Source organism: Cervus canadensis, chromosome 16, assembly GCF_019320065.1.
Source record: "Cervus canadensis isolate Bull #8, Minnesota chromosome 16, ASM1932006v1, whole genome shotgun sequence".
Taxonomy (NCBI): domain Eukaryota; kingdom Metazoa; phylum Chordata; class Mammalia; order Artiodactyla; family Cervidae; genus Cervus; species Cervus canadensis.
Genome location: NC_057401.1, coordinates 8,214,759 through 8,358,937, shown reverse-complemented (window position 1 = coordinate 8,358,937; position 144,179 = coordinate 8,214,759). Strand labels below are relative to the sequence as shown.

The window sequence follows — 144,179 nt, the reverse complement described above, 5'->3', positions numbered from 1 at the left end:
TGCAAATCTTAAGTACATGAATTTGAAATATAAGTAGAGGTACATTTTGTGCATAAAATTTGAAACAGTTCAAATTCACTAATTTTTAAGAAATTGTCAATAATTATATAATTTTGAAGCTGGTGAACTAGGCTTATACTATGGTCACTAACTGGGTCTAGTTTAGATGGTAACAAGCATACCCATTATCATTTTTCAGAGTAAGTCATGAATTATATGATATCTTTTAGATATCCTATCATATTATATGGTACCTTGAAGAACAGATGCTCATAAAATGCATCTGCCTCCTATTCTTGCTAGTGTTATAATTTTGCAGATGAGGAAACTGAATCATCACATGACTGAATTTCGGGACTCAAGGCCAAGTCTTCAGTCATCAATACCTGTGTCCTTATATTATGTTCATGGTTCATCTATCTCAACTTTGTGTTATCATCAAACTTTACCTTCATGCATAGCATCAATAAAAATATTGACTGAGGCTGCAGTATTCTACCTAATATGTACCTTTAGGCTGACATAAAGCTATTCATAGATACTCTATTTATAGTATGATTCAACAACCCATCTACTTACCTACTTTAAGAGGCAATAAGACATAGTTCACCATTAATCGCCAAGAAAATAAAAAAGAGAGTTAACAACTAAAAGAATACTATTATCTACCATTTGGGGAAGTGGGGCACCAGGTACTGTCTTATAATCTTCACACACATTATTGCATTTAACACTCACAACAGCCCTGTAAGGCAATATTATTATTTTTCTCACTTTGCAGACAAGAAGGGGCTCAAAAACATTAACTAATTTGGCCAAAATTACCTTGCTAGCAAGTATATGCTAAGTGCTGGACCTGGATATTTTCCACTGACCCAAACTGCCATATATTTGCAAAGTTAATTTTAAATAAGGTTAGCAAAAGCATGTTTATTTTCACATGTGCATTAGCTTTTTTTAATATTTATCACAATTTATTTTATATTCAAAGAAATTGAGGCTCATGAAGTTTAGGTGTTTTTTCCAAATTCTTATAGCTATTAAGTATCAGAACTGGGATGCAAAGCTTGGAATTCTATTCACTGCTTCTCACTGAATACTATCAGTTGAAATCAAGATTGCCTACAAGTCAGTATTTGCTAATCTATCATCACAGAAACAGTATCTAAAAATCAGTTTCTACAAAAAATCACTTAGAACGATTGTTTCCACAGTTTGTACCTTCTGAATTAATGAGAAACCTCTAAGTCCACTGATGTAACTGTAATTTTACGCTGGAAACACCCAGGGATTTTGGCAAAGAGAGAGATGAGAACTTAGGAAATTATAACAGCCTTATACAGATATTGAAGATAGAGGAATAGCAATAAAGACTTCCCTGGTGGCTCAGATGGTAAAGAATCCACTTGCAATGCGAGAGATTCAGGTTCAATCCCTGGATCGGGAAGATTTCCCTGGAGAAGAGAATAGCTACCCACTCCAGTGTTCTTGCCTGGAGAATTCCATGGACAGAGGGCAGGCGACAGTCCATGGGGTCTCAAAGAGTCAGACATGACTGAGTGACTAACACACATAATAAGAGTCCTCAAAACAGCTGACATCTTAATGGTCAGCCTAAAAGATTATTGAAGGAAGGAAGGTAGGACTAACAAACTAGAGGTGAACAGAAACAAAACATCCTACAGTGGAAGTACTTTAATACACTGATACAGAAAAACTTCTCTTAAAGTTTCTCTCATTTCCTCAGAATATGTATTAGGAATAGGTTTGGCTGCATATAACAGAGCAATCCAAAGTGATGGTGGAAATAAGAAAGTTTGTACCTCTTTCATATGTGTGTGGGTGCACTCAGTCATGTCCAACTCTTTGAGTCCCTATTGACTGTAGCCTGTGGGATTCACTCTCCATGGGATTTTCCAGGCCAGAATACTGGAGCTGGTTGCCATTTCTCCAGGGGATCTTCTCTAACCAGGGATCAAATCCAGGTCTCTGCCCACATTACAGGCAGATTCTTTACCATCTGAGCTACCTCTTTTGTATAATGGCCAGAAATTGGCAGTTCTTGGCCAGTACGGAGTCTCCAAGTGTTAGAGAGCCAAGATCTTTCTTCACTGTCGCTTTGCCATTCTTGGCTGCCATTCGACAGGTCACCTCCTGGTTCAAGCTAGTTGCTGGAGCTCCAACCATTATATTCATGTTCCAGAAAATAAAGAGTCTACTCTCTCCCTTTTAAGGAGACTTTTCAGATATAAATCACAGTTTTCCCATTTATATATCACTAATAGAATTTCACACCATAATCACATTCACAGTTTGTTGCAAGGGAGGCTGTCCTGTAGCTGGATGTATTATCCCCACATAAATACAGGATTATGTTACTCGGGAGGAAAGAGTACAGATATTGTGATGTGCAATAAGCAGGCTCTGCCGCAAATGGATAAAGGATAAAAAATAACAATAAAAACAACAACAACAATAATATAATTCATTCAATCTACTTACCTCCTCAAAGATATCCACATCAGGATATTTCAAAGCCATAAGTAAATTGGCACCATAGTACAATATTCCAGTTACAAAATTTTAAATCAATTTAGATACTTTTGTAGTAAGAATAAGGGAAACAGATTGACTACGAAGCCAAAAAATGAAAAAACTTGAGTTTTGTATTATTATACAAAAATCACAATATTCTTCTAACCTGACAGTTGGCTTTTGTCCTCAGGCTGTGGTGGCTGGAAGCATATGATAAGAAACTCTTTCACATTTAATGTCATCTATATTCTCACACTGTAGATTGTTTAAATTGAACTTGCAGCAGCTCTCTTTTCTACTCAACTAGATTCATATTTCAAGAAAACACAGCTCAAATTTCAAGGGAAAAACTCTATCAAAAATGACAATTAACTCCTATATATTCAAAATACTGCATAGAAATTAAGTGTTCACTACTTTCTAAAATTGGATAGAAATATGCAATTAAAGAAAAATTTGAAAAAAATGAGGTATATGATGCACAACTGTTCTTTTAAATGTATTTTTATTTCTAAAAATTATAACAATCACTAACATTTATTAAGTAATTATTATATGCCAAGAGCTTCAGTATGTAATTTTGCTCCTTAGGGTCTGTCATCCATTCAACCTTTCCATAAATATCTGCCAAACATTTCTTATATACCTAGCACTAGATAGGAGTATACAGACAAAAAACAGATACAATTCTAAGAAAAGGGATAGTATTTTTTGAAGTGAATAGAGACATTAAATGAGTACACTCTAATTCCTGCATGCATGAGTTCTGGGACAGACCATTGAGGCTCAAATTCTACTCCATGAATTCCTAGCCGTGGGATGTGAGGCAAATCCACATAACTTCTCCCAATTTTGGTTTCCTCATCTGAAAAATGGGGATAACAAAGTCCTGAATGAGAAAAGTCATGTAAAGCACTTAACTCACTGTTTGGCACAATGTAAGCATTCAATAAATGTTAGTTATTATTATTTGCATAAATAATAGCACCCAGGGTGCTAACGGATCACTAAGAAGGATGCTAAACGCACACACCAGTCTATGAAGACTTAGAGAAGGTATCTGAGTTGATTACTGAAGGCTGTACAACTTAAATATTCCTCTAGGTTCTCCACCTTTCGGGAGTCAGCCTTCTTTTCCACATCCAAATAACCCTGACCCACATCCCTATAAAAGCAGAAAGTCTCATCCCTCATTGGGCTACCCTCTCAAGGGCAGCAGTGAAAACTCTAAGAATGATGACAGCTTCCACAAACCCTGGGACTCCCCGAGCCAGATGCTCTCTCTGGATAACGGCTCTACTTTGTGTATAGCATGTTTGCCCACACCTAACCAGCTGTCCCAGGCTGCTTTTGCTTTCCCAGCTACTGTTCAGCCTCAAGATGGACACAGAGCCCTCTACAATGCCCCAAGACAATCTAAGAAGGAGCCATCCCTTTAAATAAGGCTTCATTGAAAGATCAGAACAGAAATGCACCAGGAAGGTAGCCCACAGCTATGACTAAAGGTGGTTACTCTGAGAGGCACAGCCCAAACACAAGTTCACTATCTTCTCTTAGCTCTCACAGGTCCTTTCCTGATGGCGGTAGGAGCCAGCTGTGTACACTCTACCCACAGGAATCCTTAGATACCTCCACATTTCAGACTCCAAGCTCAAGTCCCTCTTTGCCCCCAAGGAAGAAGGAAAACCTCTCCCCAGCCAAGGCCCTTCCTTTCCCCATCTCTGGATGTCAGGTGCACCCGTTTCCTTCATGGTGATACTTCCCTTGTATCAAAGATACCCAGGGCAAGCATGTGAGTCTTCAAACACTGCCCCAAATCAAGGTTATACCATCTTAACTCCGGGGTAGAACACCAATCACCCAAGCCATCTAATGCTGCTTCAAGCTTGTCTATATCCATATTACAGACCCCACTTCTTTGGTCTTGAGGTAAAAAGAAGTCCAGGCCTACATGACCTTCCTGCTGTGGTTCCTGGGCTTTTACAGACACTTGTTAAGGGAAAAAAGACACCTAACTCCACTGACACATCGGGCAAAGGACAATCTAAATCCAGATACGGGGAATTTTTTTTTTTTCATTAGCTTTTTGAAATACTACATTTACATTATCAAACAGAACATTTAATATGTTATTCTGAAGCTTTTGCATTTGGAGCTATTACCCTACTTTATTTTGAGCAAACTCCAGGAGATAGTAGAGGACAGGGGCGCCTGGAGGGTTCAGTCCATGGGGTCACAAAGAGTCAGACACATCTTAGCGACTGAAGAACAACAACAAACCCTACTTTATGGGCTTCCTTGAGAAAAACGGTTAAATGTTTTCTTTACAAATACATTACTAAAACAATTCATCCAAGTAGTTCACCCTCAAGCAAAGAGAAGTCTCACATTAAAGACAAGTGTTTCACTGTTGAGTATCTCATTTCCTCGGAGTTCTGCTCTCAGCCAGATTATGTGTTAGATGTGCTTTGCTTTTCCCTAAGTGTGTGCCTCAGTTGTTTAGACTAGAAATAGCCAAGAGCATTTTAAAAACATGAAAGAACTGTTTTATTAGAAGGTATTTTAGCATTCTATTACTATTGAATACATAATACCTCTTGGCAGAAACTCCATCAGGGATATCAGACATATATAAGCAGGGCTTCCCTGAGCAGCAAGTAAAGAATCCACCTGCAATGCAGGACATGCAGGTTCAATTCCTGGGTTGGGAAGATCCCCTGGAAGAGGATATGGCAACCCACTCTAATACTCTTGCCTGAAAAGTCCCATGGACAGAAGAGCCTGAGGGGTGACAGTCCATAGGGTCACAAAGAGTTGGACACAACTGAGCACAAGCACACAGGATACACCCCCCCCCAAAAAAAAAGATACACACCCAAGACTTCTAAGCTGAAGATCCTATCTAAACACCAAGGGAACCACTTTTTGGACAGTCAAGAACCATCTGGCATTCAAATGTGTACCCCAAAAGATCTTTATTTATATTACTCAAGCAATAATTTGCAAGTTCAGTGACACATTTTTAGTATAATAGTACTCAGGGTATAATTCAAACTATCCTCAATCATCTATTCACTGACATCTCTCCTCTGCTTCAGACAAGCAAGTTTAGACAAGTTTAGACTTTCCACCGATATATCAAGTTTTTTCTTTACTCTCTGCAAGAGACAAATTTAAAAAATATTTTTGTTACTATTGTTAGTTGCTTAGTTGTGTTCAACTCTTTGCGACCCCATGGACTGTAGCCTGCCAGGCTCCTCTGTCCATGGAATTCTCCAGGCAAGAATACTGGAGTGGGTTGCCATTCTCTTCTCCAGGGGAATCTTCCTGACCCACGGCTCGAACCTGGTCTCCTGCACTGCCGGCAGATTCTTTACCATCTGAGCCACCAGGGAAGCCCAAAGACTACTGTTACTATTAAATGTTACTATTTAACTGAAATTTTCAAAGAAAATATTTTACTAGTCACTTCAATGGATTGTGGGAAAATCAGCTGAGATAATAGGGTAATGATAGAACAACTTTTAGGAAAAATTATTATATATATATATGTATATTATATATATATTATATATGTATATATACATATACATATATTATTATATATACTATGTATAAATTATTATCATTACTATCTTGTTAAGGTGGCAGAACGGTAGATAATGGTACAAATGGCATTTAATATATGACCTGTGAGAATGGAAGGAAGAAGAACTAATGTGTATTGAGACTAACTTGGCAATCAGTGTATCTTAATCCTCACAACCAATGTATGATATTTCTATTTTAAAATACTTAACTGAAGATAACAGAGGTTAAATTATTTGCCCTATAGCCACAAAGTTAATAAAAACCTGAGTGGGGCTTACACACAAAAGAGAGGACATAGGAAACACAAGCAGAAAGGTAGCAAGAAAAGGACCGTCCAGCCTGCATCCCACAGCTGCCTGTCTAACTTCACCTGGTTCTCTCTTAAGTGAAGAAGGTGAGAGCTGTCCTTCTCTAGCCCTTGAAGTTCAGCCTCAGCCCCAGAGACCACCCAACACTCTGGACCCTGGCAATTCGCCTGTGAGAGTGAGAGCTGGCACTTGGAGTTGGTATGCTGTTGCAGGTCGAGTGTCTGGTGAATCTGCTCTCAAGCCCACAGACCCACCGAGCTACAGCTTCCTCTGGCCTCCACCATTCTGCCCAGGTGATAAAACTGAGGTTCTAACTGGGCTTCCCCATCTGAGGTCGGGCAGGATGAGGCTTTGCCTCATATGAAGGTCTTATAAGGGTCTGCCATAAATGAAAAGTGCCCAAGGTGAAAACAGGCCACATGCTGCAAATACCCAAGAGGGCCACAATTTATCAAGGCATAGCTTGACTGGAGTTACAGAGCAAGAACAGAAGTCTGAGAAGAGGAAGGTATGATGAACTTGTTCCAATTGCTAATTCTGTGATCTTTAGCCAATGTTTTTAGCTTCTTTGGGCTTTACTTTCCTCATCTCTAAACTGAACGTAGGGATACCCATGTGACTAGGTTTTTTGTAATAATTAATTTAGATAATCTTTGTCAAGGATCAGGAACAGAACTTGTTCTATAAAAGGCACTCAATAAATGCCATATATCATAGATTCTAAAATGCACATTCATTTTCACATTTTAACATCTCTGAAATTGGAATGAATTTTATGTTGTGTTACAGTTTAGTCGATAGGATTTCTCCCGCTTTTTAATGGTACATAATGGTATAGTCAATGGCATCTTAAGTTTGATCAAATATCAAAATATCAAAAAAATATCTATTACCACAGATTTCAAGAACATATTTTATTCCCTCCCAAGCCTGACAAGTCATATAGCAAAAATAAAGCAAAAGTAAAATAATGGACAGTGCCTTATAACCATTTAGAACAACTGAGAGTAATTTTTCCCTTATTTTATGCCATAATTCCATTTTTAGGGTTGTGAAAAGAGCAACTGAGATTTTTGTGAAAGGGCAAGATCTTTAAAGATCTTTTCCCTTTTTCACAGACAGCCTTAGTTTTAAAAAAAATTGCTAAGTCTAGATAATGCAGTTCTATAAGAGGAAATATGTTCACCTTGTCAAAAAAAATGTTCCTGGTTGATTCTGCCAAATCATCAAACAGGATAAACTGTTTTGGTCCAAGTCCTGGTTTTAAAACTGATTCATGTGAGAATAGCCAAGGGCAAATGAATCCTGCAAACATACCTATACTCTCACTGGTCACTTGTCCCTTTGTTTCTGGGATGCCCTTTCTGCAATCCTCTCAAAACTGTTATCCCCAAACCACCTAATGAAACAAGAGAGACAAATGTAAATAATAACTGTAAGTATATAGTGAAGTCGCTCAGTCATGTTCGACTCGTAGCGACCTCATGGACTGCAGTCTACCAGGGTCCTCCATCCATGGGATTTTCCAGGCAAGAGTACTGGAGTGGGTTGCCGTTTCCTTCTCCAGGGGATCTTCCCGACACAGGGATCAAACCCGGGTCTCCCACATTGTAGACACACTTTACTGTCTGAGCCACCAGGGAAGTCCAACTATAAGTATATTATAATGCTAATAACTATTGTTAAATTTGAGGTGAAATAATGGTGAAAGTAAAAGTGAAAATGTTAGTCGCTCAGTAGTGTCCTACTCTTTGAGACCCGATGGACTGTAGCCCGCCAGGCTCCTCTGTCCATGTAATTTTCCAGGCAAGAATACTGGAATGGGTAGCCATTCCCTTCTCCAGGGGATCTTCCTGACCCAAGGATCGAACACAGGTCTCCTGCATTGCAGGCGAATTCTTTATCATCTGAGCCACCAGGGAAGCCAGAAATAATGGTACCTAACTCTTTAAAGGTACATGTTGAAATTTTTGTAGCTAAAATGATATGTCTGGGAATAATCTAGAATTGAGGAAAATGTGTGAAGGTACAGATAAAAAACTCAGTCATGAAATTATTGAAGCTGGATGTGGGTACATAAGAGGGGTTCATTATATTGAACCCCTTATTATACATTATACTTAAGAGGGGTACATTATATTCTAGTTTTGCATATATTTGAAATTCTACATAATGAAAAGTGTTTTCAATATGCCACTGCGAAAAGTACTGCAACATATTTTACACCTAAGATGAATGAATCTTGTAGAATCTTCAAGAAGTACTAGAATGGCACACATGCATATAAATAAACTCCCATTCTTTCAAAGTGGTCACATATTTCAAGATAAAGAAATATCATAGTCTGGAGGAAGTATATATTTAAGTCAACACAAAATTATTTCTTTCTAGTTTTCATCCAAAAATGCATCTTTGGATAGATTTGGCTCCAAACTCACTAATCTTCCTGCATCATTACTTTGGGAAGATTCTCAGTCACCTATAACATTAATTATATTGTTAGAATATCTTGGAAACAATTGTGTGCATTCTCATGGGTCCCCTGGCACTGTTAAGGGTTCCCATTGGCACTGGGAGCTCTGTGTCTGCCATCCCATGATTTTACACCTACTAGTGATTTTATTTTATAAAGCTATGCATCCCAGGCTCTTCTTCTGCAGTATTTTGGCTCAACTTTTCAAGACCTTAGGTGCAAAAAAGCATTATATTTTCCTAAACAAGTCTGTCAGGCCAGAACCTAGGCCCAAACTGGCAGCAACGATGGCAACTTCAGTGCAAAAGCAGCAGCCACGGCAGCGGTGACCACAGCCATGTGACAGAGGATGGTTTCTGCACACAAGTACCTCTGGACCCAGGGTGGAGGCTCTCACCCATTCGTCCCTAGAGCCTGACTGGGGCATCTGCACAAATATTAACTCTGGCCTGAGGCTGGGACAGGAACTGCCAGCACATGGGCAGTAAATTTTGTCAGTAAATTATTACAAAATAGAACTGTATACATGAACACTGCAAGAAAGCAGGTCAGGGATTCACGGTAATCTTTTGAAGTGTTTAGAATCCCAGCTTTTCCCTGGAGAAGGAAACGGTAACCCACTCCAGTATTCTTGCCTGGAAAATTCCATGGACAGTGGAGTCTGGCGGGCTGCAGCCCCTGGGTTCAGGAAGAGTGGAGGCTACTGAGCATACACACCCACACAAAGAGAATAGAAAGGGCCTTGTTATGCAGAAGAGGCTGGCACTTACTTAAATATTTCTCGAATGTTAACTCTTAAGTTGAAGTTATCTTGAAAGGATGATAAGAGCATTTTAAGTATCATTGGGGGAACACAGATAATAAGATTTTGGTGCCTTCATCAGACTTTTTCCAAGACAAAGATACTTCTATTTTGATAGTACAGGACTCCAGGACTCTAGGAATAAAATTGGCCCTATGCATACAACTCTGTGGAACTAGGTTCCTTTTATTTTGTGACAGCTGCTACTCTACAGAAAGATTTTGATTCAGTAGCTTGTTTTTAATCCCCATTTTTATTTATTTGTGTTTGGTAAGACCTAAATGTGACAAAAGCTATTTTTCTGCAAATATGAGGTGTTCTGTTAGACTCTGAATTCATTCACTGAAAGATTTATTTTCAGGTTTACCAACTGTTTATTTTCACTAACATTTGAGCATGTTATTTTATAAATGATGGGATTCCAGGGTGGAAATGAAGTGCTTTTTCTCCTTTTAATTTCTATTTTAAAAAATTATGTCAGTTAAACTCCACTTCACTGTTGTGGCTTAGCAAACTTGTTTTGCTTTACGGAAGAAGGAGTGTTAAATTTGATATTTTAAAACATGTTTCTTTATGGTTAAACATGATTTCTCAATGTTATTTTTACTTGTATTTTGCTTTTGGTATGGCCAGATAGTCAACTTGTTTTTCATAGCTCCTGATTTTCAGAAAAATCAAAATAAATTAGTTCCCTAAAAAAAAAGAATCTCAGGTTTTGAAAACAGCTTCAATACTGAAAAGTACATACCCACAGACTTAGAAAACAAATTTAAAGATCAAGACATTTGATAGGAAGGTATAGTACTTACTATGAAGCTTCAGATGAACAAATTATTAATGAGGAGGCTAATTAAAAATTATTTTCTTATACTTGAACATGCATGGATAGAATGCATAAGCAATCACTTTAAATTTTATACAAATTATGAAGTCACATTTGGTTTCTTTGTACAACCTCCACAAGTTACAAGAAATGTCAGAGGAAATATTAAAATGCCATTGTATAAATTTACATTTTTAATTAAATTTCAACTTACACAAAAATATTTTGTATGAAGAATGAAATATTTTTAGAAAAAATATTCCATGGAGCTCATTAGCTCTATAGGTGCTAAAATTTTTATTTCAAAATAATTTATCAGAAACTTATCCCAAATATTGTCTATAAAATAGACTATAAAATACTCTTAATAGCTTCAACAATTGCATCAGCAGAAGGATCCTTGTCAAAATTTAAAATTATCAAAAATTGTTTTCAACTTTTCATTTTTCAAGGGCAAGTAATGTTTCTTTGGATTGTATCAATTGAAAATAAAATTGCTAAAGATATATATTTTAAGAACATTTAAAATGAATTTTCCTAAAAGAAAGCCACAAAATTATGATTAAGATACTACATTGATAAAATATTATTATATTTATTGTTTTATATAAAATTATTGCATCAAAAACATCTTTTGTACTTTGTGAGTTATATTGTTACTCATATACCACTATCACCTCTGTTGTATTTTATAAATAACAAAGTGTTTTTAAAGGAAAAGCTTTATTTGTAATACTTTTAATGGCACTTTTTTTCTGCCTTTTTCAACAACAGCCTGCTTTTTCATTTTGCACTGGGCCCCTCAAATTATCTAGCTTGCCCTGTTCACAGAAAATGATATTTTATATATTTTACCTGATTAAGGGAATAGCTATATTTCTAGATGTAATCAAGGCCATTAAATCTATTCATAGTGCTGTTATATGGAAGAAGAGAAAAGCTGTCTCTTACAAATGTTTAACCAATTTCTGTAAGCCAAGCATTATAGAAGATTCTAGTTCAGTGGGATAGTGGGGACAATAAGATGAGCTATTGTCTTACACAGATAGAAAAACTGCAACAACAAACTAATTTTTTTCAAGGTCACAAGTATTTTAGACTTGGCATTAAATCTCAAGTCTTTCAAATCTACTTGGTATATTTTTTACCACCAGTTCTTTCTGATTATATCAATAAAGATTCAGAAAAGCAGAAAGTGCTCTAGGTATTTCAAAAAGAATAATGTGAGTAATGACCACCAAGGAAAACCCATTCAAAGGTGCAGGAGCAATGGAAGGAAACAGCTATTGCTGGAGGAGAGATGCCCCTGCATTCTCCCTTCCTCCCTTCCTCTCTTCCTGCCTTTCATCTTTCACTCCAGATTCCCATTAGCAGAACTGAATTTTAAGTCAGCAGACAGAAGGGCCTGGAAAACTCGGTCTGTAGGAGTCAGCCCTCTATGATATTGAGCAGAACAGGGGAAGGGTGAGCAGGGGATTGAAAGCAAATGACTGGTGCCCTGAATAAGCCAGGGCTGATAACTTCTTTAGGTCTGAGAGCTTCCTGAAAATCTCAGAAGTGTTGGTAGTCAGCTATTACTGGCAGTCCTCAGTTACTGAGATAATGCATGTAAAGCCCTTAGTGCAGTACAAGGGATAGAATAAGTCGAGCTTACATCATCCTCCTCCTCATCATCATTACTTATCACTATCACTACTATTAAATGGGAAGAGGTTCCCTGGTGGCTCAGATGGTAAAGAACCACCTGAAATACAGACCTGGATTTGATCCCTGGATTGGGAAGATCCCCTGGAAAAGGGACTGGCTACCCACTCTAGTATTCTTGCCTGAAGAAATCCATGGACAAAGGGGCCTCGTGGGCCTTACAGTTCATGGGGTGGCAAACAGTTGGACATAACTGAGTGACTAACACTTTTACTTTACAGAATTATCAAGGAAACAGGAGAGTTTGCCAAAGGATGTTAAGACCACCACTCAATATGTGAAATAAAAAGACAAAGCTGAATGTATTGCTGGTCATAGTCTCTCAAGCAGAGCAAACTGGTGACCTTATAAAGGGTCTTTTTTGGAGGGAACATGAAGTGCCAGGAATTGTCAGACTTTCATGGGTCTGAGTTGGTTGACATCAACTGTAGTCCATTGCTACTCAGGTGAAACTGTTGTTGATTAGTTGGCACTCAGAGGTGTGTTTATGGGAATGATTCTGTCTCTGATAGACTGATTTCATGAGGGGCTCACTGAGGCAAGTTATTCTTGACCGAGTAAATGGGTTTAAAACTGGTTTTATGGCTACTTGTTATCTTTGCTAATAGCAAAAATCAGTCTTTTTCTAAGTTTACGGGAACTTCTTAATTTTCAGTACTTCCTTTTGATTGTCATTCAATCAAAACTTCAGGAGAAACCTTCATGGATGGTGCAGATCTTTACCACTATTGTTGATTTTCCTTAAAGGTGAAGTTTCATCTGTGGAAATTTTATTTTCAGTTTACATGTCTATCAGCAAGATTTTATTCTGTTCATTTGTTTGGTCTTTAAACAATTTCTTGAATCATCTGTAAGGACAGTGGCTGTACTAAAGTATCTAAGACTCTGGAAAATACACATTTAACAACAGTGAGACAAGTAAATATAATTGGAAGAGACTAGAAGACATTTCAAAACCATGATCCCAAATTTCCCAGACCTGATCATGAAAAAAGTCTCAAAGATCCTCAAGTCTATTTCAGATAGTTAGGTTACCTTTCCTTTAGCTTAGATAAGGATTATTACAAATCAATTATAGCACTTGGGTATAACATACAGTGTTAGCAATCTTCCTGGTTCACAATCTTTCCTGGTTGGCCAAAAGAAAATCCAAGGCCATTCTATTATTTATAACTACTGGGTTTAAAGAATTTAACCTGGTTTGTTGTGTTGCAGAGTTGGGGATGTACTATTTAATATGTTAGCCAAAGTAATGGAACATATTTTTGATAAATGGCTTTAGTAGTTTAACTCCTCTGGATAGGATCATTATTCTCAGGATTCACACCCCATCAAAGGTTTTATACTTTTGTACTCTTTTAAAGAAGATCTAGTCCATCTAGGATGTTTGGATTATGTTAGTTATCTATTGTTCTGTAACAAATTGTCTCAAACTTGGCAGCTTAAAACAAGAGTATTCAGTTGTTTGAGGGTCAATCTCACATTGTTTGAGGGTCAAGAATTTGGGAGCAGCATATCAGGGTGATTCTGATTCAGTATTCCTCTTGAGGTTGCAGTCAAGACGTTAGTCAAAGCTACAGTTTGCTGAAGGTTTGAATAGGAGTGTAGGATCTGCTCCCAAGAAGACTCCCAAGATGGCCTTGGTTTCTCATTGTCCACTGACAGGATGTCTCAGCCCTTTGCTACATGGGCATCTCTCTCCATAGGGTTGCTCACAACATAGTAGTTAATTTCCCTTAGAGTGAATGATATAAGAGAGAGCAAGGCAGATATCACATATTTTATGACCTAACTTTGGAAGTGACATACTATCACTATTGCCATACTCTATCAGTCACTAGACCAATCCTGATACAATGTAGGAGGGGTACTATGTACAAGGGATGTACAAGGGAATGAATATCAAGAAGTGAGAATTATTAGGGACCATCTTGGACACCGGTTACCAAAAGAATCATACTTGTGGAATTACCTAACTAATAATTCAAAAGAATAATTATCTTGGTCCTGGATTGGTATTGAAAAACTTGATTCTTTTATAAAAAGAGAAAAATGCTATTCATGAAATAATTCAATTTTGATGGAGCTACAAATATAATTGCCTCTAAGTACGGTATGACACAAAGTTATTGTTTTCATTTTGTAATTTCCTTTGTGCAAAGGCATTTTCCTTCATTTATGTATTAAATGCACAGAGTATCATTATTGGTAAAGTTAGAGCAATATACCCTTATATCATTCATTAAAATAGCTGAATTACAAACAGCTCTGAAGAGCTGAATTATAAAGTCATGATGATAATTATTCAGGTCAAAGGTCAGTAAACTTCCTCTGTAAAAGGCTAGATATTAAATATTTTTAGCTTTGTGAAACATACATTCTTTGTCACAATGAATCAACTCTGATGTTGTAGTATTAAGGCAGCCATAGACAATATGTTAAAAAAAAAAATGAGTTTGGCTGTTTTCCATTTCTGTATTTTCCAAAACTTCATTTTATTTACAAAAATAGGTGGCAGGCCAGGTTTGGTTTATGAACCCTGGTCTAGAGTTAGGCAAATCAATATCTCTAGGAAGGAGAATAGGAGAGGCTAAATCAAAAGTAGAATACCTTAAACCAGTAAAGGAGAAAAGTGTTCCAATATGGCAAATCTATCCCTACTGTGACGGATTTGTTCATGGAGAATTTTGGCAGATGTCAATTTGACATTCCTTCTGGTGCTATAAGACCTGTTTTTGCTAGGTCTTATCCTCATGGAGCTCATAACAGATCATTCCTAGTGTTTAAGAATTTGGGGGCCCAGATTTTATATTTTACATTATGGAATTCTTGAACTTCCCCATGAACTTATTATTATCCTGTTGTTTTTTATATGAAGTCCTTGTATGAGGACTTTAGTCAGTTTATCTAGTACTCTATTCTGTTAAAATCATTTTAATAGTACTTCTAAAGTATTTCTGTAGTATCTACAGCATGGTGTACTAGCTTCTATAATACTTTTTTCTGTGAGTTTTGACATTTATTACAGCAATTGTTTTAGGCATCATGAAGATGTCTAGTAAGTAATGCATTTGTTGTTTATTTTTAAAGAGCATTTAAGATTTCAAAGCTTATTTTTTTCTATAGTTTTAAAAAGTGAATTATTTTGAAAGAATACTAGCTATTAATTTATGTATTTATTATTTTATTTTATTTATTTGAAGTGCCCTAAAGAGGGCCAAAGCTCAGTCATTGGAACAATTTGATCAATTTGGTAAGAAATTAGATTTTATAAGAGAAAATGGTCAACTTATTGTAGAATAAGACTGGTCTTTTTTGTACGGTAAAAAACGCAAAACATAATTTAAGTTAGTTCAGTGGTGTTATGTATATTCACCAACCTCCAGAATGTTTTCATCTTGCAAATTTAAAACTCATGCCCATTAAAATAACAAATTCTCTTTTCCCTTTCCTCCAGCCTCTAGTAACTACCATTCTACTTTCTGTTTGTATGAATTTGACTACTTTAGATCTCATATAGGTGCAATCATACAGTATTTGTCATTTTGTGGCTGGCTTATTATTTAGTATAATGTCCTCAAGGTTCATCTGCACGTGATAGGATTTTCTTTCTTTTTAAGGCTGAATAATATTCCTTATTATTAAACTCCGGGAGTTGGTGATGGACAGGGAGGCCTGGAGTGCTGCGATTCATGGGGTCACAAAGAGTCAGACACGATTGAGTGACTGAACTGAACTGAACTGAAGATTCCTTATATGTACATGGAGGGCATCCCTGATAGTTCAGTTAGTAAGGAATCCGCCTTCAATGCAGGAGACCCCAGTTTGATATCCTGGGTCGGGAAGATCTGGTGGAGAAAGGATAGGCTACCCACTCCAGTATTCTTGGGCTTCCCTTGTGGCTCAGCTGGAAAAGAATCTGCCTGCAATGCGGGAGACCTGGGTTCGACCACTGGGTTAAGAAGATCCCCTGGAGAAGGGAAAGGCTACCCACTCCAGTATTCTGACCTGGAGAATTCCATGAACTGTATATTCCATGGGGTCACAAAGAGTCAGACACAGCTGAGAAACTTTCACTTTCACATATGTACATGAAACATTTTGTTTATTCACTTATATGTTGATGGACACTTGGGTTGTTTCCACCTTTTGGCTATTTACGAATAATGCTGTTATGAAATGGATGTGCAAACATCACTTTCAGATTCTGCTTGCAATTCTTTTGGCTATATACCCAGAAATGGAACTATTGTGTCATATGATGGCTCTATTTTTAATTTTTGAGGGTCTTCATACTGCTTTCCTTAGCAATTGTCACATTTTACAATCCTACCAATAATCCACTGGGTTTCAATTTCTTCACATTTTCACCAACATTTGTTATTTTCTGTTTTTTAAATCTGTATTTGCCATCATAATGGATGTGAGGTGATATCTCATCGTGGTTTTGACTTGCATTTCTCTGTGATGATCATAATTAGTAATATTGAACATCTTTTCATATGCTTGTTGGGCATTCATAGATCATCTTTGGATAAATGTCTATTCAAGTCCTTTGTCCATTTTTTAACCAGGTTATTTTATTTTTTGTTGTTTAGTTATAGAAGTTCTTTATATATTCTGGATATTAATTCCTTATCACATATATGATCTGCAAATACTTTCTCCCTTTTCACTCTGCTGATTCTGTTCTTTGGTGCACAAAGTTTTTAAGTTCACTGTAATCCCATTTGTCTATTTTTCCTTTTGTTGCCTGTGATTTCTCTTGTGTCATATCCAATAAACTATTGCCAAGCTCAATGTCATGAAGCTTCTCCCCTATGTTTTCTTCTAGAAGTGTTAGTGTTTGGTCTTTTGAATCCACGTTGTGTTCATTTTTGTAGATGATGTAAGTTTAAGGCCTAACTTCACTCTTTTGCACATGGATATCCAGGTTTCCCAATGCCATTTGTTGAAGAGAATGTCCTTTCCCTGTTGAGTGGTCTTGGCACCCATGTTGAAGATTATTTGACCATAAATGTGAGTGTTTATTCCTGGAATCTCTACTTTAGTTCATTGGTCTGGTTTGCTGATCTACTTTTTTTCAGACAAAAAACCCATTGGCAAATAATATTGTCAGCACTTAGTTTTTGAGCCACAAAGAATATTAAATCAGCAATTGGTACTGAAGTATCCAAAAACTGATTTGGCCATCAAATTTCAAAAACACAATCAGACAGTTACTGTAGAGTTTCTGGAATAAGAGTATTTCTCCAGTGGATAATAATATGAGATGAAGAAAATATTGGTACTTATAACTTACTAACTGATGTATAAATATGAGTGTTTTTCATTAGCAACAAGCAGTTAATGTATACAATAACATCAGGTTTGAAGGTAATCATAGTATAAGATCTGAAGATGTTTTAATATATTTAGTTGAGGTTCATGACTGTTCTGAGGCAACTAACCTAGCATTGGCTACTGTAATAAGGGATTGGCCTTATAATAGGCATTAGGTCTTAACTGTATGTCATGTTGAAGTGTTAAAACCCATATAGGTGAATTATCTCATGTTTGTACAAAAAAAGAAAAGTTTATATAATCCAGGAAGACTTTTAAGGCCTCTGTTGAAATCTGTGTCCATGGAATTTTTCAGGTAGTGCTAGTGGTAAAGAACCCACCTACTAATGCAGGAGAAGAGATGTGCATTCTATCCCTAGGTTGGGAAGATCCCCTGAAGGAGAACATGGTAACCCACTCCAGTATTCTTGCCTGGAGAATCCCATGGACAGAGGAGCATGGTGGGCTACAGTCCATGGAATTGCAAAGAATCGGACACAACTTAGCACACATCCATGGAATTTTTTGCCTGTTGCGATTCTGAGACCATAGTTATTCCTTCAGTGAGTTCTTAAATCATACATGGTATAGGTATATTATTAACAATACCAGCTATAATTTATTGTAAGAAATTTTCTGGGATTTTTAAAAGTAATCCTTTGCAGTACATTTTATCTGGTAGTTTCATTTGCAAAGTAAATCCCCACCTACTATATTCATAGGAATTGTGTCATAGAGAAGGAAGGAATGCCTTTCTGATAATGATTCCAAGGTATCAATAACAGGTTGGGACTTAGGGAAGGACTTAGGATTCTTAGACATTCCCATTCTTTTAGTGCTTCCAATAAATCCATGCCTTCCATACTTTACTATATACACTCAAATTTGTCTTATCTTCTTTCACCACCTGGCACAGTCAGGTATTTTTAATTTAAGTGAAAATTTTTCTTTTCTTTCTTATAAAAAATCTATGTTAGATTTCAAACAACTTAAAAATTTTATTCTCAGGGATCTGATGAGATTAATGGTAGATGTAGTGGCTCCATAGCAACAAAAAAAGCAATATTAGTCCCTTCAAGAGGTTAGAAAAAGGAAAGGGAAATACTGGTGCTTAATGTCACCCTTGGAGTAACATCAATGGACCAATTTGGGATAATTAGCCCTCTAATCCTTGTGTGCTAAGTCTCTTCAGTTGTGTCTGACTGTTTACAATCCCATGGGCCATACCCCGCCAGGCTCCTCTGTCCATGGGATTTCTCAGACAAGAATACTGGAATGGGTAGCCATTCCCTTCTCCAGGGGATATTCCATACCCAGGGACTGAACCCAGGTCTCCCACATTTCAGGCAGATTCTTTGCCATTTCTTAGCTATTATGAAACGTTAATTCTTTCAATTACCATTGTATTTGCAATATCTACAGGTATTCCTAACCACAGGCTCCCAATCTTTCAGGGAATGAAGGCTTTTTTAGTTTTTGTTTTTCTTCCCATTTATTTTTATTAGTTGAAGGCTAATTACAATATTGTAGTGGTTTTTGGTCATACATTGACATGAATCAGCCATGGATTTACATGTATTCCCCATCCCGATCCCCCCTCCCACCTCCCTCTCCACCCAATTCCTCTGGGTCTTCCCAGTGCACCAGGCCCAAGCACTTGTCTCATGCATCCAGCCTGGGCTGGTGATCTGTTTCACCCTAGATAATATACATGTTTCGATGCTGTTCTCTCGAAACATCCCACCCTCGCCTTCTCCCACAGAGTCCCAAATTCTGTTCTGTATTTCTGTGTCTCTTTTTCTGTCTTGCATATAGGGTTATCATTACCATCTTTCTAAATTCCATATATATGCATTAGTATACTGTATTGGTCTTTATCTTTCTGGCTTACTTCACCCTGTATGATGGGCTCCAGTTTCATCCATCTCATTAGAACTGATTCAAATGAATTCTTTTTAATGACTGAGTAATATTCCATTGTGAATATGTACCACAGCTTTCTTATCCATTCGTCTGCTGATGGGCATCTAGGTTGCTTCCATGTCCTGGCTATTATAAACAGTGCTGCGATGAACATTGGGGTGCACATGTCTCTTTCAGATCTGGTTTCCTCGGTGTGTACACCCAGAAGTGGGATTGCTGGGTCATATGGCAGTTCTAATCCAGTTTTTTAAGAAATCTCCACATTGTTCTCCATAGTGGCTGTACTAGTTTGCATTCCCACCAACAGTGTAAGAGGGTTCCCTTTCCTCCACACCCTCTCCAGCATTTATTGCTTGTAGACTTTTAGATAGCAGCCATCCTGACTGGCATGTAATGGTACCTCATTGTGGTTTTGATTTGCATTTCTCTGATAATGAGTGATGTTGAGCATCTTTTCATGTGTTTCTTAGCCATCTGTATGTCTTCTTTGGAGAAATGTCTGTTTAGTTCTTTGGCCCATATAATTTATTTTTATTCATTTATTTATTTGATGGCTCTGAGTCTTAGTTACTACACAAGATTCTAGTTGTATCATGTGGGAGTTAGTTCCCAGACCAAGGACCAACACCCCCCAACACACACACACACACACACACACAGAGACACTGAGAGCATGGAGCCTCAGCCACCAAGGTGTCCCTCCAGTTATTTTTTAACTAGCAAAAGCCAAACACCGCTTCTGCTCCTTTACTTCCTAAGACTCTGGCAGTGTCTAGCCACAACTTGACTATTTTCTAGGTTAGCAATTTTACATTTCACTTTCTTTTTTATCAGTAAATTACATACTTAAAATTTGATCCCATTTACAAGAGAAGACTTGTCTCTCTACTTTAGTTGTGGGTTTACTCCAGCTTCTAGAATATTTCCTGAAGTATATTTTTCATGTTTGTTTTGTTAACAATATGAACATTTTCACAATTTTTCCCTTAAAATATTATTTCTGAAATTCTCTTATTGTAGGCAATTTTTAAATTTGCATAGCTCTCTTGAGACAACTTTTTAAAATTTATATAACTGAGTGATTTAAATTTTTTCTTTCCTACCTTTCAGCTTATTAAGCATTTTACATGAGAGGCTAAACACTAGGCTAACTAGTTGGTACAGATATGTAATAGAGAAAGTTAACTGTGTGACAAAATACTAAATTCTGTAACAAATTTCTGTCTGTATTCCAAAGTTTAGGAAAATCTTCAATTATATCCTTTAACTTGGCTCTAGATAAGAATTTTAACTCAACCTTCTCATCTAGAAATTTTATAATAGAATTATTCTTTCCCTGAGAAAACCCTCAAAAAAGAATAGCTCATCTAGAAGATCAAGTAAAACTGAGTAAAAAACAAGAAAGAAATGCAAGATGACTAGGTTTCAAAAGGTTACAAAGTTTTTGAAAGAGACTGCCTTGAGTTAGAAATTTTTTGAGGTCTTAGCATGACACTTTAAGAATCTGACTATAGGTATTTTGTCTCCTAATATTATTAAAGTTCTTCTTAATGATATTAATTTAATGCTTTGAACATGTCAAACGTGACATTATTAAGTCAAAACAATTTTTTGCTGTTTACTCAGAAAAATACAGAAGTTAGATTATAGAGCTTCTTAAAGAAATAGAAGTTCTTCCAAAGAAAAGGATGAGATTTGGCAGAGACAAACCCATAACACACAGGGAAGACAGGCCACTACAGTCAGTTTACAGTGTGAGCTTTTGAAGCGTATTTGGGTTCCCCAACCAAGCAGAGACTAGGATTGTCAAGTTGACAAAAACCACACAATCCTTGACACTTGAGTATGGATAAAACAAAGTGAACAAATTAACAAGAGAGTACTTTGTGAAGGTTTTATAGGGGACCCCAGATAAAGTTTTACAAACTTTTTTTTTTCTCACAAATTGATTGTTGGTCTAACAGATCTCCAACAATTAGCCCTCAAGTCTGGCTTGCATTTAAAATTTATCAAGCTTATGCTCCCAGCTGTTCCCTATGGAACACTCCCTTGTACTTCAAAAGCAATAAGTACTTTCAAAGCAGAAATCCAGTTGCAGCTGTAGAAAACAAGTTTATGGTTACCAAGGGGGAAGGGTACAGGGAAGGATAAATTGGAAGACTGGGATTGGCATATACACACTACTCTTTGCAACTCCATGGACTGTAGCCTGCCAGGTTTCACTGTCCATGGAATTTTCCAGGCAAGAATACTGGAGTGAATTGCCATTTCCTCCTCCAGAGGATCTTCCTGACCCAGGGATCAAACCTGTGTCTCCTGAGTCTCCTGCATTGGCAGGTGAATTCATTACCACTACACCACCTGGGAACTGTATAGCATAAGGAACTCTATTTAATACTCTGCAATGACCTACATGAGACTAGAATCTAAAAAAGAGAGGATACATGTATAGCTGACTCACTTTGTCGTACACCTGAAACTAACAGAACATTGTATACAACTATACTCCAATTAAAAAAAGAAAAGGGAAAAAACAAAACAAACCAACCTAGGAGAAAGCAAAACACAAGAAATAAACAGCACCAAAAGCAAGGCAAGCAGCAGAATAAGTAAGTTAAGAGCAAAAAAACATTTCTTAAATGGCACATCTCCAAAACAAAAGGTATAATGGTCTTATACAAAGACCTAGGCTTAATTTAGTAAATGGTGCATCTCCAAACCAAAAGATCTAATTGCTCCATACAAAGATCTAGGCCTAAACAAAGACATATTTGGTTACAAATCCTAGAATAACAAATTTAGTGATATAAACTCAGTGAAACTACTCAGAGATGAGATTATTGTTGAAACTGACTCACTTGACAACACATCTGAAGAGTAAATAGAATTTTGGCACAATGTGCCCAGTGAGTGTACCTGTTGGCCTCAGGGTTCCCTGGAATGCTCCTAAGTGAGGATCTTTAAAAGAATCTAGGTGGACCCTCCAAAAGTGTCCAATGAAGCCATCACTCAACATCTGAAATAAAAAGACAAAGCTAACTTATTACTTGTGATAGTAAGAGATGCTGGTCAAACACATTGTCAGAATACATTGTCAATTATATAAGGATTTAGGGAAGCATGAAGTTCAGGAACTGGTGAACTCTCAGAGGTATAATTGGGTTAACATCATCTATAGAAGCATGGTTACTCAGGTTAAACTACTGTTGATTGGGTACCACTCAGAGGCATGCTATTGGAGTGTATCTGTCACCAATAGGCTGACTTTCAGAAGTTAGAGATTGACAAGAGCATCTTGGCTTGTAAAAGTGTGTTTACCAAGATGAGTCATATAACAAAACAGGCTTTAAATTAATTATGGTGGCTGCTTGTTTTATGGCTTTGTTATCAAATGCAAGTCCATGTGCCCAATGCACAGTGAAGTCAAACAATACCAAAACATCTGAGTCTGGAGCACAGAAAGGGTTATGGTAGGGCCACGCAAGCAGATGGGTGGCTCATGCCTTAAGAACCTTGGAACTCCACAAAAGCTTTCAGCAAAGCCCTATTAAAGAAAAGGTAAGGGAGGGGCATGGTTAGTGGTTGCAAACTTCCTGGTGTCAGATCCTTTGTTTTTGAAGTCAGGTCACAGTCAGGTCATGATGTTTCTGGAAACTTCCACCAAAACAAATGTTATTCTCTGTTCTGACAAGAAAGGGCAAGGTCCCAAGGCTTTCTGAGGTCCACGCCCTAGCCAAAAGGAGAGGTTTCCAGCATCAGCCAGTCACCCTGACCTGGACCATTGGACCCACACCTAGTCTGGGTCCTCCCACCGGTGCCCAGACCCTCCTGAAGAGACAGATCTCAGCCCTCAGTGCCAGGCGCCCAGACCCTGCCCAGCCATCATCACTGAGGGAACCAGGCGCCCAAGACTCAGCTCCCCTCAGGCCACCCAAATGAGGACCAGGTCCCAGGGGCTGTGACCCATGGACACTGCCGCCATTAGGTCACTGAGGTAGGGATGGGGCAGAGGTTCACTGCTGCTTCAATGCCTGGGTCCAACCAGTGGGCAACCATGGCAAGGGCTCTGGCCAGTGCACCTCCAGTGCCTACCCCCCACCGTATTTTGCTTTGTTTAGAAAAGAAAGAAAGAAAGTGGGGGAGGCCGAGGGGCAGGGGACAGAACATGGGGGAGAAACAAAAGTGATCAGTCGGGGAGGGGAGGGAGCCCCGGGTGGGGTTCCCTCAGCCTGTCCCCAGGCCCTCCAACTCACCTGCTGGCCCTGAGGATCTGCAAGGCCAGGACAGAAGGCCTTGACTGCTCCTCACTACACTCACGGCCCCCAGAGCACTGCCCCGCTGACTGCCGGGGAGCGGGACCTCTAACGGCGGCTCTAACGGTTGCGCTAACGGCTGCGCTAACGGTTGCGGTCTCCCACTAAAGATCTTACGCTAACAGCTGCACCCCCGCTCCATCTCATTACAGCTTCAGAATAATCAGTCTTTTCCTACATTTGTAACAGATTTTTTTCCCTCAAGTTCAAAAATAAGATAAAGTAGGAGAACTATTGGAAGCTGCCCCAATGGTAAAATTGCCCACTCTGAAACAGGTGCCAGTCTTTGAGTTAGATGACAGTGTTTGGTACAAGTGAGATTTCTGTGTGTACAGCTGAACTTTATATAGTTGAGCCAGCAGATGAAGGGAAAAAAGGATTCTTCTGGAAGAAGGGTTGCAGCTGAAATTAGTACACATTTAATTTCAAGGTTTCATTCCCTATTACCATTAACATTTATTGTACACAATATTCCTTTTTAGTAAACTTATGTGTAAAACGTGTATGAAGATTTGTTGAGAGAGTATTCCACTTTTACATTCCTTGTTTTTTCTTCTTTATTTCATTGTACAACAAGGTTCTCTTCAAAGAATTTCAAAACTCACCTTTTTTCATATTCAATATTGTAAGCCACTTCTAGTTTTAACTTATGATACCCTCTTCATTTCCAAGGCAACTGGTTATAATGTTATTTGTAACCACAGAGTTAGAACTTTATCATGGAATTAAACATTACAGAAAGTAAATCTAAATTTATGTTTGGAAAAGAAGAGGAAGTAAAGATAGTGTCGATATGATTCACTACTTGATTTCTAGATTCACATAAACCTGAGTTTAAGTCCTGGTTCTTCCATGTATGAGTTGTGTGACCTAGGACAAGCTACTCAACTTCTTCAAGCTTCTGGGTTCTCATTTGTGACATGATAATACTAAATAAAACCCACTTTATGGCTATTGAGAGGATTAAAAGCAATAAATTATGTAGAGTGGTTAGCATAGCTCCTGGCATATGGTAGATTTCTAATAAATGGGATGTATTATTTTTGTAGTTAATAGGAAAAATATGAAGAGATGTTAAATACATAATTTGTTTTTCTTTCTCTTGTTTCTTCTTTTGCTTCTGTGTAAATAAAATTAAATATTTTGAAACTCTTTTACTAACATTTGCAACACAAAACCCTACTTAGATCTTCACAGCCCTTTAAGGCAAGAAATGTGTTGTTACTACATCAATATATTTATGGTTTTAAAAAAAAGCTTTATTTGGGTAAGGTAACAGGGGTAGGAACATGAAGTCAAAGAAATGTATGAGTTCATTAAATGTGGCTAAAGTATCCAGGGGAGATGGTAATTTATACTCCTAGAGAATTTCACTCTCACCACACTCAGGTCCATCTAGTGACATGATATATGCATCCATGGACTGTGCAACAGAAAATAATAGTGTCCAATTGGGGTAGAATCTCCTGAAATTTATGAATGGCTCAAAGAAATAGAGACACAGAGAAGACTTGCAAAAGGACAAGTAATACCTTTGTGAAGTTGATGTCCTGTACCAAGAAAAGTCCTGAACACCTCTGGTTGATTAATTATCTATTGAATGAATGTACTACATTTAACCATTCCCCTGGTCGAACATGTTTTCTCCCAATTTTTTTTTTTACGTTACAAATGGCAATGCTACGAGTATCATTGTATACAAAACTTTTCTTTCATGATGTAGTGATTATGAGTCCGGTCCCAGGAGCTTCAAATATCAGCTCTGCCATGTGATCTTAAGCAATTTACTTACTCTTGACGTCCCTCAGTTTCCTCATTTGTAAAATGGAGATAATGAAAGTACCTACTTCATGTGACTGTGACAAAGATAAAATATGTCAAGCACTTAGAAAAGTGCCTGGCATGGAGTAAGCATTCTAGGTGGCAATCACCATTAAAAGTGAAATTTTGCCTTAGGCTGAATCTTCAGTTGTAAAAGAGCATTTATATTTTTATGCTCTCAGTGTTTAATGCTAAGCCTCTTTTTAAGAATTAAATTGAGAATTTAAGATTTAAGAATTAACATATAGCAACAAGGACAATGTCTGGTTGCTTATTTTTCCATAGCCTCTTTTAAAGTTTTATGATTTTTCTTATGCATACTTTTAAATTCATTAACTGTGAGATATTAGCTTATTGTTGTTTTAATGCAAATGTATTTAATTGCTAGTGAAGGTATTTTTAAAAGTTTCCTCTTATTCAAATGCTGTTAGTATCCTTTTGTTCTTTAGGGATTTGGTTTTAGGCTTTAGTTTCCACTGAAAACTGATGTATTTTAAATTCCATTAGCTCACATATATTTAGTACAAGTAATTCCCTAAGTCTGTTTTCTCTTTTAGCTTCCTTCATTAATTTCCATTTTATAGATACTTAAAATGTTTATATAGTAAAGTTAACAAAATACACCGAAGATTCAAGAATGAAATAACAATAATATAGAGTACTACTGCTAGAAGGAGTTACTGTTAGAACACTCAATACAGCAATCGCCAACTCATTCCCACTGAGAGAAAATATCCAGGCATCTCCACACTCTGGAATACTGGCCCTATGAACCCCTGTGATGGAAGTATGAATGGAATTGTGAATATATATGTGCTTGTTTTTGTGTACATACACATCGTGTGTGTGTGTGTGCATATATAGAAGAACGAGAGTTGGAGACTTTCCTCTTCAAATCCATGTCCTGTCTCATATGGCTGTTATGAAGATTGAGTTAAAACACTGACAGTAGGAACACCCACCCAGAGAAAATAATTTGGCTCCACAAGGCTCAAACAAGGCTATGATAAAGGTCAGCAGTGCTTTACTCAGGTCTGAGTTATTTTGTCTTAAATAACACTATGTGAAAGGCAATAAAAAATGGTCCAATCCAAATATTAGTGTGCCAAGTCCAGTTCTGCTGATTTCCCCTTCACACTTTTAATCGCCAGCATAAAGAGATCAGGTCTACACAATCCTCTTGGCATACTTCAGTGACGTTGCGTATGTGTGTGCTGTCACTTCAGTCATGTCCGACTCTGTGACCCTATGAACTGTAGCCTGCTAGGCTCCTCTGTCCATGGAATTCTCCAGGCAAGAATACTGGAGTGGGTTGCCATCTCCTTCTGCAGGAGCTCTTCCCCCCTCAGGGATTGAACCCATGTCTCCCGAGTCTCCTTCATTGGCAGGCAGATTCTTTGCCACTGAACAAACCTGGGAAGTCCCACTTTGCAAGGACAGTTCAGCCTGAATCCAGATTCCAGGGTGCTATAGTTTGAATATTTGAATCCCCCCAAAATTTGTGTGTGGAAATCCTAATACCCAATGTGATGATATGAGGAGGTAGGGGGCTTAGGTAAGTGCTTAAATTATGAATGAGGAGCCCTCCTGAATGGGATTAGGACTTTATAGAAGTTCTAGCAATAGCCTCAGCCCTTTCTACCATATGAAGATACAGTGAAACGTCCGCCACACAGAGGAAGGCCCTCCCCAGATCATGTTGGCCCGCAGTCTCAGACTTCCAGCCTCTAGAACTGTGAGAAACAAGTTTCTATTGTTTACAAGCTACTCAGTCTGGCATTTTGCGACAGCAGCCCAAACAGATGAAGACACAGATATATTTTTCCCCTCTGATTCTGACAGGACATATGCCCACCAATAAACCTAAACATGTCAGCTTATGGGAGACTTCCATTTCCTCCAAAAGTAACAAGTGAATACTTGTTCTACATTTGTGTGATTAAAAAGAGCCGTTCTAGTGACTTTCCCAAAACAAAGGAAGTCTTTTCCAAAGATGAATTGATGACTCCACCCCTATAAGAAGAAAACAGCTGGCAACTTTTAAGTGATTTAATGCCAGCTTTCAAAAACAGTAAAGTCATAACAGGCAGTTTTTTTCTGCAGAAGGGATAAAAGTGTAGTGCAAGGTGAAGGTCCAAGTTGACTTCTCTTCATAATAATATGTAGTTTTCTTGAAGATGAAAGTGTTAGCTGCTCAGTCGAGTCCAACTCTTTGCAACCCCATGGACTGTAGCCTACCAGGCTCCTCTGTCCTTGGAATTCTCCAGACAAGAATACTGGAGTGGGTAGTAGTTTTCTTACTAGTTCTTAAATCATGACTCCTCTCTCCATCATTTGGGTAGACTGAGTTCATATGTTAAAATTATTTTATATGCAAACGAGGGCTCCTGTTCCTTTCCATTACCCTTTCCTCCATTTTTGAACTAATGCCATGTCATTTCCACTCATTTCCTTAAAAATTCTAGTACCTAGCAAAGATAGTTCCTCTTCATTGTTCTTTTTCCCTCCACAGTGTAATATTTGATAATTCTGCTGATTTGTTTTTCCAAAACAGTTTTGGAATCACTTTATTGAGTTCTATAAAGTACACTTTGCTTCCCTGGTGGCTCAGTGATAAACAATTTGCCTGCCAAGCAGGAGACATGAGTTCTATCCCTGGGTCAGGAAGATCCCCTGGAGAAGGAAATGGCAACCCACTGCAGTATTCTTGCCTGGGAAATCCCATGGGGTTTTCAGTCCATGGCTACAGTCCATGGGGCCGCAAAAGAGTCAGATGAGACTTAGTGACTAAACAACAACATAAAGTACCCTTTGGTTTTTAATGGCATTTGTTAAATTGGTGCCTTTATTCAGGAAGTATCATTTCTGCTATCCACAGTCATGCTGTGTGTCTGCCTTCATTTGGTTTTCTGAATTCTTTCATTAAGGTTTTTTATATCTTATTTTATGTTCCTTTAACATTCCACATTAACTTCCACATATTTTATAATTCACTGATATTGTGAACAAGATCTCTTTTTAGTTACCTTTCCTCATTGTTTTTAATAATATTTAGGAAAGATATACATATTTACACATTTATTTTGTGTTTTCCCATTTCACTGAAAGTTTCTAACATCTTAAATAGTTTTGTGGAGGGTGGAAATGGCTTAATTAGGGTCTTCTATTTCTTGGAATAGTGTTTTTGTTTCCTCCCCTCCCCCAAAAATTAGTTTTCATTCCTTCTGGAGACCCTACTGTGATAAAAACTATTTCTAGCATTATACTGGAAAATAATAGTGAAAAAAGCACCTTTGTTTTCTTCATTTTTTTTAAGGAAAATGTTCCTAGTATTTACTATACCATTTACAAAATCAACTTTTAATTTTAGGTTCTTAGTTTTCCCTTTTTTATATCAAGAAAGAGCAACTTTGATCTCACTTTTAAGACTGGATGTTGAATATAGATGGCCAACAAATACATGTAAAGATGCTCAACATTGCTCATTATTAGAGAAATACACATCAAAATTAGGATGAGGTATCATTTCACACCAGTCAGAATGACCATCCTCAACAAATTTACAAATAATAAATGCTGGAGAGGTGGAGAGGGTGTGGAGAAAAAGGAACCTTCTTGCATGGTTGGTGGGAATGTAAATTGATACAGTCATTAAGGAGAACACTTGAAAAACTAGGAAAAACTTAAAACTACCATATGACCCAGCAATCCCCCTGCTGGGCATATTCCCTAAGAAAACCATAATTGAAAAAGACGCATGTACCCCAATGTTCATTGCAGCACTGTATACAATAGCTAGGGCACGGAGACAACCTAGATGTCCATCCACAGATGAATAGAGAAAGAAGTTGTGGCGCACACGTACAATATTGCTCAGCCATGAAAAAAGAACACATCTGAGTCAGTTTTAGTGAGGTAGATGAGACTACAGCCTCTTACATGGAGTGAAATAAGTCAGAAAGAGAAAAGTATTGTATATGAATGCATTTATATGGAATCTAGAAAGATGATACTGATGAACCCATTTGCAGGGCAGTAATAGAGGCTCTTCCAGATTTTCAAGCTGGATTTAGAAAAGGCAGAGGAACCAGAGGTCAAATTGCCAACATCTGTTGGATCACAGAAAAAGCAAGAGAGTTCCAGAAAATATCTACTTCTGCTTTATTGACTACACCAAAGGCTTTGACTGTGTGGGTCACAAAAAACTGTGGAAAATTCTTAAAGAGATGGGAATACCAGACCACCTTACCTGCCTCCTGAGAAATCTGTATGAAGGTCAAGAAGCAACAGTTAGAACCGGACGTGTAACAACGAACTGGTTCCAAATCGGGAAAGGAGCATGTCAAGGCTGTACATTGTCACCCTGCTTATTTAACTAATATGCAGAGTCAGTTTAGTTCACTTCAGTTGCTCAGTCATATCTGACTCTTTGTGACCTCATGGACTGCAGCAGACCAGGCTTCCCTGTCCATCACTTAACTCCCGGAGCTTATTCAGACTCATGTCCATCGAGTCGGGGATGCCATCCAACCATCTCATTCTCTGTTGTCCCCTTCTTCTCCATCCAACCATATCATCATCTGTTGTCCCCTTCTCCTTCTACCTTCAATATTTCCCAGCATCAGGGTCTTTTCAAATGAATCAGTTCCTTGCATCAGGTGGCCAAAGTATTGGACTTTCAGCTTCAGCATCAGTCCTTCCAGTGAATATTCAGGACTGATTTCCTTTAGGATGGACTGGTTGGATCTCCGTGAAGTCCAAGGGACTCTCAAGAGTCTTCTTCAATACCACAGTTCAAAAGCATCAATTCTTTGGCACTCAGCTTACTTTCTAGTCCAAATCTCACATCCATACATGACTACTGAAAAACCATAGCTTTGACTAGACAGAACTTTGTTGGCAAAGTAACGTTTCTGCCTTTTAATATGCTGTCTAGGTTGGTCATAACTTTTCTTCCAAGGACCAAGTGTCTTTTAATTTCATGGCTGCAGTCACCATCTGCAGTGATTTTAGGGCCCAAGAAAATAAAGTCTCTCACTGTTTCCATTTTTTATCCATCTATTTGCCATGGAGTGATGGGACCAGATACCATGATCTTAGTTTTCTGAATGTTGAGCTTTAAGCCAGCTTTTTCACTCTCCTCTTTCACTTTCATCAAGAGGATCTTTAGTTCTCTTTGCTTTCTGCCATAAGGGTGGTATCATTGGTGTATCTAAGGTTATTGTTATTTCTCCTGGCAATCTGATTCCATCTGTGCTTAATCCAGCCTCGCATTTCACTTGATGTACTCTGCATATCCTTTTGTCCTTTTTCATTTTAGGGGACTGGAATACAAAAGTAGGAAGTCAAGAGCTAACCTGGAGTAACAGGCAAATTTGGCCTTGGAGTACAAAATGAAGCAGGGCAAAAACTAACAGAGCTGTGCCAAGAGAACGCAGTGGTCGTAGCAAACACCTTCTTCCAACAACACAAGAGAAGACTCTACACATGGACATCACCAGAGGTCAACACCAAAATCAGATTGATTATATTCTTTGCAGCCAAAGATGGAGAAGCTCTATACAGTCAGCAAAAACAAGACTGGGAGTTGACTGTGGCTCAGATCATGAACTCCTTATTGCCAAATTCAGGCTTAAATTGAAGAAAGTAGAGAAAACCACTAGACCATTCCAGTATGACCTAAATCAAATCCCTTACATTATACAGTGGAAGTGACAAATAGATTCAAGGGATTAGATCTGACAGACAGAGTGCCTGAAGAACTGTGGACAGAGGTTCATGACATTGTACAGGAGACAGGGATCAAGACCATCCCCAAGAAAAGAAATGCAGAAAGGCAAAATGGTTGTCTAAGGAGGCCTTACAAATAGCTGAGAAAAGAAGAGAAGCTAAAGGCAAAGGAGAAAAGGAGAGATATACCCATTTGAATGCAGAGTCCCAAAGAATAACAAGGAAAGATAAGAAAATCTTCCTCTATGATCAATGCAAAGAAATAGAGGAAAACAATAGAATGGGAAAGACCAGAGATTGCTTCAAGAAAATTAGAGATACCAAGGGAAATTTTCATGCAAAGATGGGCACAGTAAAGGACAGAAATGGTATGGACCTAACAGAAGCAGGAGACATTAAGAAGAGGTGGCAAGAATACACAGAAGAACTGTACAAAAAAAAATCTTCACGACCCAGATAATCACAATGGTGTGATCACTCACCTAGAGCCAGACATCCTGGAATGGAAAGTCAAGTGGGCCTTAGGAAACATCACTATGAACAAAGCTAGTGGAGGTGATGGAATTCCAGTTGAGCTATTTCAAATCCTAAAAGATGACGCTGTGAAAGTGCTGCACTCAATATGCCAGGAAATTTTGAAAACTCAGCAGTGGCCAAAGGACTGGAAAAGGTCAGTTTTCATTCCAATCCCTAAGAAAGGCAATGCCAAAGAATGCTCAAACCACCACACAATTACACTCATCTCACACGCTAGTAAAGTAATGCTCAAAATTCTCCCAGCCAGGCTTCGGCAGTACGTGAACCATGAACTTCTACATGTTCAGGCTGGATTTAGAAAAGGCAGAGGAACCAGAGATCAAATTGACAACATCCGTTGGATCATAGAAAAAGCAAGAGAGTTCCAGAAAATATCTATTTCTGCTTTGTTGACTACACCAAAGCCTTTGACCATGTGGGTCACGATAAACTGTGGAAAATTCTTAAAGAGACAGGAATACCAGACCACCTTACCTGCCTCCTGAGAAATCTGTATGCAGGTCAAGAAGCAACAGAACTGGATATGGAACTACAGACTGGTTCCAAATCGGGAAAGGAGTATGTCAAGGCTGTATATTGTCACCCTGTTTGTTTAACTTATATGCAGAGTACATCATGAGAAATGCTGGACTGGATGAAGCACAAGCTGGAATCAAGATTGCTGGGAAAAATGTCAATAAACTCAGATATGCAGATGACACCACTCTTATGGCAGAAAGCCAAAGAAGAACTAAAGAGCCTCTTGATGAAAGCGAAAGAGGAGAGTGAAAAAGTTGGCTTAAAACTAAATATTCACAAAACTAAGATCATGGTATCTGGTCCCACCACTTCTTGGCAAATAGGTGGTAAACAATGGAAACAGTGAGAGACTTTATTTTCTTGGGCCCTAAAATCATTGCAGATGGTGACTGCAACCATGAAATTAAAAGACACTTGGTCCTTGGAAGAAAAGTTATGACCAACCTAGACAGCATATTAAAAGGCAGAAACATTATTTTGCCAACAAAGTTCCGTCTAGTCAAAGCTATGGTTTTTCCAGTAGTCATGTATGGATGTGAGTGTTGGACTATAAAGAAAGCTGCATTGAAACAAGTATACTATCAAGGGTGAAACAGATCGCCAGCCCAGGTTGGATGCATGAGACAAGTGCTCAGGGCTGGTGCACTGGGAAGACCCAGAGGGGTGGGATGGAGAGGGAGGCAGGAGGGGGAATCAGGATGGGAAACACATGTAAATCCATGGCTGATTCATGTCAATGTATGGCAAAACCCACTACAATAAAAAAAAAAAATACAGGTGGCAAAAAAAAAAGAAAGAAAGCTGAGCACCAACAAATTGATGCTTTTGAACTGTGGTTTGGAAAAGACTCTTGAGAGTCCCTTGGACTGCAAGGAGATCCAACCAGTCCATCCTAAAGGAAGTCAGTCCTGAATGTTCATTGGAAGGACTGATGCTGAAGCTGAAACTTCAGTACTTTGGCCACCTGATTCGAAGAATTGATTCATTTGAAAAGACCCCAATGCTGGGAAATATTGAAGGTGGGAGGAGAAGGGGACAACAGAGGATGAGATGGTTGGATGGCATCACAGACTCAATGAACATGAGTTTGAGTAAACTCTGGGAGTTTGTGATGGACAGGGAGGTCTGGTGTGCTGCAGTCCAAGGGGTTGCAAAGAGTTGGACACGACTGAGCAACTGAACTGAATAGAGCCTCAGACACAGAGAGCAGACTTGTAGACACAGTGAGGGAAGGAAAGAGTGGGACAAGTTGAGAGAGTAGCATTGAAACATATACATTACCATATGTAAAACAGCTAATGGGAAATTGCTGTATAATACATGGAGTTCTGTGACAACATGCAGGGGTAGGATGCGGGAGCGGGTTGGAGGGAGGTTCAAGAATGGGGGGACATATGTGTACTTATGGCTGATTCCTGTTGTTGTATGGCAGAAACCAACACAACATTGTTAAAGCAATTATCCTCCAATTAAAAATAAATTTTAAAGAAATACTGGATATTGAATTTTATCAGATATTGCTTGGGGCTCTTATTGATATGACTGTGGCTTAATTTTTTTATTTTTATTTTATTATTAAAGTTATTGATAAATGTTTTTACTTGATAGTTTTCCTTTCATTGAATCACTCATTAATTCAGAATTTCCCTGATTCCCTAATCTTCAGTACCCTCCCATCACTCTTTATCACATCTCCTATTTTATTCTCTTCATGACAGTTATCCTTATCAGGAATTGTCTTGTTTATTTGTTTAGATGTTTACAGCTGTCCTTATACATGGGATCTTTACTAGTATTTCTGCTTTGAAATCCTTATTGATCCGATCATCATTGCCATATTAAATTGTGTTATACCCTGATCTAGCATTACAGAACTGTCTTAGAGCTGATGGATTCCAAATCTGCTCCCCAAATCCTGGTTTTCCCTGTGGATCTATTTGGAAATCACCTCTGGGCAGAAGTTGTCTTTAGTTCAGCAGAAAGCACTGTGTGGAATTGATATTTCTCAATTTCCGAGCTAAAGTTCTGAACTACTGTTAAGTCTTGCTGCCACAGAGCACAGTGAGACCAGGGACTTATATATACTTTTATTCAGAGATTGTTCAAATAAGAATGCATCATCTTTAAAGTTTTTTAACAAAATACAAACTATTTCTAAGCAAATAAGATCAAAATATCAGCCCTAGGTAAGAAGTAACACTTGGATTTCAGCATAAATGCTTTTACTTATTTACCCATGTGACCTTGGTCAAGTAATTTATTTTTTTATATTCCTCTTTATAAAATGAGAGGACTGCATTAGATTTATCAATGCCTTCCAGCTGCAATTCCAAGTGAAAAATTTACTAGAGAAAATTATAAAATCAATATTAATTAACTACTCTTTTTATATCTAAGTAGTTAAAATAAACCTTGGTAAACCTGTAAGTACTGCTATTTTTACCAGAATATGTTGGTAACTTGGTGGGACTTTTGTGCCCGAGCATCAGATCATCTCTTCCAGTTAAATCTCATGAATCAAATGATTTGGAGAGGTACTTTTCCAGTGGAGAACTCAGAAATAATTTCCATTGCCCATCTGCTTTTTCTAGAAACTGCACTTCCTTCTTTTTCCCTCCCACTGTTATGCAGCCAGCGCAGGGAAGCCGTATTGCAAAATGACCCTTCATTCTAGCCACAGTTAATCATTCATGGCCCAAGTTGGGCTCCTCACTCAGTCAAGCCCAATAAGTCCCATCCCCACGAATTTAGGTTTTAAACAGAAAAAAAAGAAAAAAAAAAGATGTAGAGTTGATCCCAAGTGCTTGAAACGATAAAATGTAAACCTTGGTTATACCAGGCAGTCATGTTCCTCACAAAAGAGACGTCCATAAAATAAGAGGCAAGCGGAGTGTCTGACATTTCTGCTCCATACACAAGCTGTATTCCAATCACTAGAATGAGTAGTTTAGTTTTTTGTTTTTTTTTTTTAGAAATACTCCAGTATACTTTCAATAAGTTCTTTTTGCCAAACCAATCAAAATCTGGTTTGCTTGCCTTCCTCCCCAACCCCCAGATCTAAAGTGACACAACTTCTCTACAAATAAATTGAACTCTCTCGTCTTCAGCTAATCTCCCTGCCAGGGATGATCACTTAGCCCTGTCCATCTCCGTGACTTCTGTAATGCTGCCTTGAGTCATCTGCTCACAATCCTCCTTTCTTTTAAATTGAAAGATTTCCATTAGCTCAACTACTTAAAGAAGTACATTCTCCAGCTAAAATTGACCTGTATTACTTAGAGATATTTTCACCTTATTTCTTTAGTTATAGAGCCTTCCTCCTTCAGATTGTTACACAGAGTAATACAGTTTCCTGTAAATAAATTCTATAGACACAATTCAATAATATATATGTATGTAAACAATAGTAATATATATTACAGTATATAATATATACTGTTGTACTTGTATATAGGTACTTCCATCTACTGAGATGTTGAGGAGAGTAGATGGGGGGGAACTGTGTGATACTTTATAAGAAATAATCCTTTGAACCAAACAAGATGCTAGAATCATGGTAAATTATCAAAATAGCAATGTGATGACATCCTCTTTTCTCAGCAACCCAAATTCCATTTGTAAAAATGTAAATATGCCCTTCACATAGTATTGGAAAGTCCGTCTGAGGAAGGAACACAAATTATTTGAGCAAAAATATTGCTAACTGGAGTCTTCCCAGGTGACGCTAGAAGAACCTGCCTGTCAATGGAGGAAATGTGAGAGATATGGGTTAGATTCCTGGGTCAGGAAGATCTCCTAGAGGAGTACCTGGAAACCCACTCCAGTATTCTTGCCTGGAGAATCTCACGGAGAGAGGAGCCTGGAAGGCTAAAGCCATGAGGTCACAAAGAGTCAGACACAACTGAAGCGACTTAGCACACATGCACACACATTGCTAACTGGCATAGGAAAAAAAAGCGTTAATGAGAAAATGGAAAAGGCGATAAGGGACACAAATTAATAGCATATCCACAGCTATTATTGAAATATTCCTTGTTTTGATTTTCTAGATGTCTTATCAGTTTATATGTACTTCATGATAAAATTCCCTAATGGTTTTTCTTTCTGATATATGTGAATACATATCCTCACAGAAAAATCCAATTCCAAGATTAGAAAGCTTTCCTTCTATTCAGTCCTTAGGGACCATGAGATATGTTTACCCCCATAGGCAACACAAGTCTTGGGAAATGCAGGCAGAGCTGTCATGCCTTACAATTCATTTCTCTGACTGTACAATCATTACCAGCATAAGCAAAGCAAATCCAAATTACCACTTCTACTTCAAGCCAGCTAGAGAAGAGACAGCCCTCATTTTTAGAATTCTTTAAATCTGCCCCAACAGAAGTGCTAGGAAAAGCATAACACACAGACTCACACATTGGTCTTTTGACAAACTGCCAATCTAGTGACTCCTAAAGGAAGAACAACAGTGAACACTGAGGAAAGGACAAAACAAAAGTAATAGCTGAGAGATGCAGTTGAAAACTGAACTAAAAATGCAGAAGAAGGTGGGGGAAAGGAGCCAGGCCAGCACACATGTAATTTCAGAGCCCCAAGAGAAGCCTGTATTAGGATACATTTTATTGCTTTAAAATTTATGAATAACTTTGTAGCAGAAAGTCCCCATGGTTTGGTGGAATTCTTTGGATGCTTGGATATTATGACCCCAAAATTTCTGGTGCAGAAAATAAAAGTTAGAAAAAGACTTTCCCGTTTTCTGTCTCAAGGGATGATTCATTTTTAAAGATACGCATATATATTTAATCTATAAATTTTGCTACAGCAATCTGTGTTTAAAAATATAAATCTTTCTGAACAGACTGTCTGTGTTCTATGAAAGCTGCTGATCCATTTGTAAATTAATCTTATGAAGAATTTTCATGACATACAAAACATGGAAAATTATATGGCAGTTTATTGGCACCAATCTCATGTACTACCCCATGGTCTATAGCAAAATCATAACACTAACTCCCAAAATGTCACTGGAATTAAACCTACATTTAATTTTTAAAATATTTAATTCCCAGTTGCCAACCTACTGACTCAAAATTACATACATTAAAATAGTCTCTCACTCAAAATTAAAAATGAAACCGTGTCCAGTGTAACATCTAACAGTTACTTTTAAAAAGTAGAATAAAAAATTCTAGTTTAACTTTTAGACATATTTTTCTCTTTTCTGAAATCTCCTGAAAATGACAGCAAAGGAAAATTTTTCAAAGATCTAATTCACAAGCACAAGGACAGCTGGAAAGATGCAACAGCAGACAAGAAATGTTAAACTTCATTAACAAATTTGTGGAGACAGAAAGTAGATGAAGAAGTGGAAACTGGCTTAAAAGAGAAGAGAAATGTGAAATCAAAATGCCTGACACCAAACTGAAACAAGCTGAGTCTCTCCATGGAACTTAGGAAGGGCTGAGGAACTGAAGGTATTGAAAGAGGCAGAGATGCACTGACAACAGGAGAACTAATTGAAAAAAATCACTGGAACCCTATCCTACCCCATGAAGCAACATGACAACTAATCCTTGTCTCATGTTAAGAAAATGGCAGGTTTATTCTCTATGGCAATTGAACCAGACAGGCCCCAGACTAGAGGAATCCAGGCACAGTAGAGCACAAGGATGTGGCACCAAAATGAAAATAAAGGACTAATCAATTTAGGCACAATGAACAATGGGACCTCTTACTTCCATCCCTATAACCTGTTCCAGGTCCTAGAACACTAGGAGCCATGCTCATCTCTCCCAATCAAGGCACCAGGGAAGCTGTTGTCACAAAAGCTGTCTCAGCGCCTCATCACTGAGGAGAGGTCCATGCTTAGTCATTCAGTCGTGTCCGACTCCTTGTGACTCCAGAGACCGTAGCCCGCCAGGCTCTTCTGTCCATGGGACTCCCTAGGCAAGAATACTGGGGTGGGTTGCCATTTCCCTCTCCAGGTGATCTTCCCGACTCAGGGATCGAACTAGTGTCTCCAGTGTCTCCTGCATCACAGGCAGAGCCTCTACCCTCTGAGCCATCAGGGAAGGCCTCCTGTCCACAAATTCCTCCATCACAACAGAGCTTACAGGGCCTTATTCTTATTAATGAAACTGTCTGAATGAAGAGCCAGTCTCACCAGACCCTTAAGGAAAGCTTCAAAATGAAAGGCAAAGACAAAAATGAACAGAAGAAAAAGAACCTGCTGTGGGGTGGGGGTGGGATGCAGGCAATAGAAGAAAACTTTAGGTTTTTTTTTTTTTTTTAACTCTGATTAACATCCTCCAAGAGGTGAGAGGAGGATATCTCTTCTATCCATGCCTTTCATAAAAGAGCTGGATATAAGATCACTTTGGGTAGCATTCTACTTAAGTTTTGCTACTATTTGCCATTATTTCTGCCTTGTTGGGATTAGACAATCTGCTCAACTCCCCTTTAAGAGAGCTGGATATGAGATCCCTTCAGGTAGCATTCTAGTTAAGTTTTGCCACTATTTGCCATTATTTCTGCCTTGTTGGGGTTAGACAACCTGCCCAACTCCTCTTTAGTAGAGTGTAACACAAACACTCAAAACATTTATCAAAAAAATAAACATTTTTAAAGAAAAAAGTTCACATTCCTCTATTATACTGTTAATAATGTTAGCATGTGTGTGTTAGTGTGTGTTAGTACGTGTCATGTCCAACTCTTTGCAACCCCATGGACTGTGGCCCACCAGGCTCCTCTAGCCATGGGATTCTCCAGGCAAGAATGCTGGAGTGGGAGCCCATGCCCTTTTCCAGGGGATCTTCTTGACCCAGGGATTGCACCCGGGTTTCCCACATTGCAGGCAGATTCTTAACTGTTTGAGCTACCTGGGAGGCTCAATGCTAGTATAATTAGAAGTATTTTCAACTCCCCTGGAAAAATTATTACTCATTCCAAATAGCTGGCATTTACTGAGTGCTTACTTTGTAAGCACAGCGTGGTGCTGTGACAAATTCTTTACAAGCTTAGTCCTCTCAACAACCCTAGTAGATGGGCACAACTTATATTTTCATCACACAGATAAGGAAACCAAGGATCCCAAAGGTCAACTGACATCTCCAAGATGACAAAGCCATCTGAATCTAGATATGCCTGGAACTAAAGCTTCACCTCTAATCTCTGTGATCACTATTCCTCAAAACTACATCAAAGTTGTAATGTGAGGGTATAGGAGAGGAAGTAAATGGTAAGTTGGTAATATGTGTCTCTTGATAGATGGTTCCTCAAAAGTTCTATAAATTGATAAAAAATAAACATAGAAATACTAAAAAGGGAGCAGGGCTGTCCCTCAACAGGGCCTCACACAGCACCCTTAACTAGATGGGGTTTTGATGGGGTTACCATGGCCCAAGTGGGGGTTCCTCAGTGTCGTTCCAACAGAAGGTGCAAAACAAGATAAAGGGTCATCTGTAAAGACTCTAAATACAACGGTTCATCTACCTTTTAGGAGCAAACTCTCATTAACAAAATGTGGGGAGAAACATGCATTAGAACCAGAATATCAGCCAATGTCCAAATATGATTAGAATGTTGTTTCTCCAATAATCAAATTTTTCTGGGAAATTAAGTTATAATCAGAAGGTTGCTCAGTGAGCATGGAAACAAAGCCAAGGAGTTAGGTTCTCAATGTTTCACCAAGTTAGTCATCCATTCATCCATTTATTTATCTACTCTCTATTTATTGAGTGCCTACTTTATATCTGGCATTCTTCTTTATACTGAGAATATGATTGCTGTAAGAAAGACAAAGTTCCCACTCTAATGGAGTCCACATTTTAGTGAAAGAGATCCTCAAATGAACAGAGAATATGATTTTAGATACTGATACATGCAATGAATAAAATGGTGAGAAGATAGAGGTAAGAAGATAGACGTTTAATAAGGTGATCGAGGAATAGTATCTAGCAGGATCTTTGAGATCTGAAGAAGAGGGATCATTGTGCTATGTCCGAGGGAGACAGCAATCCAGCAGAGGAAACGGCAAATGTAGGGATTCTGAGGTGGAGAGCTCACTGTGGTTGAGGAACAGTTTAGCTGGAACCCAGTTAACAGGTAGAAAGTGTTAGTCGCTCAGTCATATCTGACTTTTTGCAACCCCATGGACTGTAGGCCACCAGGCTCCTCTGTCCATGAAATTCTTCAGGCAAGAATACTGGAGTGGGTTGCCATTCCCTTCTCCAGGGGATCTTCCTAATTCAGGGATCGAGCCTGGGTCTCCTGCATTGCAGGCAAATTCTTTACCGTCTGAGCCATCAGGGAAACCTAAAGAAGAGGAGGTCAGAAAGAGGAGGTCATCAAGGGCCAGATCATGTAGGGCTTTACAGCTATGATAAGGGTTTAATTCTAAGAGTTATTGGAAGCCATTGGGGAGGTTTTGAGAATGATAGAACCCAACTTCTTGGAGTCAGGCTTTGGACTGGAGTGAGAAGAAAACTTAGACTTTTCTTTGGGAATGGAGTTAAGCCCAAATGCTAAGCTAGGTATGTGTCATATAACAAGAGACAAAGTTCTAGCTAATGACAAATGAAAGTGGTGTGTTAAACTTTTTGAAAGGGAGGTTCTTATATCTCTCCTTTTTTTCTTCCCCACCCCGCTTTCCCAATGACTGGGTTGTGGTTGTAAATGGCTAAGCTGAAATCTGGTATTCCATTCCAGACCATGAGAAAGGGGCTTCATATAAAGGATGGAAAAGTAGCAAGATGGAGAAGCCTACATCTGATAATTATGAATCTTCCAGACCAGCTGCGAACTGCCTTTGTTGACGTGAAAGATAAATTACTATCTTGTTAGAAGTTTTCTGTCACTTGTGGCCGAGTAATCCTAACATATTTCATTCTTAGCTTGTTTGAGATTGCATAATGACTAGAAATTTCAAGCCAGGACACTGACTAGAGTTGTCTCAGAAACCCTGATGGAACATACTGGTCCCTATTTACAGTTTACAATAGGTTCTTCATAACTTGGCAGAAGGATTGCTCATTGGGCATCCAAACTCCACTTAGTAAGCAGCCCTAGTCTGTTCACTGAAGTCTGCAACTTTTATTCTGATTGATGACTTGATTGGATGGTGTGTTTCTTTGGCCCTTAAGATACACAGATGAATTCTCACTTCAACCACAAGACAACTTTCAAACTTGATGAAATCTTGAATTCTTCCTTTACTAGGAACCCCACAACTTTTAGAAACATTAAAGTCATATCCAGTTAAATTTTGGAAAGGTTTTTGATCCAATGGAGAGGCAGAAGTTGAAGATACTGGTTAGAGAAGGCAAGAGGAAAATCAAACAGAGAGAAGGAACTTTGCTAGCAGAAACCATGGATTGGATTTTTTCACTCATCATTCTCTGGAGATTCATCCAAGTTGCTGTGTATATCAATAATTTGTTTCTCTTTATTGCTGAGTAATATTCCACATACTGAGTAGTATTATGAATATACCACAGTTTCATTAACCATTCATTCATTGAAGAACATTTGAGGTGTTTCCAGTTTGGGGCTATTATAAATAAAGCTGCTATAATTGTACATGGACAGGTTTTGTGTGAAAGGAAGTTTTTATTTCTCTGGGATAAATGTTCAAGAGTGCTCATATAGACAAATGCTCATACAGTAGTCGCATGTTTCGTTTTTTAAGAAAGTGCCAAACTGTTTTCCACAGGGACCATACCATTTTATATTCCCGATAGCAATGTAGGAGTGATTCAGTTTCTCTGAATTCTCATCAGATTTTGGTATTGTCACATTTTTTCAGTTTCAGCCATTCAGATGAGTATGTAGGGATATCTTCTCACCTGTGGTTTAATTTGCATGTCTCTGATGACTAATGTTGATTGGTTTCTGAAAACTGATTTAGCCTTTAATCCCTGAAATAAACCCCACTTGGTCATGGTATATAATTATTTTTATATTATAATTATTTTTATATTAGTAGAATTTCGTTTCTACTATTTTGTTAAGAATATTTGAGTCTATGTTGAGTCTATGTTTGAGTCTCTGAGAGATACTGGTTTGTAGTTTTCATTTTTATACTATTTTTGTCTGGTTTTGGTATCAGTGTAACAGTAACTATACCACATGGGTTGAGAAGTGTTTTCACCTCTTTTTCTAGGACAGATTGTGTATAATTGGTATTAATTCTTTAAATGCTTGGTAGAACTCTCCAGTGAAACCATCTGGGCCTGGAGATTTCTTTTGGAAGAGTTTTTAAATTATGAATTCAATTTCCTTAATAGTTATAAGGTTATTTCAAATAATCTGTTTTATGTTGGTAAGTTATGGTAGCTAGAATTTTTCAAGGAATTGGTATATTTAATCTACATTCTCAAATGTATGTGTGCAAAGTTGTTCATAATATTCCTTTATCATCCATTTGATTTCTGCAGTGTCTGTAGTGATATGCCATTTCATTCCTGAGTTTTCAGTAATTTGTGTCTTCTTTTTCAGTCTTACTAGAGGTTTTTCAATTGTATTGATTGTTTTACCCCAGATGCATTTTGTTTCATTGAGTCTCCTTATTGTTTTTCTATGTTCAGTTTCAGTGATTTCTGCTCTTCATTATTTCTTTTTATTTTAAACCTGCTTATATCATATTTGAAGCGAGTTTCTTGTAAACATACTTGGGTCATGATTTTAATCCACTCCTGCCAATCAAAATACATTTATGTTTAATGTAATTGATATGTTAGGGCTGTCATTTTATTTCTTGTTTTCTGTCTGTTCTTTATTATTATTATTGTTATTTAATTTTCCTGCGGGTTACTCACACATTTTATGAATTCCATATAGATTTGCTTGTAATGTTTCTTCGTGTATCTCTTTATATAGCTTATTTACTGGTTGCTTTAGGTATTACATTATATACACATATATTTATTTAAATTACATACACATATGAAAGAAAGTGTATTAGCCACTCAATCTTGTCTGACTCTTTGCAACCCCAGGAACTGCAGCCCACTAGGCTCCTCTGTCCATCGGATTTCCCAGGCAAGAACACTGAAGTGAGTTGCCATTGCCTTCTCCAGGGGATCTTCCCTATCCAGGAATCAAATACAAGTCTTCTGCACCGCAGGCAGATTCTTTACCATCTGAGCCATCAGGGAAGCCCCATATGTGCACATATATATGAGTATAATTAGAAATATATATATATGTTTCTATATATAATGTTTCTACACTTCACTTGAACTGGTAAAATGACAGCACCTGTATACTCAGAAATGTACGAAGTATAGAAACAGTATTTCCCTTTATGCTTCTTTACCTTTCCTTTAATGATACAATTGTCTTAAATATTTCCTCAAACTACATTCAGAATGACATCAGACAATGTTATAATGTTTGCTTCAGCCACCAAATAAAGTTTAGAAAACTCAAGAAGAAAGGAAATCTATTATATTCACCTGTATTTTTGTTTAACCTGTTCTTTCTTACCAATGATCCTATATTCCTACTTTTATACTTTCCATCCTGTTTAGGGTCTTCCCTTAACCATTCTTTTAGAAAAAAGTCTATTAGTGACAAGATCTCTTAATTTTCCTTCATCTGATAATATTGTGATTTTTTCCTTCATTCCTTAAAAAGGTATTGTTGCTGAATATAGGATTCTCGGTTGATCGTTCTTTCAACACTTGAAAAACAGTATTATTTCCTTTCAGCCTCCATAGTTTGTGGTGTGAAAATCACTGTCATTCATATTATCTTTTAGGTAAGGTGTCATTTCTTGTTCCCTAAGCTTTCAGTTTTTTCCTTTACATTTTTACAAGTTGAACCATGTGTCTTGACATGGATTTTCTTTTTGTTTGATTAATCCTATTTGGATTTCATTTTTATTTTTTTAAATAACAGCTTTACTGAGACATAATTTATACATCATGAAATTTCCCCTCTTAAAGTTTACAATAAAGTGTTTTGCAGTGTATTCATGAGGTTGTGTAACCTCCACTATCTAATTTTAGACTGCTTTTATCCTCTCCAAAGAAACCTGATACCTATCAGCAGTCACTCTCGATTTCCCCTCCAATCTTTGGAAACTCCTAATCTACTGAGTCTCTGTAAATTTGCTTATTCTAGATATTTCATATAAATCTGATTATACAATACACAGTCCCCAGTACTGGTTTCTTTCATTTAGCAAAACGTTTTCAAGGTTCACTCAAATTGTAGCATGTATTAATACTTTATTCATTTTTTAATACCAATTAATATTGCATTGTGTGGATATACTAATTTTGTTTATTCATCAATCAATTGATGGACATTTGAATACAAATAATGCTGCTATGAATATTTGTGCACACGTTTTGTGGAGACATGTTTTCATTTCCATTGGGAATGGAATTTCTGGAAGATATGGTAACTCTGTTTGAAGAAATGCCAAACTGTTTCCCAAAGCAAGATTAGCATTTTACATCCCTTCCCCCTTCCCCACATCCTTGTCAGTACTTATTATTATCTATGCTTCTTACTATGGCTATCTTAGTACATGTGAAGTGGTATCTTGTTGTTTTTATTTGCATTTCCCTAATAGCTAAGACTAGAGATCTCATCAAGAAAATTGGAAATATCAAGGGAACATTTCACCCAAAGATGGGCACAATAAAGGACAGAAATGGTAGAGACCTAGTAGACACAGAAGAAATCAAGAAGAGATAGAAAGAATACACAGAACTGTACAAAAAAGAGCTTAATGAACTGGATAACTACGATGGTATGGTCAGTTACCCAGAACCAGACATTCCGGAGTGTGAAGTCAAGTGGACCCTAGGAAGCACTGCTGTCAATAAAGCTAGTGGATATGATGGAATTTCAACAGAGCTATTCAAAACCCTAAAGGATGATGCTGCCAAAATGTTGCACTCAATATGTCAACAAATCTGGAAGACTCAGCAGGGGCCGCAGGACTGGAAAAGGTCAATCCTCGTCCCAATTCCCAAGAAGTTTGGTACTAAAGAATGTTCTAACCATTGGACAATTACACTCATCTCCCATGCTAGTAAGGTCATGCTTAAAATCTTGCACACTAGGCTTCAGTATTATGCAAACCAAGAACTTTCAGATGTCCAAACTGGTTTTAGACAAGGCAGAGGAACCAGGGACCAAATTGCCAGCATTTGCTGGATCACAGAGAAAGCAACAGAATCCCAGAAAAATATCCACCTGTTTCATCGACTATGCTAAAGCCTTTAACTGTGTGGATCATAACAAAGTGTGGAAAATTCTTAGAGAAAGGAATACCAGACCATCTTACCTGTCTCCTGAGAAACCTGCATGTGGGTCAAGAAGCAACAGTTAGAACCCTGTATGGAACAACTGATTGGTTCAGGATTGAGAAAGGATTATGCCAAGGCTGTCTGCTGTCACTCTGTTTATTTAACCTATACACTGAGCACATCATGAGAAATGCCAGGTGGATAAATTACAAGGTGGAAATAAGATAGGCGGGAGAAACATCAACAATTTCAGATATGCAGATCAGTTCAGTTCAGTTCAGTCGCTCAGTCATTCCTGATTCTTTGCAACCCCATGTACCGCAGCACGCCAGGCCTCCCTGTCCATCATCAACTTCCGGAGTCCACTCAAACCCATGTCCATTGTGTTGGTGATGCCATCCAACCATCTCATCCTCTGTCATCCCATTCTCCTCCTGCCCTCAATCTTTCCCAGCATCAGGGTCTTTTCCAATAAGTTCTTCATATCAGGTGGCCAAAGTATCGGAGCTTCAGCTTCAACATCAGTCCTTCCAATGAACACCCAGGACTGATCTCCTTTAGGATGGACTGGTTGGATCTCCTTGCAGTCCAAGGGACTCTCAAGAGTCTTCTCCAACACCACAGTTCAAAAGCATAAATTCTTCAGCACTCAGCTTTGTTTTATAGTCCAACTCTCACATCCATACATGACTACTGTAAAAACCATAGCCTTGACTAGACCTTTGTTGACAAAGTAATGTCTCTGCTTTTTAATATGCTGTCTAGGTTGGTCATAACTTTCCTTCCAAGGAGTAAGCGTCTTTTAATTTTATGGCTGCAATCACCATCTGCAGTGATTTTGGAGCCCCAAAAAATAAAGTCAGCCACTGTTTCCACTGTTTCCCCATCTATTTGCCATGAAATGATGGGACCAGATGCCATGATCTTAGTTTTCTGAATGTTGAGCTTTAAGCCAACTTTTTCACTCTCCTTTTTGACTTTCATCAAGAGGCTCTTTAGTTCTTCTTCACTTTCTGCCATAAGGGATATGCAGATGATACCACTCTAATGGCAGAAAGTGAAAAGGAACTAAAGAGCCTCTTGATGAGGGTGAAGGAGGAGCCAGCTTAAAATTAAATATTTAAAAAAACTAAGATCATGGCATCTGACCCCATTACTTCATGGCAAATAGAAGGGGAAAAGGTGGAAGTAGTGACAGATTTCCTGTTCTTGAGCTCTAAAATCACTGAGGATGGTGACTGTGGCCATAAAATCAGAAAATGATTGCTTCTTCGCAGGAAAGTGATAACAAACCTAGACAGTGTGTTGAAAAGCAGAGACATTACTCTGCCGACGAACATCCACATAGTCAAGGCTGTGGTCTTCCCAGTGGTCACATCCGGTTGTGAGAGCTGGACTGTAAAGAAGGCAGAGCACCAAAGAATTGATGCCTTTAAACTGTGGTGCTGGAGAAGACTCCTTAGACAGCAAGGAGATCAAACCAGTCAGTCTTAAGGGAAATCAACCCTGAATACTGCTGAAGCTGAAGCTCCAGTATTTCAGTCATCTGATGCAAACAGATGACTCATTGGAAAAGCCCCGAAGCTGGGAAAAATTGAAGGCAGAAGAGGGTGTCAGAGGCCTCTGGTGCCCTCTTCTTCAGTCTTCAATCTTTCCCAGCATCAGGGTCTTTTCCAATGAGTTAGCTGTCAGAAGATGAGATGGCTGGATGGTATCACCAAAGCAATGGACCTGAACTTGGACAAACTGGGAGACGGTGAGGGACAGGGAGGTCTGGCATGCTATAGCCCATGGGGTCACAAAGTCTAGTTTGCCCAGTTGCCCATGAGTGGGCAACTGAACAATAACTAATGAGATTGAGCATCTTTTCAAATGCTTATTGGCAATCTATGTGTCTTATTTGGAGAGATGCCTATACAGATCTTTTGCCTATTTTAAACTAGATTATTTGTCTTTATATTATTGAAATATGAGTTGTTTATTCTAGAAGAAGTCTATCAGATATGTGACTTGCAAATATCTTTTTCCCTTTCTGTGGGTAGACTTTTCACTTTCTTTATGGTATCCTTTGAAGCACAAAAGTTTTAAATTTTATTTAAGTCCAATTTATCTAGTATTTTCTTTTGTTGCTTATGCTTTTGGTGTCATATCTAAGAAGTCTTTTCCTAACACAGGTACAAATATCTACTTCCATGTTTTCTTCCAAGAATTTTATAGTTTTAGCTCTTAAATTTAGTTCTATGATCCATTTTGAGTTAAATTTTGTAAATGGTACAAGGTAGGGGTCCAATTTTACCCTTTTGCATATGAATACTCAGTTGTCCCAGCACTATTTGTTGAAAACACCTCATTTAGCTGTTTGGGGACCTTCACTGATTATACGCTATAGATTTATGTCTTTTGTCAAATTTCCCAAGTTTTCAGCCATTATTTCTTTGAGTATTTTTAGGCCCACCTTCTTTCTTTTCTCTTTCCAGGACCCTGATGACATGAATGTTAGATCTTTAGTTAGTCACTTAACTCCATGAAACTCTGCTCATTTTTTTAAAAAACAAAATCTATTTTCTTTCTATTGTTAGATTGGATAATTTCTATTTATCTACCTACAGGTTCACTGATTCTTTCCTTGTACTCCTCCACTGTGTTGTTAAACCCATCCACTTAGTTTTCTGTTGTTGTTCAGTCACCAAGTCACATATGACTCTTTGTGACCCCACAGACTGCAGTATGCCAGGCCTCCCTGTTCTTCACCACCTCCCAGAGTTTCCCCAAGTTCATGTCCATTAAATTGGTGATGCCATCCAATCATCTCACTCTCTGATACCCTCTTCTCCTTCTGCCTTCATTCAATCTTTCCCAGCATTGGGGTCTTTTCCAATGAGTCGGCTGTTCGCATCGGGTGGCCAAAGTATTGGAGCTTCAGCTTCAGCACCAGTCCTTCCAATGAGTATTCAGGGTTGATTTCCTTTAGCATCGACTGGTTTGATCTCCTTGAAGTCCAGGGACTCTCAACACCACAGTTCAAAAGCATTAACTCTTCAGCACTCTGCCTTCTTTATGGTCCAGCTCTCACATCCATACACGACTACTGGAAAGACTATAGCCTTGACTATACAGACCTTTGTTGGCAAAATGATGTCTCTGCACTTTAATACACTGTCTAGATTTGTCATAGCTTTCCTTCCAAGAAGCAATCATCTTCTAATTTCATGACTGCAGTCACCATCCGCAGTGATTTTAGAGCACAAGAAGAAATCTGTCACTGCTTCCACCCTTTCCCCTTCTATTGCCATGAAATGATGGGACCAGATGCCATGATCTTAGTTAATTATTAAATTCTTAGTTCTAAAGTTTCCATTGGTTCTTTTTAATACCTCCTATTACTTTGCTGAAGATTTTCTTTTTCTGTCTCAAGTGTTTTTATAGCTGTTCAGAGAAGCATTTCTCAGATTTCTCTGTCTGCTTTAAAATCTTTGTCAGATATTCTAACAACCCTCTCATCTTGGTTTTATCATTTATTGTCTTTTTTATATACAGTTTGAAATCTTCCTACTTCGTTAAATGATCATTGATTTTCAGGTGAAATCTAGATATTGAGGGTATTGTACTATGAGATTTTAGATCTTATTTAAATCTTTTATTTTAGCTGGCTTTTTCTGACACAGCATTCCAAGTGGAAGTGGGGGTGGGGAGTAGGCACCACCTCATTACTGCCAGGTTGGGGAAGAAGTCCAAGTTCCCTATTTGGCCTCCACTGACACCCACGGTAGGAGGCTTCCCATTACTGGTTAGTGGGATGAATGTCCTAACTCCCTACTTAACCTTCTCTGTCACCAGAAGAGGCAAGGGGAAGTTGAGGTGAAAGTCTAGGCTCTCCACCAGACCTTTGCTAGCATGAATTAGGGGACAGGAGGAGTCATATTTTTTTCATAGTTTTTGTCTGGAGTAGAGCATTTATTATCTAAATGTTTTCTGTCTGCTATACCGCCCCTTTACTGGTCCTTCAGCTAAAGAGAGGAATATTTTCTTGGGTCTTTCTTGGTCTGCACCATAGATGCTTCCAAGTAGCCAGCTTCTTCAATTTCAAGTCTGGGATCTATGAGGCAAAAAGAAAACTCAGGTAACTAATTTTTGTATTCCTTGGGTTTCCAGGACCTTAGCTGGTCTGTTTTCTCTCTTTCATGGATGTTTTATGTGTAACATATGTGTAATGCTTTATGTGTAAAATGTATGCTTGTTTTGTGTGTAATGTTCAAGGATTTCAGCTGTACTTTGTGAGAAGAGCAAAAAGTAGGTCTATTCCATCTTCCCAGAAGCAGAAGTCTAAGTAGACATTTTTATAAATAGAATCATATTTTAATCACTAGGAGATATTAATAGTTAAAGGAACTTTGAAGTTAATCTTTTCCTAGTTAATAATAATTCCCTTGTATATCTCTTCTGTACATTCAAACTATAAATTGGGTTTGCTTTAAGTGAGAAATGCTTATAGATTATTTACAAATATTTGAATATTGAATACTACTGTCTTTTTCCAACATTTGAATTAAATTCCTCTATATAATTGTTTTTTAAATGTTTTTACCTTATTGCCAATCTGAACATATTGCTATGGAAGGCAATTCCTTAAACTACCTAGTGTTAAAGGATCTAGTGAGAATCCACAACTTTCCAGAAGTGTAAAATGGAAGCATTTCTTGGAAGTTTTCTATTTTAGAAGCTTCCCTGTATCTAATAGATAGTTTCAGTTATCTTACTGAGTTTCTATATACTCACTAATAATTGACTATTAAAAGTATTTAACAATTTCTGGATTTCCAGACCTATTATCTTTTCAATAACCATTCCTCCTTCTCAAACATCTGCTCTTTTATATGCATTAATACCTAATAATACTATCTTTTATTGCCCTCCAACTATCTGTCAGGCACTCTGCTAATGAGCTCCTAATATACTTTATCTTATTTAATCCTGTTTAAGACAAAGTGACGCTCAGAAGGACCACACTGAAAGTGTCTGTAAGTGCATACAGAGCCTCTGCTTCTGAGATTCATGCTTGTTTTAACAGTGCTACAACCTACAGAGTAAGCATCTTTTCTTTCCAAGGTGAAAGCTTATAGGTATGTTTTCTCCCTTAATGCTATTTTGTAACTTCTATCATGCCTTGATTTTATCATGGTCATGTTTTTACCTAAAAAATAAATTTTAATACAGAAATTTAAAATATGATATCTGTAATGGTTCTGAAGTTAAACTCAAAGTTTATTTACTATTTTTAATTTCAGTATATGTCATTTAAAATACCAACAATTCTTAAAAGTTTATCACATGAGCAATGTTGTACTGTATTTGGGTGTAAAGAGAAAACACCCCTGGATTAGATGCTACTTCATTTGGTTAATTGTGCCAAGAGGGAAAAATAACAGGAAATTTAAAATAAAATAAATTGTGTTAATAAATCCTGGTTAATGATAAGATTTACTGTTTAAAACATGTATTTTTAATTTAACTTAAAGGACAAATATTAAAAGCCTACATGTCTAAATATCTCTGTATCCAATAGAGAACTATTTTATATTAAAATTTTAATTCATTTTCATTTACATTTTATAAAAGAATGGATATTTAATTTGCCTAGTCTCAATTTCAAAACATTGATAATCAGTATTTTTTCCTTTCGAAATATCTTGCTCAATAAATCTTCTCACATACATTAAATAATACTTTACTTCTAATTCAACTATTTCCAAACTATTAGTTAGGCAAATTCCTTAGTAATTGCTTAATCAATATATCTTTACACCTGTCATTAGTTGCTAATCCTACACATTTTAAAAGTATTTCTGTTATTTTTCTTTAGCAAAGTAGCATACAAGTACCACATACACCCTGATTTGTAGAGAACAAGGCTCCCTATTCCATGACAGGACTTCTCAAACGCAGAAATATACCATTTGTTATTTGGATAAATATACATATTTTGGATAAATATCCCTGCAGATATACTGAACTATCAGTTAGGAAGTTTGACATTAAGATTTTTTTTCTTGGTAATCTATTCCTATTTCAGGGGCCTCTTTTTGCTTCACACTACTGCATGCAACTGCTATTGAATTTGTAGGCTGATGAGGCAGCCTCCCAGAATTACCGTTAGAAAATGTTAATCATAATTATAAATATTTTAGTTATTTAAAATATTTTTTCTTCTATGTTCAATTTTCTAATGATAGAAAAGCTCCTTTTCTACTCAAAGTCTAAGTTAAATAAACATTCTTTCATAAAATGATTGTTGTTGCAAATGAAAATTAACAAGTTTATTAACAAATAAGATGTCTCAGTATCAAAAAACACTTTCCAGTATTGGTACTACAATTTTATCTAGAATATACCTGGAAGGCAACAACCACCACACATTTTCAAAACATAATGTATACAGCATTTGCAAGTAGGATAGTCAAAACTGCTGGTATTTTTACACACATTGACCACGTGAGGAAGAATATTATCAGCGGCATCCTCACCTTAGGAAATAATGATCTAGCTATGCAAATTTAAAATATTCATATATAGTAAATTTATATGTAAGAATAATGTGGGGCAGGGAACTATTTATCTATTCACTATCATTATTATAAATGAGTATATAAAACGTCTACCTTTATATACTTATTTATATAAAGTATAAATATTTTTCTGTTCAGAAAATAGAAGACATTTTAATTTCTCATGATGGCCTGTTACGGAGAGGAGAACCTGTTATTTCCAACAGCAAGAAACGACACTTTTATATGAACACACGCCTGAAGACGTAAAACCTAATTTTAGAAAGCATTTAATTTCACCTACATAGCAGTCGATGTGTTAGACACAGCATACCTCAAAAGCTATCCTGTAATATTCGCGGACAAGCGTCCACCCTATCTGTCCATTGAAGCCATTCCTGCTTTTTACCAGAGGCGCTGGAACTGTATTATGTGGAATATGCGGCACGTTCGGTATTAAATAGGCTCCCGGGGCTGGGCTGTCACTTTGGAGTTGGTCCCCGGGAAGGGCCGTCGTGCTCGGAGGCAGCCACACTTGCAGGGCCATTTTGGCCGAGGCCTCACAGGGCAGAGCAGCGTCAGCAGCGGCTCCTCCTGAGCCAGAGGCTCAGGCCCGCGAGCCGGCCGCTGGAGGCGCGAGCTGGAGCCCGGCAGCGGGCCGAGGCTCGAGGCCCGAGGCCCGAGGCTGCAGCGCGGGCTTAGAAACCGCTGCCACGCGCCGCCAGGCGCAGGGCCTTAGGCCCCTCAGTCCCCCGGCCGCGGTTTTCCCAGCCCCGGCGCCGTTGCCAAGGCGACCGCCGCCGAACGTTCCCGCGGCGGGCCCCGCCCCCCGTCCAATCGGACCGGCGCTCGCCGGAGCCCAGATTCTCTTTGTTCCGCAGCCATTTCAGGCCCCGGACGGGAGGCAGCGCCGCTTCGGCAGAGGGCCCGAGCGCCGGAGGCCTCTGGGATGGTGTGGGACCGGGTAGGTGGCGTGAGGGTGCGCGGCCCCTGACTGGAGGGCGGGAACCGAGGCAAGCTGTTCGCAAGCTGCCTGACGGCCGCGGGGAGAGGCGCCGCCGCCTCATCGGTACCACCCTGGCCGTTTGGAGCCCGGCGGCGGCGGCGGCGCGGTTCTAAGCCCAACAGCTGCTGGCCCAGGCGTCCTTGGGGATCCGGACAGGGGGCGGGAGGCGGCTCTTCAGGTGTCCGAGATTAGGGCCCGTAGGCTCTGAGGGGTGGCAGGAAGAAGGTCTGCGCCTCAGGGAGCTATTTGAACCGCGGCGTTTGAGGGCCCTGGGGACCGCAGCCGCTGCCCCGGGACAGCTGTTCCCCGCGGGTTCTGGGCACCGTCGGGCGCTGCCCCGGATGCCCGCTCTTTGTCCCCGCCCGGCTCCCTCTGCTCCGGCGTCCCGGGCCCTCACGCACCACCGCCTCCACACTCCGACGGCTGATCGCTGTCTTCAGGCGGCTTTTTTCCCCTTGGGGACTTGAGGTTTCACGACATGTTTACATAATTTTAATGTTTATGACTACGGGTTTTGCGTGGGTCTATGTTTTTGCACTTCTGCCCTTCTGTACTTCTCCCACGCGAACACGCCCCAGGGAACTGCTGCTGAGAAGCGGACCCACGCCACAAGCAACCTGTTTGGGGAGTGGTTTTCTTCGTTTTGAAAGCAATCGCTTGTTAACTTGTTTTCAGATTTTAAGAATCAACTGGATTGTACAAGGACTGCATAGTTTTAAGCGCGTTACCTTAACCATCACTAATCAGTTCCGTTCTTCCACAGATAAAAATATAGAAAATTAAAGTTGGAGACTGTCCACAAATTGATTTTGACAGTTGTGTTAAGAAGCTCAGTAGCAATCCTGCCTTGAAGCTTTTAACTTCAGTGATGAGTGTATAAATGGTGGTTTGTTTGTTTTTTTACCTAAAGGAAAGTTTTTTTTTTAATACAAGTTGTATCGTGTAGTAGGTATTTGAAAATGCAAGACTGTAAAATGGCTGTCCTGACATGCTCGTTTTTAGGATAACAAAAGTTACATTTGATTTTAAGTTTCTCTGTTTTGTCTAAGCTTTCATATTAGAACGGTAAATAAGTCATACTTAATCAGGGGAGGATTCCTTTTTTAGAAATCAATTCTGTTTTCCATTTTTACCCTCTCCTGCACCTATTCTTCTTAGAGAATGACTCTACCAAGTTGAAAACTTGCAACTGCTAAAGAGAAATACTAGCTTGAAGGTGCAGATTTCTTTTTTATTCTGCAGTGTATGCAATGCATAAATGCATAACAGTTTGGCAGTTCACCTAATTTAATGAGAGCTTGATGAACTACTAGTGATCCATTTTCTTTTACCTAAAAGAGGTAAAAGATGTTGATGTTGTCATTTTCACCCTAGATATTCAGGGAATTACGGAATTCCCCCCACAGAAGTATCTTAAGATACTTTAAAGTTGTATAGCTTATTATCATTATATATTATGAGCAGGATAAGATTTTGGTGAATATATGATTCCAGTTGTAAATCTTTCTGTTATCAAAACTTTTTGTATCCATTGTTTTTATGACTAATTTTTTTATATAATGTTAAAGCCATCTCATGAACTCTGTTTTTCCAAATCCTATAAATGAACTGCATTGAAATATAAATGTATTATGTTTAGAAGAATTGCTTGCAGTTAACCATGTTGGATTACTGCAGACACTGTTTTTAAGAAAAGGAATTTGGTAATAAAGGAAGCCAAATTATATATATATAACATATATGTGACATATATAATGAAATAAATTTATCAAATGTAAACTGCAGAGAAGAACACAGCAATAAGTGGGAGTTATTTGTTTTGCCCAGGATATAAATTATGAATTTTTCCCTAAAATTTGTATTTGAATACATATTGGTATTCAAAGAGATCTTGTTCCTAAAAAACAAAAGGGTGAAAAAGCTGAGAAAATCAAAGTGAGAAGTTTTTAGAAACAGTGTAGAATAATTCCACCTTCAGAAAGGTAGGATCAGAGACAGCTAAGTTCCCCAGATGTTGAAAATCTTTCTTAGTTGGTTCCATTCAGCCAGTGCTATGATAGCTCTCTGGTGAGTGCTGGCAGGTAAGAGAGGTCTCCTGGATTGTATAGGGTGAGGAATTTACAATGGAAGACAGAGGTTTGCAGAAGTGGTAACTGTAGATTTATAGTTCTGTAGATGGGTGTTGGCCTTCCTTGGTGGCTCAGTGGTAAAGAATCTGCCTGCAATGCAGCAACCTCAGGAGACTCAGGTTCAGTCCCTGGATCAGGAAGATCCCCTGGAGGAGGGCATGGCAACCTACTCCACTATTCTTTCCTGGAACATGCCATGGACAGGCTAAATCCATAGGGTCCCAAAGAGTCAGGACATGACCGAAGTGACTTAGAATGCACACACAGATGGGTGTTAGGGTGGGAAGGAGTTTTCAGAAGCCACATTTGCTTATTTCACGACCTCCTTACTAGAATTATTTGAAATACTGTCTAATAATGTTAACAGTTCCGGAGTCTTAATGGTTAAATGACATACTAGAACAGGAAATTAGGGTGTAGATTTGTCTTAGAATTTTCTGCAGTAGATAGAACCAATACAGAAATGGTGGCTACATCTTATTCCAAAATGGCACCTGATAGCTGAGCAAATATTTGAACTCAGAATTGAAGGAAAGCTGAAGGAAACTTGATATCTGAAAGACTACAAGATTTGAATCAACACATGTCTTTTTAATGGTAAAAATTATAAAACAAAGCAAGTCTTTTCAGTGTAATACTATAAGTTCTTAGAACTGGGCCTGGCATGTCACTTCATAAATAATAACTGTTATTATCATCATCTTTGACATGGTCATTGGTATTTTAGAAAACTATAGAAAGCAACCATAAAATAATAATCACAATCAGGACCATGAGGTGATTAAGCCCTTTGATACATTTCCTTCCAATATTTTTTCTCAGTTTATTTGATTTTTATACAGTTGAGACTTTAATTTAGTTTGCTTTTTTCAACCTAGCACCATAAGCATTCTGACATGCTATGAAATTATTTTGTCAGCATCTTTTTAAATGACCACATGATATTTTTATGAATTTCTCATAATTAAACATTTTGCTGTTGGACAGTTAGCAGGTTTCTTTTATTATATTTTTGCAGTTATAATAAACACTACAATGAACATCCTTATACATAAAACAATTCCTGTGTTTTAGATTATTTCGTTGCAATAGATTTTCCAAAGTGAAAATATTGGGTCAGTGTATATGAACATCCAAAAACTCAGTTCATATTGCCAAACTGTTTTTACTTAAGGGAATGTAATAATGGAATTAAATTGAGGAGCACAGCATTTATTGCCCTTTTCCTGGAGTTGGAAGGGAAGAGAGAGTGAATTAACATTTTTTTCTATTATATGATGATGTAATATGACAGTCATCATTTGTAGGCATTTGGCATACATTACTACTTTTACATACATTATGCTCATTATCCTAGCCCCTGTTGCTTTACACGTGATAGTTACTTCCGTTTTACTTAAGGGAGAACTGAAGTATCAGTAGGTAAGTAGTTTGCCCAGAGATTCAAGAGTGTTCATAGATGCATCTGAATCTAGACCTGCATGATTATGAAGCTCATGTTCTTTTATTTGTGGAGTTTTATGTGACACACATATTCAGAATCTTACAGTGAATATATGTATACATTGAATGAATACAGAATCAAAAAAGGAGTTTTATAGTTCCCTCTAATCTATTAACTACAGATCATAGACCACATTTTAAAATTTTTTACTTATTTATTTATTTATTTTTGGCTGCTCTCAGTCTTCAGTGCTTCTCGGGCTTTTCTCTAGTTGCCGGGAGCGGAGGCTGCTCTGTACTCGGTGGTGTGCGGGCTTCCTTTGTTGCAGAACACAGCCTCCAGGGCATGCAGGCTTCAGTGGTTGTGGTTCCAGGGCTCTAGAGCACAGACTCAGTAGTTGTGGAGCTCAGGGCTTAGTTGCTCCAGCATGTGGGATCTTCCTGGACCAGGGATAGAACCCGTGTTTCCTGCATTGGCAGGTGGATTCTTCACTGCTGAGCCACCAGGGAAGCCCCATAGGCCACATTTTGAAGATAGTAAACTGAGCTGGAAGTAATGAATGAATGACTTGCAAAGTTTTAAAACAGATAAGGTTTAACTATCCACGTGTATTTTAAAAAGAAAAAAAAAAAACTTACCAGGATGAGGTGTAATTGGTAAGGAGTGTATAAAGCTGGTTTCTGAAATGATTGCAGCAAGCATTTGTGGGTGAAATGCTCTTAGTACAGACCTCTTAGAGGAGAAGAAAATAAATCCATCAAATTTGGGGGTCAAGAGAAATGACAAAGGCCCATTAAATAAATAAATTGAAAAACATGTTTAGTGAAATCCCTGGCAAAGTGTCAACTGAAGTCTTAATAGAAAAGGAAAAAATATGTATATATGTTCCAGTTAAGGTAGAATAAGAATATCAACAAGGTGTGTGGGAATAATTTTATACCGAAAACTAAAGCAAAAAAAATTTTTTGGAGTTGTATTTTGTAGTTGACTTTGAAGCACTCTGAAGCCATTAGTGAAATAATTGTTGGTGAAGTCCCTGAAACCTCAGATACCAAAGTAACCACTACAGATGAAAAGATTGATCCCAGAAAGGTCAAGATTGCATTGCTTTTGTCTTTACTAGGCAGGGAATTAGGGGAGAGAAATACTTCACCAGATTGTGAGTGTACAAAATAGATGCAAATAAATAATTAGGAATAGATGGTATCCATCGAAAGTGTAAGTAAATGAATAAAAACATTGATCATTATACTGCCATTAGAAATAATGTTTTTGAAAAATACTTAATGAAGTAAAAATATAGTTTATTTTAGCTGGCACGTAGGAAAATGATGGAAACATGCCAAATTATGGAGGACTTCATGTGCCCTTTATGCATTTAATGAGCATTTTTAGTGCTGAGATTGTCCCTTTTTCTCAAGAGATTTAGATCTTACTGTAGAGAGAGATATGTAAACAAAAAAGTACAATGAAGTGTAGGTAAAGCTTTTATGATATGAATCTGATGAGACCCTGTAAATATTTTCTGCTTTGTAGACAAACCAAACTTAGCCACTGTAGTGCAAAAGCAACCATAGACAATATGGAAACCAAGGAGTGTGACTAGATTTGATTGGTAGGCTTTAAGGAGGAGAAGGGGACAACAGAAGATGAAATGATTGGATGGCATCACTGACTTAATGGACATGAATTTGAGCAAGCTCCAGGAGTTGGTGATGGACAGGGAAGCCTGGCGTGCTACAGTCCATGGGGTCACAAAGAGTCAGACACGACTGAGGTACTGAACTGAAGTAGAATCTCTAGTATATAGTAGAAGGATTTCAGGAGAAGATACCTACTGAACCTTGTATTGCCCTAGCATGAGCCATTGAAAGATTTGAAACAAGAAATTTGCAGTGTTGATTTGTGTGATTCATTAAGAACAGAAAAATAGGTTATTTTTAGGTGCTCTAAACTAATAAAGAGGATTCAATTTTTTTTTTTATTCAAATTTTTTTAATGGGCAAATTCATTGACAAGGAAGTACAGCAATCATGAAATTAATGCTCTACCCCACCGATAGGGAAATGCAAAGTAAAACAGTGAAAATTTTTTTTACCCATCAGATTGGCAAAAGTGAAAAGAATATAGAATGTATTTTGCTAGAATGTATTGATAGGTTGTAGGGAAAGTCAAACATTGAATAAATCAGTACAGCCATTTTAATTTTCAAGTAAAAACATTTTCGACCTGAGCAGTTTCTATTTCTTAGAGAAACATATGGGTGTATCAGGAATCATGTATATTCAAGGAAGTCTTTGTCAGTAGCCATAGAACCTCCAGACTTCCAGGTCACCTTTTGTCTCCTCCACTCTCAATCATTAAAAGGTCTATATTTGGCTTCTTTTGTTTGAACCCCCATCCCAGCTCTTCATATCCTTCTGCTCTGCCGCCTTCTGCAAAATCCAAAGCTCGACAAAGCTAGTGTTCTCCCTCCGTTCTGCCTGAAAATCCTTAGTTTTGGGTTATGTCCTCGGATTATGTGACTACTTCCGTTTATGATTGCTGTCAACTGCTAACATTAAGGTCATTCCTCCTCATTTCTCTCTCATTTTCGCTCCAGGCCCTTGCCCTCTCTTCAATACCACTCAGTCTTTATATTGAAGTTAGAATAAGTACACCTGATTTTTCCTCCAGTGTTCTTCCTATCTACTCTATCTTATCTCAGTCACTCATTCCCAAAGTGGTTCCCTCTTGCATTGTCAGTAAATGCAGTCCCTGTGTGGTTACTATTTCATGTTTTCTACTCTTTGACCATACTTCCTATCTAGTAGTTCGCTCCTTCTAGTTAGTGTCTCTGCCCCGACTTTCTCTTTACCCCAATGGAATTGCCAGTTTGTTGATCCTATTACTGTGTCCCTGCCACTCACCCTCTTGATGTTTTTACTTCCTTTCTTACTTGGTTTAAATTCCACGGTTTATCACTCCTTTGGATGACTCCCTTGCTCTTCACTTGTTTAGTAGAACCACACACTGGTTAAAACCAACTCTCTGCTTTCTTTGCACCTGCCCCTAGGTATCTTAGTATGGCTAGAAGAACACAACCACATATGACCACATTGTGTGTGAGTTGTTATGCTGCCTATTGATCGTGCTGTATTTTCCTAGTCTGTTCACTTTCCCACTTTTCTTGATAACTGTTTCGTATCTTCTTTTCTTCAATCCTCCAACATGTCTTTTCCCATCCTCATTTTCAATTCATTACCTTGCTTCCTATTTTATTAAGAAAACTGAAGCAGTCAGCAAACTTCCACACACTTCCCCCACCCCGTGAACTACAATCATCTGTGTCAATACATGCTGTCTTCCTGCTTGTTATCTTAGATGAGCTGTTCTATGTTCTTTTGTCTGCTTTTGTATTAGATCCCATCCTTTCTCCTCTATCATCTGCTCAAGGAATTGCTTCAGCTTCTGTCCTTTCACATTAATTTTTTCCTTTGCTGGATTATTTCTATCAGCAAAGAGACAAGCTATTACTTCTACTATGTTTAAAAAGAAAAATGATCCACTTTTCACCACCTGTTTCCCCATATTTTTTATTTCCTTTTGCGGCATTATTCCCTGAAAGAGTTGTCTATATTTGCTGTTGCCATTTTCTCCTCCCATACTGTGTCAAACTCATTCCAGTCAGGCCTTTGTACCATTCTGAGCTGAGACAGTTCCTTAGTTTCTCCAGTAACTTCCATGTGGCCAGATGCCATATGTTATTGAGTCTGTTCATCTTTCTTGACCTGTCAGCAACATTTGACAGAGCTATTTCTCTTAATCTTGAAACACTGTCTTCTTTGCTTTGCAGAATAACTCACACCCCTGGTTATCTCCTACCTCAGTGCTGGCTCCTTGTAATTCTCCTTTGCCTTTCTTTACGCAGACTTCTTAGTGTTGGAGAGCCCCAGAGCTCAGGCCTTGTTTTTTGTGTTTCACACATACTCACTGCATTGGTAATCTCATTCAGTCTCATGGCTTTAAATACCGTCTAAATGCCCTATGTGCTCAGTCGCTCAGTCGCGTCTGACTGTTTGCAACCCCATGGACTGTAGCCCACCAGGCTCCTCTATCCATGGAATTTTCCAGGCAGGAATACTGGAGTGGGTTGCTCTTTGCTTCTGCAGGGGATCTTCTCCACCCAGGGATCGAATCTAGATCTGCTGCGTTGCGGACAGATTCTTTACCAGCTGAGCCACTAGGGCAGTTGCCTTCTAAATGTTAGCAGTGCCCAGATTTAGATCTTTATCCTCTTTCTCTAATTCCTTACATATTCAACCCCTGTTCGACATTTCTACCTAAATGTCTGATAATAGGCCTCAGGCTCAGCTTGTCGTAACTTACCTCCTAAACGTCCTCCCAGTACTGGCTCTACCCACAGACTTCACCATTTTGGTTTGTCAATGGCAACTCCATCCTCCCAGTACTTTCACACTAAAATACTGGAGTTGTTCTTGTCTTTGCTCTTTCTTTGACACATCCGTTCCATTAAGACAACCTTTTTTTCCCCCTTATCATCAAAATATATCCAGAATTTTACCATGCTTCACCCTCTTCACTACCCTTATCATGGTCCAAACCACAACCATCATATCTTTTTGGATTACTTAAATAGGATTCTGCCTGGTCTCCCTGTTCTACCCTACCCTCCTGCCAGCAGTCTTCCTTCAGTATAGTAGCCAGAGCAAACCTTTTACGATTTAATATAGTCTCTGTCACTTCTCCATTCAAAGCCCTGTAGTTCACCCTTTGACTCAGAAAATCTAGTCCTTGCAATAACTTACAAGGCTCTACATAATCTACCCAACGCATTTCCCTTTCTCCTTACCTCCCTGACCTCATTTCCCAGTACCACTTTCCCTCCTTACTCACTGGCCTTCACTCAGCTCTCACATTCTCTAAACACTGTTTAATACTGCATCCTAACCCCTTGTCCTCCTTACCCTGGATTCTTTTTACTTTGTGCATACCACATACCACCTTCTAACACACAGTTAGGGGTCAGCAGGCTAGATCTCCATTGCCCTGTGGCCTGTTTTTGTACAGCCTATGAGCTAAGAATGGCTTTTACATTTTTTAAGGATTGTAAAACAGAAAGACTATATAACAGACATATTCTTAGTATATGGCCTGAATGTGGCCTGCAAAGTGCAGAAAAATTTACTTTCTAGGCCTTTGCAGAAAGGTTGGCACTAAATATTCTGTTTGTTGTCTTTCTCTTCTTACATGAATGTAAGCTCCAAGAGGGCAAAGATCTTTGTTTTCTTTATTGCTCTATTTGCAATAAGAACAGTGCCTAGAATATAGACAGTCAGTAAATATTTGTTAAAAGAATGAATTGCTTGTAATGGTATAAAATTAAAATGAAATGGCAACCCACTCCAGTATTCTTGCCTGGAGAATTCCCATGGACAGAGGAGCCTGGCAGGCTACAGTCCATGAGGTCGCAAGAGTCAGACATGACTTAGTGACTAAACCACCACCAAGCCAGAGCTAAATATAATGAGTAGGAAAGCTAAGGTGTATCTTAGAAGAGTTTTTATAGAACCGAAATAAAATTCATTTTATTTTGACATAAAGATATGTATTTAAATGCCCCCAAAACAGCTCTATAAGGATACAGCATCAAATGAATGTTAGAGTACCTTTGGGGAAGAGACCAGGATTAGGAGAGGTACTTGAAGGGAACTTGAATTTCATCAAGTATTGTTTACTTTAATACAGTGAGAAGCAGCAGATACCAGTTTTTCATTTAAAGATTCTTCTAATGAAGAGAAAGGGGGAAAAAACAGGTACTGACTAAAGCAGTGAGAAGAAATAGTAAGCGGGTAGAGAGGGAGGGAAGAAAACATTGCTGGCCAAATATGACATTTGAGAAAGGCAGTCTGAGAAGTGAGCAGTATCAATATTTGAAGATAGAGCAAGCAAAAGTAAGACTCTTAAGTAGGAAAAAGCATAACATCAGGGAACTATAAGAAAACTGGTGTGGAGCATAGTGGAAAAGGGGGACAGAGTCTGCTAGGAGATTAGTTCAGAGAGAGACAGAATCCCACATTAGGAACAATTTCGTAGGCTATGGTAAGAATAAAGTGAAAGTTGCTCAGTCATGTACAACTCTTTGTGACCCCATGGACTGTACAGTCCATGGTATTCTCCAGGCCAGAATACTGGAGTGCGTAGCCTTTCCCTTCTCCAGGGGATCTTTCCAACCCAGGGCTTGAACCCGGGTCTCCCACATTGCAGGCGAATTCTTTACCAGCTGAGCCACCAGGGAAGCCCATGCTAAGAATAGGAGGTTTTATTTTTAATTGTGAAGAGAAACCACTGGACAGTTTTGATGGAGAGAAGATATAATTGCAACTTTAACTTGATTATTTTTGCTGCTTCATCTCAAAAAATGGGACTGGAAGTGAACAAGAGGGAAGGCCGGGTAACCAATTATACTATACTACTTTTGTAGAAAATAGTATCTGGACTATGGTAGATAGTAAAGGTGAAAAGTGGTCAGATTCAGAGTATATTTTAAGGGTATATTTTGACAGAACTGACTGATGGTTTAAGTGTAGAATATAAGGGAAATCAAGGATTACACCTTGGTATTTTGGCGTGAACAACTTTGAACACTAATAGCATTTACTAATGATAGGCAACTGGAGGAGGAACAAATTTGAGTAAGATGAAGAAGAAAATCAAGTTCTGCTTTAGCCAGCAAAGTTTGAGATATTCATTTAATAAACAAGTAAATATGTCTTACAAGATGTTGGATACTTGAGTCTGCAATTCAAAGGGCTATTCATTGGCACAGACTGGATAGGTTATGTAGATAGGAGAAAGATGCCTGGGATATTTAGGGGTGGGGGGTCAGCAAGGTAAAATGAAAACCAAAGGAGGTGTATTGCCACAGGCTAAGAGGTGAAAGCATTGTTGCCTGTTTTCAGCACTGTGGAGAAATTAAGATGAGGCCAAGAAGAAACCATTCGGTTTGACAACAAGGAAATCTCAGTCTCATGGAATATAGTTGGGGGGCGAGGGGGAAACAGGGTGATTGTACCCAGCTTTCAAGATGTTTCTGTGAATGGAAGGGAATAATTGAGCATTAATTGGAAAGAGTGAGTAAATGGAGTAAAAACTTGTTTTTTAAGATATTTTTAGATAATTTTAAACTTAGAGAAAAGTTACGGGAGTAATTGGGAAAACTCTCATATACCCTTTACCTGCATCCACCCATTTGTAACATTTTGCCACTTTCTTCCCGCCATTGCCACATGAAATTATTTTTTTGAGTAGATTGTATACATCTTGCTCCTCTACCCTTTAAAACCTTAATATGTACATCTTAAGAGCCACAGGATGTTCTCTTCTGAAACCACATATAGTCATCAACTTCAGGAAATTTAGTGTTTTACAGTCTGTATAACAACTTTGTCACTTGTTCTGGTAACATCCTTTATAACATTTTTTTCCTGCAGTACAGGATCCAGTCTAGGGTTTTATATTACTTTTCATTGTCATCTTTTTAGACAGAGTTTTTTTTTTAATGGAACTCAGCCATTTTTCCTCATAATAGCCCCATGAGGTAGAAGTACTATTAATTATCTCATTTTGTAGATCATAGGTTAATTATTCTTTCCATGACTAATAAGTGGCAGAACAAGAATGCAGAGTCAAGCTAAGGAACAACAGGGTTTGTACTCTTAAGCTATATACAACAGTGCCTCCCATGTAGTGCATGGAAAAGTTTGGAATTCCTCATTTGACATGGGCAAATAAGTCAAATATAGAAATCAGAGGCAAAGACTCGTATGTCAAAAAAGTGATTTTAAATTTCTAGATCTAGGTTATAACTCTTGGCAATGGTGGATCAGAGTGTCATGTCACCTTGATGAGCATCAGGACAGAAGGAAACAAGGAAAGAAAAGTAAAGATACTTAAAATTTATATGTAAATTTTACCAGCATGTGTGTGCATTCTCTGTCATGTACGACTCTTTCCAGCCCCATGGACTGTAGCCCTCCAGGCTCCTCTGTTAATGGAATTTTCCAGGCAAGAATACTGGAGCAGGTTGCCATTTCTTCCTCCAGGGGATCTTCCTGACCCAGGGATCAAACCCATGTCTCCTGCATTCGCAGGCAAATTATTTACCACTGAGTCACCTGGGAAGCCCAGATTTTGCCAGACACATTTTTGAGTTACTATTGCTGATTGTTTAGAAAGGTAAAATAAAGTACTTAAGTTAATTCCTTTGTGGTAAAGTTTTAATTGGCAGTATATATGGGTGTGAACTGGAGAGTCCTAACATATGTTTTGGCTCATAAAATATTGCTTATCAAACCTTTTTTAGAAAATATTAGGAGAATTAATTTAGGAAAAAGTTTTAAACCATGAATCATTGAAACTACAGGTGATCCAAAGAGCAGGAATTAGAATACTGCATTGGATTTTTAGCTCAATAATGTTTTATACAGTTTTTTTGTTACACAGTTTTGAGGATATAATGGGCAAAGACTTCTATTGGGTAGAAATCCAAGTTATGATGACAATTTTTGTACATAATGTTTTCAACTAAAGAATGAATTCGATAAGAACTGACCTAAGCCTGGTGCAGTCAGTTCACAGGAGCCCAGGTATTTGCTGAAAGAATCACATGACATGAAATTCTCGCTCAAGTAATTTAGCACTCCCAGAACTACAATTGAGCTGAATACAAGTTTCTTTGAAGCCTTGGAGAATTTCAGTAGCAAGTATAAAGTAAGGCTGGCTTTGGTATGTAGAATATGACCAGATTCATTATTTACTATATGTTTTAACTTCTAGAAGCTGAAAAGGAGCATGGTCTTTAATTGCTTTGTAAGTAAGGAAGTGAACCAACAAGTATAAATGACCTGTACAGGATTGCCCGGCCATTTCTTGTGCAGAGAAGAACTGAGACAAAAGCCCCAGATCTCTCACACGCCTTTTTCACTGATGTTGTTTTGGCTTGTCATGGCACAGAGGACTTGAAGACCCAAGCAGGTTGTCTTAACGCCTGGTGAAATTACACTGGCTGGGAGCTGAAGTTTCCGTTTTTGCTTCCCCAAATTTCATCCTTCCCTTGGTCTGACACCACCCCCGCCATACGTCAAGGATGAAACAGTGGAGAAACTGTAAAGTTCGGAAGTTTTTCTGGAGTCTTGTTTTAGCATAGATAGTAAGCTCAGAAGCAAGAGAGTGATATAGTAGTTTCAGATTTAATGAAGGAATTTGTTGGGGAAGCTTAACAGCCAGTAAAAAAAATTAAAAATTGAGTCATTGAAAAGGAAAAGTCTCTTAATAAAAAGCCTAGCTTTGTTTTACCCTCACATTCCAGTGGGCTAGAGGCTTTTGTGTTGGTGTTGTTACTTATTGATCAGGTACACAGCAGACATTTTTATTTGTTAGACAGAATCTACACCTTCACACTCCAGTGAGATTTTAGTGGAGTAGTGGAGTGTAAATTGCTCAGCAACTCAGACAGAACTGTGATTTCAGATCAAATTATTATTTGGGAATTATTATTTATTTGGGAAATAAAAACTGTCCATCTCAAATGCTATGGCATCAAGTTCATCACCTGTGTAGCCACGTATTGAGTTGTTGAATTGAGTAGCATAAAGAAATCTTAGGAATTTCCTAGTTCATCTCTCTTCCCAGGCTTTTATTGTATTTGTAGTTTCCAGCTAAAAAATCCAGCATATATAAGTGCTGAATACATGTTTGCTTATTGATTTGATTTCAGGAGTTTCTTCTTTCTAGAACATGTGAATTACTCCTGTAGGAATGTATAATGAAGAGTTGAATGAAGACTATTTATTTCATTAACTGTAAATAATACGGATTAGTGATTTATGTCAATTTTTTATTAAAATTGAAGTATTATATGACTTAAGACAAAGATTTTGCTTTCTATGTCCCCAACCCTACTCCAGGAAAACAATTCAGGAAAAATTTGTTTTCTAATAAATGAATTTATTTTTCTAAGGATCAGTTTAATGTAATAGAAATAGTGTGTACTCTTAAGGCAGTTCATTAGATTCCTATGTCTTACTCAATTTTAAGTGTCTGATCATGGATGTTATCTATCTCATAGACTAGACACAGAACTATACCATTAGTGTCAAGTTATAATTTGTAAGCATTTTTCCACCCCATCTTACTACATTAGCTTCCTTAAGGAGAAAAATATATTAAGAATCTGTTGATGAGTATAACATAATCTTTTTTTATCTTAAGTGAACAATTTTCATTTACTGTTTTTCTAAAGTTCTTAATTTTATTTAAAATATTTTGAATTTTTTCTGTTGGAGTATAGTTGATTTACAATGTTGGCTTAGTTTTGCTGTATAGCAAAGTGAGTCAGTTGTACATAGACGTATTATATCTACTCTTTTTTAGATTCTGTTCCCATATAGGTCATTACAGAGTATTGAATAGAATTCCCTGTGCCATATAGTAGGTTCTTCTTATCTATCTTATATAGTTGTATATGTCAAACCCAAATATTTGTAGTTATAATTGTTGAGAAAATCAATTTAGAAGTTACTGGTATAGAAGTTTCAAGAACTGTCATAGAAGAATTATAGATCCTCTTTTCTAAGCTAAAATTCATTTTAATTTGCTTTTGGCATTTACATTTTTGTTGGATTTTTTTTCTTTCTAGTTTAATATACGGTTTAACTGAGTTATTTATTGATATTTTTCTTAAATGATATTTCCAAAATTATGCATTGATGTTTTAAAAAATTAGGAAGTTGATGAGAGATGCTTGAAAATTTTTTTAAAGAATTTTGGTATTCTTATTTTATATTTTAGTTTAGGCTTACTGTGTCTGTGTGTCTTTGCATTTAAAATCTTAACATTAATTTGTTAAAAATTATCTACATATGTATAAGATATTAAAATCATGATAAAAAACTAATCACAAGTATGGAATCTATAAATAATTCCCATTATCTCAGGAAAAGTAAGACATCTGTTCTCTAATTTTCAAAATGGCCTTTGAAGCTAGGTCTGTGGGATCATAAAACAATTTTTTAATCTTAATAAACAGTTTTCACTTACAGTTTTCTAGTATAATTTTTTGTACAGTTCTTTTGCTTTCCAAAGGTTGAGTTAATTTTTCCCCAGTACTATAAAAGATACTTTCATTTTCAGTATTATTTTCATATCATTGTGTCTGTTCATTTTAATGGCATGATCTGGGAAACAATTGCTGTAAGTGCATCACTTTTCTGTAATTAAAAGTTAGCCTTTTAATTACCATAACCTTTAAGAATTTTCACAAAAAACTTTTTAAGCTATATTTTACACCTTCTCAAACATCAGGAAAATGGTATAATGTAAACTTTTTGACAATTATATCACTATGATGAGTAGTAAGCCTCATACCATAATATTGTTACATTCTCTGGGGTCTTTTGCCTTGCCCTGTTTCTGAGTTAAAACAATTATATTGTTAGAGCTGTTTATTATTTATTTTCATTTTAAAGGTAACATAACCAGAATATTGAAAAATTTTTAAAGAAAAGAGGACTCATACATAACATCCTAATACACCATGAGCTTTTTCATTGTTTCCTTCCAGTCTTTTTCATTCAATGATTGTCTTTCTCTAATACATGTCTTTTACATATTTGTATTCTGGGGTTTGTGTGGTTTTTTTTTTTTTTTTTTTTTGGCTGCACTTAAGGCCCTTGGCACTGAGGTGCCAGGGATTTCCTTGTGAAGTATTCTCTGCATACAACTTTGTGTCATTTTTTTCACTTTCTAATCATAAAGATTTTCCATGTCATTATAGAAATTAGCCATCTTCAGTTGAATATTGTGTTAGTTACTCATATATTTATTCTTGTATTAGAAATACTACTGGGATAAAATCTTTGCGAATAATGCTTTCTTTTATAAATTAAGATTGTTAGAATACAGCTTCAGAAATATAATCATGAGGACAAAGGGTATAAAAATGGATAGTGGCTCTTGATATAGATTACTGAGTTGATTTCTAGTAGGTTGTATTATTTTATACTACCATCAGTAATTTGTTACAGTTGATTCATCGTATCTTCAGCAGCATAGAATGTTACTGTCATAAAATTATCTTTGCTAATTAGTCTAAAACATTACTGCATTATTATATTTATTGGAGTAAAGATCAACATTTTCCCATGTTTGTTTACTGTTGTATTTCCTCTTGTGAATTTTTTCTTTCATGTTATCTATTGGTTCTAGATTAGTGTTCCAGATAAGTAAGTAATGTATAGTTGTCCCTTGGTATCTTCAGAGGATTGGTTCCAGGAACCACCATGGTTACCAAAATGCATAACATTAAAATCTCTTATTTAAAATGGTGTAGAACAGTTGGTCCTCCATATCCGGCATGTGGAACTTGTACGCAGAGAGGACTGACTGTATTACTGTTTTGTTGGATCGTTTAGATCATCTGACGTTGTCTTGCTTTGTAACGTGCTAGGAGCTCTCTTTTTTCTATTTGTTCAAATAAAGCATATGTGTATCCTCCATATTTGTAAATCGTGGTGCTTCCTGGAAATGCATGATAAGAGATGCCTTGGAGATGTGGATGAGTCTTGAGAAGTAAGTATTACCTGAAACCTGGCAGCACAGCGAGGGCAGATTGCTACTGTGTCTGTATACCCCGCTCACATAAATGTTAATAAAATGAATTCGAGGCATTTTTTTCCCCCTGATGGCAGCAGGGGCAGGGATGGCCAATGCTCAGGACCAAAATAGTAAATTTTGGAAAAGGCAAGAGAAAGGAGAGGAGGGGTAGAAGTAGGTGGGTAAGGACCTGGACTGGCAGCTGACTTTGTTCTTGGCTTTCTCTGTTCTTCTTATTCAGTTCTCTCACTGCACATCTGGGTATGTTCATTATACTCAATACCTCTCAGAGACTTCTGTGCCAGCTGTCAAATTTACTCTGGTGTTCAGTCTAAGGAAACTGATTTCCATGATAGTCATCAGCCTTCATTAGCTCTGAGCCCTACAGTTCCAAGAAAATGCTCCTAAAAATTTTTGTTCAGTTCCTTCCACTTAAAGCAAATACATTTTGGGAATAGTTTGCTACCTTGTATTTACATGTATGTGTGTGTGTGTGTATATACATATATAAAATTATATGATTATATATTTAAATCGTTATTTATTATTCCTATTTTGATTTAAGTGCTTCTGGTTCTGAGGGAAAAGAAACGATTTCAGATTGTCTTAAGAGAGTCATTTAAAAAAAAAAAAAAGAGAGAGAGAGTCATTTGTGGAAGTAGGAAGCCATCTGGAAGCAAGGCAGTTCCCAGAAGCAGACACTCTCACTGGTAGACCGTGTAACCTTGCTCAGTACTTACTGCCTGGCCTCTCGCTGTGCTGGTCCATTCTCCTGCTTTTGCTTACAATTCCTGCCCCTTTATAACTTTCTCTTGCATGTGGAATTGAATTGTGGCTACTTGCCTACCACATTATGACCTTTTAGCTTCTGCTTTGAGAACTCGTAAATGCGAAATGACCCTAAAGTAGTTCTTGTTTTTACAGGGCTTCCCAGGTAGCTCAGTGGTAAAGAATCCACCTGCCAATGCAGGAGACAGAAGAGAAGCAGGTTTGATCCCTGGTCAGGAAGATCCCCTTGGAGTAGGAAATGGCAACCTACTCCAGTATTCATGCCTGGAGAATTCCATGGACATAGAAGCCTGGCCGACTCAGTCCATGGGGTCGCAAAGAGTCAAACACGACTGAGTACACACACACTTCCTGTTTGTATTTCTGAGAAATCCAATTGACTTGCTTTATCTTTTTGTGCTGGGATTCATCATACTGATAGTTGAGTGCCCAATCCTGGTTTAATCAGTTGCATTTAGGAAATGCAATCACAAAGTGTCAACCTTGCCATTAGAACCATTGGTTAGACATGGGCTCTAGGCTTCTCTGTTTCCTTTAGGAAAGACCTTTGAGTTTACTGATAATTATCAGAAAATCAGTGCACTATTCAAACACAGAGACAAGAGCCTCATAAGATAGAACCAGATGTTACTATGTTTTTTTTTTAATTAAAGGATAACTGCTTCACAGAATTTTGTGGTTTTCTGCCATCCATCAATAAGAATCAGCCATAGGTACACCCAAGTCCCCTCCCTCCCAAAGCTCCCTCCCTGTCCCTCCCCACCCCACCCTTAAGCCTGTCTCAGAGCCCCTGCTTGCGCTCCGTGACTCACACAGCAGATTCCCAGTGGCTGGCTGTCTTATGTGTGGTATTGTAAATGTCCATGTTTCTCTCCACACAGGGCCCCTCCCCCCTCCTCCCATGTCCATAGGTCTGCTCTGTGTGTTTCTCCATTTCTTTTCTGAATGTTACTGTTTTAAAAAAAAGAAATCAAATTATTTTCCTTAATTAATTTGTAATGTTGATTTCTGGGTCTTGATTTCTCCATTAAAAAAAAAAAACAAGTTAGATACTGTTTATTGCTGTTTTCATTTTGAAGATAAGATGTTGGAAGATCGATTTTCTAATTACAGTTAAAGTTTAAAGTGATAAATTTCAGTTTCATGGGATAAGGGGGATGAATGCTGACATGATACTTATTTGGCTGATGTCTATAAGACAACAATAAGCTTTTTAACCCAGGGTTCAGTTTTAAGGGTATATTGTTAAAACTAAACACTTAGTATGTATAAGAGATGAATGTTATCTTTTATATGTCTAATATAGTCTCAGATTTCCTTGCCATCATACATTTTATTCTAGGTTTTATATTCATTAATGTTTCAATGTCTCAATCTTGATTGAGGCTTGTTGTTTCTTTGTCATGGTAATAAAACACAGAGTGTGTGCTGCTGTTCGTCATACTAAGCAATTACTTGTATATACCATGGATCATACAGCATTATTGCTTGCTGTTTTTCCACTGTGGACTATCTGTAGAATTTACTTTGTGATACTCTTTTCCTATCTCCTTATGTACCATAAAGACTGCTTGTAATCACCTACTTAGTTTTCACTCTTGTGAAATTTTTACAGACTGATACATTTATATCTGATTTAATACTCACCACTTAATTTCTGGTTCTCTTCTTTGTTCCTCTATTTTTCTTTTGATTTTTCTATTTCTTTAGAATATCACCTCATTTAAATGATGAGTCAAACAGCCCATTTTGTTGTATATTCTTTGCTCATACAAATATAGTTTAAGTAATCTTCATCTTAATTCTACCTGATGATATAAACTGTCCTCATTAAATCTTTTTTTTTTAATGATAATTTTAATGGGGAGTGAAGTGTGACGGGAATGAACATTAAGTACCTACTATTGCATCATTCTACCTTCTCAATTAATCTTCTCTTCAACCCCATTTCACAGATGACTAAACTGTGATTCAAAGTTAAGCTACTTTCCTAAAAAAGACAGTTGAGAGAACTGAGATTGTATGTATGATTCTGGAGCCCATGCTTTGCCTCTATCCTCTTGCTTAGCAACAAAAATAGTGTAGAACAATATTCAGCTCAGGCACTAAAATTATAAAAATTGATTTCCTTTCATAATTTTTTTCTGCTGTGTCTTCCCACAGCTGAAATCTGAATAATATATGCCCCTATTATGAGTGATATTTCAATGAACGAAGAAAAGATTAGACTAAAACTAATGATAACCAACCTATAGGCTACTTACCATTTGTTACCTTTCTGTTTTACTGTCTAAACTGTTCTGACCCTTTTACCAGTTCAGCCTTTGCCAGGAAATACTCTGCTATGTTCCTTTTTCTGTTTATGCTTAAAAATGTGAAATACTGAATCAACCCATTACACTTTAACAATCAAAGATAGTTTGGGGCATGAATGAGAAACTCATAGGGCCTTCTCACTTCAGAGCTGTAGGAGGAATCTTAACTGTAACAAAACAATATACCTGTAATCACTGAAATGATCTGTAGTGGATGTCCCGTGTGCTATCTTGTTTTTCAAAGAACTATCAGCTTAGCTCCCAATCAACTATATAGATGTGTCTCCCTTTATACACTAGATTCTGAAATACTGAATCATATATTTTTTTTTACTTTATAATTTCAGATGTGTTATGTAGGAAAATATGTGGTTATTTGTATCATACTCTTTTTTACCATGTTTTTAAATACATTAAGTATAATCAATAGCTTGCCTGGCACTGATATATTTTAATTATTCAATGCCAGAATTTTACCAAGAGCTCCCATAGTCTTGCTAGGGCACATACAGATTTATCTCCATCTTGAATATATGTCCACACATAAACCATCAAGCAAATAATCTAGCAGTGTAGAGTAATGTTACTTTAATCCATTTTAAGTTTATTTTTGTGGTCCAGTTTCATTCTTTCACATGTGAATATCCAGTTTTCCCTAGGTCTTCCACGGTGGCTTATATGGTAAAGAATCTGCCTGTAATGCAAGAGACCTAGGGATCTCTGGGTTGGGAAGATCCTCTGGAGAAGGGAATGGCTACCCGCTCCAGTATTCTTGCCTGGAGAACTCCATGGATAGAGGAGCCTGGTGGGCTACAGTTCTCAAAGAGTTGGACACAACTGAGAGACTAACATCTAGTTTTCCCAGCACCATTTATTGAAGAGATTATCTTTTTCCCACTGAATATTCTTGGCTCCTTTGTCAAGTATTATTGACTGTATATGCATGGGTTTATTTCAGGGCTCTCAATTCTGTTCCATTGGTCTATATGTCTGTTTTTATGCCAGTACTGTTTTGATTTCTTTTGCTCTGTAGTACAGTTTGAAACCAAGAAGTGTGATGCCTCTAGCTTTATTATTATTTTGCAGGATTGCCTTGGCTAATTAGGGTCTTCTGTGGTTCCATATGAATTTTAGGGTTTTTTTTATTTTTCTGTTTCTGTAAAGAAAAAAAAAGACATTGGAATCTCGAAAGAGACTGCATTATCTCTGGATGGCTTTGGGTATTATGGACACTTTAATAATATTCTTCCAGTCCATGAACATGGTATATCTTTCTGTTTGTTTCTTCTTCAGTTTCTTTCATCAGAATCTTATAGTTTTCAGTGTACAGACTTTGGTCTCCTTCATTGAATTTATTCCTAAGTATTTTATTATCCTCTTTGAAAGTATTATAAATGGAACTGGATTTTTTTTTTCAGACAATTTGTTGTTGGTGTATAGAAGTGCCTTGGTTCTTGCATGTTTTTTTTTGTCCTGTAACTTTACAGAATTCATTTATTAGTTTTTTGATAGAATCTTTATAATTTTCTATGTGTAATATCATGTCATCAGCAAACAGACAAATTTACTTCTTCTTTTCTAATTTGGATGCCTTTTTTTCTTTTTTTTCTTGCGTGATTGCTCTAGTAGTCTGTTGAATTGGAGTTGTGAAAATGGGCACTCTTACCTTATTCCTGATGTTACAGAAAAAGTTTTCAATCTTTCATTATTGAGTATAATGCTATGTGTGAGTTTGTCATATATGGCCTATTTTATGTTGAGAGATGTTTCTTCTATATCAAGTTTGTTGAAAGTCTTTATCATTAATACTGGATACTGAATTCTGTATGTTTTTTCTGCCTCTGTTGACATCATTATTCGTATCTTTCATTTTGTTAATGTGATATATCAAATCGATTGATTTGTGTGTGTTGAATTTTCCTTTCATCCCAGGGATTAATCTCACTTGATATGATCTTTTGAAAATGCAGTTGAATTTGGTTTGCTAGTAGTTTGTTGAGATTTTTTTCCTGTATCCATCAAGGATGTTGGCTTGTAGTTTTCTTCTAATGTTCTTATCTGGTTTTCCTATCAAGGAAATGCTGACCTCATAAATTGCATTTGGAAGTGTTCTTTCCTCTTCATTTTTGCTAAGAGGGAATTAATATTAATTCTTCTTTTAATGTTTGGTAGAATTCACCAGTGAAACCATCTGATCTTGATCTGGTCTTTGTTAGGATTTGATCTGATTCAGTCAGCTTACTCATTAGTGGTCTGTTCAGATTTTCTATTTCTTTATGATTCAGTTTGGTACATCTTATGTTTCTGATAATTTATATATTTTTTCTAGTTTTTCCAATTTATTTGTGTATAATGGCAGTCTCTGGTCACCCTCTTTAAACAACACAAGAGATGACTCTACACATGGACATCACCAGATGGTCAATACTAAAGTCAGATTGATTTTAATCTTTGCAAACAAAGATAGAGAAGCTCTATACAGTCAGCAAAAACAAGACCGGGAGCTGACTGTGGCTCAGATCATGAACTCCTTATTGCCAAATTCAGACTTAAATTGAAGAAAGTAGGCAACCCACTGGCCATTCAGGTATGACCTAAATCAAATCCCTTATGATTATACAGTGGAAGTGACAAATAGATTCAAGGGATTAGATCTGATAGAGTGCCTGAAGAACTATGGATGGAAGTTTGTAACATTGTACAGGAGGCGGTGATCAAAACCATCCCCGAGAAAAATAGATGCAAGAAGGCAAAGTGGTTGTCTGCAGAGGCCTTACAAATATCTGAGAAAGGAAGAGAAGTGAAAGGCAAAGGAGAAAAGGAAAGATAAACCCATCTGAATGCAGAGTTCCAGAAAATAGCACAGAGCGATAAGAAGGCCTTCCTAAGTGAATAATGCAAAGAAAGAGAGGAAAACAATAGAATGGGAAAGATTAGAGATCTCTTCAAGAAAACTACAGATACCAAGGGAACATTTCATGCAAAGATGGGTACAATAAAGGACAGAAACATGAACCTAACAGAAGCAGAAGATATTAAGAAGAGGTGACAAGATTACACAGAACTACTGTACAAAAAAGATCTTCATGACCCAGATAACCATGATGGTGTGATCACTCACCTAGTGCCAGATATCCTGGAGTGCAAAGTCAAGTGAGCCTTAGGAAGCATCACTACAAAGCTAGTGGAGGTGATGGAATTCCAGTTGAGCTATTTCAGATCCTGAAAGAAGATGTTGTGAAAATGCTGTACTCAATATGCCAGCAAATTTTGAAAACTCAGCAGGGGCCACAGGACAGGAAAAGGTCAGTTTTCATTCTAATCCCAAAGAAAGGCAATGCCAAAGAATGTTCAAACTACTGCACAATTGCACTCATCTCACACGCTAGCAAAGTAATGCTGAAAATTCTCCAAGCTAGGCTTCAACATTATATGAACCGAGAACTTCCAGATGTTCAAGTTGGAGTTAGGAAAGGCAGGGGAACCAGAGACTGCATCATACCCCTTTTACCATCTTTTCAAATATAGTAAACAGAATGCCGACATCCTTTGGATCATAGAAAAAGCAAGAGAATTCCAGAAAAACATCTTATTTCTGCTTCATTGACTATGCTAAAGCCCTCGACTGTGTGCATCGCAACAAACTGGAAAATGAGATTGGTATACCAGACCACCTTACCTGCCTCCTGTGAAACCTGTATGCAGGTCAAGAAGCAACAGTCAGAAACGGTCATGGACAAACAGACTAATTCCAAATTGGGAAAGGAGTATGTCAAGGCTATATGCTGTCACTCTGCTTATTTAACTTATATGCAGAGTATATGGTGTGAAATGCTGGGCTGGATGAAGTAAAAGCTGGAATCAAGATTGCTGGGAAAAATATCAATAACCTCAGCTATGCAGATGACACCATCCTTATGGCAGAAAGCAAAGATGAACTACAGAACCTCTTGATGAAAGTGAAAGAGGAGTGAAAAAGCTGGCTTAAAACTCAACATGCAAAAATGAAGATCATGGCATCTGGTCCCATCCCTTCATGGCAATAGATGGGGAAATAATGAAAACAGTGAGAGACTTTATTTTCTTGGGGTCCAAAATCACTGCAGTTGGTGACTGGAGCCTTGAAATTGAGACACTTGTTCCCTGGAAGAAAAGCTATGACAAACCTCTGCATATTAAAAAGCAGAGACATTACTTTCCCAACATAGGTTCGTCTTGTCAAAGCTATGGTTTTTCCAGTAGTCATGTATGGATTTGAGAGTTGAACGGTAAAGAAGGCTGAGAGCTGAAGAATTGATGCTTTTGAACTGTGGTGTTGGAGAAGACTCTTGAGAATCCCTTGGACTGCAAGGAGATCCAACCAGTCAATCCTAAAGAAAATCAGTCCTGAATATTCATTGAAAGGACTGATGCTGAAGCTGCAATGCTTTGGCCTTTGTATGGGAAGAAGTGACTCATTAGAGAAGACCCTTAAGTTGGGAAAGATTGAAGGCAGGAGGTGCAGGAGTTGACAGAGGGTGAGATGGTTGGATGGCATCACCAACTCCATGGACCTGAGTTTGGGTAAGCTCTGGGAAATGGTGAAGGACAGAGAAGCCTGGCATGCTGCAGTCCATGGGGTTGCAAAGACTCTGACACAACTAAGCGACTGAGCAACAGATGATAGTCTCTTGGAACCCTTTGAATTTCTGTGGTATCAGTTATAATGTCTCCTCTTTCATTTATAATTTTAAGTTCTCCTTTGTTTAGGCTAGTTAAAATTTTTTGTAAATTTTGTTTATCTTTTCAAAGAACCAACTGTTGATTTTGGTAATTTTTTTATTATTTTGTTTTTCACTGCTTTCTTTACTCCTGCTTTAATTTTTTTTAATTCCCTTCTGCTAAACTGGGAGTTAGTTTCTTCTTTTTCTAGTATCTTGAGGCATAGGGTAAGGTTTTTTATTTGATATGTTTATTTTTTTCTTTATGTATGTGGTTCTGGCTGTAAACTTACCTCTTAGAGCTGCTTTTGCTGCATCTCATAAGATTTGGTGTGTTGTGTTTTTACTTCATTTTGTCAGAAGATATATTTTTATTCATTTATAAATTTCTTTTTTGATCTGTTAGTTGTTCAGGAAAGTGTTCATTTCTATGTATTTGTGAATTTTCCACCTTTCTCCCTATTGTTGATGTAGTTTCATACCATTGTTATCAGAAAAGATACTTGATATAACTTCTGTCTTGAATTTGTTGAGACTTGCTTAGTTGCCTGACATATGATCTAACCTGGAAAGTGTTTCATGTGCACTTGAGAAGAATATGTGTTCCATTTCTATTGGGTGGAATGTTCTGTATGTGTTTATTATGGCCATTTGGGCCTCTGTGGTGACTCAGACAGTAAAGAATCTGCCTGCAATGCTGGAGACCTGGGTTTGATCCCTGGGTTGGGAAGATCCCCTAGAGGAGGGCTTGGCAACCCACTCCAGTATTCCTGCCTGGAGAAGCCCTGTGAACAAAGGATCCTTGTGGGCCATAGTCCATGACTATAGTCCGCCTCACAGAGGCGGACATAACTAAGTGACTCAGCACATGGCCATTTACTCCACAGTGTTTGTCAGCTCCACTCTCTCCTTACTTATCTGCATGGATGATCTGTCCTTTGTTAACAGTGGAGTACTAAAGTTCCCAGCTATTATTGTATTGCTGTTTATTTCTTCTTTTAGTTCTGTGATGATATGCTTTATATATTTAGGTGCTCTGATGCTGGGTACTATATATTTATAGTTGTTATATCTTTTTGATGGATTGATTCCTTTATGATAATATGATGAACTTTTTTTGTCTCTTTAGACCATTTTTAATTTCAAGTCTTAATTGTCTAGGTATAGCTATTTCTGCTTTCTTTTGGTTACCATTTTCTTGAGGGATCTTTTTCCATTCCTCATTCTCAATCTACTTGTGTCCTTCAAGATAAACTAAGTCTTTTTTAGACAGCATATTGTGGATCTCATGTGTTTTAACATTTGTTTTAGAAATTTTCCTCCACCATTCTGTCTTTTGATTGGATAATTAACCTATTTATGTTTAAGGTAATTATTGATATGTAAGGACTTTATGTTGCCATTTTTATAATTGTTTTCTAGCTGTTTTGTAAATCATTTGTTCCTATCTTGCTGTCTTTGTGGTTGGTGATTTTTTGTAGTGTTATACTTTGAATCTTTTATCATAATCTTTTGTGTATTTACTATAGATTTTTCCTTTGTGGTAACCATAAGGCTTACATAAATACAACATTCTATTTTAAACTGATAAGAACTTGAGAAACATACAGAAACTTTACACTTCCACATAGTTCCCACATAGTTTTAGATTACTGATGTTACAGTTTCCATATTTTTATATTACTTAACCACTATCAAGGTATTGTAGCTATGGTTATTTTTAATACTTTGAAAAAAAAAACTTTTAAACTAGAGTTGTAAATGAATTAAATACCACCATTAAAATGTCAAAGAATCTGTGTTTCATAATATATTTGTCATTACTAGTGAGTTTTATACATTGACATGTTTTTAGGATATTATTAATATACTTTTGTTTAATAAACATTCTTTACAACTCAAAGAATGTTGTTTTATCATTTCTTGTTCTAGTGGCAGTAAAATCCCTCAGCTTTTGTGTTTGGGCATGTCTTTATCCTTCGTTTCTGAAGGAGAGCTTTCTGGGTATAATATTCTTGGTTGACAAGTGTTTTTCTCCCTCAGTATTGTGAATATGTCATTCCACTTTTTCCGAGCCTGCAAAGTTTCCATTGAGAAATCTGTTCTCTGTCTTGTGGGGGCTCCCTTGTATGTTAAGAGTTGCTTTTCTCTTGCTGCTTTCAGAATTCTCCATTTATTTTTGACTTCTGACAGTTTAATTATAAATTCTTGATGTAGCCCTTTTTGCATTTAACCTTTATGAGATTTGGATGTTGATTTCTCTCCCCAAGCTTGGGAAGTTTTCAGCCATCTAACCCAAGTCTTAGCCTTTACTAACCAGCTGACTTGTGGCAAGTTGCTTAACATAACTGGAACTGTTTCCTCAACTCACTAAACTCAGTTTAGTTTTGAAAATTAGAGATAAAATATGACATACTTTGAAAATTATTAAGCAGTCTACTTACCTGAAACCACTTGGCAATGATCAGTCAGCATTCTGAAGTGGAATTTACAATAATGTTGTTAAAAGAACGTTTTTCTTAAATTGATGTCGTGGAAATAAAAACCATGCTAGAGTACGGTTAACATGTTCATTGAGAATAGTCAGTTGATGTAGCAATGGGAATATCCCTAGTAAAGCTCATTAATGAATATACAATGCTAAAAGAATCAGGGACCTAATTTACTTATTTTGTATATTTGTATTTTAATGTGTGGGCTTATTATTTAGAAAGGTTTCCTTTCACTCTTATGAATGTCTTAATATTGCTATCTGAAGAAAGATGTGATTATTATTTGCCAGATAAGTTTATTTGATATAAGAATTTAAATCATATTTGGCCAGTCAAGAACCATAATTGTCTAGTATATTTTACTTAATAGTTTACTTAATGTATTTAATTTATATAATGACAACTTATTTTGCCCCCCTGTATCTTGGCTAAGTTTCAGTTTCTAAAAACCTACGTGCAACTCCTCACTAAACTCCTTGAATAAATTATGAAGTAAATGACCATTGTACTTCATAGCTTCCAACACATATAGTCCTTACCAAGTAGTGGAAATTGTGATGTGACTTTAAACAATATGTTCTTATGTTTTGGTTTTCATAAAAGACATTTTTCTAGTGGTTGGAATATTTTCATATTAATCAGTACAGTCTGCATGCTTCCTCTTTCTTCTGTTTTCTGTCATTTATGGTACAGCTAGGACATTGCCGCTCATTAGGATAAGAAATTCATAAAAATTGCCAAGAGCAGATTTATTAAGTTAATATGATGATTCTCAACTAGCTGTATATTGGAACCACCTGGGAATTATTTAAACATACCCATGCTTGCGTCTTAGGTCCCACTCCTATGTAGAATCATAGGGAACAGGCATCATATTTTATTAAGCCCCCAATGAGTATAATGTGCACTTAGGACTGAGAACCACTGGTTTAAATAACTTAACGTACATGGAGAGTGAGACCAGTTGTGATTTAGTTAAATCTTGTTTTAAAAATCAACAGAGAATTGGTGTTTTAATGATGAAAATTATGTAACTAAAAGTTAAATATATGGTAAGTATTACTCTTATCAGCCTTTTATTTTGTTGTATAATAAAAAGTTCGTATTCTGAAAAGCAAAGTGTAGTTATCATATCTGAACTTAAAGAAAGGAGACCCTTAAGTAACAGAGCTTTTGCGTTCTTGAGAATTCATGGAATAGAAAAAGATAAGCCTACCTATGAACTCTAGACCCAAGAGTTCTGTTAAGGGTTAGTCACATGTTCATGAGGTGGCAGAATGAAAATAACATAGCAGCATGGTTCAGTGCACAGGCTTGGAGTTTGGTGGATCTGAGCTTGAGTCTTGCCTTTGTTCTTTACTATCTTTATGACCTTGGGCACATTACTCAACTTGTCTGAAGTGGGGGTAAAACAGTAATACCTACTCATGGAATTAAATGAGATCATGCATTTATATCATTTAATATATTTACTGGCACATAGAAGTGCTCCATAAATGATAACAGAGTTGCTTATTGCTAGACACAGTCCAGACTTTGGTTTGCCGCATACTGGCTGGGCAAACTACTTAACCTCTCTGAACCTCAGTTAACATAAAGTGGAGTTAATATCTACCTCATAGTACTGCTGTGAATATAAGAAGTAACTGATTGTAGATTAGAATGAGTTTTGAAATCAAGTTTTCCTTCTTGTCACCTGCTTATTTTGATACTAGTCTTTTTTAAAAAATGTTTGTTTGTAAACTTTAGCACTTGAGTTGAATGTCTAATCATCTTCAGAGGTCTTCCTGAAAGGGCATTCTAAGAATACCTTTATTTAAATCTTCCATAATACTTACTTTCCATTTCCTTTTTTTTTTCCCATTAATCTTTCAGCTCTTAGATGACAATAAATTGTGAAGTCAGAGGCTTGTAACTTTAACCTCTTAGCATAATTCTTCCAAGTGGTGAATAAGATCCTAATCAATAAGTCAAGAACTGTTTAAACCTACTATGTATCTAGTGCCATGTAACATCAGAGGGTCCGTATGCTGTGACCCCTGCCCTTTAATCTAGTTGAGCTCATTTCCTCAAGTAGCTTGGCCTCAATGGTTGCTTTTGCTTTTTCCTCTCTTCTTTTTTGATCCTTAATCTCTGATTACTTTATAGAATCTCTTAAAGAACCTTCTGGTTCTACTGATATCTTTTATTTACCAAGCCTGTTGATATTTCATTCTCTGACATTAAAAAAACCTCATTTAAAAATGTTTAAATAATCAGCTACCTTTATTTTTTTTTTCTTTTTTTCTTTTTTTTTTATTTTTTCAGTGGGTTTTGTCATACATTGACATGAATCAGCAATAGATTTACACGTATTCCCCATCCCGATCCCCCCTCCCACCTCCCTCTCCACCCGATTCCTCTGGGTCTTCCCAGTGCACCAGGCCCGAGCACTTGTCTTATGCATCCCACCTGGGCTGGTGACCTGTTTCACCATAGATAATATACATGCTGTTCTTTGGCAACATCCCACCCTCACCTTCTCCCACAGAGTTCAAAAGTCTGTTCTGTACTTCTGTGTCTCTTTTTCTGTTTTGCATATAGGGTTGTCGTTACCATCTTTCTAAATTCCATATATATGTGTTAGTATGCTGTAATGTTCTTTATCTTTCTGGCTTACTTCACTCTGTCTAATGGGCTCCAGTTTCATTCATCTCATTAGAACTGGTTCAAATGAATTCTTTTTAACGGCTGAGTAATATTCCGTGGTGTATATGTACCACAGCTTCCTTATCCATTCATCTGCTGATGGGCACCTAGGTTGCTTCCATGTCCTGGCTATTATAAACAGTGCTGCGATGAACATTGGGGTGCATGTGTCTCTTTCAGATCTGGTTTCCTCAGTGTGTATGCCCAGAAGTGGGATTGCTGGGTCATATGGCAGTTCTATTTCCAGTTTTTTAAGAAATCTCCACACTGTTCTCCATAGCGGCTGTACTAGTTTGCATATCAACTACCTTTAGACTTTTCCTTTGTCCCCTTCATACCTGAAATTTGGTTCAGTTTCTTCTAAAAGTTTTATTAAATAACTTCTTAAAAAATAGCATGATCTTTTTAGCTCTGTAGGCATCTCTGATTTTTTTTTTCTTCCTTGTTCATCATAGTATTTTTTTGTGAAAAACCAGTATGAGAGACATTTTATTTTGCAAGATCTGATTCACATTCAGCAAATGATTCAGCAGATTACTTAAGCTGTATTTTGATTTATCTGCTTGTCAAATAAAGATAATACTTGGCCACCTACTTACAAGAAAGGGATGTTGCGAAGATTAGACTTAGAATGTTCTGAATTCATTTACTCAAATGCTATTAAACTATCTCATTTTTATTTTCACACTATATACATACTGCTTTTTTAAGTCTATTATTTTTATAATAGTGAAATAATGATTTTTACTTTTCTCTTTTCCCTCACTACTAAGATATCAAATGGTTCTTTAGTCTCCATGAACTGTAGCCTGCCAGGCTCCTCTGTCCATGGAATTCTCCAAGCCAGAATACTGGAGTGGGTAGCTGTTCCCTTCTCCAGGAGATCTTCCCAACCCAGGGACTGAACCCAGGTCTCCGCAATTGCAGGCGAATTCTTTACCCACTGAGCCACCAGAGAAGCCCAAAGATATCAAATGGTTCTTTAGTATACAAATGGTTTTCTTTATTGTTAGCTTCCATAAATTGATGTTTCTGTTTAAAAGGCAGTCTTATCAGGGGCCTAGAAACTGAATTCTGGAACCAGGTTAGTTGGGTTTGAGTCATGGCTTGTCATTTACTGAGTAATCTTGGGCAAGTAACTTCTCTGTGCCTCAGTTTACTGATCTATAAAATGTAGTTAATATTAATATCTTACAGACTTCTGAGGAATAAATAAGTCACATAGTTCTTAGGGCATTGCCTGGCAGTCAAGGAAGATGTTAGCTATCACTATAATAGACAAAATAATAAGATGTGCTTAAATTTTTAATATTTAAATCCTAGAATTTTTGGTAGTATTTTGGCTCTTTCTGAAACATGACAGCCCTTCCTCTAGCAAACTGAACTCCATTTTAAATGCAAATTGGACAGTTAGGTATTCCTGTGACTCCTCCTGCCCCTCAAATGATTTTCCTACACTGCAGCCTGATGGGTTTTTTTTTTAATAATTTTTATTATAAAAATATTATGCTTATTGTAGAAATTGACATAATACTGCACAGCAGAAGATGACCCTGTCCCTTCCCCATTTCTACTTCCTAGGAGGAGTAGTCCTTTTCCATATTTTTATTTGATCATATCTTTTATAACTTTATGAGTTTATAACCGTCTTCACAAGTTTTCTATTAGCCTTAGGATAAAGTCCAAACTTCCTTACATAGTAGTCTGTGAAGTCTTCCTAGCCCTGCTCACTTTCTCACAGTCTCTTGTTAATTCCTATTAGATCTCAGGTAAAAAGTCACTTCCTCGGGGAATTCCTTTCCTGACCTCCTAACTGACCTCTTGGCATAATGTCCCCCCAGCCCCTTGTACTATCCCCTACTGTGGTCATTCTCCACTGAGGCAGTGCTGCTCTCTGGGGGGACAGGCTAGGAACTAAGGGGCTCCATCACTTAGCAGGTGGAGCTGAGGAGTGCTTATGTTAATCTTTAAGAATTGTCTAGAGCCTTGAATGACTTTTGAATGTTCCATCAGGGAATCACATAGGTGAAAAAAATCTGTTAGAGCTGTCAGAGCCTAAAGCCTAACTTAGCTTCACATTTGCACATGGAATTTTTTGCAGGATTTTAATTAAATGTTGAGTTTTCCAGGAATAAAACTACTGCATTATTTGAAGGAAGATTACACCAAGAATCGGGACTCTACCAAAGAATTGGTCACCATTTTGGGAAATCATGTCACTGATGGCAACATTTATCACATTCATAGTGCTTCTCCATATTAGGTAGAAACATCTGACTGCTCAGTAAATATTTGTTTGAATTTAATTGAAATTAGAAGAGAAAAATGTGGGAGAAAAGGACTTATTTCTTCCTATCAGAATGTATTTTCTTTCCTCTCTTTTCCTGTTGTACTTCATTCATATACTTCATTCATAGACAATACATCTGACTCTGTCTCTGAATGAGAACTTAGGCCAAGAACAGTATTTTACTTACTTTGAATCTCCAATGCTCACTGAGTACATGGTAGTTGCTCAGATTAATTGAATTAATGGACAAGAGTAGTATTTTAGTAATTAACAACAATAATATTTATTCAGCAAATACTTAATAAATTACTATAGTGATTCAAAAAGGGCAAAAAGATAGTCACTGCTCTCAAGGAATACATGATGTGTTACTAAGACTGACCTGGAAATAATTCTAATATGGCTGTTTGTAAAATGGAAATAGCCACAAACTATAGATCTGTGATGAAAAAAAAAAAGTACTGAAGTCTTGTGGAGAGGCCCTACAAAAATGTTACAGAAAATAAATAGTATCCAGTATCATTACCAAGGAAGACTCTCAGTAAATACTTGTAAACTGAGTAAATGAGCATATCTCTGATGAGTGAGATGGAGTTTGCCAAATGGTCAGATGTAAAGCGGGCATTCCAGGGCTTCCCTGGTAGCTCAGTGGTAAAAACAAAAATCGGCTGGCCAGTGCAGGAAGCAAAGGTTTGATCCCTGGTCCGGGAAGATCCCACATGCCGTGGGGCAGCAAAGCCGGTGCGCCTTGACTCGCGCCTGCGCTCTAGAGCCCAGAAACCGCAACTGCTGAGCCCAGCAAAGTGCTGAAGAGCCTGTCCTCCCCAGCGAGAGAAGCCACCACAATGAGGAGCCCACGGGCTGCGACCAGAGAGTAGCCCCTGCTCCCCACAACTAGAGACGAGCCCATGGAGCCATGCAGACCCAGCATAGCCAAAAATAAATAAATAAAATTATTAAAAGTAGGGCATTCCAGAGAGGCAATCTCTGTTCAGAGACTTAGAGGTATGAGAGGCACAGTTGGTATTGCTGGAGCATAAAAGTTGGAGGTTGAATTGTAAGAGAGAAAGCTGTCCTTGGAGGTGATTGGCCAGATCATGAAGGGCCTCTTCCATGCAAAAGAAGTTAGATTTTATGTTGCAGGCAGCAGAAAATCATTGGTGTAACAAACAAAACTACTAAATTTCAAACCATACTGTATGCCAGGCAAGTACCTATAATCCTATTACAGAGTCAGTATATTCTCATTTTATAGTTGGGAAACTGAGGCTCACAGAAATTAATTTATCCTACCCAGGTTTTCACAGCTACTCAGTGAAAGAATTAGGGTTTAAATTTAGGTTGGTTGAGTCCAGACCTCCTGTCTGCTTTTTAAACTAGATTTTACAACCCCTATAGCAGGGGGAAAAAATATATATATTTTTACTTTTCAACTAGTCTGACTTCCTTACCTCCCATCAACTCTAGTAAATTCAAGTTTTTAATGTAAGTTCAAGTTCTTAACAGTTTAGGACTGAAGTAAGTTTTAGTCTTCTGAAGACTACAGTTATCTTAACAGTTACTTACTTTTTGCAAACTTTTTATTCTGGTACCATCTTCTATGTAGATAATTCAAATAACTGTCTTGGTTTTTATTGAAATGCCATTTGTGGGGGAGGGGGGGACTCACCATTGACTGTCATGGACCAATCAGCATGATTTGTGTTCTATTAAAAGAGAAAAGTTTGAAGTACTAATTCCATTTCTGAAACATTTCTGAGTCTTCAATATGTAAAAAGAATAGTAATTATTTTAAGAAAATTTAATATTAATCTTGATGTTCTATTTAATTTATATAGATGTAGTTCACTGCTTAAGTAAATTATTTCTACATCATAATCCTGGTGTGCACATTTAGCTTGAAATACTTCAGATGTTATCAAAATAACCCTGAGATATCTCTGGTTACCTTAAGGTATGATTCTCCTAATTTTAATGACTGTTACTGTAGTAAGTCCTGGAGATAGAGATGGCAGTGGTTGCACAACAGTGAAAATGTACATAATGCCACTAAACTGTACACTTTAAATGGTTAAAATGCTGAATTTTGTATTATGTATATTTTGTTATTGTTGCTGTTGAGTCACTCAGTCGTGTCTCTCTGCCACCCCATGGACTGCAGCGTGCCATGATTCCCTGCCCTTCACTATCTCCCAGGGTTTGCTCAAACTCATGTCCATTGAGTTGATGATGCCACCCAACCATCTCATTCTGTCACCCTCTTCTCTTCCTGCCCTCTTTCCCAGCATCAGGGTCTTCTCCAGTGAGTCAGCTCTTAGCATCAGGTGGCCAAAGTATTGGCCATTCAGCTTCAGCATCAGTCCTTCCACTGAATATTCAGGACTGATTTCCTTTAGGATGGACTGGTTGGATCTCCTTGCAGTCCAGGGGACTCTCAAGAATCTTCTCCTGTACCACAATTCAAAAGCATCAGTTCTTCAGTGCTCAGCCTTCTTTATGGCTCACCTCTCACATCTCTATATGACTACCGAAAAAAACCACGTGTGCTGAGTTGTTTCAGTCCTGTCTGACTCTTTGCGACCCTATGGACTGTAGCCAGCCAGGCTCCTCTGTCCTTGGGGTTTGCCAGACAGAAATACTGGAGTGGGTTGCTATTCCCTTCTCTAGAGGATCTTCCCGACCCAGTGATCGAACCCATGTCTCTTAATGTCTCCTGCATTGACAAGTGGATTCTTTACCACTAACAACACATGGGAAGCCATAGCTTTCACTCTATGGACCTTTGTCGGCAGAGTGGTGTCTCTGCTTTTTAATATGCTGTCTAGGTTGGTCATAGCTTTTCTTCCAAAGAGCAAGAGTCTTAACTTCATGGCTGCAGTCACCATCTACAGCCCAAGAAAATAGTCTCACTGTTTCCATTTTTTCCCCATCTGCTTGCCATGAGCGATGGGACAGGATGCCATAATCTTTGTTTTTGAATGATGAGTTTTAAGCCAGATTTTTCACTCTCCTCTTTCACCTTTCATCAAGAGACTCTTTAGTTTCTCTTCACTTTCTGCCATAATGGTGGTGGTGTCTACATATCAGATTATTGATATTTTTCCTAGCATTCTTGATTCCAGCTTGTGCTTCATTCAGCCTGGCATTTCTCATGATGTACTCTGCATATAAGTTAAATAAGCAGAGTGACAGCATATAGCCTTGATGTACTCCTTTCCCAATTTTGAACCAGTCCATTGTTGCATGTCCAGTTCTAATTATTGCTTCTTAACTTGCATACAGGCTTCACAGGAGGCAGGTAAGGTGGTCTGATATTTCTGTCTCTTTAAGAATTTCCCACAGTTTGTTGTGATCCATACAGTCAAAGGCTTTAGTGTAGTTAATGAAGAAGAAGTCAGTGTTTTTCTGGAATTCCTTTGCTTTTTCCATGATCCAGTGGATGTTGGCAATTTGATCTCTGGTTCCTCTGTCTTTTCTAAATCCAGGTTGTACATCTGGAAGTTTTCAGTTCACATAATGTTGAAACCTAGCTTGAAGGATATTAAACTTTACCTTGTTAGCATCTAACTTGAACGCAATTGTGCAGGAGTTTGGACATTCTTTGGCATGGCTTTTCTTTGAAAACTGACCTTTTCCAGTCCTATGGCCACTACTGAGTTTTCAAATTTGCAGACATATTGAGTGCAGCACTTTAACAGCATCATATTTTAGGATTTGAAATAGTTCAGCTGGAATTCTACCACCTCCATTAGCTTTGTTCTTAGCAATGCTTTCTAAGGTGCACTTGACTTCAACACTCCAGAATGTCTGGCTCTAAGTGAGTGACCATACCATATGGTTATCCATATAACCATGGATATGGTTCTTTCGTGTATTTTTATATAGTTGTTTTGTGTTCTTGCCCACCTTTTCTTAATCTCTTCTGCTTCTGTTAGGTTCTTCTGTTAGGTTCTTCTGTTTCTGTCCTTTATTGTGTCCATCTTTGCATGAAATGTTCCCTTGGTATCTCCCAAGTTTCTTGAAAAGATCTCTGTCTTCCCCATTCTGTTGTTTTCCTCTATTTCTTTGCATTGTTTACTTAAGAAGGCTTTCTTATCTCCCCTTGCCATTCTCTGGAACTCTACATTCAGTTGGGTATACCTTTCCCTTTCTCCTTTGCTTTTCTCTTTTCTTCTTTTTTCAACCATTTGTAAGGCTTCCTCAGACAACCACTTTGCCTTCTTGCATTTCTCTTTCTTTGGGATGGTTTTGATCACCACCTCCTGTACAGTGTTAGGAACCTGCATCCATAGTTCTTCAGACACTGTCTACCAGATCTCATCCCTTGAATCTATTCATCACCTCCACTGTATTTTCATAAGGGATATGTTCAGGTCATACCTGAATGGCCTCGTGGTTTTCCCTACTTTCTTCACTTTAAGCCTGAATTTTGCAATAAGGAGTTCATGATCCGAGCCACAGTCAGCTCCTGGTCTTGGTTTTTGCTGACTGTTTGGAGTTTCTCCATCTTCAGCTGCAAAGAATATAATCAATCTGGTTTCAGTATTGACCATCTGGTGATGTCCACGTGTAGTGTCGTCTCTTGTGTTGTTGGAAGAGGGTGTTTGCAATGACCAGTGTGTCCTCTTGGCAAAACTCTGTTAGCCTTTGCCTTGCTTCATATTGTATTCCAAGGCCAAACTTGCCTGTCTCCAGGTATCTCTTGACTTCCTACTTTTGCACTCCAATCCCCTATAATGAAAAGGACCTCTTTTTTTGGTGTTAGTTCTGGAAGGTCTTGTAGGTCTTCATAGAACCGTTCAACTTCATCTTCTTTAGCATTAGTGGTTGGGGCATGGACTTGGATTACTGTGATATTGAATGGTTTGCCTTGGAAACAAACAGAGATCATTCTGTCATTTTTGAGATTGCATCCAAGTACTGCATTTCAGACTGTTTTGTGGACCATGAGGGCTACCCCATTTCTTCTAAGGGATTCTTGCCCACAGTAGTAGACATAATGGTCATCTGAATTAAATTCACCCATTCTGGTCCATTTTAGTTCACTGATTTGTAAAATGTTAATGTTCACTCTTGCCATCTCCTGCTTGACCACATCCAATTTACCTTGATTCATGGACCCAACATTCCAGGTTCCTATGCAATATGATTCTTTACAGCATCAGACTTTCATCAGACTTTATAGCATCAGACTTTACTTTCACCACCAGACACATGTACAACTGAGCATTGTTTCCACTTTGGCCCAGCCGCTTCATTCTTTCTGAAGCTATTTCTCCACTCTTCCCCAGTAGCATATTGGACACCTACCGGCCTGGGGGACCCATCTGGTACCATATCTTTTTTGCCTTTTCATACTGTTCATGGAGTTCTTAAGGCAAGAATCCTGGAGCAGTTTGCCATTCCCTTCTCCAGTGGACCATGTTTTGTCAGAACTCTCCACCAATGTGCATCTATTAAAAAATGAAAACTTAAATCTGTATGTAGTGGTCTGGAATGATGGCCATTCAATATTATGTGTTTAAAAGTTGTAGAGTTATTTAATAATAGAGTGTAGTATGTGGCATGATTCTAAAATACAAACCAGAAATATATATATGTTTGAGAATAGAGAAAGGTGTAGATGGATTCGTATCAAACTGGTAAAGCTGATTCTGTTAGGGTGATAAGTTTAGTGATGGACTTAAATTAACTTTTTGTACAACCATGTTGTTTGATATGTTGTAACATTGTTTTTGTAATTTTTTTTTTGAAATTTCTGAAGTAAAAAGGCCAGGAGGGAAGGGGGAGTTGTCTTTAATGATAGAAATTATAATAGGGATCACAGTGTGAGTTGCTGACCGAGAATGGTACAAGAGAAACCTTGGTGCTAGTAGTGATCTTTATCTTGATGCAGATGTTGGTTACTGTGAATATAGGTGTATTCTTTTTATAAATAGCCATCTAGTTTGTATGCTTATGATTTGTACAGGATATTGTGCATATCAATTAAACAATTTATCAAATAAATTTCTTAAAATTATGGCACAGAAATATAATGGAATACTTTGTTTTTAAAAATACTTTAAATAGTTAATGATACATGGAATTGGCCCAGAAACAACAGTCTCATCATTATAAAATACATAAACACACAGAATGGAGACTCCAATAAAAACATGACAATATTATTAATAGATATTATGTCCAGATACCACTTTTTTTGTTTGGGGGTTGGGGGCTGGGTTATTGAAGTTGGTAGAATTTGGTAAAGAAAACCGGAGAACAGGATATTAAGCAGAAAATAAGAGTGAAGGAGAGAGGGAACAATTTTTTTACAAATATAAGAAAGAAAAACAATACTAACTAGAGAGATACTGTAAGGTCAGGTAATTTTTTTTTAACCCCAGCTAGGAAGAGACTCCTACTAGGAAGGGACTAATTTCAGATTTCAAGTATAATAGTAGATAGTTATGAAAAAGACTCTCCTTCAGCAAATTCATGCTGAATTACAAATAATTCATGCTGGATACTTAAGTTTTGTTTCTGTTTAAGCACTTAAAGAAACTGTCATTGATAGGATAGTTTCCATTGATTATAGTAGATGCAGCTCATAGTAGTTTAAGAAACCTGTACTCTTCTCCCAGTTTTAACTAATTAACTATTGTAATTTCCTCTGATCTTTTTGCTCTACAGTTACCACCCCGGGGGGGCAAATATCTCCTCCAGCCAGTGATAATAAAATAAGAAAATGTATGTGAAAACACATTAATAAAATTAAACACTACCCAGTTGTAAAGTTACATTCTTTTTCTTGTTTTTTCTTCAGCCCAAAGTCATTAGTTGTGAATGTGGTTACTTCAGGTGGAGTTTAACTTAAAGAGTTCAAAAGTTGAAGTTTATGAAAGAATGCCTTTTTTTCAGTCGTTTTGCAAATATAAATGCAACATGTAGTGTTTATTCAAGTGTGAGTTGTGATGCAATCCATCTTTAATATTTTAGACTAAATATTAGTATTTAGTACTTTATATATGAAATTTAAATATAAACATTTGTTATTTCTTCTAAGTATTGTTGAGCCGTCAGGGGAATTATCAGGCTTTTTTCCCTATTAACAGTCATTCTTAATTATTAACCATGTTAATTTAAAATGATTAAAATCCCAAATCAGATCTCCAGGTGTCTCGCAGGGGTTTTGCTTTTTTTAGATTAGCCCTTAAATCAGTAATAATCTGGGTGGAACTAGAGTTGGGTTAGGTTGGAGAAAACTGCGTGGCACTAGGACCCAGGGGGCTCCCGTGAGCGGATCTAGGGGCCAGATTGCAAATTCGCGGTGACTCAGTCTGGTCGGCTCCTTGCGCTCAGCGGCCGCGGCGGCAGCAGCAGACGTTGGCGGCCGAGCTGCTAGGATCAGTTCCCCGGGTTTTACCGTCCGAGACTTCCTTCGGGGCGCCCCAGGCAGGTCCGAGGCGTCCGGGGAGCTCAAGGGTCGTTGTGGCGGGGAGGAGGGGGGTGCTCGGCGCGGGAAGCCCTCGGGCCTGTGCACGGGGAGTAACATTTGCTCCGTCTCTTCCTGTGTCTGGCTTTATTTGCAGCAAACCAAGATGGAGTATGAGTGGAAACCTGACGAGCAAGGACTTCAGCAAATCCTGCAGCTGCTGAAGGAGTCCCAGTCCCCCGACACCACCATCCAGAGAACCGTGCAACAAGTATCCTTTGCGAGGCCTCGCCGCCGCCCGCGCCGCTCTGCCTGCGCCGGGCCCGCTCTCGGCAGCCGGGAGACTCCCGCCGCCCCTCCCCCTCCCCGCTCCCGGATCCCTCCGCCCTCCGCGCGCCCGCCCGCGAGCAAGGCCCTCCCGCCGCCGCCGCCCCTGCCCGGCGCCTCGCGCACGCGGCCCTTGTGCCCCGAGTCCCGGCCGCCGCCTGGCCCGGCGGCTTCCGGCCACGAGAGGCCGGGGGCGTCCGGCCGCGGCCCGCGATCGCGACATGTGCGCCTGTCGGGCGCCACGTCCGTCCTCGCGGCGGGCCGCTCGAGAGGGCGGAGCGGCTGGGTGCCGGCGCGGACCCCCGGCGAGCCGACCCACACAATGCGCCGGGCGCGGAGAGGGCGGCGGGCGAAGCGAGGGGCCGGGCGGGCGCGCTGCGTGCGCGGCCGCGCTAGCCGGCCTGAGTGGGGTGGAGCCGGCGCGGGGTTTGAACTCCCCGGGTGTGGGGCCTGGGGTTTCTTCCAGGCCCTGGTCCTGAAGAGCCGGAGACCTAGGAATGAGGGCTCCCAGGACTCACCTCGGGGCTGCTCAGGCTAACACCTGTTGCGAGCTCCCTGCCTCCCAAGTGAGAAATCTTTGGCTGGAGACGGTCTGCTCAGTTACCCAAGTGTTGACCGAGTTTGCTGGTGTAGCGGTCCTGTTGCTACGGCTTTACAGGCAGAAAGGCTTAACCGAAGAACCAGAGCCTCTGCTGTGATGTGCTCTCTGCAGTGCCCTAAACTGCGGTCAAATGGAGAGCTCTTCCTGCGTCTAATAAAGGGAACAAATTGACCCGATCATAAAGTAACTTTTATTTTAAGATGAAGTTAATTGTTTAAAAACATCAGCCTGTGTGCAAAAAATGCCTCTTAATTTTTATTGTTAATAAACAGGGGAGATTGGTTAGTATGGAATTTGGTAAGCTCTTTTGGTGTAGTTTGGACTTAAATTTAAAATACTATAAACGGGGTTAAATCGAATTACTTGAGAAGCTCTGGTAAATAAAATTTCTCAAAGTGCTGCATTGCTGTAACTTAAAACCTCGAATAGGCAAGTAAGTAGCCTTTTGGTTAATTAATACTGATTATTTTAAAACGGAGGTGTTAATGATTTAGGTCTGCTTGGTTTGGTGGTGTTTTTTTTTTTTTTTTCCTTAAGCCATTTTGCTAGATACTGCTAGTACTTAGGGAGTAGTTGGTTTGGGGTGATTAGAGCTTGTATTTGAAACATTGCTGTTACTCAGTTTTAATTTGTGTTGTCATAGCTTTAGAAATGATAGAGGTTGATTTTTGATGAATTATAGGTGTGTGTTTGATAGCCAAGTCCCAAACCACATTGTAATTTATTCTGTAGCATTGTATATCATAATTTCTTGTTTTAGTGCGTTATTTATTAAGTACTCTTCGTATGTTCAGTACTGTGCGTGGGCTAAGAATCGAATTTACAGTTCATCCTACATGCCTGGAGCATAGTATGCTGTCTGAATAAGGAACACTTTAAATTTCAGTAGATAAAGGTTAATAGTATTTTAAAAATACACACTGCTCTATATTTTCAAAGTGCCTAATGATGACCTTGTTCTTTGTTTCCTTAGGAAAGAATGTAATTACTGTTTTTGCATAGACTTGAGCACTTTAGAAAGACCGTTATAATATTATGGATAGATAGCTCAAGTTCTAAGGAAGTAAACCTTATTAGGAAGTATTTATGAAAAATTATTAATGTATCAGCATACTGTTAATCTTGGCTGTTCACTAGAAAAAGAAGTCACTAGGGTTTTTTGGTCAAAGAAAGTACACCTTCTAGAGAAATGTATTTTGATAGTTAATCTATGTTCCGGCCCCTGAACACTGAGAATATTCTAGTGTATGATAAATAGCTGATATGGTGTGCCTGGACTTTGTATAGTGGATTTAATTTAAAGATTTAGGTCTACTGAGAAAATTCTAATAAAACCCAATTAGAGGTGTTATTAAAAAGTGTATTAGGGTTTAAAAGGGCATGAAGAAAGACATAGTAGAGCATTATGTCATTGTTGCCTGCCGGCAGGATGAAAACCTGCACGTGTGTGTCACTGGTAATGGTAGATCTTGGGGGGGTGAGGGAGTCGGGGGGAGGGGATAATTGTAGAACTATTGCAGTGCAGTAATTTCATAATAGTGACTTTATATAATAAGACTTGATATGTAGACTTGTACATAAATAGCATTTTATCTAAATTTCTTGAGTTCTGAAGAAAAAATAGTCTAATAACAGTGTTTAAGGTAAAAGGCGATTTTTATAAAGTTAATTTCCATAAGTGATCTCTGAAAGACTTGTTTTTGTTCATTTGGAATGCTTTTCATTTTTGTCATTATTTTATACTTTAATACCTTTCTGATTAGGATTTTTTTTTTTAAGTTCAAATAAGTCAAACAAATTGTTGTGAAATTTTTTTCATACAATGTACACCTGTACTGAAGGTGGAAGTTGACTTATTTGTATTGAAAATAATTGATGTAAAATAGTTTAATATTTTAGCTATATACGAGGTTTAACACAGCCATTGGTGTGTTCTTGGAATAGTATATGATGGTTTTGGTAAGATAACTTTATTCTTACTGAAAAAAAAAATGCAGGCCTAAAAATCACAAAAGAGATTCTTGATTTTACATTAAAAATATTGAATTCCTTCTTTAGAAGTTTCCTTAACTACTGTTTGTTCTAGAAACTGGAACAACTCAATCAATATCCAGACTTTAACAACTACCTGATTTTTGTTCTTACAAAATTAAAATCTGAAGGTAAGTAGGGTTTGTGTTGAAAGCTACTTAAAAGTTTTTTACGCTTTTTTTAAATAAGTCTTTGACCTGTACTAAGATATATGAAGAATTACTCATTTCAAAGGATTTCATTTTGTGGGAATCACTTGCTTTAAAGATGTGGAATGAAAGTGTTACTACTATTCAAAGCATTTGGATGCTTGATGAGCAGTCAGTTGTTAGTTGAGTGTTTTTGTAATAAATTCCTCATTCTTTGCAAATGAAAAGGCGTTTTGCTTCAGTCCTTGTACATGAATGTCAAAGAGAGATTGATTTCTTTTATACACAGATTGAATGTAGGATTTACGAAAAACTTACTATATATGTGATCATATTTGTATGATTGAAAGTTGATTTAACCAAAATGAAGTCATTTATAATCCCATCACCAGGTAATTGTTAATCCCTTAATTCTGTACTTCAGTTATATGGCCATGTACTATTTTAATTGTTAACAAAAAGTAGAATCATTCTATTCATAGACTCTTGTAACTTTTTAAAACCTTCTAACAGTATACATGAAACCTTTTCATTAACTATTCTGCAACCATTTTAAATTACTTCTATAACAAAGCTTGAAAACTAATTTGATTTTTAAATGACATGGTCATTTGATTGTTTCCTATACATGTAATGTGTCTCTCTCGACTTTCTTTATTACACGAATATTTATGGAGCACCACTCTTTGCCAGGCAGTTTGCTGGCTCAAGAGCAATAAAAGTGAACAGAATAATAAGAATTTCTGTCCTCATGGAGCTTACATTGTAGTGAGAGGTGTTCTTAGAGTTGAGTATTCCCTCCCTGGAATGTTGTCAGACACTCAGAATGCACTCAGGTATTTTTTGAGCAACTGATTGGCTTCTAAATGAAAGCACTATACTTAGCCTTTCAGAAGTCATGGTGCTTCATTAGTGCTTCTATAGTTACTAAAAGACTACACTTGGAGTTGGGAAATGTCTTAAACTCTTGACACTCATTTCATCTCTTTTTTCATCTACAAAATGCTTGTGTTAGACTACCAGACCATATGTAGGGTTTCAACTGTAAGCACTAGCGAGCAGGTTAATGACCTTAAAATCTCGCTAATCTTGTATTTATTTAGATTTTAATATTTCATGCCAGTGTATAGTGATTTATTTTGAATTATTTTAAAATTTTCTGGTTAATTTTAGGAATTTTGTGATTGAAGCATGTAAGAGAAACTTTAGAAATTTCAAAATTTAAATTGCAAAAAACTAAAAAGTCCTTTGGCATATCTTTAAATTCAGCAGTTAATATTCTTAGTTTGATAAATACACATTAACGTGATGTGTTATTTCTTAATATAGAAATTTTATTTTTCCCACATAGTAGTTGTAATCAGATAATGCTCTTAAGAACTGTATATTTAATAAATGAATTTTTCTAAACATACTGTTTTACTTGAAAATTTTATTTTCACCAAGCCATCTATTCTGTCCTTAAATTCCGAATGTTAAGATTGTTATAATGTTATACTCTTTCTTAAAACTTTCTTGGGATATGAGGATACATCAGAAGTATTTTTAAAAGCAAACAAATGACAAACTTACAATTCAGATAGCAGCAAGAGAGGTTGGTGTGTAACTGTCTCCCAGAAGACCTATGAATTATAAAACCATGAAAAGTTGGAAAAGGTTTTATGTAATATTTGCTATTTCTTCCTGTGTTTATTCATTTATTTGGGACACAAGGTTGCTATATCTAGTTTTCTGTTTTAAAAAATTAGCATTATGACCAACCATATTAAAGAAAGAGCACAAGTAAAGTCTTTAAATCAACATGCTTATTTATTTAGGAACCTTTTTGCCATTCCTGCAGTAAAATTTTAGATATGGAGAGACCTCAGAGGTCAGCTCCTCTCTTTCCCTCACTCTGCAAATGAGAATTGAGACCTAGTAAGGGAGTCTTTAAGAAACAGGACATAGTTAATTTTAACTCTTTTCACCTTGTGATTTTTTAAAAACTCTCCATCTTGTAATCATAGTTGTAAAAATGGTATAGTGTGTTCGTTGTAAGCAAATACACGTGCCATTTAAAATAAAATTATACAACTGAATTATTGATGGCTAACAAGACCAAAACATGTATTGCTCGAAGAAGTTAAATATCTGGCTATTCTTTTATTTTATGGAAGTTTTAAACTTTGAAGAGAATTTAGAATTGCTTTTTTTCTAAGTTACTGATTGAATGGTGGTAATTGAAACCAGGAAGAAATTTTTAGAGGGTGACATAAAAGACTCATAGGCTATGTTGTGGTGGTGGCTCTAATGGTTTATTTGCAAAGAAACACAGTCTTTTTGTCCCACCATGCTGTACCCTTGAAGAGTTCGATACCAGTCAGACTTTGGGAACATACTGAACTAACTAGAACAAGTTGGGTTATTTTATTTTTTAATAAAGTACGTAAAACAATAGTGCTGAAATAGCACACTGTGTTCAGTATACCAGCTCTACACATCTTCCAGCCCTTTAAGGAGGGTGATATTATATACCATCCTTAAGTATAGACTCTGGAGACAAACTCTTCAGGTTGATACTTTGGCTTCCGCAACTCGTAGTCAGTTCTGTGTGAGTTAGGCAAAGGCCTTAGTTTCCTTGTTTGTGCAGTGGAGATAAATTAATTCTTATGAGGTTGTGAGGGTTAAATGCAAACTACTTGGAAAGCACTTAGCAGTGTTTGGTATGTAATGAGCATTGAGAAAATGTTGACTATTGCTAATATTGTTGGTGATAATACAGATTCTTAAAGCATCAGTTCTATTCTACTAATACTAAAGCGGTTCTTCAGAATTTGTTAATATCATCTACGGATTAAACTTCTTTTACGTAGATTCTTTTTTATTTAAACTTCTGGAAATTTAAAAATTGTTTTACCCTCTCCCCCCTTTTCTTTTTAGCTCAGAGGCAAGTGAAAAACATGATATAAATGAACGGCAATTATTTGTTTGTGAAGGTGATCCCATATGTTCTTTGTCCACTTAATTTTTAATAGGCTATCTTTAGTGACTAATACTTTCATATCTAATTTGATGTTTGTATCAGGTTCCAATAAAGCTTGAGTACATTGGCCATATATAAACTTAAATTAAATCAGTGGTTCTCAACCAGGTGCAGTTTTGTCGTGTTCCCCATGCCCATCCCCTTCTCACTGCCCAAGGAGACTTGACATTATCTGGAAGCATTTTTGTTGTCACGATTTGGAGAGGTAATCCTGGCACCTGTGGTCAGTGATACTGCTAAACATCTTACAGTGCACAGGACGGCACTCCTAAAGAAAGAATTACCTGGCCCAGAATGTCAATAATGCCAAGGTTGAGAAACCCTGAACTGTAAATCATGAAGCTAATCCTTTGTAATCATTTACAGTATATTTCCCCCCTGGTTATAGCAGATTAATGAAATATTACAATCAATTTTTTAATATATTTTAGAAGTTACATTCTTGATATATTTTGAAATGAAAACTACTTTAAAACTCAGTAGTATTGTTATTTTATTACAGATGAACCCACAAGATCATTGAGTGGTCTCATTTTGAAGAATAATGTGAAAGCACACTTTCAGAACTTCCCAAATGGTGTAACAGACTTTATTAAGAGTGAATGTTTAAACAATATTGGTGACTCCTCTCCTCTGATTAGAGCTACTGTAGGTAAGTAATCTGTTACAATTTTGCTTATCTTGTTTGTGACTGGGTTGGTTTCTGACTTGACTGATCATTTCCATAGGAATTTTTGTCGTCCAATTCATGATGGGGAAAATTTTCCATTGCTTCTTTTGATATAATGTTAATGATTACAATAAAAGTTCTCTTAATCCTGTGAGACCAGGTTCACTAGTAGTTGCTTTATCAAAGTTGGTTAAAATGGGGTGTTAAAAAGTGATACTAGTGTAGGACTATTTCCCCCCCGTTTTTAATATTTGCCTTGTATACACCTAATTAATGTCAATTTTTTAGTCTTTTTAGAGTATTTCAACTTGGTTTCAGTGGAAGAACAAATTTCTATCATTTTATGAAATATTTTATGAAATACTATATTAAAATGCCTAATTACAGTAACTGAAATAAGTAGTTCTGGGAACCAACACAACTGACTGTTGGTAAGCACACACATCCTCTGGTAGAAGCAGAAATAAACATGTACTATAGAATAGTCCACCAGTGGGTAGATTTCATATGCCATGGGGTTTCAGCAGCTATATTTCACAGGGACCTGGAAAGCTTCTGTTAATCAGGTTGGTTAAATGGGATTCAGTTAAGAACTTCCATAATGAATCGGTCATTTTCATTAAAAGTTCTCTGCTTTTGTATATTCTGTCTCCTGGTGGATTTGAAAAGTACATGGTTTATCTGTTACTTACCAAACAGAAGCTCTTTGTAACTTCCCTCCAAATATTAAACATTGCCATTATTAACACTCATTTTAAATAGGATATGTAGAGGGCATTTATAATTTGAGAAAAGGGTCTCACTCCCTAGGTTGTTCTTATGGACCCTCATGTATGTCTGATTTTCTACCAGCCTCTTGACACTGGTTTTAAAAAAAAAAAGATGGTGAGTTCATACCAGTCTTTAAATTTTTTTTTAATCTTAACAATGCGTTTTGGAAATCTTGCCAAGGAAAGGTATTTGGAAGGACCACATTTCAGTGACTGTGGTAATCCATTAGATAGATGTAGAATTGTTTCTGTTGTTAAAGAATGTATAGTTGGTTTGTAATGGGTACTGCTGAGTACTCAGTTTTCACGCCCATCTTTGCTAAATCCACTGAGAATTACAATTTTTCACTTTTTGTAACTACGGTAGCATTAGAATTTTTTTTGTGAGTGGATGCAATTATATGGGGCCAGATTAATTTGAATTTGTCAGTCTGCAAACATTCTTTAATACTGTCTTAGAAGTCGTGAGTGTCAGCAGACTGTTAGTACCAAATTTTATCTTGTGTTTAATTTTTATTATTGCTTGTTTTAAAACATGACTTGGTTTCCTTTAGGCAGATCCAGAACTTTCTTGTTCCCACAAGTGTTATATTTTGACTTTGGGAAAGAATACATGGCAAGAAAGAACAGATTTACTATTAGTCTTGCTGCTTTTTGATCTCACCAGAAAGTAACTTGATCTTTAAAATGATCCTCACCATATAGTTTAATTTTTTCAGTGGGGAGTAAATCCTGGCCAACAACTTTTCTCTTTACATTTTTTAGCTCTTTACCTTTGGGAGCAACCTTCTCAAAACCAGCAATGGAAAACTCAGAGAATTTATGCGCACAAACAGTAGAATCTGTTGTTCAGTAATAATTATTATTATATGCTCTGCATTTTGTGTACATATCTCACTGAATTCTCAAAATAACTATGAAGAGAGAACTTTTTCTCTTTTAAAAATTTTCTTTTACAGAGTAATAATTTGAAGTACATATAATTTGTCTACTGTCAGTTTATACTCTTTAATTATGGTGCTGAAAGATCTGTAATCACTAAGCATATTACATTATGTTAACTAATATTAAATTTTCTAAGGCAGAGAAAAACATTGACACAAAACTTTTTTGTTACATATTTCTGTATTTGCATAATCCTTAACTAACACAGCTAAATGACACAGCACAGTTGAAATAATCCAGTCAGTCAGAGTGACATGATCAGTCAGCAAGCCTGTGTCACTCAGGCCTCCACAATCCATGATTACCTTGCCAGTGATTCGTCCTTGATCCCCATAATTGGGAATTGTTGTAGGGGTGTATGGTCTGTCTTCAGGAGAGGGATTGTTGCCAACAGAGTGGGTGTGTAGGAATGTTCTGGACTGATGGCTCATCAACTTTCTCTACCATGGGTCACGGCTTTGATACTAGGTTAAGTCAGAGAGCTGTTCTTTGATGTGTTTTTATTTGAATCTTACAGTCATATTCATCACCCAGTAGTAAGTGTTGCTAATAACATTTTGGTGTATTTTCTTTCTGCTCTTCTGTATGTATTTTTTATAAAATAGTAATTTTAATTAGTAAAAGTATTCTTGGCATTATTGGAGAAGAGCAAGTTGTCTTTTGTACAGATGCTTGTTAAAAAGAGGGTGAAGTGTTGGAAAACAAGATTAGAAATGGCTCTGATTTCTGCTGGGATTTTCCATAGATACACTCTGGTGATGCAAGGATCCTTGATAAATATTACTATTGACATGATTTGCAAGTCTTACCATGATTTGGAACATTTAAATGTTTGTGTGTGTGTGTGCATGTGAACCCACTTGCAAGCACATGATATAAGCACTTGGCATTGGCTTGTGGTTACCCACGAGGCAGTATATAACATAATGCAGTCACATTTCCTAAACAGATGTGTTTTCTTTCAAGGTATTTTGATCACAACTATAGCCTCCAAGGGAGAATTGCAGAATTGGCCTGACCTCTTACCAAAACTCTGCAGCCTGTTGGATTCTGAAGATTACAACACTTGTGAGGTGAGGACTTTTGCTTCATGTATAACTTTTCTTGTCATGTTGTGTATTAGTAATCTTGAGGGGGAAAAAAATTCCTCTGAAACAAAAAACACCAAAACTTAGAGACCTAAAGTTACCTTTTTGTTTTAAGTCAGTGATCATTTACCTTACTGTTTTCTATAAAGACCATTAAGTTATGAAACCTCTTTACTATACTTCCTACAGAGAAACAGCTCCTGTTTTTGTATTTCAGAGCTATTCTTGGGTGAGTATGTGTATCATCAGCAAAGCTGTTGTCAAGCTTAATCAGTTGTATTTTTCGAAGATGGGCTTAATTAAATTTCCTGAATTCCCAGACCATGGGTACATTTTCAGTGTCTCTAAGTTGTTGTGCTGCCTCTTGCATGATACGTCTGAGGTATATCTAGTATTAATTATAAATTATAATCTCTTGTTTGTCACTGATCAGATCAGTAGCAACCTTTCCATTTGGGGAGACAAGAGGGAGTCTGTATGGATTTGTTTTCCTGTAATTTCTCATCTGATGAGGACCTTAACCATCTCTTTCATTAGCAGGTGGAGACCTGCTAATGTTTTAAATGGAAATCATTTAAGATGTTTTGCCTCTTAAGGCAGTGACTTAATCTCCTCAAAAAAGAGCAAGTCTTGGAGGCAGGGCAGGTATAAAAATAACCTAATGTAAAGGAATCAGGTGGTCTGTTTGACTTATGTTTATTGCCAAATTACTGGGGGAGGAGAAGACTAGGGAGAGGGGAAGCTAGCAAAAAGGAGTCTTGAAAAGTCACTCTTTTCCCTCCTCAAAAGGAAAAAAGCTTGCATTCTCATATATATGTTCTCTAGTAATGCCTTGGAAATAGACTAAGATTATAGGAAAACTAAAATAAAAATAATACTTAGCTGTAGGGTAACAGTTGATGAAAATTTAAATAGTGCTTTGGTACAAAGACAACAACATAAAAGACCAAAATCTTAAGCACTTTCCAAGAATAAAACATTTAAACTGATAATCATGAAATCGTGGAGCTGCTGTCATACAGTATTTAGTTAAACTGTGCTGTAGAGAATAAGCACCAAGGTACTGCTGATACAGTTATAAACAGTAAGCTAGGTGGTTGAGGTAACTGATAGGCTAGATGTTGTATACAGGAGCTCGCCAGATAAGCCACTTGGTTGTAAAATGGTTGTAGGGAAACTGCCTGTTGAATACAATTTTTATAAGTGAATGATTTATATGTAAATAATTTTTTAAGGTTTCTTTTTGTATTTCAAAAAGAAGTGATAAAGTGGTTAAATAGACCTGTACATAAACATAAGAGTTTTACATTGTTTTAACATACCAATATTTAGTAAGAGAAAAATTAGTGTTGATTTAAAATTGACAAGAATACTTCAAAAGTTGTTTTTTAGTAAGATGTCATTACTTACAATCCCTACCAACCAAAATTCTAATTCTAAGTCATTTAATGCTAAAATTAAAATGTGCCATTATGTTAAAATTAAGGTTTTAAATCAGTGGTATAATTTTTCTTAAAATTGATGATTAAATATATGGATTTCGTGATTCAGATTTTATGTGGGCTGAGAACATTAATCTGTACAAATTAGTTAATATTCTTCAATTTGCTTTTAAAATAGCTTCATTTTTAATTCTAATAATCGAAATGTCTTTTACAGGGAGCATTTGGTGCCCTTCAGAAAATTTGTGAAGATTCTGCTGAGATTTTAGATAGTGATGTTTTAGATCGTCCTCTCAACATCATGATTCCCAAATTTTTACAGTTCTTCAAGCACAGTAGTCCAAAAATAAGGTATCTATATAGCCAGTATTAAATTCATTTATAAACTCTGATACAAACCTAACCACTCCCTTATTTTGCATTACCTAGTACTTTTGTGTTTGCATGTGCGCTCAGTCGCTAAGTCATGTCCACCTCTTTGCGACCCCAAGGACTATAGCCCACCAGGCTCCTCTGTCCATGGGATTCTCCAGGCAAGAATACTGGAGTGGGTTGCCATGCCCTCCTCAGGGGGTCTTCCCAACCCAGAGATGGAATGGGATCAAACCTACGTCTCCTGCGTTACAGGTGGATTCTTTACCACTGAGCCAACTGGGAGGCCCTCTCAAAAGGAATGCATACCCATTGTTTTTAAATCTAAAATAATTCTCATTGTGTCCCCACCCAGCCTCCTACTCTTGAGAGTGAACAAGTCCTTTTAGACACTTTTACACTTTCTTACAAGTTATTGCTCCACAACCTGCATTTTTCACTTGACACAGAAAGAATGTGAAGGATATGTTAATACATAGAGAATTTTGACTCGGTCTTCTTAATGGTGTGTGTGTGCGTATGGCTATACATACACCATAATATTTTTATGGAGGAATAATTAAATTCTTGCCAGTCTCCTGTAAATAGAAAAAAGCTTCAGTGAACATATTTTAAATTTTGTTTCTAGGTCTCATGCTGTTGCATGTGTCAATCAGTTTATCATCAGTAGAACTCAAGCTCTGATGCTGCACATTGACTCCTTTATTGAGGTAAGATCCCCCCCCCCCCACCGCACCTTACTTTTGAGAAGGCTGGAAAATGTTAATTGCGTATAGTTTTATTTTATGAATGTAATAGCTTGTAATTATGAATTGGCAATATTTAAATTGCTTGTGATAGCATTAAAATTGGATACAGTATAAACTTTATAATTCTTGTTAACTGGGAAAAAACTACTTTTCTTTTCATACTGAGTCTTTTTTTTTTTCATACTGAGTTTTTTATTTGTATAAACACTGTGATATATGTTTGATACCTTGATTATAAAAATTTCTGCTTCAGTGTACTGTTCAAATTGCATATGGAAATTAAGCCTCCAAGCTCATTTGTGATAGGAACATGAAGAGGCTGAGTAAATTTGATAAAGAATCTGAAGGTTTAGACTGAAAGGATAGCACTTCTGTTTTTTCCATTGGTTTTCAGTGTAAAATGAGAGGTTTGGGAGAAAAATTGATGCATGTTAGTGAGCATTTCTGAAGTTACTTTTTAATAAAAGCGGAAAGACGACAGACATAGTTTTTTTGACCATTCAATTCTAAGCAGTGGAGTTTCTTTTCGGGACTTCTGCTTGGTAACAGCAATTTTGAAAGGGTTATTAAAGTTCCTTAAGTATTTCACTTTTATTTTCATCAAATGAAATTTAGTCTATTCCTTTTCAAAGATCTTCCAGAGACCATACTGCTGGTATTCCTGTCGGGAAATTACCAGAAAGCGCTGAGGGAAAATTGTCTTTTTTTCCTTATCACTTAAATTGACAAACTTCTTTCTTAAACGACTGAGCAACTGAATTGAACCGAACCAATCAACTAGAAGTAGTAGCCATTAGAGTCCGCAAGCCATTTGAAAACAAAATTATGCATCTTAAATGCAGTTTGCTGAGTACCTGCTGTGCCTGGTGCTAACAGTACATAAATTTTATGCTTCAAGGTGCTTCAGTCTAGTTTGGGATAGAGGGTAGTGGACTACTTCTAATGTAGGTAGTATTAGAAGTCTGGAGAGTAACACTGCCTCTGTTCAGATCCCAGCTCCACAGCTTAGTAGCTGTTAACCTTGGGCACCTCATTTAACTGCTATTTTCAGTTTTTAATCATTTAACTGGTATTTTCAGTTTTTAATAAAGCTAATAATAGACCCTACTTTGTTGGATTGTTATAAAGGTATTTGCTAAAAATGGAACAGTGCCTAATGGAAAGTAAGCACTCCACATGCTAGCTACTGCTGTTATTTTTAGAAGCAGTAGTAGTTTTTGTTGTAATTACAATAGTATTTCCACTCAGTAGTGTTCTTTCATAGATTATTAAAGAGAGCAGTGATGGATACACCAGCATCTTATACAGAGATGTAATGTAGAAAAAAATTTTCTGAAGATAAAAACACAGGACCATACTTAGCAAGTGGAACAAGAACATTTCCTGACATTTAAAATTATTTTCCGTAAGTGTTAAATACCATATTAACACTTCTTTGCTGCTTGATAACACAGTAAAGTTCACCAGTTCTTCATCCTTTTCTTCAGTTACCAGTGGTTTTATCAGGGGTTGAAGTCATGCCTGCTGAGTCGGATGGTACTGATGAAAAGTGTAGTTGTTCAGTCGCCAGGTTGTGTCCAGCTCTTTGTGAGTCCATGGACTGCAGCACACCAGGTCTTTCCGTCCTTCACTGTCTCCTGGAGTTTGCTCAGACTCATGTTCATTGAGTCAGTGATGCCATCCAACCGTCTCAATTCTGTGTCACCCCTGCTTCTCATGCCCTCAGTCTTTCCCAGCATCAGGGATTTTCCAGTGAGTTTTTTAAGTCCTCACAATGCAACATACTATCACATTTGATATTTAAATTATTCTATTGTCTTACCCTTTCTTTGTAATAAGATTTCAGATTCATCTGTTTGGAGACGTTTCTGTGGTCCTGGGAAGAGACAGTGGGACACATTGGATTTTAATTATTTTAGCTCTTTTTTTGTTGCTTTCAATTTGTGTGTGTGTGTTTGTGTGTAAATAAAGTAAAACCTCAGGAGTGAGATAGGGAAGGCTTACTGTTTTTTCTTCTCGAATCTCCACTTGAACCTCTTCAAGAGACAACTTCTAGTGAAGGCTTGTTGGTATAGTGAATTGAGTGTGGACTTACACATAATTTTGTGAAAACCAATTTCAGGTCCCCCACTTGCTTGCAAGTTACATGATGTCTAACCTGCATTTCTCTCTCAATCTGTAAAATTGAATAACAACATCTTGGAGTTGTTGCTGAATGGAGAACCATTCAGATTTTTTTTTTTTTTTCTTTTTTTCACTTTTAGAGAAGCTTGTTGAGAACAGCATCAGATTGATTGCTACCTTTATTATTTTTTAATAGCTTGACTTAGTGAACAACAGTTTAGGGTTAGGTTGTTAGAAACTCTCAGTATATATGTCCCAATTGTTGATGCTCTTACAGAACATGCGCCTGTTAAGAATCAGTGTTGGTAGGAATACTCTCTTGACAGTCATTTTGAAGGGTAAATCAGATTGTATTTTAATAATTATCTTTACTTCTGGGTGAGCTGGATGAATGCTCCTCTGTCCTAATGACATGGTTTTATTCTCGCAAACTAAAAATTACTTCAGAACACAGCCACTCATACGCTAGTTTGAAAGAATGGCTATAGATCATTTACTGAAGTCATAATTTTTGGCAGTTAGTTTCCTGTGTTTGTCTTTATAATCTAATACTGTGGGCCAATTAATTCATAAACCTTTATTTGTGCTATATCTTAGAGTTTCTTTAAATATTACCACCTTACAGGTAATATTATTGGGTATAAACCTTCCTAATATATTGGAATATTTAACTAGAAGAAAATTTTTCTTGTGCAATAGAATCTCTTCGCCTTGGCTGGTGATGAAGAACCAGAGGTACGGAAAAATGTATGCCGGGCACTTGTCATGTTGCTTGAAGTTCGGATGGATCGCCTGCTTCCTCACATGCATAATATAGTTGAGGTAATACAAGCAATTTAAAAACTTTCTCCTCCTCTTCCCCTCAAGGAAATTCTTGGACACAAAACATATAGTGTGAAATCACTGTTTTCTTATTTGTCACATTGTGGGAGGGGGGTTAAAAATTAGTTATGATTGCCTCAAAATTATAAATTATCATTATGGTGATTTTTCTTTCATGAGATTTAAGATGTTATAGAGAGGAAAGTAATTTACAGGAGTAGATGGCTTTTAACTGTAGTGTAACTAGGAAATATTTAGATTATTTGTATTTACTAGATACTACTTAGGCCAATAAAATTGTAGTAGATAAAAGTTTGTTTTCTACACGTTACTGGTAAATTGATCTGATCAAGTTTTGATTTATGGTAACAGTGAGATTTCTAAGTCGAAAATACATAACCTTTATAGTGAGTTCTGATAGACCATTTAGATTTTAAAAGGTTCTCTTTCAGTTTTTATTTGATTAAAATAATTTTATTAGGATATTGTAAGTGCATTGATCACTGATCAGCCATAATTAATGTAAGGAATACATAATAGCGACTTACTATTAGGACAGTGTAATTTATTGGGCAATACTCATTATTGCTAGAAGAGTCATGCCTAATTTTCATATTATTGAACATAGTTGTACTTGAAGGATGGCATCTCTAAGACCTGCGAGAGGAAGGATAGCATTCATGATGTTCAGCAATTCCTTTTCTAAAACATTAGGAAAAATAGATGTAGTGATAAGGATATGTAGCAGCAGAATGGGAATAAATGACATTTTTGCTGATAAATCTATTCTCTCTGAGTGTTTCGAAGAATCAGGTGGCGTTGGTTGAAAATGTCATGAGTTTGGAGTTAACCAGAAAATTGAGAAAAGTGTTTTACCATTTGTCATGTCACAGCTGGGGAACCTCATTTGTGAGACTGCAGTTCTTTCGTCAGCGATGTTCTGCATTGTAGTAGGACATGGGAGGGGGTGACCTATCACAGTGGTTGTGTTGCTGTATTTTGTAATGTGAGATGTTTCATTCAGGAATGCATCACTTGACCCCAGTTTCAGCCCCAGGTACATTGGGAATTGATGCCTTTGATTCTTTTGTTTTTGCATGTAAGGTTTTTATGGAGGGGTGGGGTTTGCCAAGCTGCACGGCTTGCAGGATCTTAGTTTCCCAACTAGGGATCAAACCCAGGGCCCCAGCAGAGAGAGCACTGAGTCATAGCCACTGGATCACCAGGGAGTTTCCTGGTTTTGAGATGTTTTTTTAAAAGGAGGTTTGGAGAGATTGGGAGATCAGATAGATGTTCTTCCAACTAAGTGAATTTGGCTTGGTATGTTCAAAGTATATGATAAACCTATTTTGTTGGCAACTAAAAATTGTAGTTGAAGTCTCTCTCTACTTTCTTTAAAAGAAAAAATCTTGTATAATATGTATATATCTTCTTAAGTATTGGAAGTATTAATATATATAGTTGACCCTTGAACAACACAGGTTTTAACTGCATGGGTCCACTCATAGACAGTTTTTTGTTTGTTTTTTTTTAAACTAAATCTAGTACTACATAACCCAAGATTGGCTGAAACTGCAGATGAGGAACTGCATATATGGAAGATTGGCTATATATGTGGATTTTTTTGACTGCTTGAAGGGTTGGCACCCCTACCCTTGGTTGGTTCAAGGGATAGTTGTAATTATAAGAGACAGCTTGGGTAGTTATATTATAAAAAGATGATCCGTTTTATGAAAGGTTTAATGGAGTTTATTTTGAGAAGCAGACAGACATGAATTGGACACTTTATATTAGGCAACATTCTAAAACAGTAGTTCTTAAGTTTGGCTGCTTTTTAGAATTGATTAGGAGGCTTTTTTTAAAGAAATCCAAACCCTAAATTGAGAACTGCTGTAAAGGGTAAGGCCCATAGCAAAGGACTCTTAACTTGCTGAAATTGGATTAGGTTTAATTGTATGCTTTGAACTGATTAATACTAAGGCTCTTTCGCTTACAGTACATGCTACAGAGGACCCAAGATCAAGATGAAAATGTGGCTTTAGAAGCCTGCGAATTTTGGCTCACTTTGGCTGAGCAGCCAATTTGCAAAGATGTACTCATAAGGCATCTTCCCAAGTAAGTATTTCTTCTTACCAGTGCTGTCTTGTTAACAGTGATTCCTCGTTTTCATATTTTTAGATTGCATACTTAGGCCATCAGGTAGTGAAGTTCTAAAGAAGTCGAGCTTAATTTTACTGATGGTATAAGTAAAGACATTTTTTTAAGAAGCAATTCCTTTTGTTTTCTAAACTACATGAGGGTGGTTTATGCTGTGAATTATAACTTATTTTGGATAATCCATGGCAATTTTTTATAATCTTGTAATTTTGACTGTGGACTCTTTCCCGCCCCCCCACCCCCAAAGGTCTTCTTACTAGTTATGCTAAGCAGTTTTTGGTTAACATATTGTTAAGTCTACTTTTAAACCAATGAATGCTGTTAAGTCAGTTTTTTTAATACATTTTTCCAGTATTGAGATAAATTGAATTTGATGTAAAGCTATTATTTTTAGGTATATAACAGTGATTTATGAAATACATATGAAATCAATTAAAGTCAGTCGTTTTTTAAAGTAGTGCTCATGTTCTTTTGAAAATAAAATACAGGCTCATAAACTTAATTTTCTATATGAAAACTTAAACTCCATTGGATTTTCACCCCCTTGAGTAATCAGTTGTTATTTTGGGTTTGTTGTCTTTTAATGTGTTTTTTTCTGTGTTAATACTGTATGCATGTGTGCATGTTCGGTCGACACAATGGACTGTAGCCCACCAGTCTCCCCTGTCCTTGGGATTTCCCAGCAAGAATTCTGGAGTGGGTTGCCATTTCCTCCTCCAGGGGATCTTCCCAACCCAGGGGTCGAATCCACATCTTCTGCATTGGCAGGTGGATCCTTTATCATTGAGCCTAAGCCACCTGGGATGCCCAATACTGTATACCAGATGTCATATATTCAGTGTTTTGGAAAGAAATAAGTTTGATAGTATGAATAAGGCATCTATCTATAGTGACTGCTTAAAATTTGATTTACTGTTTTGTGGTTGGCTCTTGTCAGTTATTATAAGTTGTGCCCTTTCGTCCATGTCTTTAGTCTAAACTTTGAAGTACTGTTCCATCATGGTGTTCTCTAGTGAAGTTATACCAGCTTATAATACACTAGCAGTGTCTCATCTTATCACAACTTTTGCCATCCATTAATTACAGTTTTTCTAATCTTAGCCATCTAATACGCAAAAAAAAAAAAAAAATTTGTTTTAATATGTTGTATTAGTGGAGTCACATTTTTTTCAAAAGTTAATATACTTGGATGTTCTCATTTTCATATAGTCAGTTCTTACCAAGAAAACAATTCCACCTATATTTTATTCTAGTCAATCTAGAATTTATTTGGGAGTAAAGTGTAAGGTGTGCTAAATGGAATCCCCCCCCTCACCCCCCACCCCACCAAGAAATTTATTCTTCTCTCTAATTTGTGATGCCACTTTTATCATATGCTTGTTTTTTACTGTTGGATCATATAATTCTAAATCTTATAAAAAACAGACATTAATTCTTATAAAGCTGAAGAGATTTTATTAATGCAAACCTAAGCTCTAACATTAGGAGATGATAAGAGCAGTTATAAATTGGTGGTCTCTTTAATCAGTTGTTATTTTTGGTTTGTGGTCTTTTAATGTGTTTTTTTCTGTGTTAATACTGTATGCATGTGTGCATGTTCGGTCGACACAATGGACTGTAGCCCACCAGTCTCCCCTGTCCATGGGATTCTCCAGGCAAGAATACTGGAGTGGGTTGCCATGCCCTCCTCCAGGGGATCTTCCCGACAACTGCATCTCTTGCGTTGGCAGGTGGATTCTTTACCACTAAGCCACCTGGGAAGCCTGAACCTTAGCTTACTCATCTGTAAAATAGGGATCATTATACCTTTCTCACTAGGTTATAAAGAAGTTGCTTTATTAATAAGCCCACAGCTGGTACTTATATGAGTATGAATTTCTTTTGCCTATTCATTCTTTTCCCATGCCACACAAACCAATTAAAGATAGAATTTGGAAGCAGCAGGCTGTGGACAGTGTTAGGTGTTTCCAGAGTATTCTCCTACCTTTTGTCCTCATTAGACTAATTTTAGTATGTATGGTTGAACAGTGAGAAAACAAAGTTTAAGAAACCTGTCAAAGGTAAAAACCATCATAGCTGCAAGAGGTACTAAAGTTAATTATTTTGACCTTTACCTAACATGTTTGATACATATTTTTTTAACTAGTCATAAATATTTCAGTATACCTGAAATTCCATGTTTACAGACATCATTGTTCTCTTTTGGTGACTACATAATATTTAAGATTGAATATAATATCCTAACTTAACTATTTTCTTATTGAAAATTTCTTAAGAAATGAAAATTAAAATTTCTAAACTTTTACAGACTATGCTAACCTTGTCCATAGAGCTCTTTTTTCCTTTTTGCATTATTTCTTTTGAATAAAATCCTTCAAATTTTCTGTTTTTATATTTTAAACACTATCATCTCTTTTATTAAAAGAAATAGAAATACTGAATGTAGGCTCATTGTAAAAATATCAGCCATTTAGAAATAAAGTAGAAGATGGATATTGTCCCTTTTTAGCCTACTCACTCACCTCTGAAGATACCGGTTTATTGTATAGCTTTCCTAGTTAACCTGTGTATATAAGTAATTATATAGGTAATCTTATTTTTTAAATAATTTTTTATTGGAGGTTAGTTGGTTTACAATGTTCTTTTAGCTTCAGATGTGCAGCAAAGTGAACCAGTTACACAAGCACGTATATCCACTCATGTTTAGGTTCTTTTCCCATATAGGCCATTACAGAAGTTTAAGTCGAGTTCCCTGTGCCCTACTTAGTCACCTATTTTATATATTGTCATCATACTCAGTCACATCCAACTCTTGTGACCCCGTGGACTGTAGTCCACCAGGCTCCTCTGTCCATGGGATTTCCCAGGCAAGAATACTAGAGTAGGTTGCCATTTCCTTCTCCAGGGGATTGTTCTGACCTGGGGATCAAACCTACATCTCTTGTATCTCCTGAATTAGCAGGTGGATTCTTTACCACTGTGCCACATGGGAAACCCATTTTATATAAAAATGTGTTTAGTCGATCCCAATCTCCCGATTTATCCCACCCAACACCAGCCCCCCACCCCCTGCCCGTGACCATAAGCTTGTTTTCTGCATCTGTGACTTTATTTCTGTTTTGTAAGTTCATTTGTACCATTTTTTTTTCTTTCCACATATAAGTGATATGATATTTGTCTTTCTGTCTCTCTGACTTGACTTAACTCAGTATGACGATCTCTAGGTCTGTCCATGTTGCTGCAAATGGCATTATTTTTGTTCTTTTTTACGGTGAGCTTCATTTCATGTGATTTTTCTTTTTTGCTGTCTGTATGTCTTTGGAGAAATGTCTGTTTAGATCTTGCACTTTTTGATTGGGTTGTTTGTGTCCTTTTTTTTTTTTTTTTTGAGCTGTATGAGCTATTTGTGTGTTCTAGAGATTAATTCCTTGTTGTGTGCTTTGTTTGCAACTATTTTCTCCCAATCTGAGGATTGTCTTTTCATTTTATCGTTTCCTTTGCTGTACAGAAGCGTTTTAAAGTTTAATTAGGTCCCATTGTTTGTTTTTGTTATGTTCATTAGGAGGTGGATCAAAAAAGATCATGCTGGAATTTATGTCAGTGTTCTACCTATGCTTTCCTCTGTAAGTTTTATGGTGTCTGGTCTTAAATTTAGGTCTTTAATCCGTTTATTTTTGTGTATGGTGTTAGGGAGTGTTTAATTCCGTTCTTTTACATGTATAGCAGTCCACTTTTCCTGGCACCGCTTACTGAAGACACTTTTCTCCGTTGTATATTCTTATCTTCTTTGTCGTGGATTAGGTGACCATAGATACATGGGTTTATCTCTGGACTTACTATCCTGTCTGACTGAAACATATTTCTGTTTATATGCCAGTACCATCCTGTTTGATTACTGTAGTATTGTAGTATAGTCTGAAGTCAGGGAGCCTGATTCCTCCAACTTTGTTTCTCAAGATTGCTCTGGCTATTCAGGGTCTTTTGCGTTTTAAGACAAATTGTGAGATTATTTGTTCTAGTTCTGTGGAAAATATTATTGGTAATTTGATAGGGACTGCAATGAATCTATAGATAGCTTTAGGTGGTATAGTCATTTTGACTATAGTGATTTCTTCTAATCAAAGAACATGGGATATCTCTCTCATCTGTGTCATTTTTTTATTTCTTTCATCAGTATCTTACAGTTTTCTGAATACTGGTCTTTGGCATCCTTGAGTAGGTTTATTCTTAGGTATTCTTTTTGATGTAATGGTAAATGGGATTATTCCCTTAATTTCCCTTTCTGATCTTTTGTTGTTAGTATATAGGAATATATACTGTATTTCTTTATGCATCCTTTATTTCTTTTTCTTATCTGATTGCTGTGGCTAGGAATCTCAATGTTTTTAATACAAATGGATGTGAGCTTATGTATTTTGCACCTGTGGTTTTTTCTGTTTTTCCAATTTCACTGTCATTTGCTTCTTTGTTTATGACTGTGCATCCAAAAATAAGATCCTTACAGGATCTTAGTTCCCCAACCAGGGGAACTACAGTGAAAGCCCCTACAGTGAAAGCAGAGTTCTAAGCACTGGACTTTGGGGAAATTGCCAGTTGTAATTTATTTTTAACCAGGCCCTTAGTCATGAACATTTAGATTGTTTCCATTGTTCTTAGTCTTGCATCATGGAACATCAGTCTAAGAATTGGGAATGTTCGTTCATGTATTTGGGATAAATTCTTAGGGGAGAAATTGCCAAAAAAAACGAAATTATTGTTTTTATTTTTAAGCACTCTTGACAGGCTATCTTGTCCACTCTAAAATTCCATCTAGTAGATTCTATGCATGAGTATTTAAAAGGCCTAAGATACGTATTAGGAGTACTCATCATTGGAGAAGGGCAGACATAGAATAGCTGTAAGGCAGTATTAACAGTAGTGGTGGTATTATTAGTATTCATGAGGTTGTTGAGACTTCGAGATCTTTAGATCTTTGTTTCATGAATTTCTGTCTTTATAGGTTGATCCCTGTGTTAGTGAATGGCATGAAGTATTCAGATATAGATATTATCCTACTTAAGGTAAGGAAACTATCCTCTTATGAATAAGGATGTTTATTTTCATTGACTTACAGATCTTTGAATTTGACTAATAGGACATTTATTTAGAGTAGGCTCTATTTAAATAAGCTTTCTGTTATATAATATGCTATGGAGTTCAAAGGTAGAAGCAAACACAATGAATTTGACTGGCAGATTCTAGCTTAATTGAAACTAGTTGGTGACACTAGGTGAGTTAGCATGAATTTCCTGATATTTCTGACTGTTGGGGGTTCATTTTAAAATAATCTTAAATATGTTCTGAATTTGATTCAGATACTCTAGATTATACCAGATGTTGGGAAACCGTCTTACGTGGTTCAAAGTCCCTGATAATCTAGCATGGATTATGTGATAGCCTGTTCTCCCCTTCACAAAGAGCTATTTTCTACGCAGGGGCAAGCAGAAGATGTATACAGCTGACCCTTGAACAGTGGGATATTAGGGGCACTCACCTCCAGTGCAATCAGAAATCCCTGTATAACTTCAGAGTTGGCCCCTCGTGTCCATGGTTCCATATCTGCAAATTCAACCAACCACAGATTGTGTAGTGGTCTAATACTTGATTTACTGGAGAGAAATCTGCATCCTGTTTGAACTGGACATGCAGTTCATGCCCATACTGTTCAAGCATCAACTGTATTTCAGAATCATCCGTCACACTATCTGTGGGCCTGCAGGTCAAACCCATATGTTCAAGCATCAGCCGTTTTTCAGAATCATACGTCATGCTGTCTGTGAATATTCTCATTCTTTTACCCGTACTATTAGCTTATAATGAGTATAACCAGAATTTTCCTTTTAAAAAATACACAGGGTGATGTTGAAGAAGATGAAACAATTCCTGATAGTGAACAAGATATAAGGCCACGGTTTCATCGATCAAGGACAGTGGCTCAGCAGCATGATGAAGATGGAATTGAAGAGGAGGAGGATGATGATGATGAAATTGATGATGATGACACGATTTCTGACTGGAATCTAAGTAAGTCATAGAGAAGCACAGTCGCCTGCTTGGATAACAGTTTAATTGAGAAATAACTCACATCCTACAATGCCCTCATACCTGCTTCACTTAACCATACAAAAGAATACAATTTAGTGGTTTTCAGTGTATTCATAGAGTTGTGCAACCATCACCTCAGTAAATTTTGAAACATTTTTGTCACCCTAAGAGAAACTACATACTTAGTAGTTTCTCCCATTTTCTGAACTCCTCTGGACATTTTCTGTAAGTAGAATTATACAAAAAGTGGTTCTTTATGACTGATTTATCTGTTCATCAGCAGATGGACATTTTATTTCTCCTCATTGGCTGTTGTGAGTAGTAATGCTATGAACAGTTGTACAAGGTTTGATATGTGGTCCTAAGTTTTTGGTTCTCTTGGGTATATACCCAGGAATAGGATGACTGGATCACATAGAAACTTTTATGTTCAATATTTTGAGGCACCGCCAGACTGTTTTTCACACTTACTCCGCCGGCTGCTTTCCCCCTAGCAGTGTCTTAGGGCTACAGGTTCTCCACATGTTTGCCAGTGCTTTTTGGGTGTCTTCTTCTGGATGTGAAGTAATGATCTTATTGTGGGTTTGTTTTGTTTCTTCCTGATGGGTCTGTTCTTCATTTGCTTGTCATCATATTCCTTAAAAAGACTTTAATCTCACAGTGTCGCTTCTCAAAGGGGTATAGGTTTTGTTGGATACAAAATATGTAGGAAATGTGTTTTGTTGGATGCAAAATGTATGTTTGATACAAAATACATATGGAATAGGAACGTTGGCCATGGCTTTTCCTGTTTTTGTAACTTATTTTTTTTATGTCATAATTTGCATGAAGATTGGTTGATTATCATGCATATTTCTAAGATAATGTAAATCCCTTTCTCATCCAAACTTCCAAATATGCTTTTTAAAATTTCTGTTTTCAACATTAACTACAAATCCACATCATCTGTTCAGCCTGCGTTGCGGGCCACACACTAATTAGATAAATCTGGGGAGAACCTAGACACCTAGGTTTTGCTTGGGTGCTGGTTTTTAAATCTTTACTTCTATAGTTCACAGCACATTGGATGTTTTGGGCCACTAATTCTTTGCTGTGGGCTTGTCCTGCCTATTATAGAATTTTGAGCAGCATCCCTGATCTCTCTCCAGTAGATGGCAGTAGCGCAGGAGATTAGAGGGAGAACACACATAAGATTGCAACAAGCAGCAGTGTCTTGAGATATTGCCAGGTGGTCACTGGGACACAAAATCACCACCAGTTAAGAACCACTCTGTGATTCAGAAGACTGAGATTTCTAATAACTGATGGCATGGTTAGGGACGTGAATGATCGTCCTGAACTGTGTCATTCATTTGGAATAATGCTGATTATTCCAATTTAGTTCCCTATAACGGTTCCTTAGAGTGACCAGTATACCCAGCCCTAGGCAAAAAGAGAAACTTGCCCAAGGTTAGCATAGCTAGTACTGGTGGCACATGTAGTTCTGGAACCCGTATGTTACAGAACAAGAAAACCCAACGTCTTCATTACTATCACAAATTACTTCCCATTGTATGCCAACTATAAGGTTAGGGGGAGGATGAATTAAGATTTAATGTGGATAACTGCAAAAGTTATTATGTTGCATTGGGGAGGGAGGGGGGATGCTTCTTTTCACTCACCTGTATGTTTTTCCATAAACACCTACAGGCTTATCTGTATGGGTTTACCTTAGTCTGTCAGGCTTTTCTTTCTTATACTTCATCAGTTCAGTTCAGTTGCTCAGTTGTGTCCGACTCTTTGTGACCCCATGGACTGCAGCACGCCAGGCCTCCCTGTCCATCACCAACTCCCGGAGATGACTCAAACTCATGTCCATTGAGTCGGTGATGCCATCTAACTATCTCATCCTCTGTCGTCCCCTTCTCCCACCTTCAATCTTTCCCAGCATCAGGGTCTTTTCAAATGAGTCTGTTCTCGGCATCAGGTGGCCAAAGTATTAAGAGTGTCAGCTTCAGCATCAGTCCTTCCAATGAATATTCAGGACTGATCTCCTTTAGGATGGACTGGTTGGATCTACCTTGCAGTCCGAGGGACTCTCAAGAGTCTTCTCCAACACCACAGTTCAAAAGCATCAATTCTTCAGTGCTCAGCTTTGTTTATAGTTCAGCTCTCACATCCATACATGACCACTGGAAAAACCATAGCTTTGACTAGATGGACTTTGTTGGCAAAGTAATGTCTCTGCTTTTTAATATGCTGTCTTGATTGGTTGTAACTTTCCTTCCAAGGAGTAAGCGTCTTTTAATTTCATGGCTGCAGTCACCATCTGCAGTGATTTTGGAGCCCTCAAAAATAAAGTTTGTCACTGTTTCCACTGTTTCCCCATCTATTTGCTGTGAATTGATGGGACTAGATGCCATGATCTTCGTTTTCTGAATGCTGAGTTTTAAGCCAACTTTTTCACTCTCCTCTTTCACTTTCATCAAGAGGCTGTTTAGTTCTTCTTTGCCTTCTGCCATTAGGGTGGTGTCATCTGCATATCTGAGGTTAGATAAGTTAAATAAGCAGGGTGACAGTATACAGCCTTAACGTTCTCCTTTCCCAATTTGGAACCAGTCTGTTGTTCCATGTCCAGTTCTAACTGTTGCTTCTTGACCTGCGTGCAGATTTCTCAGGATGCAGGTCAGGTGGTCTGGTATTCCCTTCTCTTTAAGAATTTTCTAGTTTTTCTTATACCTCATAGATAATGCATTTTTTTATCAAGTGAAGTTTTTAGCAACCCTGCATTGATCAAGTCTGTTGGTGCCATTTTTCCAATAGCATTTACTCGCTTTTGTGTCTCTGTCACATTTTGGTAATTCTTTTTCAAACTGTTTTGTTATTATTACACTTGTCATGACAGTGTGTCATCAGTGATCTTTGGTGTTAACTGTTATAATTGTTTCGGGGCTCCATGAACCGTGCTCATGAGACAGAGGACTGTATGTATGTTGTATGTGTTTTGACTGCTCTGTCCACAAGCCATTCCCCATCCCTCCCCCTCTCCTTGGGCCTCCCTGTTCTCTGAGACGCAACACTTAAAATCAAACCAGTTAATAACCTTTCAATGTCCTCTTGTATGTTCAAATGAAAGGAAGAGTTGCATATCTCTCACTTTAAATAAAAAGTTAGAAATGATTAAGTTTAGCAAGGAAGCAACGTTAAAACTGCAGATAATGGTTAGCATTTTTTTAGCCTTAAAATGTGTATCAATTAAGGTGTGTATGTGGTTTTTTAGACATAAAACTATTGCACACTTAATATAAATGACACTGTAACTTGAGCATAACTTTTATATGTACTTGGAAACGAAAAGTTTTATTTGACTCACTTTATTGCAGTGGTCTAGAATTGAACCTGCGTTATCTGAGGTATGCCTGCATCTTCTTTTTTGGAGGAGAAGCTGATTTTCCAGAAGTGAAATCAGATTGTGTGTACTTTGCTGATTCTTTTCTGCACATCATATAACTCATCCTGTATTAGTACTTAAAAGATTTCATTTTGTTTCATGGCAGTGTAATATTTATATGAGTGGAACTACCATACAGTTTAACTAAGATCGTTATTGATGAGTAAAGTGTTATTTCTGACCAGTGTAGCAGCTTTATTTTTTTTAAAAAAAATTGGTAGTCATATACAAAATAAAATATTTTCATGATTACTGATTCTTGTCATGAAGTGTTTTGGTCAATAGAATTTTTTTCTTTCCTGTGATTACCTCCTATTTAATTGAATTATTTAAAATTTTGTAGAGATAAAAATGTGTTACATACAACACATTTTCTCTACATATAGATAGATTTATAGATACATAACTGAATGATAGTAGAAGTTAATATAACATTTTTGAATTAAATATTTCCTTAGGAAAATGTTCTGCAGCCGCCCTAGATGTTCTTGCAAATGTATATCGTGATGAACTTTTGCCACATATTTTACCCCTTTTGAAAGAATTACTTTTTCATCATGAATGGGTTGTTAAAGAATCAGGCATCTTGGTTTTAGGAGCAATTGCTGAAGGTAAGTCTAAGTCAGACTTAAACTGTAAAGTCCTCAATAGGTGTAAATGTTGACATGGCTACTTTAAGGAATAGTTAAGCAGAAGCGATTCACATGCTTTGTTTACTGACTTGTGTTCCTAATAAGATAAGACTGTTGAGGTAGATAGACCGTGATCCACATTAACCTTAAAAAGAATATTTGAGTCTAAAAGCCATCTTAGAATGAGTTTTTACTTTCGAGCTAGTTAATTATTATTAAACACCCATAGACTGACTTACAGCCCCAGCCAGATATTTTGCAAATGCTTTTGTTATAATGAAGAGAACAGAATGAGAGGGTTCTGATATCAGAAACATCCCTACTGTTAGAAAAATAACTTGCATAGTTAGGTGTAAGGAACATAAGTCAAGTGTCATCGACCCTAGAAAGAATTATTATTCTTTCCTAGCTGTAAATATCTATCTATAAGAAATTGAAGCATTTTGCATGATTTCTGTAGCAGAAGTAAAATGAGCTTTCCTATTCCTACTAGGAAGACAGGGAAGCCTGGCGTGCTGCAGTCCATGGGGTCACAGAGTCAGACATGAGGGGGTGACTGAACAATAAACCCTACTAGAAGATACTTAAGAGCAATTAGCTCTCATTTCAGTTAATTTAAAAGTTTTGAAATATTATTAAATGTCCTTATTAGAATGGAAATGATTGAATATTTTTCATGGATGCATCTATCAGTTTAGCATTCAACTGAAATAATTTTAACCAAATTTGGCCCTTCCTGAAATATTTAGGGTTTTTTTCCCCTAGGTTGCATGCAAGGCATGATTCCATACCTGCCTGAGCTCATTCCTCACCTTATTCAGTGCCTCTCTGATAAAAAGGCTCTTGTGCGTTCCATAACGTGCTGGACTCTTAGCCGCTATGCACACTGGGTAGTCAGCCAGCCCCCAGACACGTACCTGAAGCCATTAATGACAGAACTGCTAAAACGTATCCTGGATAGCAACAAGAGAGTACAAGAAGCTGCCTGCAGGTAAGACAGATTCATAGCAAATTGTTCATGGTGGGAGAAGGGAGTGTGAAGATTTCAGGGAGAAACTAACTTTCAAGACTGTGACAAAATGTTGATATTAAACTATTAATGGGATTTTTGTTATCCATATCTTCCAGCTGATGGTTTTGCAAATCCAAATGAGACTCTTAACTAGAGATTTGTATTTGCTATTTTCTTCAAATTTTTTTGTTTCCTCACTGGCTATAACATTAGCATTATCTTTCATCCTCATTTCCACGGATATTTGGAGTGGTTGTGGCAAGAGTCCTATTCTTGGAGAAATAGAAAAGTTTGAGCAGGATTGACTTTTTTAGTCTACAGTCAGCTCCATAACTCCTCAGGAAGTCCCGTGGTGACCACCCTTCTGCCACAAGTGGTTCAACTCCAGTAACCACTTTTGTCAGTTGCATTTGGGGTTGTCTGTTCATCAGATCAGCAGTTTCACTACTATCAATATTTCAGTTTTCTGGAATAAATCTTCATCTTCTAAAAAGGCTTGCCATTTATGTTTATAGTTCTTAATTTTTCAAGTAGAATTGCTTCTACTGTTCACTTTGTTAATAAGAAAGAAATAGCTGCTGAAAGAGAGGAAAGTAAGTTTAAGTGTAGTTAGACTCTACCAGATTTGAAAGAGTCTTAATTCATAATGATATGAAAGAAAGTTAAACAAGGGAGCTTTGGTGGTTAATAGCACCAAATTTTTTTTCAAGGGAAGGGAGGGTACACATTATGTTTGCTTTCTGGTAGATGTTTCATTCAGCAGGATTTTTTTTACAAATTGTTAGACATAATAAAATGTGCTTACACCCTCTGCCATCTAAAATTTATAGGCTAGTAAGGTATATAATTTGTGGAAAGTGCCATGAAAGAAATATAGTTCAGTGTTAATGAACAAGACTTTAATTAACAAATGGCTTAAGCCTATCATTTTAGGAAATTCCTGCCTGGCTAGGACAGAAGAATATAACCTTAATTTTATAAATGAAGGGCCAGATACACCTTAAAGTCAAGAAAAATTTAGGTATAAGTTGAAGTAATTGCCCTGAGACCCTAGAGTTTGTTCCTTTCTTGTGTATTTGTCCTAACAAATAAGCTACAAGTAAACAAATTTCTGATAACAAATGCATTGTGCATTCTCATGGATTGTGTAGGGCTTAGAGAAAAAATTTTAAACTTCACTGAAGAAAAATTGGCAAACATAATTGCATATACTTAAAAGTATACAACATGTTGATTTGATACACGTAAATATGGTAGAACACTCACCAAGATTAACATAGGTAACTATTTTGTGAGAATGCTTAAGATCTACTCAGCAACTTCTAAGGACTCAATGCTGTATTAACTGTCATCACCATGCTGTATATTAGGTACTTTGGAATTTATTCTTATAGTTGAAAATTTGTGGCTGCCAGCCCCTCATTCCCTCTCCCACTAAGAGAGACATTTGCGAGACCATGATACTACTCTGTTCTCAGACGTCTCAAACACACTGTTAAAAGTGCTTCTATCATTTTGTGGCACTTGCTATGCAAATGAAGGTTGAAGAGTTGGGGTTTTTTTTTTTTAATTGAAGGATAATTGCTTTACAAAATTTTGTTTTCTGCTGTCGAACCTCAACATGAATCGGCCACACGTATGCACATGTTCCCTCCCGTTTGAACCTCGCTCCCATCTCCTGCCCCGTCCCATCCCTCTAGGTTCATGCAGAGCCCCTGTTTGAGTTTCCTGAGCCATATAGCAAATTCCCATTGGCTATCTATGTTACATATGGTAATGTGAGTTTTAACAGTTTTAATTCTAGTGTCACTAGTCTGGAACATCAGTAAAATGTAAACTCCCTGAAAAAGGGGACATTGTTTTGTTCGTTGCTATGTTTCCAGCCCTCAGTCACCAAATAAGTAGTAAACACCAAATAAATTGTTGAATGAACCAACAATTTTCGATTTTACCATTGTAGTTAAGCAGATACCCATAAGTGTCGATCTCTTTGAAATAAGTGGTAGAGAATGGGAAAGAAATGATAAAACTAAGTATCTGGTGTGGTGAGGTAGGGAGATGTGCATGTAAATAAGTATTCTTTAAACTCTCTACTTAATTTCTTGTCTCTGTTGTGAACTGTTTCTTTTCTACAACAGTAATCTCTCTCCCTTTTTAAATTATAGTGCCTTTGCTACCCTTGAAGAGGAGGCTTGTACAGAACTTGTTCCTTACCTTGCTTATATACTTGATACCTTGGTCTTTGCATTTAGTAAATACCAGCATAAGAACTTGCTCATTCTTTATGATGCCATAGGAACTTTAGCAGACTCAGTAGGACATCACTTAAACAAACCTGTAAGTATCTATGATGAACCATTATGAGAAAAATCAAATAGAAAGCATACTTATACTAAATAAGTTATCATATACTTGAAAATTAAAATGTTTAGGGAGGTACAAACACCTAGTGTTTGCTGCTTTAAGAATATAGGGCTGAAAAAGATAGCAAGTGTACTTACCTTTAAATAATTCTTTACAAAAAGAAATACGTGCACGGTGTGAAAATTACAGCAGCTTATCACATGAATATACCAACACATTTTAGAGTGACTAAAGGAAAGGGGATAAAGGTTTTATACTCTGGATTTCAACTCTGTTTCTAGGAGTGTTGAGAAGAGATGGATGAATCTGATTTGTTTAAATGGGATTTAAGTAATATTAGAATTTTAATATAGCTTGAAATCCCCTGCTGAAGAATAGACTTCATGTTTATGATTATACTGTAAAACATCTTAAGAAATAGTCTGTGTTTATAGGTTGTGCCTAACACTTGGTGCAGGACACTTGTTTGTGGGTTTGCTTTGCTGGTTTTGGTTTTGTTTGATAGGAGGTTTCCTAATGTCTTAGATTAGGCTACTTGGAATCTATGCCCCTGTTTACATGATGACTGTCTATTGATTTGATTGCAGGGATTCTTCTGTCTTAGAACATTTAAATGATCATGAATCTTTTTCTACAAATGTCTTTAATAAATTTATCTGTCATTTATAACTTAGTGAACAGCGAGTCATATTACATGTCACAGGTCACGGGACTAAAAAAATTCAAAGAATAAGTCTTACAATTCTTTCTGTAAAAATTTTATACAATTACTCTATATGGTTTTTAGTTTTCATAGACTCAGCATATACTTGTTTACATATGATAGTGGAGCTTTCTGTGTTTTTCATCATTGTAATTTAGGAATATATCCAGATGTTAATGCCTCCACTGATCCAGAAATGGAACATGTTAAAGGATGAAGATAAAGATCTCTTCCCTTTACTTGAGGTATTTTACTGACCATTTGTATGTGTGTTAGTCAGTCAGCTTTATCAGACTCTGCAACCCCATGGACTATAGCCTGCCAGGCTCCCCTGTCCATGAAATTCCCCAGGCAAGGATACTAGAGTGGGTAGCCATTCCCTTCTCCAAAAGTATACTAAGCTGGCAACATTTAGCTAACCTGTTTTTCATTTAAAAAAAAAACACATGTTCAGATCTATAATGACTATATGTAATAAGTGTTAATTTACATTCTGAACCTTTTCTGTTAAAATGCTGAATAAACGTGCAACTCCATATAACTTGAACTGTGGTACATCTGTACCAAGTATGTATGCTCAGTCTCTTCCGTCGTGTCCAGCTCTGCAACCGCATGTAGGGCAGCCCACCAGGTACCTCTTTACCGTATGGGCTTTTCCTGGCAAGAATACTGGAGTGGGTTGCCATGTCCTCCTCCAGGGGATCTTCCTGACCCAGGGATTGAACTTTGTCTCTGCATTGCAGGGGAATTCTTTACCGTTGAGCCACTAGGGAAGCCCAGTGACAAACTATAGAATTTATGTTTTTCTAACCTGTTCTACTTGATAGTAGATTATCTTGGAGATCTTCCCATATAAGTATATATATATATATGTCCATCTCTACTTAACTGTATTTCTTTATGTAGATATACAGCCATGTCATAATTGATGTAGCCTAAATTCTTTTATCTTGTTTATGCATATATATATATACTCATATACATGTGAAGTAGCATTGATACCTTTTCTATATAGTTTGAAGTTTTGTTTTTCATGTATTTAACTACTATTTTTAAACACCCCTCCCCCCAAGTTTATATGCTTTTCAAATAACTGAATGCATTATCAAATGTGGTAACTTAAATCTGGATGAATTGATTTTGGTAGAGCCAGATCAGTCATTCTAGTCTCCCCTAATATTTCAGGGTTCACCACTTCTGCCTTGAATGGTCCCTACCCAGCGAAGTAAAAACTTCTGTGTCAAAGAGCAATGGCTAATTCTGGGCCCAACAGAATAAAAAGAATAATTATAGTTAAATATATTTACTTCCAGGCAAGGCTCAGAATGTGCCCAGTAAGATCTACCCACATTATTGACCAAGATGGGAGGATAAATAAATCTCTCATATTTGAGGGGAAAAAAATAGGAATATGTAATACTGAAATTTGTTCCTGAAAGATAACGTTCATTATAGAAACCTTAACTTTTTTTTTTTTTTTTTTTTTTTTGAGGAAGCCTTCCTTGACTAGCCAGTAAACTTAGCAGCAACAAAACCGCATCCAAAAGAGAGGTTTGAAAAGATGAAACTGCTATACTGTAGAAGAGTAGAAATGACCGGGATTTTATTGAGTATGCTGTCAAGCATTTATCATGATCTTAGTTACACCTGGAAATGTTACATACATCTCCTTTATCCTTCCTAGTGCCTGTCTTCAGTTGCCACAGCCCTGCAGTCTGGCTTCCTTCCGTACTGTGAACCTGTGTATCAGCGTTGTGTAAACCTAGTGCAGAAGACTCTTGCACAAGCCATGGTATTTAAAAAAGTTTTTTATATCTTTCCCTTCTTGGCATCGGAAACGTTTTTCTAAGGATAGGCATAATGTATACATACTTTTTCAGTAATTGGTTTAAAGTAAGTTTTCAAAAAATTGTGTAATTTCAGCTGAACAATGCTCAACCAGATCAATATGAGGCTCCAGATAAAGATTTTATGATAGTGGCCCTTGATTTACTCAGTGGCCTGGCTGAAGGACTTGGAGGCAACATTGAACAGCTGGTAGCACGAAGTAACATTCTAACACTAATGTATCAGTGCATGCAGGTGAGATTTACTGAATTAAAACTAATAGAAACTTTTGGTTCTCTGTGTCAAATTGGGATTAATTTCTGCTTCTTTCTTGCAGGATAAAATGCCAGAGGTTCGACAGAGTTCCTTCGCCCTACTAGGTGACCTGACAAAAGCTTGCTTTCAGCATGTTAAACCTTGTATAGGTATGAGTATTTTCTATTGCTGTAATGTGGTTTTTAACATTATCTTTCATCAGCTGTGTTTTATTATTAAACTAAAGTCTAGTGAAATGCTGACATGTACTAATGTACATTTTACCGGTTAAATCTACTCTGATTGAAGCAGGTGGTTTGGAAGCCCCTATTCTCTTGTTCCTTTGAATTCACCATCATTTCAGCAGCTTGTTAGGTGTTAATGTGACTGAATTTGCTTTAGAGTAAGGGACATGCCCACCTGTGAACCTTGGTCCTGTATGCTAGTTCATAGATACTTCTTGAATAGCCTCTTTGTTTGGTAGAGGTACCCAGAAATAATAATATAATCAAGTTTTCTCATGATAAACCAGCATAAACTATAGGAAATTTCAGTTTTCTTAAAAGTGAATGAATTTTTTTTTCTGTTTTAGTGGCATAGTGTTTGTCTTAGCCTTTTGTGAAGATAATAAGCGATTGCTTGAATAATGTAACCTGAATTGCTGTCAGACCCATAGATTAAATCAAGTTTTGGTTCATTTTCGTTTCTGTATCCCATCATTTAATCTTGATTTAAAATATTCATGTTAATTTTTTTTTCATTTGATACAGTGTGCTTTGGGAGGCCCCCCTCCAGTTTTTTTTTAAGATGTAATTGACATGTATCAAGACTTTTTGTGTGGGGGATGAGAACTTTTAAGATCTACTGTCTTAGCAACTTTCAAATAAACAATACAGTATTATTAACTGTGACCTTCCCAGGTGGCTCAGTGATAAAGAATTCACTTGCCAATACAGAGAATGTAGGTAGGTTCTATCCCTGGGTTGGGAAGATCCCCTGGAGAAGGAAATGGCAACCCACTCCAGTATTCTTTCCAGGAAAATCTCATAGACAGAGGAGCCTGGTGGCCCTACAGTCCATGGGGTCACGAAGAATTGGACATGACTGAGTGACTGAACACACGCATACACACTATTAACTGTCGTTATACTGTGATATACCACATCCCCCAGAAACGAACTTATTTCAGAACCAAAAGGTTGTATCTTTTGACCTTCAATCAGTTGCCAGTTGTATTTTTCAGTCATGTGTTTCTGAACTTGAATAATAACATTAATTATGATGTGTTAAAGTAAGGCATCAAGTTTAAGCCTACCTACTCTAAATGAAAGTGTGGTGAATTATTGTTTTATGGAAAACCTTGTTCTGCAGATACTTTCTACCTGATTGAAGTATTTGAGTTTAAATTTGTACGAAAAGTTTTTTTTTTTTTTTTAAGACTATAGATCATATACCTTCTTCAAAGACTATAGATCATATAGCTTCTTCAAGAGATACACAATGTCTGGTTGTTTGTCTGTTTTTCATGTTACAAACCGTGGATTATTTTCTAGGTTAGTGTTTGTCAAGAGCAATTGGCAATATCTGGAGACACTGTAACACAGGGAATGTGTTACTGGTGTCTGGTGGGTAGGGGCGAAGAATGTTTCTAAATATCCTATAATACATGAGACAGCCCCCTACAATAGAATAATCTGACCCAGATTATCAATATTGCCAAAACTGAGAAATTGTGAAATCAACTGGTATATTAGGGATTAAAAAATTATACTCTAATTCTTCATCCAGTAGAGAGAATACATATGTAGAGATATTTCCCATATCAATAAATTATAGCCCATAGGTGGCTCAGATGGTAAAGAATCTGCCTTTAATGCAGGAAACCCAGGTTCAGTCCTCATGTGGGAAAGATCCTCTGGAGAAGGGAATGGCAACCTACTCCAGCTTTCTTGCCTGAAAAATCCTATGGACAGAGGAGCCTGGCAGGCTATAGTCCATGGGATCGCAGAGTTGAACATGAGTGAGCGACCAACTTTGACAAATCGTACAGAAGAGGCAGGATTATTACTTGATTCTTTCTCTTTATTTACCAGTTTTAAAAGGAACAAATTGATTTCCAGCATCTTGCACAAGTCCTATATTGTATTTCAAGAGTTTAGTTTTTGTTTGTGTTAGTTATTTGAGTGTCAGTATGAACTCCTAACTTTCATTTTCCCTTTTAAATGGAGGATGATATTCAGAGACCACAATCTGACATGAGAGTAAACGTTACTATAAAAGCCAAAATCATTGATTTAAAAAATTCTTTGTGTGTGAAAAACCAGCTTTGAAGAAGGTTCTATTGTATCATATTTTCACTTTTAAAGTGAAATATTTAAAATTTTCTGTCTGATGCCAGGAGAAATTACTCTGACCAACTCTTTTTAATGATACTTAAAGTGAAACCAAACTGGGGCTACTTCACATGAAAGTTCAGTGGCCACATATTTCCTCCTTCATTTTCCTAAGATAATTATTGCCAACACTTTGGTTTTTTAAAGGTTATATTTTGTCTAGGTTTCAGTTTCCATCTGGTGGATTTCTTTTAAAGCACAAAACACTGCTATTGAGAAGTTTAATACATAGTTTAAAAGCTTTTTTTTTTTTCCTAGCCGATTTCATGCCAATATTGGGAACCAACCTCAATCCAGAATTCATTTCAGTCTGCAATAATGCCACATGGGCAATTGGAGAGATATCCATTCAAATGGGTAAGATTCCCGCCCCCCCCCCCCCCATTTACAAACATTAAAATTTTTAGATAACTTAATATTTTTGTAATTGCCTTTTTCTAATGAGCTTTACCTATGTAAATACATAACATATCACAGTAAAGGGGGCAACATATTTTCCATTGATATTTTAACAATGAAATGTTTCTTTTTTTGTTTTCTCTCTCGGGGATGATCTAGGTATAGAGATGCAGCCTTACATTCCTATGGTGTTGCACCAGCTTGTAGAAATCATTAACAGACCCAACACACCAAAGACGTTGTTAGAGAATACAGGTACCATACGACTGAACTGTTAACGGTGAAGAGAACAATCTGCCTTGTCATTTTAAGTTAAGATGCGTAGAGAAACCAAAGCAAAGCTAGCTTTAGAAACCCAGCTTATTAATTAGTGCCTGTTTGGGATTCTCAGTCATGAAATGAACTGTTTGAGCTTCATTCCATAGCCAGTTTTCAGAAACTTTCCAAAAAACACTTTTTCCTCTGCTACAGTGTTTTAATATTCCCTCAAATGGACCCCAGCTCAGATAACTATATGAATTTTTCATTAATTCAGAGTAACTGCTAGCTGGGGAGAATTTTTTTTTAATATGTAAAAATGTAGCCCAAAATAGATTGTATTGTAGTAGTTAGTCTGTTAATAATGGCATACGTATTTTGTATTTTGTTGTATACTTTTCTTCAAATTGGGAACTTGAGCAGTGTCTTGTGGGATTTTTATTCAGAAGGCTTGTTTCTCTTTTGCATTTATAGAGAGCATGTTTATATTAAAGAGTACCTTCCATACTATAGAACACATTGCAGGGTGATTTCTTCTTGCTCTGCCTAACTTCTTGCTAATGATTTTTTGAAGTATGAATCTTGTTTTCAATCAGGCATGTCTTTTTCTTCATATACTAAGACAGTTCCAGTAGTATATTCATAGTCAATGAATGCCTTACTAAAATACTGGACAAAGATTTGAATAAGTTTTTCTAAATAAATTTATCCTCAAAGGTAATTTAATTTTATGGTTTTTAATTGTAGAAAGTTTATTATATCCTAATGTGATTATTGGTATGGAAGGAAGTCTTTTAATTATGAAACAGTTATATGGCTGTTTGGCTGTATGGGTACTGTTTGTATCTTAAAGTGAATTAGATTTTCCTTCTAAAAAGCACAAAAACCTATGTGTAGGATGGTTATGAAATCTTGTCAGGTGTTTATCTCTTTAGAATGCAGTACCTATACATGACATTCAGATTTGAAACACTTGCCATTATAAAATTACTGTTGAACATTAAGAAACTTCTTATTTATTTTTAAATGTGAATGCATAACTGCAAATAAATGTTGAGTGTAATGTATATTAAAGTTTCTTGTGGGATATCAGCTGGTGAATTTGCTATATAGTTTCTCGAACAAATTGGCTTTATAAGATTATATTCTAAATATGAATCTACCCTAAGTAAATCAAGAGGTAGTTGATAATGCCTTTCAAGTTGATGGATTGAATTTGTATAATTAGGAAATACACTTGGAATTCACTGTATTATTCTTATCGCAAGTGACTGTAGAAAATGTTTCTCTTATTCCTTACCCAAAGGAGGAGAGATTAATTATTAAAATTGTGAGCAATATCTGTAGATTTTAGCAACTTAATTATTAATACCATTGTCTTAATAGTTCATACAGTCAATTCCTTAGTGTTTGCAGTTACTTGCTTTTTTTCTAATTAGTATATCCTACACTGAACTTTTTCAATGGACCATCATCTGCTTTATCGCATGTTTCATTGGATTGTTCATACTTGCCTGTTTAATGAGAATGTTGCATAGTTTGTGTCTTTTGAACATAGGTTTTCTTTCTCTTGCTTCATATGAATCTGCTGGATTTTAGTATTATCTGTGTAGTTTGCTTCAAGTAATCCTTAAACATTTTTCTTTACTCCCTCCCCACCCTTTTTTTATGAGAGGTTAACCTGTAAGTTTTTGAGAGAACACCATTAAAGCACCTCATGGTTTGTTTTCTGTTTGTATTTTTTTTCCCATTGTGTATAAATGTATTTATATGTATGTACCTTTGAACTGCAGAATGCAGTTCTGAGTTGCCCTTGTTTTAGCTCTTTGTAAGTTTAAGAACTTAACTAAGTTTTGATGGTCAATTTATATTTGATTCCCACTTCCGATTTTTAAAAATAAAATACTAGCATGTAATCATGTGCTTTATTATCTATCATTTTGTGCTGTGCATTTCATAGCAAGGACAGAATATTTGTTCCTTTGGTCCACATATCACATGCCATTATAGTGGACTAAATTTTCTTTTTGTCAAATAGGGTTTGAAATTAGAATTATCATTATCACCATCAGAGGTTTTTTTGGAATGGGATTTTGACATAGCACAGCAGTTTTCCAATCCATTTATTCAGTATGTACCATAACACCTAAAATTTGATAGCTGATTTTGATGTCAGGCAACAAAAGGTCCACTGGTTTATTTTGGAAATGTTGACAAACAAACAAAAAATATACCAAAATTTTGATTAAATTCCTAGATAATTGCAAAGAATAAAAATCACTTTTAAAAAGCAGTATGAAGAAGTGAGAAAGATTTTAACTTCTGAAAAGTATGTTTGAGCAGACAATTCAGAAATGTAATCATTTACATTTACTGTTACTTCTTGGCGGGGGGCTAGATTTCATTATTAAACTCTGGAATTTTAACTGACTTTGAAGGAAGAATCTATATCTATTGAATCCGCTCATCGTTTTTATTAACAGAATATCTTTTAACACTTGATTGAGCGAGAAAAGCAGTTCATCATGGTTTTTGGTGTTCTCTCAATCTTTAAAGTTTTTTTAATTCCTTTTGTTTTTCTTTTTCCAAGAGTATGCCATATATGTTGCTGCCCCTTATTATAGGGGGTGGTAATAAACAGCACTGGTGAAATCTTATGTTTATTATCATACACAAATTCTGTTGGTTTCTGTTTCTGAGTTATTTGTTGTTTTTTCTTTATTTTTTCTCCTTCCCCCTCATTTGCTCATGTCTTGGTTGGCGTTTGGTGGTGTATAACCGTGATTGCGTTACCTTAGCAATAACAATTGGTCGTCTTGGTTACGTTTGTCCTCAAGAGGTGGCCCCCATGCTACAGCAGTTTATAAGACCCTGGTGTGTATTATTCAATCTTTTTTTTTTAATTCATTTTTCTTCACTCTTTCTTTCTCTTTCTATCTCACTTTTAGATATATTTTCAGTTGGTTACAAAAATCACAATCCTTAATCATTGCCAACCATGTGACTAATCTTGTCCTATCGGGTTTGTGAGGTTTTCAGTAGCATCGTCATGTATATTTATTTTATGTTGTGGCTAACGACTAATTGATGCATGGGATAAGATTGTCACATGCTTGCTGTGTTAAAAAGCTTGATTATACATAAAAAGCATTTAAATATCCACCAGTAAAATAAAGATGCATGCAAATTCTATAAATTTTAGGTTTCTGCATTGTTTCCTTTTTAGAATTAATTTGAAAATTTGGATTGCATTAAGAAATACATGTTTAAATTTGTTATGTATAAAAATCTTATTTGCTTGTTAATGTAAAAATTAAACATCTACACCATAAGTTGTATAGTAATAGTTTCTATTGTGGCAGTATATCCTATGTTCTGCTTCTTTCAATTGACAGTCTTTCAATTCAAGTCATTTTTAGTAGTGTTTAATGGAATACAAGTCATAATACAGTGTTAAAAATTGATAATTTACTCTTGGCTCAAGCTAATTAATAGTGTAAATGGAAGATTAAAATCAGTTATTATTACTTAGATGCAATCTATTGGTAAGAATTGTGAATTTCAAGGTTTTCACTGTATTGAGATTAGATGGGCCTAACATAATACAGTATGAGAAGCTTAAGCTTTATGAAAATTCTTTGAATATAAACATTATCTCTACTTTGGTGCTTATTCCATTAAATACTGTCCATTAGAATTGTAGTTGAACCTACTTTTTACTTAAATGCTAAACTCAATTCTATAATTTAATAGGTGCACCTCTCTGAGAAACATAAGGGACAATGAGGAAAAGGATTCAGCATTTCGTGGGATTTGTACCATGATCAGTGTGAATCCCAGTGGAGTAATCCAAGTAAGATTTTAATTTTTAATGTTCTGAATTATTAAACTTTAAAGGAGGGGAGGTATTTTTAAACTATAATTATGAAAATATTACCTATTTTTACAGAAGATACATGTGTTTTCAATGCATATTTCCTAATACCTTGAATTGATAACATCTGTTTTTATTTTCTAAATCTTTTTTTCTGTCGTGGCTTATAATAACAACAGATCGGAAGAATAAAAGTTATTATTCTTGACCTGAATTAAGCCAAAGCTTCTTTCGTCCACATTTAGATCTCATTTATTTACTTTGTAAATGCTTCCTAAAGCAGTGAATGTAAATTTCCTGAGTTTGAGGCTCTCTATACTTAAGAGAATAATTAAATAGTAGGATACTCTTTCTCTTACTTAGTAAATAGAGTAATGGGTTAACCATTATCAATGCTTTAACTTTGATTTATTATCCTTATTTTGTTTCCTGTACTAGTTCAGATTATATTTAGACATCTTTAGCATTTAAAGAATTATTTGGCAACAATACCAAACGTGAATCTGATCAAACCTCTGGATCCAACTTACACATAAAATGTAAAGGAACATGTTGATTGACACCAGATGTGTGAAATCAACAAAATACAGGCTGTGGGCTTTAGGTTAAATGCCCCACGTTCCTCAACAGATACAAATTGTAAGGAAAAGAAAGTGTAAGAAGGATTTTCAAGAAAACCTTTCACTTTTAAGAGATTGGTGCTTTGAACATTTTTTACCTGGTGTGTAGAAAATAGGCATTGAACCACGTACACATAGAAGAACTGAAAAATAAAATCTTTTAGCTAATTTCACTAGCTGCAAAAGCATTGAGTTTCTTGGTTTTTCCCCAATGCTTAAGAACTTTTTGTCACTTTAAATATGTTTTAGAGGTATCTGATATGTAGTATATACCATATTAAGAAGGAGCATTTTCCTATAGGGATTTTTTGTTGTTGTTTTGCTTTTTGAATTAACGTTTAAGAACATGAAAGTAACACATGTGTAGTCATGAAATCACTACCAATTACAAATTTTGCATGATTATATACTTTAAATTTTTAACATTGGCTTTCAATATTGGGAAGACATAGGAATCATAATTTGAATAAACCATAAATTTTAGACACATGCATTTTATTTGCCTGAATATGTGTTTTATGTGTATATTTTAGTATTAGTGAATTTTGGAGTTAATGAGGTTCTTTGAATTTAATAGTAAAATTCGAAGTAGTCGACATCTCACACCATCAGCAATATTTTGTATGTTGAACTGTTTCAGTAAGATAGTTGAGATTGAAAAATACTTAAGTGAAGTATTTCAAGTATATACCTATTATCATCTTGTTCTCTTAGTCAGAATAACCTGATTGTCTTTTAAATAACAGTCTGAGCATTGGGAGTTTTCTTGTTTGTCTGAGTTGAGTTGGATTAGGTGCTATTGGTAACTAATTTTTGTTCTAACTTAATGGTCATTTCATTTACATTTCTGCCTGAAGATGGATCTTGAAATTTAGGCCTATTAATTTTCATATACTTTAAATCAAATTTATTTGATTTATATTTAACTAGCTTAAAATTATTTCTCAGCCAATCAAAACTGTAAAATTACTGAATTTATAGAATTCTCTAATTCTATAAATGAAGGTTTTTGAACTGGTGCTTATTTGATGTTTTCAGTCTTTTGCTGATGCTCTACATTTACTAGACTGGGGTTTTGTTTTGTAATGTAAAATGAAATACAGGAGGGCACTAAATTCTAATATAAACGGCATGAGTTAGAGATTCCTTGATAAGGTGGAGTCTTAGGACAACCATTAAGAAATCACTTACAATTCCTTATCATAGCTGTTAAAATTTCCTTTCTTTTTACCAAAGATTCTGTTGGTATATATATTCTGAGGTTTACATATGTCTTTTGTTGTGTTCGTATTTGACAAATAAGAATCAATATAAGATGTATTTCTTGCTTGTTACAGGATTTTATATTTTTTTGTGATGCTGTTGCATCATGGATTAATCCAAAAGATGATCTGAGAGACATGTTCTGTAAGGTAACTAAAAAGTCTTTATGATGCATATCTTGTAACTGTTGCAGTCCTAGTTGGGAAGTAAATTATGTTTTTATTTCATATGACACTGAGACTCTTTGAGTCAATATTGGTAGACTGTGTAACCTTTGTCTTGGTAAAGAAATTGACTTTCTTTTCTTGATATACTTTGTATATCAAGTCACTTGTAGTGACTTTTGTATATACAAGTCACTTGTAGTGACTTTGTATCAATAGAGCACATACTTCTAAAATATTTTCTCAAGCAGTACCACTGATTCATGTAGACCCATTATCCCAACTATACTAAATAAGTAGTTTGTTAGTTGCCTGGTTATGTCTGACCCTTTGCAACCTGTACCCTTGCCAGGCTCCTCTGTCCATGGAATTCTTCAGGAATACTGGAGTGGGTTGCCATTCTCTTCTCCAGGGGATCTTCCCGACCCAGAGATCAAACCTCGGTCTCTTGCATTGCAGGCAGATTCCTTAGCATCTGAGCCACCAGGGAGGCCCGTGCAAAATAGCATGTATTTTCAAAAATGACTGGCTAAGATTGGAGTATAATATGATCTGTTGAACAAAGTCAGTCTTAGTAGTCATAACAAGGATTAAACCTATCTGTTTCAGTAATGTCCCCTTGGGTTAATTCTAGTCACCCCTCAGTAGTGAACTATATAGTTGCAGCCATGAACCCAAAGCTTTGTATATTTTCAGTTTGAAAATATGGCATAAAAATTTTAATCCCTTGGGTGAATTCTATACCTTTATGCTTGCTTCTCATTACTATTTTGGCAGAGTTGCTTATAGTACTTCTTTTACTAGGACACTTACTGAATTCTAATCTTCTCAAAGTAAAGTGTGCCTCATATCTATCCTATGAGGTGCTTTTGGGTAAGACACGGAATGATACAGATTTCAACAAAGTTTGAGAATACTTTAAAATGGATAAAATTTTGGAATAATCAGTAGTGTTTGATTTCAGAAGCTATGCAGATACGAGTTTCTCTTTTGTTACTGATTATTTAATGATGATTTACTCTTTGCAGATCCTTCATGGATTTAAAAATCAAGTTGGAGATGAAAATTGGAGGCGTTTCTCTGACCAGTTCCCTCTTCCCTTAAAAGAGCGTCTTGCAGCTTTTTATGGTGTTTAATCTCATATACTTAAGCTGCAGTCCCAAAATTAGGGGTAAGTTGTAAGAAATTTGGAGTTTTTCAGGATGGAAAAATTTAAGTTAGGACTTCAATCTAGAACTACTGAAGAGAATAAAAGCTGTTTGTTTTCCACAGAGGTTGAGTAAAAGAGTCTTATATTATATTTGACTTAAAATTTACTTATGTGAAGCCTACAGATTTATTTATTTATTTATTTATGAACCAGCAAAGCAAGATAAAATGCATGATTCCACTTTGAATCCTCTTAGAAGGAAATCCAAGTTGGTACGCTAGTTAAATTTCAACCTGTCCTTTTCTTAATTTTTGCCCTTTAAGAGATCACCAACAATCACTGGCAGGGTAGAGATGGTTTTAGTTTTAAATATAGTCTTTTATATATCAAGAGCTTTCTGTGTTGTGAGCTTTAGGGAAAACCCAGGTAGAACTGGAACTCAATTTGGTCTCAGTAGAAATAATTATTCAATATTTATTCTTCATATTTTATTGAGTCCCCACCTTGTGCCCAGCACACGGTTTGTTTGTTTGAGAGATTCATTTTTGATTTGGGGTAGTAAAGAGGTAAGTCCACTTGGACTCTTGTTCTTTGAGTGTTTCTGACCTCAGTCAAACTAACAATTCTGGTATTTTAGCCTTAGTTCCCTCATTAGGTTATTTTGAGGATTAAATACTGTGCTATATGTGGTGCCAGGACTTAGTATATTGCCTGACGCACTTAGTTGGCTCTTTTATAAATATTAGAAATATGGGTGATGATGTTTTAATTCAAGAGTAACAGCTCCCGTTGAGATCCATTGTACACATAGGGATAAAGAATTAGACCCATATCACCCTACAAGCCATATTTTATCTGTTTAAAGTTCTACACGCCTCTCTGTGCCTGATATCACTTTCTGTATCTGATGCAAGAGACACTTGAGAGCCATAGGAGAAGGAAGCAACGTGGCTTCACTGACTAGCATGATCGTGGGCGATTTGTCCAGTTTTTCATGTTCTTTAGAGATCGTATTGTTACTTGATTAATTTTATGTTCCACTGGTCTTATAAAAGAAACAATTTTGTTTAAGTATAAAATTGTTTTGTTTTCTTACAGGTCCTTCAGTCTTGGAGACTGTGAGGGAGCCTCTGCACCCAGGGAAAATGTTACCCTTTACAGGGGGGAAGGGTAAACCAGTAGGGAATACAGTACAATCCCAACCCTACTGGGAGGGGCGGGAGGGAGGTGTTGCCGTCACTGTATTAAGTCGATGTTGGGAAACGTTTTAACATCTGGAGCCTTTGTGGGTGGAAATCTGTCTCCAATTACAACACTGCACTGGATGTGAAGAAGCAAAAAAAAAACAAACCTATCTACTCACAAAACAGTACATTCTGGAATATTATGGGGAATTGTACCAAAATAAGAACCATATAAATGATGCATAGGGATAAGAAAGAAGAGAAATTCTATAGCGCACAATAAAGGAAACCTAAGAATGGGGATTAGAAACAGTAAAGGGTTTTTTTTTGTTTTTGTTTTTTTAATTTAAAAAGTTTTATAAAATTTCCCACATGATGGGGCCTTGTTTTTGCATGCTGATGAAGAACTACACAAATGAAAGCTAATAGAGTTAAAATCAGCTTGCCTGCCCATAGTAGAAGCAGGTTCTTGGAAGTTACAATTTAAGGTACCCCAAAAAGTTGGAAATAAAACAAAACAAATTTAAACAATGAAGCACCCTGTGAAATGCCAAATGAGTCACTCCTTTTACCCTCGTGGGGTGGGCAGGGAGGGAGAAGTAAATGGGGCTGGACATATCGAACTAAAGATTGACATCTTGATTTTTCATTAAGACATTAACGTAGTGGATATAATTTGATGGTTGTACATCATTAGATTTAATTTCTAGGCCAAGATATTGTTCTTTTTAAAGTGCAGTTTAAGGTTCAGGCATGCGTTCTGGCTCATAGTGATTGAAAGTACTTTAAATTAGTGGGAAAGTAGCATGCTTGCATCACATAGAGTGAGATTGGTATTCAGTTACCTCTGTTGCGCCAGTTTGTGTTGCAGTTTACCGATTCAATATAGCCCTGCATTTAAAATTCCTTTTTAAGATTTGTGAATTTTATTTTTATTAAGAATATAGATATAAAGTACTGTAGTTTACAGCTAGGCCTTGAAATAATCTTTTTAGGATCTGTTAGGAATAAGGTTGGTATTGTATCGTGTGTAACCTGCACAATGTGGAAAGCTGATAAACCTGTGCAAAATCTTTGCCTCTGTGCTGTCAGTGTGATGTGCTTTCTGCATGGTTATATACTACTAGTGATTTTATCAAAACTTCTCTAAAACTTAAATTACATGGTAAAAGATCTGTAAGAGGCTGCATAAATGTTAGTTGGCACATAAGGACAATTGTAGAAGTTGAAGACATGATCGCTATATTTCAATGTTTATTCCCACTCAACATTGCCTTCTAAGCTTTCTTTTTTTGTTCAAAGCATGATCTTAAAGATATGTTTAAGTTAATGGATGTAATGCAGGGTTCCTACACTGTATTGGCGCATGTTGGTGGCCCTCTGTGCCCTAGATACATGCACACGGGGTGCAAGTAAAAAGCTACAGAGTGAAAGTTGGTTTGGATCCTCTTCATTTCATTTGTTTAGCTTTTCTGTTATTTTTCTCTACTTACATGTATTCCTGTGAATAAATCCTTGTTAAGTTAACCCTTTACTTTTCCTTCCATGTGTATTTTCTTATATACTGTGAATGTGAAAACCTAACTGGTACACTTGATCTTGTGTCCATATGGAAGTGCAAGTCTTTATTAATTTGGATTGCCTAAACAGTGTATCCCATGATGATGAAGGAAAATGGAGAGATTTTTCTTTTTAACTCTGCTGGTCAGAGATGAAGCCACACCTTTCCATTTTTCAATGCTGCATATTTAATCTGCAACAGAAATGTTAAGCCATAACAACCTTTTTATATTTTAGTTTGTCACCTTTGCATTGCAGAATAAATACTGAATAACCATTTTTGTAAGCAGTTGCTCCTCTTTGCATGGTTCTATTCCTCTAAAGGTGTTGAATGATACAGCCATTGCACTGAAGTTTGAGCTGTATGCGTGTGAATTTATAAATACCGTTTCAAAAAAATTCAAATGCATGGTAGCATGCAGAAAGGTTTTTGTTGTGTGTGTGTATGTATTTTTTTTAACATGTTCTTTCACCTTCTTTTCTCTACTTTGGCTTTGCAAATTTCAGTCTGTAGAGCCTGAAATTAAATCATATTTTCAGTGTCCAGTTGTTTTTAATCGTAAGTTGGATCCAAAGGGTATGTAGCATTTTGCTTTCTAGTACCAATGCCTCATTGGGAGCTCAGAATGTGCTTCCTAGTTAGTGTTTAAAACCTGATTAGGGTAGCTATTTTATCCTCAACTTCTAGTGATCTGTAGTTCTCCAAAACTTTTTAATATGGGAGATATTTTAATATTCTGGAATAAGTAGTAAAGATTTTAAATTGAGAGAAAAGACAAAATTCTCAAGAACTCTTTTAAAACATACAAAAACGGTCTTCAATAAAGTTATCTGGACCTGTGATTGACAATTCTCTATTGACTGAAAAGCATTATTGTTACCTATTGAGTGGAAAAATTAATTTCTAATTAGATATGTAACAAGTTGTGCCCCTTTTTTGTAGTCAGTGTGTTTTTAAATTAAAAGGAAATTTAATTTAAAAATACAACATATAAATAAATAGACTGCAACCTGAGATGGGGTTGGGGTTTTGGGGTTTTTTCCCCCACCTTGAGGTTATAGTTTCTTCCTAATTGTATTTCAGATACATAGTATAACATAGGAATTTGCAGAAGCCATTTAAGTTTAAGTTATCTTTTGAGGTAAGCTCTGATTTAGCATTTATTCTGATAAAACTTAATACATCATGGGATATATATATATATATATATATAAAGCAACTTAATTCTTGTGGTGTAGTCTTAATAGTTCTGAATGTTGACTGAATGTCTATGAGATTGTGAGTTTGTCCTTGTTACATTCCAGTGTTTCGCCTCTTGGCATGCTTAAGGCACGGCTTCCTTCATCTGCTCCTTCCACACTAACATGCTGTTAGTGTGCCCAACTACAGAAATAGCCGCTGCTAAGTGATGTAGATTTTCTACTTGAATATTTTTATGTTGTAGGAACCTCAGGAGGTCAGTGTTTACTGTTTTATATATGCCTTCTTTTTCCTGTTTGAGCTTCTCTCTTTGAAGGATTCTAACAGAACAAAAGCTGCTGATCAACCTAAGTTGGAAACAGAAAGTGTATTTAATATAGTTTAAATGCATGTTTGGCAGTTCCATGTTACAGTCCATTAGTAAGTGAACCTAGTGCCACAGATATTCATTTATTCAGGAAAGAACTTTGCTTTTTGTATTGTCTAATCTCTTTAATAACTTCATACTGTGTAAAAAAAAAATCACACTTTTTTATATTTTTTGGTTGGTTATTTTCCAAATAATCAACATGTAAATAATCTTTAAGAGCCAGTTCTGATGCTTTACATTATTGCTACTTGATTTTGTGACGCAAGTTAGATTTCAGAATAGATTTTAAAACACTTAACCAAGCCATTACATCTTAAAAACAAAATAAGTAGCATACATTTTGTAATTAACATATTGATAAACACTGTGATTTTTTTGTTAAGACTTTTTCATTGATCTGAATTGCTTAAATTGCATATATTGTAAAATAGGATCAGATGTATATTTTAAAATAATCTCAACTGACTTTCCTCTATTGAAATGCTTTGTCTACTCAGTTATAAAATATTCAGATACAAGTTTTATCTCAGGTGAATACTCTTGTATCCTTCTTTCTTTGGTGACATATGCTTATAAAGGGTCATCATACTTACATTCTTTGTTTTTGTTTTTTTAGTGTATTTCATGAAGAATCTTTCCATTTAGTCTGATTTTCTAATTAGTCTAGCAGACCATGGCGGTATAAGTCCTTCCTGGCGAGCCCTTTGGCATGCAGGTTTACTTTGAAAGTGAATTCAGTTTGGTTCTCCTTTTCTCCAAACTCTTTTTAAGATAGTAGAGTGGAAAATTTTCTGTCATGTATTAAATAACCCTGCATATAGCTGAAATGCCAGAACTAAACTAATTCTGTCTTAAATCTTTTAGTCTAAATTTAACTTAAATCCTTTGCCATAAAGAAAAAAGTAGGTTTTTTTGCTCCATATAGTTCATCTATATTATTCATATTGAATGTATTAACAGATAACGGTGCAAAAACATTCTTCCCAAGAGAAGAGTGTATCATGCGTAACTGCAATTTAAATCCTTTCTTTAGTAGTTCTTTAAACTACACACAGCTTCGCTTATTATTTTTGCAAGTAATACAAGGGGGAAAACACTTAACAGTCACTGCTAGTACTGTTACTGAAACGTAGGCATTGAAATCTTGACACAAACTATGGTCTTCAGATTAAGGGCCTAAAATAATCTAGAATAAAAGTCAGATCAATAAAGAGCTGTTTAACTATTATCTAGTAATACCATGCAAATGCATTATATACTTAGTACTTAGTCATACTGTATTAAATATAGAGATGTTTCTAATGCCTCTTAAAAATTCAGTTTTATTTAAAATTTTCTTTCACTTGTACACTTTGCAGGTGACTTGTGACTAATTTTTTCAGTCTTACATAGATCTTCCCCCATTGGTATTATATGTGAGGGATTCTTTATCTTTATGCCTAATTATTCTTATTAATTTTTAAGGTATACATTTAAATTTTAAGGTATACATGTTTATTGTGATTTGTATCCCAGAATGTATTGTTTTTATTTTTTTTTTTTATGTGTGCATGATTTTGAGGGAAGTTAAAGTGGTGATTGTTTTTTTCACCTCTTGTATGTTTTAAAATCAAACCAAATCTATTTGCCAAGCATTATATCACTAACTAGGAAAATAGGATTTTTCCCTTTTATTACTATTTTTGTTCATCTACCATAGAATCCCCTTGAAGATGGCTTGGTATTTTTCACAATTAGCTATTTTGCAAGTCCAACTATCTTCCTAAAAGCTTACTATAACATGGTTAGCCTATAAGGCAGTGTTGATTTCCTTCCCAATACCAGCCTCATAAGGGGGTTCTGCTGTTCTATCCCCATATTGCCTCGTTGTTCCTCTGTGGATATATAACCAAATTAAGATTGGATGAGTTTTATGGAGATAATAATAAGACAATACTGTATAAGTAATTTTACTTAATAGATTATCATCTGTGAGAAGATGTTTAAACGTGGTTAATGACTTCATATTATAAAACAGTTTTACACTTAATATTCATGTTAATATTGGGTGCAATAATTTAGTAGTTATAGCTTTAGTTATAAATAACTGGATCTTTCTGCTGACAACTTAGGTTGTATGAGTTATGCTTAAAAGCTTTAAATCTGATGTTTCTTGTACCTGCCACACTATGTTAGAATGTGTCCTTCAAACATATCCTCCTGCAACTTCTCAAACTGTACTAAATTGATATTTCTTGAAGTCAAACTCTGTGCTAACAGATCTTCATTTTAAATAGAATACGGTTTTAATTTTTGATAAGCTGCTGAATTTTAAAGAGAGTTTTTTGGGGCCACCAAATATTTTGGATCATGCAGAGAATATATATTGTACTGTAGTAATTTTGTATTTACATTTGTATGATGTGACATAATAGATGTGAATGTTAATCACTGCTTGACTATGTTAATAAAGTTGTTTAACTATAGATGTTTCACTCTGATTTTTAATGACAGGAAATGAGCTTTCTTCCCCCACTCCTCCCCCCATTTTGGGTCCAGATAGGTCTTGTGTTCCTTGTTTTTTGTTTTGAGGGGCCTTTTTTTTTTTTAGCTTACACTTTAATACACTCTTGTTTGACACCATCTATTTTTTTAAACTGAGTATTAGTTATATAGTGTAGTAAAACTATTTTCCTCACATTTAACTTCTATTATTGATGTATTTCTACAGAGTTGATTCTAGGTTCAGCTTCCAGAGGGGGGAGGAAAAGTTTCTTTTTCTGCAAAAAAAAGAAAACTAAGTAAAGTCGTGAATAAAACATTGAAAAGGATAGATTGCATGAATGTGTATGAATGTGTGGCCTATTTAGGCTTTCTGGTCATCCTCCAGAAAAAAAAGACTTGTAATTTTGGAAATTAATATTTACAAAAGCAGTAGTTTCCTCTTAAGGTTGTGACTTGTTATTACAGTTGCATGTTATTAATTAAAAATATATTTCAGAGGAAATGTGTTCATAACTGTCAAGTGCTTTTTTTTTCTGTTTTTTAGATTTAGAGCAAGCAAAGTGCCTGAGGTTAGATGAGTGCAACCCAGAAAACTTAAAGAGAAATGAGACTTGGGATTTTTTTTTTTTTTCCTTTTGTTACCTGTACATGGAAACATTGAGATACCTTACTTGTGTTGGAGAAGAGGGGGAGGGAATGACATCTGGCTATCATGCTGTTCTAAAACATCAAGAAAGATTCCAGGACTTAGGTTGTGGAAGAAGATAAAACCAGACTAATCCTTAAGTTTTCCATGATTCTGATTGGCTGCTACAGTCTTAAAATGTGCCTGAATCTAAAAATCTTTTGTAAATCTTTAACATTGTAATGAAACTAAAGTACAACTTTTAAGATGTTTTCACGTTATACTTACTGTTACAGATGGGTGTTTTTTATCTTGTAATGAGTTTGTTATCAGCCTGACTCCAGTCATTTGCATTACATGTGATTCTTTAGGAATGATTGGAAAAGTAGCAGGTGAACCTCACAGCTCTGAGCTTGGACTTCCTTCCTGCTCTGGTGAGCGCAGAAGCTGCCCTCTTGTCCTTAATCTCAGAGTCTTGTGCTGACCTGATGTAAAAGAACCTGCTGAACCATCCTCATAGATCTCCAGTGTTCAACACAATTTGCAAATTACAGTTTAGAAATTCAACTCAATTTCTAAATCATTGGGAAAAATAATACCAGAAAATTCTTACACTAAGAACCTTTAAGATTTTGTGTCAGTTATTAGTGTAAATGCTATGCATATTACAGCCATGTTGTTCTGACAATTGAAATTTTATACTAGGTATCCCTTTTCAAACTTATGTGACCTTTTGAAGAACTTCATTAAACAATTTTAAGAAAAACAGTTTTAAATGAATTTCATACAACTACCCAATGATACAATGATGATGTTTCTGTGCACACATGAATAATAAATTTGCCTGTTAATATGCACAATACCTATACCATCTTCTATAAATAATTTACATGGTAGCTATACCATCTTCTATAATTTACACAACC

At 36.8% G+C, this 144,179-nt stretch overlaps 1 protein-coding gene across 3 annotated transcripts; it reads left to right on the top strand.

The window, feature by feature from the left end:
* Positions 1–53,027: 53,027 nt before the first annotated feature.
* On the top strand, positions 53,028–142,609 carry TNPO1 (transportin 1). 3 transcript variants are annotated; one of them, XM_043488434.1, is made up of 25 exons: positions 53,028–53,172; positions 92,290–92,403; positions 95,147–95,222; positions 98,765–98,914; positions 101,614–101,720; positions 103,395–103,528; positions 104,178–104,259; positions 107,122–107,244; positions 109,241–109,359; positions 114,401–114,461; positions 115,296–115,464; positions 119,374–119,526; positions 120,313–120,538; positions 122,725–122,896; positions 123,785–123,871; positions 125,311–125,418; positions 125,550–125,708; positions 125,791–125,878; positions 128,360–128,458; positions 128,660–128,755; positions 131,557–131,632; positions 132,512–132,611; positions 134,590–134,664; positions 135,708–135,850; positions 136,928–142,609. In XM_043488434.1, exons 1-24 carry the CDS (start codon positions 53,158–53,160, stop codon positions 135,813–135,815), a joined length of 2,697 nt encoding a protein of 898 aa, XP_043344369.1. In that variant the 5' UTR covers positions 53,028–53,157; the 3' UTR covers positions 135,816–135,850; positions 136,928–142,609. The 3 variants fall into 3 exon arrangements, with proteins under 3 accessions (XP_043344369.1, XP_043344371.1, XP_043344370.1); XM_043488436.1 differs by lacking the exon at positions 53,028–53,172 and adding an exon at positions 91,997–92,156; XM_043488435.1 differs by lacking the exon at positions 53,028–53,172 and adding an exon at positions 92,026–92,152.
* Positions 142,610–144,179: the final 1,570 nt, after the last annotated feature.

Bases quoted from the DNA above. Each gene is read 5' to 3' on its own strand.
- TNPO1 (XM_043488434.1), top strand. The intron at 95,223-98,764 runs GTAAGTAGGGTT...ATTTTATTACAG, and splicing joins TACAAAATTAAAATCTGAAG to ATGAACCCACAAGATCATTG. The intron at 98,915-101,613 runs GTAAGTAATCTG...TTTTCTTTCAAG, and splicing joins TCTGATTAGAGCTACTGTAG to GTATTTTGATCACAACTATA.